Consider the following 144,179-nt stretch of genomic DNA (forward strand, 5'->3'; position numbering starts at 1 on the left):
TCGGACCGTTCCACTCTCCCCATGGCTTCTGCCAGCAAATTCCTGGGCTCTCGATATTTCCCATGATGCTCTATTCCTCACAGAGGCTGTGACTGTTTTAATGTCTGGATTTTACAAAGTATTTTGGGAATCACAAGCTGCCAACCCCAATGTGGAGAGAAGTAAAACTGTTGGGTTGGTCAGCTTTTGTTAAACTTTTTCTTTCTATAATGTTAGCATGTCGGGGGGGCAGCCAGGTGACCTTGGACCCCCAGAGATTTTTTTTCCCCTACTTGGGAATGTTTGATTCCTCTCCTCCATCTTCTCTCTCTCTCTCTCTTTTTCTTTCTTTCTTTCATTGTTTTATGCAATATCGATGCGAAATCTGGGATAATCCTGTGATTTCTTATCACTGTTTCTTGAATCTGGTTATTTGGATCACAAACTGAAAAGACTTTCTTTCTTGTTGTGAAAGTGACAGTTGTTTCAGGTATCTCTCTAAACCTCTAAAACACACCCAAATAAATCACTGACAAGCTAAATTTATATCAAATAATGATTAAGCCCAGAGCCTAGCTCATGTACATACAGACGGAGCAGCACACATTGAGAATATTTTTAAAGCAGCAGTGAACCTTAGATCAGGAGCATTGAGAACATGAACTTATAATAAATAATTTTCTTATAATAAGAAAATTGTCAAATTGCCACAATCCTTGGTTTTTCTCAGTCAGAGTGCAGCAAAAGGGAGATTAAAATGACAAGCACACTAAAATCAGCTTCGTCACTGCAGGGCAATTTTTCACATTAATTTTATATGCCAGTTTATTTTAGTGATCCTGGGGCTTTAAAGGCACTGAGGAGCCTTTCTCCGCCCAAAGGTCCCCTTTAAACCTCAGGGGATAAGGCACAAGACCTGCTGTTTATGGAGCAGGGGCCGCGGCTGAAGTCGTAAAACTGCCGCCTCAAAGCCTGCTAGAGGCGAGGCAAGAGAGGAGGGGGCCAAGCTGCAATAGGAGGTGGAGGCGGTACCTGTCTGATGGGTGGGGTCGGGGGCTGAGCGCAGAAGGTGGGTGGAGACGATGCTCCATCCGTGAAGTTGGTGCCCAGATTGTGGGTGGAGTCGGGGGCAGTGCTCGATTGGTGGGTAGGGCCAGAGGTGGTGCTCGGATGATGGGTGGTGCTGGTGGGCGGAGCGTGAGGCGGTGCCCAGTAGGAGGGCGGAGTCTCCCGTGTGTGTCGGTAGTCAGCTGAGCCAGGAGGCCGTGCACGGTGTCTCTCCTCTGCTGGGATTTTGAACCTCTGGAGATTGAGCAACTGCACTTCAGCTATAACGTTACACTAGTGCCGAGCTGCCACTGACTTCAATAAAAAGAAGAGGAAAAACTCTTATATTTCAGCTTCGCCTGCGGGAAGGTCTGACTTTTAGGTGAGTTCTCAGCTTTAGTGTATCTGTATATTTAAAATTTTTCTTAGTTTTTCTGTCGCAGAACACGGGGAAGTAGATTTACACTCAGAATATTGCAAATCACTGCTTACTGGAGCTTATTTAAAAACGTCCTAAAGTGGCGATCCAGCTACTGCAGAAGAGTACGGGCTTTATCTAATAATCATTTAAAGCCCTTTTATCTCTACTTGTGTGACTTTCGCGGCATAGTAGGATAAAGCATGGTAAATATGGGTACTGTTGAATAGTCTAAAGCCAATCACGAAATTGTATATACACATATATTTTTGAAAAAGTCTGCGGTATAAATTCAGCAGCGCGGTCCTTCGCATGAAGGATCGGGACACCCCGCACGGCGTGCGATGGCCATGGCCGGCTTTGCACCCCGGTGTGCGGGAATGCACGCCGCTCGCTTACACAGTTTATGTTTGTAACTTACAACAATACCGTCATTGTTTGTAACGACAGCTGATTTCCCTTCATTGTATGATAGATGCAACTTTATGTTTGTGTGTAATTTGGGGTGGGGTAAGTAAAGCTTTGCGGAGCTGCACGCCGTGCAGCCGCAGGGGCAGTTTTTGCCCCACATGTCCGCCCCGTTTTAAACGCCTTACTTCCCGATAGACAGCTCGCATAACCAACTGCCCTTTGAACGCAGCTCCGCGGGGTGTTTCTCTTTAATATTAATGATAATAAAAACAACAACAACAATAACGGGCTGTAGTAATGCTCATTTTGATGTCGCGGTGGTACTTTGAACTGTGCATTTCCGTGATCCCAAAATCCATTTAAAACAACACAGCCGCAAAGGCCATTGGTACCGATCCGATACCGTCCAGGACAACCGGACACCCCTTTAAACTCAAGTGGGTCAAGGAGCTTTTGCATGAAGGACTTTCTTGGGACATTTGAATCGCAGCCCCGGAAAAGGGGTCCGGCATGACAAATAGTTACCGATAGCTCCGTGGGTTGAATTTAAGCAAAATAAAAGTTTAATCCCCGTCTTTGGGAGCCATCTTCTGGGCCGGTTTGGTCTGCCCCAGGCCGTTCGCTTATTTTAAGGGACCCGGAGCCATTCCGACCCCCCATACACGCACGTTTCAGGGCTGCGGTCCGGCGTGTTTTCAACGCGACCTTTGGCACCTTCTCGTGCAGCACAAACTCATGCCTAAGATGCAGTGTAGTTTTGTTCTGCTGTTGACGTGTTTTCTGAAATAAACCAAGGATTTAATGGATATGTTTATGCATTAGCCATGAACTTTACGTTTTATAATTTGTGATGCAGTTGATAAACTGCAGTTAATTAACAAGCTTTAAGACAAAAGGCACCGGACCTAGGGTACTTCGTGTTCTCTTAAGTGCAGATCAGCACAGTACCCCAACGGAGGGCTTTTAGTATAATTTCTCTCGGCAAAAAGACTCTTATAAGGCTCTCCCGCGTTCCTCCCGTCATTATTTGCTTTCGTAATACTGCTACAGGATCGCCTGTGTCTTGGAAAACGTCGACACTATTTTACTGCTTTGGTGGTTGTGGTGGTGATTTTGCCTTTCACCTACTGTCTTAAAATTAAACCGCGAGTTGGTTTCGGTGAACTAAAACAAGTCTGTGCATATACATTAATCAGAGCAGGAATAAAAGCTCGTCTGCTAAAAATAGAGATGAGATGATGTCAAAGATCCCCACCTCAGCCATCCAGGCAGACTGTATGTGACAGATAAAATCTCAGCACCCTTATTAAATTTAAAAGGGATCCATTACCTTACACACATGAGATGCAGTTACTGTTTCTGACACATTTGTCAGGCTTGCCAAAGACCCTCTGTCTTCTTGAGGTCTTGTTATTGAGTGTAACAGCTGCTCCTTCATGCCCCATGTGTGCCCTGGCACCCAAGACCATCTGAATCAGATGGAGATATGTGGACAAGAACCTGTGGTCAAATCAAGGGTCTTATAAGACAGTGGTGACATTTAGAACCCAAAACATGGTCTGTTCTGTTACGTTCTGTGCTGGATATGATAACCTCGAATACAGGGACCTGAAGCTCTCCTGGTTGTGGATTATGCAATATACGAGAGTGTTCTCTTACGTTCGGCCGTAATTGCTAAACTGGACCGGACTTAATGGCTAAAATAATGTCTGACTATGTTCTCCAGGTAAAGAGAAGCCACAGGAACCATTGCTTGCTTGGGCACCTGAAGACTGTGGTTGTACGTGCTTTACCGCTGTTCTTTTGCAGACAGAGGTCTTTAGCAGTAATAAGAATGGTGACTTTGAGTTTATGGAATGGTTTTCAGGGATCCATTCTCTTAAGACTTCCATGATTGCACAGTATGACCCTGTGGCTACAGACGTCCCCTGCACCAATGTGTCTGTCTCTCATCTCGTCCTGTTGGAAATTACTCAAAGCTGTCATGCAGGAAGCACACCACCCCCATCGGCCAATAACAAGCTGCTTTGGTACCAGTGCTATTGACCTGAGCTCTGGCACCATATTGTATGATGAAGATCTTTGGTGTGAGTTATTGCACATGCTGACTGTAACCGTGACTCAGCATGTAATCACTTTGAGTGTACGATTTTTTTCTTATAGTCCTGGAGGTGTTCTGCAAGTGGAGATTGTCTTTTTTTCTGATCATAACAATCATAAACGTTAGCAGTGAGATGTGGGTATATGTTGTGTAGTTTACCAGCCGGTTTACTAGATGCCTCAGTACGAACATACATCTCTTAAATAACTCAATTAATACTTCACAATTTAGAGGTATAGTGTTAAACTACACTTTCAGAAAGTAGGGCAAAATTTTGTACTTTTGCTTGTCACTGGGGCTGTACCTTCAAGGGTCTGCCATTTATACCCTTAGCTGTAGGTAACTGTACCTTCAGGTGACGGGTAAGACATTTGGCCGGACGCCAGCTTTTCCATACTATCTGGACATTTATTTACTCCCACAGACCGATAAAAACAAATTCACTCACAGGAGTGTTTGAGTGTGCATTTTTGTGTTACGGTATAAATTATTAAATGGTGAAATATGGTGTTACTGATTTCCTGTTTTGACAGTCCAGGTATCGTCATGAACACTGATGTACATCTGGAGGTCAAACTATACAAGACCACCATCGATCATTGTCACTGAAAATGACATTGATTCAGCGATTAACATTAACAGTGTTGTCCAGTGTACCAGAGGAATGCCGGAAATACACAGCTGATGGTCTTTGGGGCCTTTTTCCACCACAGAAACTTTTTTTTTTCATGAACCAGCAAGACACTGTCACATTTCCATCGCAGGAATTGAATCAAATTGTAATTCCTAGGAAGTAGTGCCCCATCCTGGGTTGCGCCCATAGTTTCCCAGATAGACTCTGGACCTCCACTACCCTGCATAGGAGAAGCAGATATAGAAAATCTAGTCCTGGGCGATGTACCCAATAAGTCTTTTATGTAAGCTGATATTAGGCTTCTTCTGAAAGTTATTATTTAGCGGTGTGGTATGAAATAGCTACCTGTAGTCTGTCTTAATTTTTTATGGTACAGCATCATCTTAAAACATCCTAAATATGACGTTCCTTCCATTGCGGTATTGTAAAGTTTCTGCATTATTAGATTCTCGGCATTGTATCTGTCTTTGTAATCTGTCTAGATTTCCCTAAAAACACTCTGCACACACGCTTGGTTCAGCAGATGTCGACGGTTTAGTGCATGATACCCAAGTGTTGGATTTAGTTAAGGATTCCACGTGGACCTTTTTGTGAAGTAAAGAGCTTTATAAAAGTGCATATTTCTGTCAGATTTTGCAGGGTTGGTAGAGACTGGAGTTGGCCCGGTGTATTGGATGAGTACAGAAACATCTAGTTGGGAGATATGGCTCCCCAAGTTAGACTTTAGGTGTCTGTCAAAGAGCTGAAGTTCAGCTTCAGGCTGCCGGGGATATGAAGCATATTTGATGGCTTCAGTCTCAAGATGACTCCGCTTAGGAACCTGATAGCTTCAAGAATGTGCCTTTTCAGGCCGGTGAGTCTGAATAGGGACATCGATTCAAGATTAAGGTTTAATCACTAAAATAGCACTTAAATTTTTTTTTGGAAAAACCTTCAAGTGCTTTGAAAATGACATTGTATGTAAAACCTTTGAGAATGGGAATAGCAGAGGTGGAAAGTTCAGGTTCAGAAAGTATAAATCCAGACCGAGATTTTGTTTCAACTTACCAGTGAATGTGACTCTTCATTACTGATTGGTTGAAACGAAACGTTGATCTGGATTTGTACTTTCTGAACCTGAACTTTCCACATCTGGGGAATGGTGAGATTTTCGCTGTAATTCTTGTACTGGTGCTGGCCATCCCTATCAGTGATGATTTCTCTGTGAATTCAGATGAACGGTTTCCGGTCACAGCAAGCTGCCTCTGTTCTATAGCTGTGCCGCTTTGTGAAATCAATGGCTGGTGCCGCTTCAAGGTTTTCTCATGCATAAACTTTCCCCATTTCAGCGATATCCTGTTTGGAACCTGGACATTCAGCTTTCGAGTTGTGGAGGAATGTTTCCCACCTGTGGTGTTGCGTCATGTGGTGTCTGCATTCCTTTTTGATTTGATGAAACCATTTTGTCAGCTCCTTCATTTAAAAGATTTATTTGAAAATATAATCAATGCATCAAATATCAACGTAATAAAAGTTTGTTTGTATTCAAGAGACAATATGGTATTTCAATAATGACCGCATTAGACTTCTATCATTGATTTTGACAAGGGCATCGGATTGGTTTCAGCACTGGTAGGCAACAAATCAGCTCCAAATCCCTACCCCACTGAAGTGAAGTGAAGAGTTACTCAATGTCTCAGTACAAAACTAGGCTGAAAAGCCATCTTTTCACCATTGCATATAATAATCTACAGTAATGTTATTTTATTAAGTTATATACAATGTCTTATCAGCTATGTAATTCATTTGTTTTTGGTAATATGGGGTGTCGCTGCTCTCAGAAGAGGTAGGGGCTAGAGTCCCCGGTGAGGCAGGAGGCTAAGGTTTCAGAACATTACGCTTTAAATTATCCAAAAAAAGGCTTTTCAGTCCAGGAGGCAGTGAAGGATTTAACATTGTGTAGAATTACGACCAAAATGTCAGAGGGGAGGTATTCTGTCCTGCCCACAGTGATATGCCCTTTACACGCTGCCATGTAAACAGTACCCTGCTTTACTGAGTAAAGGATAAATTGACATAGTGTGTTTGTCCTTCTAAATAGTGTTCTAAGGACCGAATGTCCTGGTAATAGGTGTCCCAGCCCCCACCCCCAAAAATGTTTTCTGTCATTGTAAAACAGACCACATCGCTGCTTTCAGTGTGTTGCATTTTTGACAACATTGTGATACAAAGGGTTCGTCTGGTGGTGGGACCTGGCTGGTGACAAAGCACTTAGCTGTATTTCAACGGAGGCCTTATTTGTTGTGGCTATATTGACACGATTTCTTATCTTAATCCAACACTTCCAAACTTTGTGTTTTGTATGAGATTACAAATCAGCTGGATGACGGCAAGAGAAGGATTTAAAGGTTTTCAGATATTTAAAAACTGATCACAAAGCAACATAGCTTTGGTTAAACTGGAAAAGCTGTAAAATATGCTTTAGTGCTTCAGTAAGATACATTCATCTTAACCTTTTGTATTATGTACTGAAATTAACAGTTTAGTCACACATTGAAGCCATCCGCCTGCAGACACACACACACCTACACACACACCCACACACACACACCCACATACACACACACACCCACACGACTCATTACCAGCGAGTCCTTTCAGCCTGTCTGTTGATCCAAAAGGCATGTACTTTGTCTGGTTCCATTCATGATTGCACCATGAGGATGGAGCTCTATCTGAAGTTCCAGCATGGATTTAATGTGGAGGGAGATTCTAATTGCAGAGTTCATCCTTCTTGATAACAGTGAAACTGAGAGCTGTGATTTTTATTGCACATATTAGGATTTTTCAGAGGATAGCAACTCTTCCCTTTAAGGTCTGCGTCTATGCTGACATCTGCATCTATGCTGAATTCTCTGTGGTCACAAAGACTAAACTACATTGAATGTATAATTGTATAATGAACTAATTGATTACTAAATATTAATTCAAAACTTCATATGGAGACGGGGTCACGTCTGGAACCGGCAGTAGAGTGACCAGGTCATGACCACATAGAGACACAAATCAAGGATGTGAGGTCAGTCCGCCCCAAACATATCACAGTTACATAAGCATACCCATATGAAGGTGCCTATTCATAGATTTTTACCTAAGGGTTTATGATTTGGGCCAACTATGCTAGTCTTTTTACACTTTGACACGTCCATCTTAAAAATGAGAAGCTGGAAACTTCTTCCTGCCTTTTTGTGCATACTGTTCATATTTGAGCGTGAACCTCTGAACCCCCCCCCCCCCCCCCGAGATTAATCACTGCCACTGACAAACGAGCTGAGGTTTTTCTCCTCGTATCGCTGTCTGGAGATCCATCGGGTCGTGCGTTCATGCCAGCGGCCGCTGGTTCGGACGACACTCTTGTTGACGCTGAAGTTTTTTCCGCTGGAGTAAGACTCTGCTGACTTTAGAAATGGAAAGGTCTGCATCCTCTGTTAAAAGTGCCCCACTGGATGTCAGGTTTGCAGGGTAGTGTATTATAGATATTAATGAAAACCACATTGGGAATATTCAGGAATTACCATAACTGACAAACCTAAAACGAAGAGATATTATTTCTGGCAGATTGTTAGTGTGACAGGTTAATCCGCGTCGTATTTCTCAGCTGTTTCTCTGTTCCCAATAAGAAAGCTGTAAAACATTTTCATTTTAACTCTTAATTAAACCGCCAACCCTCTACTGCAAATGAAATGAAGGCCCAGCTAATGCATTCCTCACGTGCAGATCGTAAACTTGTTGAATCGTGAAACAGCCCAGTGCTGCCAAAATCAGCCATGGAGCTCAGTCACCCTGCAGTGCCAGTGTCAGGTTTCCTCCCATCTGTTTTTCAGGCTCTTCCAGGAGGAATGGGAGACACTTGCGTAAACATCACCTTATTTTGTGACTCGCCTCTCGACAGCGTTGTCGCATAAATGGCGTCATATTGAGTGTTTGACACGATTTCTTATCTTAATACAACACTTCCAAACTTTGTGTTTTGTATGAGATTACAAATCAGCTGGATGAGAGCAAGAGAAGGATTTAAAGGTTTTCAGATATTTAAAAATTGATCACAAAGCAACATAGCTTTGGTTAAACTGGAAAAGTTGTAAAATATGCTTTAGTACTTCAGTAAGATACATTCATCTTAACCTTTTGTATTATGTACTGAAATTAACAGTTTAGTCACACATTGAAGCCATCCGCCTGCAGACACACACACACCCACACACACACACCCACACGACTCATTACCAGCGAGTCCTTTCAGCCAGTGTACGTGGGGGAAAAACGTTTACTCTGGGGAAAACTGCAATACTTGGCATGCAAGAAATCACAGGGAATCAATTTTTTTCTCTATCTTTTGTCCCAATGCTGCCTTTGCTTGAGAAATGGCAGGGGACCAGACGGCTGTAGTGGTTAATATAGTTGATAATGCGTGAACCTCTTTCGTTTTCCAGCATTCAGATGAAACCGTAAATTAAATTAAACTTGGTGCCGTGGCCCAGTCTCAACTTCCCGACGCGATCTGCTGGCTTCTTGCGATGCGCAGGATCTCAGGGGGAGCGGCGTTTATCCGAGGCCACGCCGCGTGAGCTGAATTGAAATGCCTGCCTACTGTATTTCCCCTTTTTCCTCGCCTCTTGATAAATTAACAGGCGATACCTGTTAACAAAAGCAGTGCCGTCTCCCTGGTGTGGAGCCCAGGATGGTCACATGATTAATGGCGGTGACATCATCTTTGTGGCCGCCGCCTTTTTGTTGTAGCGGCGTGCGGCGGTGAGGTTTTTGGCTTTCCCCATGTAAAACCTGTGGACCTTCTCGGTCATGTAATCAGCCGGCTGCCACCAGAACCGGTGAACTTCCCAGCTTTCTGGAAGGTCGAATGCCAAAGAGCAGCCAGTAACAATAGTCAGGTAAAGAATTATAGTTTGAATAAACTCCAGGAGAGAACCTGTTACATAAAGGCTTCATAGATCTTTTTGGAAACACTTATTTAGACATTTCAAAGTATTAACTGGTTTACTGCGATAGCAGTGACATGTACTTGCGCTCACCCCAGGCTTTAATGAGATTATTTCTGTAATGCCCTTTTCCCGCTACATGAATTATCTTGGAATCACGAGTCTTGAAGTCATTGTGGTTTACACACTACGTGACTGATCAGCGACAGGGAGTCACACACTACAAGATCTTTCACCAGTGTCTAGTCAAATGACATGCGAGAATGACACCAGGAAATCACAATTCTAGTGTCAACGCGCTACAAACTGTTGAAACGCTGTAATCAAATGACAACACATTTATATAACGCATGGCAAGTTATATTACACACATATATACACTTAAACACTAAGAGCAGAATTCTAAACACATTGAACTTTTAATACCTTTCTGCCATCTTTTTAAGCTCCTTTTGGGTTTTCCTTCACCCTTTGTCTTGCACTCTCTTTGCCAGCAGCGACACTTTTCACACGAACAGGATTTGGAGTTGCCGAGAGGTCCAGATATTTAACATGCTAGATATCTGCCGGGCATCAGCGATGCATTGGTGGCTCTGTTGGGTCACATCTTTGAAAAGGTCACACACTGCAATCGAGCGCCAATTTGCTAGCACTGATCAAACACTGATTTACCTCTGATCTTGGGGTTTTGTTTGCCATCTCCAAAAAATGTAAACGAGCAGAAAATTGGGGCTAAACTTGTGTAGTGTGAACTTGAGGTGGTTTTGGTCCACCATGTACCATGTCCTGCTTTTTTCCCACCCGACATGTCTTAAAGTTTGACAGAACTTCCCAAATAATTTCCTCAAGCACTTGTAGGTGAAGACGCTTCAGTGCTTCTCATCCCAGTTTATGTGCAGTTATTTTCTGGTTTATCTTTGGGGCTCCATTGCCCGAAATGAATGATTAAATATTTACCTACAACTGATTAGACTGCAGTTGCATGAAGGTGTCCTGAGAATAATTTACCATCAGGAGAGAGCAGCTGGCGTTTAGTCTCGGCGTGAAAATCCGGTCTAATGAAAATCCCATCTTGGTGGTGTGTACGTCATTTGCTGAGGATCGAGAATATCGCAGTCCGTCACAGGCTCTGTCAGAGGAACAATGTTTGCACTGTCTGTCCGCTCTCCCTTTAGTGTGATGTGGCATTCTGCCTCTTTTTGCACTTTGCTATATCAGTCCTGTTCTCGGATTTAGATGGGGTCACCGGTGTCGCTTCTTCGCCGTAATGTAATATGGCGTTCAACCCTCTCTTTGCCGTAGTGTAATATGGCGTTCCCCCCCCTCCCTGTGCCGTAGTGTAATATGGCGTTCCCCCCCCTCCCTGTGCCGTAGTGTAATATGGCGTTCCCCCCCCTCCCTGTGCCGTAGTGTAATATGGCGTTCCCCCCCCTCCCTGTGCCGTAGTGTAATATGGCGTTCCCCCCCCCTCCCTGTGCCGTAGTGTAATATGGAGATCCACCCCTCCCTGTGCCGTAGTGTAATATGGCGTTCCCCCCCCTCCCTGTGCCGTAGTGTAATATGGCGTTCCCCCCCCTCCCTGTGCCGTAGTGTAATATGGAGATCCACCCCTCCCTGTGCCGTAGTGTAATATGCCGTTCCACCCCTCCCTGTGCCGTAGTGTAATATGCCGTTCCCCCCCTCTCTTCGCCGTAGTGTAATATGCCGTTCCCCCCCTCTCTTCGCCGTAGTGTAATATGCCGTTCCTCCCCTCTCTTCGCCGTAGTGTAATATGCCGTTCCTCCCCTCTCTTCGCCGTAGTGTAATATGCCGTTCCTCCCCTCTCTTCGCCGTAGTGTAATATGGCGATCCCCCCCTCTCTTCGCCGTAGTGTAATATGCCGTTCCCCCCCTCTCTTCGCCGTAGTGTAATATGCCGTTCCCCCCCTCTCTTCGCCGTAGTGTAATATGCCGTTCCCCCCCTCTCTTCGCCGTAGTGTAATATGCCGTTCCTCCCCTCTCTTCGCCGTAGTGTAATATGCCGTTCCTCCCCTCTCTTCGCCGTAGTGTAATATGCCGTTCCCCCCCTCTCTTCGCCGTAGTGTAATATGCCGTTCCTCCCCTCTCTTCGCCGTAGTGTAATATGGCGTTCCCCCCCTCTCTTCGCCGTAGTGTAATATGGCGATCCCCCCCTCTCTTCGCCGTAGTGTAATATGCCGTTCCCCCCCTCTCTTCGCCGTAGTGTAATATGCCGTTCCCCCCCTCTCTTCGCCGTAGTGTAATATGCCGTTCCCCCCCTCTCTTCGCCGTAGTGTAATATGCCGTTCCCCCCCTCTCTTCGCCGTAGTGTAATATGCCGTTCCCCCCCTCTCTTCGCCGTAGTGTAATATGCCGTTCCCCCCCTCTCTTCGCCGTAGTGTAATATGCCGTTCCCCCCCTCTCTTCGCCGTAGTGTAATATGCCGTTCCCCCCCTCTCTTCGCCGTAGTGTAATATGCCGTTCCCCCCCTCTCTTCGCCGTAGTGTAATATGCCGTTCCCCCCCTCTCTTCGCCGTAGTGTAATATGCCGTTCCCCCCCTCTCTTCGCCGTAGTGTAATATGCCGTTCCCCCCCTCTCTTCGCCGTAGTGTAATATGCCGTTCCCCCCCTCTCTTCGCCGTAGTGTAATATGCCGTTCCTCCCCTCTCTTCGCCGTAGTGTAATATGGCGTTCCCCCCCTCTCTTCGCCGTAGTGTAATATGCCGTTCCCCCCCTCTCTTCGCCGTAGTGTAATATGCCGTTCCCCCCCTCTCTTCGCCGTAGTGTAATATGCCGTTCCCCCCCTCTCTTCGCCGTAGTGTAATATGCCGTTCCCCCCCTCTCTTCGCCGTAGTGTAATATGCCGTTCCCCCCCTCTCTTCGCCGTAGTGTAATATGCCGTTCCCCCCCTCTCTTCGCCGTAGTGTAATATGCCGTTCCCCCCCTCTCTTCGCCGTAGTGTAATATGCCGTTCCTCCCCTCTCTTCGCCGTAGTGTAATATGCCGTTCCCCCCCTCTCTTCGCCGTAGTGTAATATGCCGTTCCCCCCCTCTCTTCGCCGTAGTGTAATATGGCGTTCCCCCCCTCTCTTCGCCGTAGTGTAATATGGCGTTCCCCCCCCCTCTCTTCGCCGTAGTGTAATATGGCGTTCTCCCTCTCTTTCAGGTACCTAACAGCCAGCAAAAGTTAATGTGAATAAAGGCTGAATAAAGAATTTAAGAGATTCATCATGGCAGTAGCCGGATGCCCGGACTATTTTCTGCACCATCCAAATTATCAGGTGAGACCCAATTGTTCTGTTTTTTTTTGTCAATTTTCTTTTTTCCATAAGATGTCCACCCAGTTTTTCATTTTTGGTGTTTCAAACTTGCAGGAACCTTGAATATGCAAAGAGAATGTATTTGTTTTTTTTTATATATCAAAACTTAAATACTATATTCTGGAAACGGCCTTTGATGCAGCAGTCGTGAAGTATTGAATGGAATTGAGTGGTTAATAATTTATTACCTCCCCCCCCCCCATTTTGCCATGTTTATAAAGTTGTTAGAGACGGTAGTTATCATCTACAGTGTATCCTCGTGCTGATTATGAAAAAAAAGAATAATAATTGTAAGACTTTATGTAAAGATAATTTACGGAACAACTTAGCCTTTCCCTAGGTTTTATATGTTTTTTATTTAGAAACATGAAGAAAAAAGCTGGCGAATGAATACATGTTAGCCAAGGTTAGGCAGCCGTGACGGTCGTATTTAGAGTGAGGGGCACAGCGATGGTTTGTGAATGGCAGCAGTACACATGCGCATTCCTTTGGGCTGAACGCATCGAGTTTGGCTGCTGTGACTCGACAGAAGAGCCTCTGAACTGTGGCCCCAGTCAAAGGAGTCAATGGTTTGTTTTGAAGAGCTTCAGTATCCCTGTTGATTTGGCTTGGACCCCGTAGGAGATATTGGTGAGCCCTCTCACCTTCTCGACCCAGCTTTTTGGTTCCCACCACGCCAGGCTATTGTACACATGATAGTCCTTGGTCCTTATGTCAACACTCAGGCTCCATAACATAACATCACTTGGAAAATATGTGTGGGGAAAATGTGACTGGCCTGCTCGATTACATTAATGGCAGGTTATTGGCCAAAGCGTTCGAATTCATTGTGGCGAATCAGCACGCTGATAACTTATTCACACGCCCCACATTGGTCAGGGTATCTGGAAGCTCCTGGGATGGCTTGATTGGAAATGCACCTCTGGGCATGTGCTCATTTAAAGTGTTGGGGAATCGGTAGAGCAGCCCATCTTTGTGGAGTTGTATAGCTGGTGCATATAACAGGGTTATGGGCTGCTGTTCAAAGCCTCCTTGGAGCGTGGAGGCTGGATCGGGGCCAGAAATCGCTTAGAAAGCCTGGACAGCTATGCTCCTCACTAACCTCCACTGTGAATAGCTTGCCTGTTACTCCATTTTGAATATTTCTATGTGTCGTAATAACTCGGGTCACATCGGATGAGGGCCCAAATAAAAAGAGCACGAAAGCCTCATCTGTGTGGGAGCACTTCACATTAAAATTAAGTGAAAATGCAGTTATCACAGAACTTAAATATTACAACAGCACAACTGCAATGTAACAACATCTTGGAAGACATTCACAGACGCAATAATGCAAAGTTAGCCGTAGATAATTATAAACTATTATCTGAAGATAATCACTGCTGAAACAAAGGTGAGCAACATTATTTAGCCACATGATTTTACATAATAATCATATATGAATGAATAACTCTTTTATAATGGCTTCTGTGTATAATGTTAATGCATTGTGTATATTGATCAGGGCCAAACAGTATTGAGAAGGTTCGCATCGTGATACTGGGAATTGTTTTACGGTAAATATTGTCATATATGTAAAACAAAAAGGAGTTGAAAATGTACACACAATAAACTACAGGCAAATAGAACTTACCTACCAAAACAGCCTGTCTAAAAAGTTGGTGGTGTTTCCACGAGTTGTGCTGACACAAAGCGGTGCTGATGAATCTTGCTATTGTCAATATCGATTCTGTGGAATCCAAAATATTTCCATACAGTGGAAGATCAATGTCTTTTTGGTGGTCAGTTCTTCTTGTTTGCTTTTTATCTCTTCAGCCATTTTGTTAAACTTCCCATAAATGCCCCACACTATTTATGAGCGAGTTGACAGCAAGCATGAACATGGTTATGGGTGGCTTGGAGAGCGTGTACAGAACTCATGCAAAAGTCGTGGTGGAAAACTTCAGACTGATTTTATACACAGCACTGCGCAAAAAGTCTTAGGCGGTCAGAGGTACGGCTGGGCATCGTTTAAAATTTTCCGATATCAGTACCAGAACGATACCTTGATTTCAATACTGGTTCCTGAACAATACTTTTTTCAATACCAATATGTTTTTAACAACAACAAAAATACATTAAACATTACAGCACAGATCTTTTATTTGATCAAGTTATTTTGTTAGCTATTGGTTACTGGGGGGACTGATTGTGATCATAATGGGACACAGCCCTTTATATTTTACTTGTACTACCCGCAACATGTTTATACTTCATAAATGAATCTGGCCAGCAGATCGATCTTTCATTTTTCACCAAATAAAAAATTATGCAACATTATCCCAGTAAGTGCTGGCATATTTCCCCGCCGGCACTGGCAATATATGGAGACGCAAGCAAAAAGGTATTCAGTTTTATTCAGGTACAAAAATAATTTAATCTGCTTGGTCTCTTTTTGCACTTCCGTGTAACTTCCATGTTAGTGCCAGTACTTGTGGTCAAGTAATCGGCAAGTTTACCGCTGTAAGGGCCTCCAGAGTGGTGTTTCCGAGGAACTGCAATCGGACCGACTTCTGATGATCTAGCTCACACACACATGCATACAACATACACACCAATTCATGCTCTCTCCGGGTGTCTCACGTGATATACGACAATGCGGTTAACAACTACGTGGGGGGCATATTTGAGCGTAAATGAGGGGCATATATGCACGTCGCACAGGAGCACCTAGTTTTAAAATTTAGTCGCACTGTCTCCAAAAATGGTTGCAAAATGTGACTAAATTTGCAGTCTGGAACCCTGTGGAGCCACACGTTTGATGTCTTAGGCATTTTTTACACTACAGAAAAAAAAAAACCAACACACACACTATCCAGCTCAGAAGTTTTTCCTTCCGGCCTCTATGTCGGGTTTGTGTAATGTTATGTTAGACAGACAATCACCAGTGGCTTTAGATCTTTACACAAATACACTGCATGCTTATTAGCTAACAAATGCTGAGATTTATGGTTTGGGTATCAGAATTTGTCACCGAAAGAATTTATTTTTCAATTCTCGATAGGATCGGAGTATTTTGGTCGGTACCACGAAGTTTGGTACCCAGCCTTAGTCAGAGGAAAGGACATTTAAATGATCTTCATGTGATTATAATTAAGATATTATGTCTGTAAAAGTGTGTTAGCTTAACTATTTCAAAATCTCGTGTAAAATATTTGCAGCATCATCGATGTGTGTATGCTCAAAAAAATGAGGAACACTGTGAAAACACATCAGATCTCAATGGGAAATAAATCATGCTGGATATCTATACTGATATGGACTAGGTAATGTGTTAGGAATGAAAGGATGCCATATCGTTTGATGGAAATGAAAATTATCAACCTACAGAGGGCTGAATTTAAAGCCACCCCGAAAATCAAAGTGAAAAATTATGTGGCAGGCTAGTCCATTTTGCCAAAATTTCATTGCAGCAACTTTGTATGGCCCCCACATGCTTGTAGGCATGCCTGACCATGTCGGGGCTGCTCCTAATGAGATGATGGATGGTGTCCTGGGGGATCTCCTCCCATATCTGTACTAGGGCATCACTGAGCTCCTGGACAGTCTGAGGTGCAACCTGGTGGCGTCGGATGGACTGAAACATAATGTCCCAGAGGTGTTCTATTGGATTTAGGTCAGGTGAGTGTGGGGGGACAGTCAGTGGTATCAATTCCTTCATCCTCCAGGAACTGCCTGCAAACTCTCGCCACATGAGGCCAGGCAATGTCATGTACCAGGAGGAACCAAGGAGCCGCTGTACGAACGTGCGGTCTGACAATGGGTCGAAGGATTTCATCCCGATATGTCATGGTGGTCAAGGTGCCGTTGTGTAGCCTGTTGAAGTCTGTGCATCCCTCCATGGACCATCACTGACCCACCACCAAACCGGTCATGCTGAACAATATCACAGGCAGCAAAACATTCTTCATGGCTTCTCAAGACCTTTTCAGGTCTGTCACCTGTTCTCAGGGTGAACCTGCTCTCATCTGTGAAAAGCACAGGGTGCCAGTAGCGGACCTGCCAATTCTGGTATTCTATGGCAAATGCCAATCGAGCTCCACGGTGTATAGTGAGCACAGGGCCCACTATAGAGGACGTCGGGCCCTCAGGCCACCCTTATGAAGACTGTTTCTGATTATTTGTTGAGACATTCACACCAGTGGCCTGCTGGAGGTCATTTTGTAGGGCTCGGGCAGTGCTCATTCAGAAGAGCATTTGTGAGGTCAGGCACTGATGTTGGACATGAAGGCCTGGCTCGCAGTCTCTGTTGGTTTTATGCACTGGAGTACAGTCATGCTGGAACAGAAAAAGACCTTCCCCAAACTGCTCCCACAAAGCTGGAAACATGTAATTGTCCAAAATGCTGAAGCATTAAGAGTTCCCTTCACTGGAACTAAGGGGCCTAGCCCAACCCCTGAAAAACAACCCCGTATCAATATCCATCCTCCAGCAATCTTTATAGTTGGCACAGTGCAGTCAGGCAGGTAACGTTCTCTTGGCAGTCGCCAAACCAAAACTCGTCCATCAGACTGCCGGACAGAGAAGCGTGATAAGTCACGTCACAGAACATGTTTCCACTGCTCCAGAGCCTAGTGGCGGCACGATTTGCACCACTCCACCATCCGACCATGCGCTTGGTGATGTGCTGCTTGCATGCGGCTGCTCGGCCATGGAAGCCCATTCAATGAAGCTCCTGGTGCACAGTTTTTGTGCTGGAGTTAATGCCAGAGGAAGTCTGGAACTCTGCAGTTACTGAATCAACAGAGCTTTGGTGACTTTTACGCAGTGTGCCCTAGCACTCTGCAACCTTGCTCTGTTACTTTACGGGGTCTACCACTTGTTTGATGAGTTTCTGTTGCTCCTAAACACTTCCACTTTGCAATAATACCACCTACAGTTGACCGTGAAATATCTAGTAGGGAAGAAATTTCACAAACTGACTTATTGCATCCTATGACAGTACCACGCCAGAATAGAATGAGCTCTTTAGAACAACCCATTCTTTCACAAATGTAACTGCTTGGCTAGGTGCTCGATTTTATACACCTGTGGTAATGGGTCTGAATGAAACACCTGAATTTAGTGATTAAGAGGTCCTAATACTTTAGTCCATATAGTGTGTCTCTCTGTGTGTGTATTATGTTTATATTACATTGTGAGGACCAAATGATCCCCAGAGTGTAACAAAAACCTGTTATTTTGACATTGTGGGGATCATTTTTCAGATCTCCACAACGATATGTGACTGCAATCAAAAAGCAAAAATGGCAAATTATTAAGCGCGAATGCACATAAGATACATACTAGGGGTGTAACGATATACTCACGAGACGAGACACGATATTGGGATATCACAAGAACGAGGTGATATTTTAACAATATTTTAAGGAAAACTTCAACGAAGAAATATATTACTGGAAAGCAGTCTTTTATTTGATTAATTTGAAAGACAAAAAATGCGAAATAATGCAGATGTATGGTGAAATGTTTTAAATAATCACCATCATCATATGCGGTAAAGAACAGAACAAATATCTAGCACCAGTGTTTCCCCTACCATTATATTAGGGGGGCACCCCGTCCCTCTTGAAGGTCAAGTTAATTTTATTTAATTTCGTTTTCTATATAGCGCCTGATCACAACAGAAGTCATTTAAGGTTAGAACAGATCTATACATTGTCCTTTTAGTAAACAAACTAAATAGCCTTATGTTATTTATCTTCACATAACAGCTTGTCATTTTTGTCGCACGTCTACAATTTTGGAAAATATGTTGCATCAACCACCTGAAAAGCAGACAAAAATATCTGTTTTTTTACTGATGTCATTAAAAGTCTGTCTGTCCCCCCCCCCCCGGCCAAAGCTGTAAACCTAGGGGAAACACTGAGCACCATAAAAGCATAAATTATTTCACCACAAATTCAAATGACAGGCTTCTCTCCTATTTGACTTCTCAATTAAACATAAAACAGAATATAAATAAAACAATATGAATAACAAACAAACTTTACTTAAATCCACCGGTGCAGTGGATTTAAGTAAAGATCTAAGATGGTGCTTTGCATAGTAGTAGCGTTAGCCGCTGTGTACGGCATTATTTTCCTACAATGCTTACAGATGGTTCGTGTTTTGTCCGTCACCCTTTCGCCGTTTATATTTTCCGCCGACATGCTTACAGCAGCTGATTTGCAGCGCTTTCGCAAGATCTCGTGACACCACCAATGCATACGCATTTTCACGGCTACAATAAACAGCCGCGCGTATCACTCGTGAATGCGTACTTTTGCACCAGTTATGCATACCCATTTACATCACTCCAAATCAGTGGGATCAGAAAAAAAGGACAAAATAACTTAAATTTCTCTAGTTCTTTGTTCTATTGGCATAATATACTGACTTTGCTGCAGCATAATAGTGGCAGCCACCAGGGACATATACAGTCATCCCACCATTACGAGACCCATAAACACACACTCAGACACAAGTGCAAGCACTATGCAGAAGTTTTATTAAAGACAGAGAATACAAAGAATCCAAAATCGGAGTATCTGGCTGAATATCCCATTCTGGGCTGGTGGAGATCACACAAAAGCAGCCCGTAAAAGGAACCCGATGTACCAAAAGTCTTACATTTTGTTAGGTTACTTATGGTTACGGTTAGGGCTGGGTAGGAGTTAAGGTTGTCATTGTTGATCCCTATGATGGAGTAAAAGTGTCTTAGTGTAACTTGTCTTAACCCAGCTGACTATCACGGTTCTTCCATTGAGACCATAATGTGTGCAAGACATGCAGTGTCGATACTGACACAACACATTGTGCGGGTCAAATATTGAGGATGGTGCAGTGAGTAGCGGTGTCACTGCACACTGCCACTGTGTGTATAATTACTCAATTAAATGTCAAATGAATCCGTAGATTACTCGACAATTAATATAATCGATAGTGACAGCCCTTCATCAGTGCTTGAGATTAAGCTTCCAGAAAGTTAAGGTTTACGATCTTTACAGGCGTGTGGGTTCACCAGTGTAGAGCCCTGCTTAGACTGCTGATGTTCATGTGAACCTGCCTTGCTGTTATCGTTTGTGTGGAGGAGCTTGATCTGACATGCTCCGTGTGATCATTTTGAAGGTATTTCTGTCTGCCAAACTCCAATTGAAATGTGACAGACGGAAACCGATGAGAGGGAGCTTAAAAACACCCACCGCTGAGTGCTAGTTCGGACTGGTTTCTGAGGGCCAGTCGCTAAGAAATATCAGTAAACAAGTGCTAGAAAAAACAAGCAGTGAGGAATGTGGGTCGCAACCTTTAGGCTGGCATGTCTGAGGTTATGTTGTCAAGGGCATTTGGTCGTCACTCACCACATATGAAAACGACTGTAGCCAAATTTAGAACAGAAGACTGCCTGAATGTGTGTCGGTTCATTGACAGTTCCCAAAAGCAAGCATTGTGCAATACTTATCCCAAGTTAAGTTCAGCTCCTGTTGTTCATGTGTGATTATTAATGTTTTATTGCTGTATTGGCCCAAATATAAGAATACCTCCATTATAAGGCGACCATCCATTTGTTGGTAGCTATTTTTAGAAAAGTTTTACGTTTTATAAAGAGAAATATATTTTTTTGACAAGAACATACAAGTTAACAAGTAAACACAGCTTAAAAAGCAACCAGGGGCAATCGGGTTACAATAAGTGTATTAAACAGTAAACATTCCAAAAACCTTTTTTTTTTTTTCTTTGGGGGGGGGGTTACAACATTACAAACTCCACAATCCTTGAAGATGTAGAATGTTTTCAATGTAGCAGACCCACATGAAGAGGGTAAAAAAACATTGTGGAGAAGGGCTGAACCATATTAATGAATATGACATGAGGTCTTTTAAACTGATTGCTGATCTTTATTAACAGCCACTATCGGTTTAATACTAGCAGCGGCACAGTCAGGGAAACCAACGATTTCCATGACACTCGGATACACGCTAAACATGCGCTTTGCCAGCGTTGCCAACTCTCACAAATCTGGCGTGACACTCACGCTTTTGGAATCAGGCTCGTGCAATAAATCTTACAGCAAGTCAATATCACAATAAGTCAAAAGACTCATTACAATATATAGTATTTGGCACAATCTATTCTTTTTTTGTCTAGACCTCAAATATAAGACCCCGTTTTCAGGCGTATTTTAAAGGGGAAAAAAAAAACGGTCTTATATTGGAATCAACATGGTATTTTGCCGTTATTGTAATGGTAGCCACCACTAAAGTATACATCAACCCTGTAACTTGACTTGTGCATTTTGCGTAATACTTTTGAATTACTTTAAAAGCGATTAATTTTTTAGCCATATATTCATTTTGTGTTGTGTATGTTGGGTTGAGCTGTCAGCTTGGGGTATAAAGTTTCCAGTAAAGATGACTGTCATCGGACAGGAATAAGAGAGAGTGCTTCCCTCTTGATTTGGTTTTGTGGCCAGTGATGACTCACAACCTAATGCCTCTCGTTGGACTCCCTACAGTTTGAGTCAGATAATTTGATACATAGATTTTTCTCACTATCCTACAATGAGCTCTCCTTCTCCCGCTAAAGGCTTATAGTACATTTCTTTCAGTAACATACAGAAATTCACAAAGGTCCAGTCTCTCTAGGCAGAAAGGGACCATTGTTTTGACTAGTTCTCTTCTGTATAGTTTTGAGTTCATGGCTTAGATGAAGAAGGCTGTAGTCTCAGATCCTGACTCACCAGCGTCTGTCGGCTATATACATTTTTTATGAAGTTCCTTGTCATGTTGGGTAGGGCCACTTATCATACCGTCCTTTTAGGAGTCCCTAGAGTTGCCTGTCTGCCTGACACATGGTTCCACCCTTCTTCCCAGCCAATGATTTTATTTTAAAGTGATGGTAAATTACCGCGTGGAAAAATGTTAAAACGAGGCAATCATATCATTACATCTCATGGTCTGATATTTCAGACAGAAGTAGTTGATGAATGCTGTCTAACAGTACAGCTGTGTGTTCACTGGTTTTCAATTAGCAATAACGTTTTCCTTTGTCTCTTCAGGATAATGTTGATCGAGCTCCAAAGCATAGATCAACAGACTTAATGGAGACAAATTTCCGGCATTCATCCAATCAGAATTCTCCTAATCATCAAGGTAGGTGTCAGTTTTCTTCCACAAGAAAGCCTGTATGATGTTTATACAAGTTTGTGTCATGATGTAGCATGGTTTGTGTCATGATGTAGCATGGTTTGTGTCATGATGTAGCATGGTTTGTGTCATGATGTAGCATGGTTTGTGTCATGATGTAGCATGGTTTGTGTCATGATGATGTGTAAAACGACTTGTTTACTAATTTTTCATTTAGTTTTTTTTTTTCTTTTCCTGAAAGGAATCGAAAGATTCCTACAGAAATGCATTCTGGACCTTCTCCTTTTTTCTTGCCTGAGATGCAGTGAATGAGGCAGATCTGACTCTGGTGTATGTTGGGTGATGTGGGTCTGAAGGAGACCCATTTTGAAATGGGAGACTCGCGCTCATTAAGTTCAGACTGAGTTATATATTCATCATCCATCTGCTGTAAACATTCGAACAGTTCAAAGGGTTGGATTGTAAAGACACGGGGTGCCATTATAATAAAGCTTTCAATCTAATTGTGCCACACAACATTCATCCAAGCTCATCAGAGCATGAGATTTAAGCACAATATTGACCCAGCATGGGAGGTAAAGTCTGACATTTTTGAAGTGTTGGGAAGTAGATGAGAGAGCACAGTGCTGGCACGGTGATAAATGGAGCAGAAATTGCATTTTAATTTTTTATTTCATCCCCATTTCGAGAAGAATCCACACAATGTGTTTTTGGTGACACTCACTGTGGGAATCAGTCAGCTCACATCATTTCTTTAAAAAAAATTAATTTGTGTATAATATGATGAAATAATTATATCATTATTAGATAAACAATAGTTGTATGACAAGGAAAAAAAATCTATTTACAGTAATATCCCAGTGTCTTCATGTTCAACTTGTTTAATATTTGTCAGATTCAGCATATATAAATATTTTGAAACATCACAAGGAGAAACGTCTCCTCATACCTTTGATCAATACTAATCTCTAATTTGTGGGGACAAAACTTCATATTTGAAACAGTAAATTAGTGGATCCTTTTCCTTGGTGACTTTATGGGTAAACAGACAGTCCATACATTATCCTTCCATACATATAATGCATATACAGTATATAGCTTCTGTTCCACTTATATATTTCATATTTCATTAGCTCTCCATATGCTTGTAGTATTATTATTATTATTCCTACCATGTTAGGTGCGTCATAATCTGTAGCAGTATGTATGTACAACTCACCCACACCATAATCTGTAGTAGTACACACAGCTAGCCATCACTGTGACGTGTAGCAGTATGCACAGCTAACACTCACTGCGACGTGTAGCAGTATGCACAGCTAGCACTCACTGCGACGTGTAGCAGTACGCACAGCTAGCACTCACTGCGACGTGTAGCAGTATGCACAGCTAGCACTCACTGCGACGTGTAGCAGTATGCACAGCTAGCACTCACTGCGACGTGTAGCAGTACGCACAGCTAGCACTCAATGCGACGTGTAGCAGTATGCACAGCTAGCACTCACTGCGACGTGTAGCAGTATGCACAGCTAGCACTCACTGCGACGTGTAGCAGTATGCACAGCTAGCACTCACTGCGACGTGTAGCAGTACGCACAGCTAGCACTCAATGCGACGTGTAGCAGTATGCACAGCTAGCACTCACTGCGACGTGTAGCAGTATGCACAGCTAGCACTCAATGCGACGTGTAGCAGTATGCACAGCTAGCACTCAATGCGACGTGTAGCAGTATGCACAGCTAGCACTCACTGTGACGTGTAGCAGTATGCACAGCTAGCACTCACTGCGACGTGTAGCAGTATGCACAGCTAGCACTCACTGCGACGTGTAGCAGTACGCACAGCTAGCACTCACTGCGACGTGTAGCAGTATGCACAGCTAGCACTCACTGCGACGTGTAGCAGTATGCACAGCTAGCACTCACTGCGACGTGTAGCAGTATGCACAGCTAGCACTCACTGCGACGTGTAGCAGTACGCACAGCTAGCACTCACTGCGACGTGTAGCAGTATGCACAGCTAGCACTCACTGTGACGTGTAGCAGTATGCACAGCTAACACTCAATGCGACGTGTAGCAGTATGCACAGCTAGCACTCACTGCGACGTGTAGCAGTATGCACAGCTAGCACTCACTGGGACGTGTAGCAGCACGCATGACTAGCTTGCACTGTGAACAATATGCATGGCTAGCCCATACCATGAGCTGTAGAAGTAAGCACATCTAGCCCACACCGTGAACAGTATGCAAGGCTACCCCACAGGGTCAGCTATAGCAGTATGCATGGCTAGCCATCACTGCGACCTGTAGCAGCATGTATGGCGAGCCCGCACTATGAGCTATAGCAGTACGTACAGGTAGCCTGCACCGTGAGCTTAGCAGTACAACCTTAACCTGTAAGGTGTATTAATAATTTATACTTGTCAGTAATGAAAGAAATACTCAGATTATTTTCATTCTAAGACATTGATACTCCACAAAGTTCCAATGGTTGATGGAGTGTGTTTTGAGTAGTAAATTCTCAATGATCAAATGCAGCTTAAAGTCAAACTTGATACCTCCTGTCTACATTTCACTTCTTATCATCTTTATCTGCTCTTTAGATGCATCTGATATGTGAAACAGTAACTCTTTTGTCCTTATAATCACATTATAATTCCTGTAGGGTTTCTTGACGTGGCCTGTTTATTGAACAGTTTGACTGTTGATGTCTTCTCGAGTGTGACTGGCTGCTCATGCCCATGATTACTGACTCTGATACAGTAACTGCTCTTTTTTTCAGTGCAGCACCACAAACCCTCGTGTTTGTTCTCCAGAGAAATTTCATCCTGCCCCCGTTCTTGGTATAGAGAGTAGCACACCTGCCTAAATTGCTAAAATCCACCCAATGCCCCTCTGATCAAACTTGACACATTATGAATGCCATTCAATGTCCGTTAAGATGAAGGGGGGGGGTCAGCAGTAGTGTGCAGCTGGTGGGCTCCGGGCCAATCTGTGAGGTGAATCGTTTCCATGGTGATACTCTTAGGTTTTACTCTGCTGATTGTCTTGGAGAGTCAAAACCACATGCTTTACCAGTCTCTTTTCATCATTTTATTTTTTTGGTTAGTTTTTTTTGTTATTGGAAGAAACTAAACCCATCTGATGCAGGACTTAAATTTATACCCAAACAGGAAAGCTGGCACTTGAAAGTCAAGAAACATTTATTTTGAAATATGAACTGAAAAGCGTGCCATAATTCTAACTTCAGGTTGATGAACCCTCATGGATCATATACATTGTGTGGGGGAGTTCTTGCTTATCTGATATATTAGCAGCAGAACTGAACCGTGGTGGATGTCCTAACTTGACCTGGCATGGAGACGGTTCCATATTAGGTAAATCAAATAGAAGGGGTCATTTCCAGGAATGACAGCGCAGCTTGTGTGTCGATGCTTCACATCTTTAGATATGCTGATGACACTGTTCACGCGTAACAGATGAAGAGGCTGCACGTGTTGCTTGTCCAACAGCTTGCTCTTCCAGTGTCTGCTCGACAGCAGCTGAGTTGGTGACATCCTTGGGACCTGGTTATGATGAAGTGTTTGCAGGTGCGAAGCCCAAGAAAGGAATTTGTTTTTCTCTTCGGAGGATCCCTTTGCACAGCTCCATACACCACATCCCTGTTTCTGCTCTGAAGAGTTTAAAAATACTACAAACCCTTTAAGTCCGAATTGAAATCCTCCAGCTATCTCGATAGCTGCCACCTTCGTTTATACTGGCTTGAACTCATTGGGAAAATGTTTGGCTTTTGTGATCTTCCCTAGTTGGTCAGCACTGCCATCTTACATTTGTGTCTTTTGTTGTTGTCAGTCAGGGATAGTTATCCTAGAATGAGAGCTTTGGTAATACCGTAAGTTTCTCTATGACGTCTCAGTCAGCGTTGTCAAACTGGTAGCTACACATATGTCTTTTAAAATGCATAACATAAGAGCCGTACAGAAATCTGAGTCCCTGAAGAATATAAAAAAGTGTAGTGGGTGAGTGAGCCCATTTTTGATACAGCGGTGTGATTCTCTGTAAACAGTGGCGAGCAGATCACAGACTAACACACTTCCCAGACTTTCCCTTCCTTCATTGACCATCTGTGTTGGTGTGTTTGTTTGTGGGATTATTCCCTTCCACTAGTGTGCTGCACATTACCATTTGGAAAGATCCTTAATTCCAGGGTGCTCTATTGGTTGATTTGTCCTCTCTAGCACTTGCATATTTTTTTTTATGTAGTTTTACATATTAATAGGGAGGCTAGATTGATCACTGCTTCCTGTGCAGAGAGGAAAGAACGACTGGCAGGATATAGTTTAATATTTCTGTGCTGCTTTTGGAGTCGATTTACAAAAAAAATTGTCATACACTGAGTATGCTAACTTTTTTTCCTCCCAGCTTTCTCAGAAAATAAGTGTTTTAGCTTAATATTTGAAGCCCCATTGAGCTGGGAATGAGCTTCAAAAATAGCCTGTTTTGCCATAACACCCATAATAGACACAAACCCAATTAACGTACAATGAGCGTCTCCATTCTTTTGTTGGAAATGAACCCACATGGAGCCAGACAAACACACTGGTCTTTCTCGTCTTTGTCTCCATTACTGATTAAACAAAACGTCTGGAACGGCTTTTGTGGAGCATTAGCCTTGCCCCACTCTCTCGCTTGTAAATAAGTCGTTCGATGTTCTGACAATGGGCTTTCTTGAATCTTACACACACCTTCACTCAGTGATAAACTTCTGAACCAAAAGACAATTACCTGGTTTCAAGCCAAACTTACAGTATTTTCCAACTTGATAATGTCCCTGGTGTCAAAAGCCTGCATTCTACATTAGTCATTTTGAAGAAAAGAAGAGTCACTCATTTTTTTTGAAAATACTTTGAGTTTACAATGCAGGTAGCTCTGGGGATTGTTATTGAAATGTGTAAATCCTAATAGTATCGAGAACATGAATTTAATGTCAGTCTCACTAATTCTTCATTTCTCTTTCTCTACAGTTTGTTTTATATATAAATGCTTTATGTTAATTTTACTCATCGTACTTAAGTCTTATCCAATAAAGTCCTATATTAATAGGATTTTTAAATTCATCTCCGCTTTGCATTTTTAATATATCATTTATATTTATATTTTATAAAGAGATCTGATAAGATGTTTATTTACAAAGAAAGTATCTGTTATTGCATTTCATCAAGGAATTATACGATTCTCTTAATTAAGGAATGGCAATGCCAAGCACTGGAGCTTATGCACGCAAACCACTTTTTGTGGATGTTAAAAGGGTCCTGTTCCCACCACATCTGGACTGATGTAATCCGCCGTGAGCCCAGCGGGTGGCGATACAGCCTTCAGAACTCCCGCAGGTGCCTCTGCCAGCCGCGCCGCTGGGATCCTCGTCGCGGTTGTGGGGGAACCGGGTTAAACGCTGTAGCTGCTTCAGGTTAATCGAAAGGATTATGATGATGTGCTGGGATTTTGGCTGCGCAAGAACCTTTCCCTGACCGGGCGCTGCCAGACTCTCCAGCGACCCATACCAGACGCTTATCGATAAGTTTCCTGTGTTTAAAAACATTTGTCAGTCATGAAATCATTGTGAGGTGGTTAGTCTGGCAGTACAAGAGGAACCTTAAACCAGAAGCAGAGCTGTCCACGTGGCCTGTAGGTATCCCACCCACTCACTGTAGCGTCCCATTGGGCAATGACCCTATCTGCCTACGTGGCTTCAATTTTTTTTTCTGGTAATGTACAAAATTTATAGTTGGGGCATTGAGAGCTGCTGCCTTTTTTTATGGCTTTGCATAAAGAGGTTTATGAGCGTACGGCTCACGTTAAAGCAGCATCTGTTCTATTTCCTGACCCTTTTTCAATCAGCCTTCCCCCAGCCCTCGTCTGTTTGCCAAGGAGGACAAGCAGATAATTTACACAACGCCATGGCAATCAGGTGGGGCCTTGGGATTTGTACGTCCATTACTGTAAAAGTAAATGTATTGCGTGCGTCTCTATTGCCAATGCTGACATCGATACAGGGTGGCAGGCATGCCATGTCTGAGCGACGTGGCCTTGTTTAGACCTTATGCCACCCCCTCTCCCCAACCCAACCCAACCCAGCTAGGTCTGGCCTAGCTAGGCTTTTTATTTGTTCATCATCTTTTAGGACAACTTTGATTCCCCCGTGTAGAGTATGCGAGTAAGGCATGGCACTGTGACCAGGCAAATAGATGAAGTCTCTCCCATTTGGACTGTGCATGTACTTTGTGAATAGGCTAGGTTTATGGATTTTTTTTTTTTTTGTAAATTTATAAATTTGCTGAGTCCTTTAGATGTGCTTTATGTTAGGCCTGCATGATGTAATGTTAATATCAATATTTTTTTACATATACAGTGGTCACATCGCAAGGATTGCGATAGCTGGGTTGAGATTAGACTTGGGTGGTACACTATATGGACAAAAGCAATGGGACACACCTCATAATCACTGAATTCAGGTGTTTCATTCAGATCCATTGCCACAGTATAAAATCCAGCACCAAGCCATGCAGTTAGGTTTACAAACATTTGAAAGAATGGGTCGTTCTGAAGAGAGCTCAGCTCTTCACGTCCATCATCAAAGCCTGACTACACAAATGCTCTTCTCGATGAATGAGGAAAATTTTTCAATTTCAATTCAATTTATTTTTATATAGCACTTTTCACAACAGATTCATCCCAAAGCACTTTCCATGGATGTATTGTGATGCATAAAACACCATTAAGAGAGAAATGCAGAATGGGGAAAAAGGAAAGAGAACATTTTCCACAGACACTCTGAAATCTTCTGGAAAATCTGCCTTCTCAGAAGAGTGGCAGCTGTTATAGCTGCATAGGGGGGACCAACTCCATAATGATGCCTATGGATTTAGAATGGGATGTTATAAAAGTTCTTGTGGGTCTAATGGCCAGGTATCCCAATACTTGTTATATTATTTCAGTTTATTTTTAATTCCCGTCATACCATACAGACATTATATCATGGTTAGAGAAGCGTACCTATTAGATGGATCAGGTATCAGCCATTTTGTTTTCGGCAGTCTGTAAAAGTATAGCTCCTATTTCATGTTAAACAGATTTGTACAGTACACCACACAACAGTTCTTTCCGATTTTAGAGTTTTTTGTTTTTGCAGCATTCAAGCTGAATGCTAACGCTGCCACTCAGTTTTTCTGTCTCTCGGGTGTGAGCACAGTGACTTCTGCTTGCTGTGGTGATGTCTTGCGCATACCCTTTGCAGCGGGAGGAGCATAAGAATATCATGAGGGTGATGATCTGGAAGCATTTTACACTTTTAACAACAACTAGTAGCCCAGTTATTTGCAGTCTTTGTAAATGCAGAGTTTTGAGAGTAGCATTTAGTGGAAAATGCCACTAGACAAAGAGCACACAATTGTGCAAGACAGCGCGAGTAATATGAAAAAAGCAGTGGATGATTTGGGAGTCACTAGTTTGGGCTGCTTTGTGCACTCACTAGACCTTGTGATACACCAGGGGCTGCTGTCGCAACAAATTGTAAGTAATGCTGTTGCCAGTGGGAGAAAAATTGTTCACCACTCACCACCATGGTATTTTGACAGTATTTTCAAAAGCACTGTTTTGGTATTTTTGACATCTTGGCGATTTACAATTTGCCAATAACCCTTCCCCTCCCCACCACCAAAAGATCTTGAATACCGTGGTATACCATATTACCGTATCACATACTAGCCTAGTTGAGATCATCAATAAGGTGACAAGCTTTGCAATTTTAATGATTGTTCCTTTTCAATGTTATCTAATATACAGCTCTGGAAAAACTGAGACCACTCCATATTTTTAAGAATCTGCATTTTTAAATCCTGGCTTAATCCTGGTTTTGCTGGCAGAAGGCTACACTGAGCGGCAGGTTGCTTCCAAGCTCAAAATCTCTAAGATCACAGTACACAAGAACATTGTGAAAGAGGAGACCATAGGAACAACCAGAAACTGGTCAGGTAAAGGGTGGAACTGACTGTCTAATGCCAGAGATGACCGTCAACTTATCTGACAGTTTCTCATAAATTGTAGGATGGCATCAAGTGACCTTCAGAAGGAATGGGAAACATTAAGTTCAGGTGTGAAGCGCACTGCTAGGACAATTCATAACAGAAGCAGGATTGAAGTCCCACAAAGCAAGGAAGAAGCTTGTTGTTACTGGGAAAGAAAGAGCCAGGCTGGAGTTAACAAAAAAAATTATATTTTACACAGAAGGATACCCATAGATTGAGAAATGAGTGAAACTAAACATTTTATTTGGTCTCCTATTTTTTTTCCTGAGCTGTATGTTAAACAATCAGCTCTGCATACACTCAAATTTTTGTCCTTGATGTCAGACTCACTCATACATAGTTTGGCGCGTTTCTGAGATATTTAACAAAGATGAGTCAGGAGAAAAACTTTGGAGTTAATTTTGTGCCAAAAGTATTAATCAAAATTTTGAAAACCGCAAGCAAATGATTAAGTATCAGACTGAAAATATGTATTCCAAATATCGAAAAAGTCGAATAAAATAATTTTTCCCATCTTTTTAATTTGTTTTGCTTCTGGAATGTTTTTCTTTGCTTTTGATTTTTTTTTTTTGCTTCTGGAATATTTTTTCTTTTGGAATGCTTTTTTTTGTTTCTGACTTTAGGCACTGTTTTAACGGGTGGGCGGGCCTTAGCAGCTTACACGTCTATTGGTCAGCTGGAATTTGGAGTGAACACACCTTTAACCATCTGAGCACGCCCACTGCATGACGCTTCAGAACATCGCAACATGGCGGGTAGCTTCGGAGCCAGTTTACAGCATGGAATTGCATGTTTGCAGTTCTATAATAGTGTACTTTTATTAGGAATCGGTGTATGCAACACATATTTCGCATTCATAAAATGTCACCAACCCATTTTTCCAAAATCGTTCTGCCGTTTATGTGGTATGCAGCTTTTTACGTAGCTTACCTCGGGTGGCCTGGCTGTGCAAGACGCAGTTAAGTTAATAATCCTGTTTCTTCTTCATGTAAAAAATATAGTCATTGACCGTTTCAGCTAATATTTTGTGAACTTAAACTACCAGGAATGTTGAAAATTGGTAAAGCGTCAAACTGGTTCAACCGAACTGTTGGACTTCGAGGAGACCGAGCGTTATGGCGTAGATTTAGCTGGAGTGTATCTCGCGGATACCCTGAGATTATGAATTTCGCGGTACTCCAGGTCAGCTGAGTCATGTCATGTGACAGCACAGTCACATGACTGGATACCTCGGAGAAGCGCGCTGTGAATAAATCACAATGTAAATAAGTGTTGTTCTGTCTTGAAGGTCCGTTTTTGTAATGTGATCCAGCTTCGCAGAAAACCTCTGCTTCCACTTAGCAACCTAGAAATGTAATCGTCTTTATTTTTAGCATTTAGGTTTAGTTGGGTAGGATGGCATTTAATATAGAATGTATGTCTTTGGTTTGTTTCGAAAGGGGGAAGGGGTATTTTTTAATCTTAATCAGCATTTTAAAATTTTATTTCTGTACACAAGCCTCATAAAAGTAAAATTCACGTATTGCACTTTCACGTGAATTTTTTAATGAGTCCATCTAAACGGAGCACTGGCCCAGATTTTGCCCTGATGGTGATATCATGTTATATGATAAATTGTGTCTCTGCCCTTAGACCGACGGAGCGTCTTACCTGTTCATGGTAAAGTTGACTCTTCTGCTGGACAGGGCAGTCCGGAATCTCTGTCCGGTTTTGGCTTTTGGCCTTCAAACTGTATATGCCACAAGTTCACAGCAGAGCCACACTTTTTGTCCACTGAAAGATACCACGCGGCTGGTGTTACTTGTGGGTAGATAAGGCTAAATATAAATGACCGATATTTATTCCAAGCAGTGCATCAATAGCTGACATTTATTTATTGTACCAGAGACGATTTTATTTGTGCTTCTGTAACAAGCAGTTGGAGAATTTTATTTGGATATAAATATATATATATATATATATATATATAGTAAATCCCTGTATTAGAATCGGGTTGCGTTACATATGGTCTGTTGAGTATTATTTAAAAATGAATAACTAATGACCTTTATTAAAAATACATTTTAATATAAAATCGAGGACTGATTCGACTAACAAAACAAACTGTTTATATACGCCCCAGAGAAAGATTTATTAGTGATATTTATGATGCCTACAGTGTAATATCAGTGGACATCGTGGACTCTATAATGTTGTCGTTCATTATATTGATAGATTCAGAAAAGCAATAATTATGCCTGTAGAGATTGTGACATTGTGTCAAAGTCTATTTATAAAATACATTTAAAAATACAAAGTATTAAGAAGAGTGCGTCTTTTGTGATATTTTTAAAGATTGGCAGCACTGAGAAGTGGTTCCTTTTAATTACTTTTTTAAAACAAAACCGGTCTTTGCCTTCATCTAGTGGTGAACTGGTGAATTGCAATTTGACAGCATCTAGTGGTGCACTAGTGAACTGCAACTTGTTGCTGTAAAACCGCAGACCGACTTGCAAACCACGTCTGTGATGAAGTTACACAGGAATGTGCATGAACATAAATTTTGATTATTGTCTACATTACTTTCCTCACTGTGTTCAATATACATGTACATACATTATAATTCATGTCAAATTAGAGGATTTGCTTTCTGTTCTCTTTGTGATTTACAGACTTTTTAATGTACTGTCACATGTTTTGCAGTGCTGTATGACACATACTGTTTCCCTCGAAAATGCACGTCACCCCTCTTAGCCATAATGTTTCTGTGTTCACTTGTTGGATCTGTTGCTATGGATACCTCTGTAACTTTAGGAGCCCAGGGAGGTGTACAGGCCTGTACTTGTCAAGATTTCCAATGGGAGGTCACACTAAAGCACAAGGAATACCTGTAAAACAATTAGTCTGTCCTTAAGAGAGCCTGTCATTGGGGTCCTACTGTTTTATTAGTAGCCATGTGCGAGTGATTATTACCATCATTACAATAGTTTAGTTCTAACAAAGCTGTCCTTGGTCTTTTTAACACAAAAGCCTTCAGTCTCAAAATCAGAACATTGGTCATTTGATAGTATGACCTAAAATGAAATTAGCCAGGCACTGGTCTGAAAAGGTCATAATCACATTAGTTTGGCAAAGCCAAGTTGTGATCCTGTTAAAATTACAGTATTAAATGTGCTAAATAGCAAACTCTGCAGACTGACAGCTTCAACTAAACAGGACCTTGTGTGGTGTGAATAGTCCTCATTGACAGTCTTGGACCATTTTAAAGGAGTCATTTGGCTCTGAGGCTGATTGTAATTGATGTTGGACGGATCGGAAGGAATTTGTTAGTTTACATGAACTGGAATACAAAGTCTTGCAGTTTTGCTGGTCCAGAGCAAAGGAGACAAGATGCTGTGAGATCAAAGGGGAATGGTGATTCAGACTGAGACAGTGTAGCCTTCATGAACCGCTGTCTGAACTGTGGTCCAGATATGGACTGAACCGCAAGTTAATCTGGACGCAGCTGATAATGCACCTTATAAATCAATATGGTTAACATAAAAAGGCTGAATGTGGTTTGAAGTACAAAAATAGAACGACCAAATCCCCCCTCAAATGACAGAGAGTTGAAACAATCAGCAAGTGTTAACGTTCCCATTTTTGTCATACATTGATGTCTGTGTTGTTATTGTTAATTCATTAAAATTCATGAAATGCTGTTTTGTAATTGCAAATTGGACCTCTGAACAAAAATCTGATGCATACCTTTGACCAAAATATTTGAGAACCCCTGACCCTTGTTGTCTAACTAATATTTAGACATGCCATTATCTTTTTGTTTTTTTGTTGCAAATTTCAAGTGTGGTAAAACAGTGATATAATAACACTGCAGTGTTTTTAATGGCCAGTCCAGTTTGCTGCAGTGGGTCAAAGGCAAAGGGCGTTTGTGTGGGGTCCGCAAAAGAGCCACTGCGGATGGGAGGGGGTCCTGCGTGAGACGACTCTGGCAGGTTTAAGATGGCTGTCTTTTTATGTTCTCAGGACTGGTCCCAGGTATTTGGAATGATCTAGAAATGCATGCTGTCCACTTGAGCAGACCAGTGAAAGCCTAGGATGACCTTTTGGCTCCAGCCTGCAGATGTGTGGGCCGCTCTAGGCCATCAGAAGATTACATAACGACATGGAATTCTGCGGTTGTAAATCTTAATAATTTGGCTTTCCCAAAAGTCCAGTCTCCCTTTAGGCAGATTGTGACACTATTGTGCTGCTTAATAACACCAATTTTAAAAATAAATAAGATCTCCGTGTTGGCTGTTTCATCAGACACTGCCGTCTGAGCTAATGTCACGTATGAATCATTTCTGATTATTTACGACCCCGTATGAAGTTAGGAAAACTCAAACAGAACAGGCTGACTTGCACACGTGTCATGGCTGACAGTCGAGCCCCCAGTTGGCCACTAGGTGGCACTTGTTCAACAGCCAGTAGATTCACTGGCCACATGTCCGGGCAAGAGGATCTAGCTGCAGACGCCTGTAGAGTGGAGCTCCACCCGAAATACTTCACCTCCACAGGAAACGCGTGATCTTTAAGGGCGTAAAGTGGAGCTCCGGTTAGGGTTAGGGTTAGGGTTAAGGTTAGGGTTTATTCACTGTGACACAGAGTTGAGGCCACGTGTTTCCTGTGGAGGTGACGTATTTCCGGTGGAGCTCCACTCTACAGGCATCTGCAGCTAGACCCTTCTCTGTCCGGGCCAGTGGTGGAATGATGCCTGGTCTGTTCTGCTCCGGGACTCGGAACCGGGTGATGCTGTTACCCCGTCTCAGCTCGTCGACTGATCGAAATGGGCCCGTGCCATTCTGGAAGTTAGGGATGTGTATCATTCAGCCATGTTCGCGTTCAGCCTTTCTTTCTGTTTTTATTCCTCTTTCAGCAATGCTCTTCTTAACACACTCTTCAGGTTACAAATAGTATCTTATCCGACGTTAATGTTGTTCATCTAGCAATGGTTCCGGATTTGAAGTGGTATTCTGCCGTTGTACGGAAAACGAAATCTAAGCATGGCTGAGTTTTATGTCATTGTTAAATAGCTACCTTTTGTCGCATGGTGAAACTATTAAAACACAGAACGGAAAATGTCGCTTTAGACCGTGTGTTTTCAATAATCTCATCATTTGCAGGGGCGTTATAGGTGCCGTGTGGAAAAATGCGTCGGCGTCTATTAACAGAGAGCAGGAGTGAATCTTTTCAGAACTCACGTTTGTTAATGTTTTTCTTTAACTGCCTTCATTATTATTTCGTGACGCTAAGTGCGCATCTCAGCCCTTGTGGCCACACACTGTTAATGTTCGGCAGCTTTTTGGGGATCTTTCATTGTCGTGTTTATTTGTTTTTGTCATCACAGAGGATGACGTGGACCTGGAGGCCCTGGTGAACGACATGAACTCCTCCTTCGAGAGCCTGAGCTCCCCCTGCAGTGTGGTGGTCGACCCCGCCCCCCCGCCGCACAATGGGCAGCTGTATCGCACACTTCAGTCCATCTCCCCTGGACACCGGGTCCGGCGCTCCCAGCCCGTGCACATCATGGCTGTGAGGTGCGTGGCTGACAACTGAAACCCCTGTTGGCCACTAGGTGGCGCTTGTTCAGCAGCCAACTGAGATACCGGCTACCTGGCCAACCCCGACCCCCCCCCCAGCCACCCTTCACGCGCCGCCCAGACGAGCCCAAAAGGACCCAGAGAGATCCATGGGGTTCATGTCCATTGTTGGCGTCCCTGTTATTGGGGTTATGGAATCCCTCCTGTCCCCACAGGACATGATGTGATGTTGTTCAAGGACGGCACTTTTTCTTATGCTTGAAAGCATGTTCTTGCAGGACTGATCTCTGATGTCCTCTAGTATAGATATAAATATTCTAGTACATGCTGAGATACGAATTATCCAGCATAGTAATTATAAACAAGAGTAATTATTGCCTAAGCCAGTCTTCTGAATCCTCAAGTTTGCCTTTCTCTGATCTGCAGATATTTCTTTGCATGGATAATTTTTTTACGGAAACGTTCGTGTGGGATATAAAAAGCTTTATCCAAAGTAACAGTATTGAGTAACAGCGACTGTTAAATGAGAACCTTATGATGAACATTGCGAACGCCGTCGCCCCCTGACTGAACCGTTAGGTGTCGGCTCGTCCCTGGGGGGGTTGGGGTGTTTATGCTCGGAGGTTATTATTCGAGGCCGGCTTTCTGAGAGTCCCCGCTCCCCCCCCCCGCACCCCAGCTTAGCTGTGACTTCTTCAAAAGTAATTTTTATTTACTTTCGGGGTTAGTGAGAGTGCAGAGAAACACGAACAGCATCTGAGGTTAGTAACTCTGACTGGAGACGCATATGCTTATGATTGCCGCACTTTTTTATGCTGGTGTCATGCGGTTTTATTGTCGTCATTTATCTATCTATCTATCTATCTATCTATCTATCTATCTATCTATCTATCTATCTATCAAATCTATCTAATCTATCTATCTAATCTATCTATCTATCAAATCTCTATCTAATCTATCTATCTAATCTATCTATATATCTATCTAATCTATCTAATCTCTCTATCAAATCTATCTAATCTCTCTATCTAATCTCTCTATCTAATCTCTCTATCTAATCTATCTATCTAATCTATCTAATCTATCTATCTAATCTATCTATCTAATCTATCTCTCTATCTAATCTCTCTATCTAATCTCTCTATCTATCTATCATCATCTAAATTTGAGGGTTCGATCTTTGAACAAGATCCTTCCTTGTTAATGACTTCTGCGAGGCCCCGTATTTGTATTCTAACTTAATTTTGCCCGCAGACGGTTCACGGACAGAAAGTCGGCTGCTGTTTTTGAAGAGACAAATTCTGAGCATTTGTGTGAAGCCTTCCAATGACTCGCTTTGTTGCCCCCTACAGGAGACTTCAGGAAGCGGAGCAACAGCTGCGCACGTCATCTCTGCCGGCCATCCCAAACCCATTCCCTGAGCTGTGCAGCCCTGCCGGATCCCCTGTCCTCACTCCTGGCTCCTTACCTCAGTGTCAGCTGTCTGGCAACAACGTAAGTTGTATTGGAATCATGATTGGAAATGACTCGTGTGTCGCTAAGCGTTATGGGGCTGCCCATGAACATGGCCGTTAAAAATGATGTCCCGGGTTGAGGCCCTTGCCCTCAGCACCTGGTGTGGATGTTGCATCAATGCCAAGCCCCAATCTGGCAGCCGCACACTCACTGTTCCCATTAGAGTCATGGGCTAATGGTGCAACGAAGGCTAATGTGCTCTAATGTTCTCATCCGTGCTCGGGGACTGTATTACCCACAGTTATGGCTCCCGTGTCATGTTGTGCATTAATGACCGTTAATGCATCTGTTAATAGTGCAGTAATCTGGAGGATGAAGGCGTTTGCATGGTAAGCAGTTGAAAGGATGCTACACCTTAGAAAATCTTTGCTATCTAACTGTGGGGAATCAAAGTCGTCTTGTAGGAATGCAGTTTAGAGGTGAAAGCCTCCATTCTGCGGGTGAGTGTTAGTCCGAGAGTCTCGTGTAGAGCGGTTATGGTACGGAGACAAGGACGCTCACTCCAGAGCCCGGATTCAGTCACTGTACCACCAGGAATGTCTCAGAAGCAGTCTTCCATTTCAAGGTGAAGGTTCTGTCCCGCCTACTTCATTCTCCCGGCGCACACAGACACACACGCCGTCTGTGCTCAGGAAGGCCGTCTTTCCTCTGCTGGTTTTCCCGCGCTTGCCGCTGCCTGTTTATGCTGGCTTCCTGTCGGCTGTCCGCATCCTTCCTCTGCCGTGTCCCTGGACCCGGAGTTCTCACGGACGCTGGGCGCTTCCTCACATCATGTGACTTCAGTGAGAACAAACCCTGGAACGCAGTCTCTCCTTCCCCGCCTAATCTTGTGGATTTCCCTTCTGACGCCACGTCAGGGACACTCACTTCCCTGTGGTAAAGCTCCCACAAGTGATTGATGCCCTATCGGAGTATGAGAGCCCTTTCTATACTTTAATGGTGACATGTATTGGCAACAGCTACAATATTAGATTAGATTACATTAGTTTGACTTAATTAATCCCACAATGGGGAAATTCCTTCGAAACAGCAGCAATAATAAAAAAGACAGTATAACAGGATCCATAGGATCAGCAAAAATAACAATATAGGAACAATATCGACAATAAAAACAATAGAAAACAATTTCTAAAACTGTATAAATATATAACAAAAAATATAAAGAAAACAAAACATATACACAATGCTAGGTATATGGATGAACAGCTGCTGAATATATATATGTATACATATATATATATATATACATACATACATATCTTAACCAGTCAAGCTTTTCTTAATGGCCTCTAAGTTACAATAGTGTAGATTTCTGTCTCTAGATGCTAATTGGGATGCACAGGATGTTTTAGTTTACAGCAGGCTTCAGTGTTTGCCCTGGACCGTTGGTAGCAGAATCGTGCTAAGTCTTGCTAATTCTCCTTACGCTAATTCGATCCCCGGAGATGCAGCACATGGAGAAGTATGTAATAATGAGTCCATTTAGACATATGGCAACTATGTGCTCAGTGTACTAGGATGGCGTTTTTAATCATACCCACCTGGGTCTGTCTGAATGGGGTTTCAAGGCTGGTGGGGACTTAGTGGAGAATGGGAGAGTTTTTATTTTTTATTTTTAAAAATGTCACTTTAAAAATGCTTTATAAAGACATGAAGTCCCCTTGTTCATAAGACATCTATCGACATGAAGCTCTGTGATTTATGATCCCCAGCTGGTTGCTCTTGAAGGCCGAACTTGACTTTGTGGGGGGTGGGGGGGGGGGGGGTGTTAATCTTAAATTTGACCAAAATTAAGAATTGAGAAATGAAGTGACAAAAATACCTCTTTCTCTCTCTGCATAACTTTCTCATTGTGTTTCACTTTTCTGATGTTTACATTGTTTACAAGAACCTAAAAGGTCATAATTTTTTCCTCTGCTGGTGGGGAACCTTCGCAAGGAAATGATCATTCTGAACAAATTATAATTATCCCCCCTGTTATCACCAACATATATGGGTTTTGGCGGGTGATATATATATATATATATATTTTTTTTTTTTTTGTGGCGTAAGTCAAGCGAATCCTCGTTTTTCCACCATAAGGATCCACAGAAGATCCACCCCTGAGATTATTGCTGTGCCATGGCGCTGGATCTAACTTTCTGCTGATGTGTTGAATGCTGATTGCAGACAGCCTGCAGGCGCGAAAAGGCGGGTTGAGCCGCGCAGTGACATCAGGACTCGCATTATACGCATTGAAGTTACCCGTCAGTGTCTTCAGTATTAACCCAGTGACTTGCCTCTGCCCGTGTTTTGTCGGTGCTTTCATCCTCCCTGAAATGAGCGGCTTTTACCAGAACAACCCAGATGTTCCTGTATGTTATGCACATTGACATGCTCTCCGCTCCGCAGTTGCACACCATATGCAGTCTGCCCATGCAGAAGACACAAACAACTTCAGATGCTATGTCACTGTTGGCAGTCCAGGTGGAATTGAAGATAATTAAAGCAATTAAATGTGATGAAACTGTTGGTTTGAGATTAAAAGAATGGCTTCCTGAGCTGTGAAACTTGATCTTGCATGAAGCCCTGGGGTGGTCTACAGCTCGGTGGGTTTGGGCCCTGTGCCTATTCCCAGAAGGTGGTGGGCTTGAATCCCATGATTGACAGAATAATTATCTCACCATTGGGCCCTTGAACAAAGGCCATATGAACACAGTGCTCCCGGGACATTGGCTGGCTCTGCTGTCTGACCCTAAGCTATCCACATTTGTATGTCTGCTACATAAGGGGGCTTTTCCATTTCACGAGGTACTGTACTTTTGGTGCTTTGAGAAAATACCAATGCTATATACGCTATATACCTGCTGTCCTAGTATATTAAAACAAAATACTTTTAAAATTTCTTGTCATGTAATTCTGATCTTTTTGTTGTATCTGTTTTTCCAGCCAGAAAACTTTTACTTCATTTATCATTGTTTTCTGGGTTCGTAACCGTTCTCAAGGCGGAGTTTGTGTCGTGTTTCAGCAGCAGGCTCTTTGCATAACCAATCAACAAAGAAAGAGTTTCAAGTCCCACCCCAAAGTATCGAAGTACTCCAGCTGGTTTGGCACTTGTGGTACTGGTACACTAAATGTGAAGTATTTAGAACAGCAAAATATAGCGACGTGAGGTACCTGACTGATGGTGGACTGTCCTTTTGTAGAGGCGACGCCTTCAGTTCCCAGCATGCCTTTGTCCTGTGGGCTTGCGACATGCACTTCCTGTCCTGAATGTATAGACTTCCTGAAAGTGCTGTTCAGCTTTTGCTGGGCATGACCATGCAGTGCCTTTTGAAAAATAGTGACCGTGTTTTTCCACATAATGCTCTTGCGGTGTGAAGGGCGAAGATTTCAGTGGAAAGCGTTTACGTTAATGACTTAATATTTCTTATCAAATTACGTCGCTTGCTATTACCTTCATCCCAGCCCTTTCAATCCAACACTCTCGCTGGAAATAATCAGAGGATCTCCTCTGCCCTGTAATTTAATGCAGCTACGCGGTTGGTAATTCAAAGGTAAATATGTTTGACGTGCCTTGTGTTAGGCGATTGCATTTCTCACCACCCAGACAGCATGACTATGCTGCAGAAAAAGCCCCGGAATAAAGGATGTGATGGAGAAAAATGAAATCAAAGAATATAACTGACTGCCATGTTTTAAATCTGTGAACGGATGTATTCGAAGATATATCCTTACATATGAACATAATGAGTGGCGGGGTGACCCAGTCACAGTGTACTCACCCCCAGGGTATGGCGATTAAATTCCACCCCCTCGCTGTCTGTGGAGTTGGCTTGTTCTCCCCGTGTCACGTGGGGTTCCCTCCAGGAGTTCCCATTACCACCTCCTGTCGAAGGACATGGGGGCTGATTTAGCATCTCTGAATTGCTCATGGCATATGAGTACATGACTGTGTCCTGTGATGGACTGGAACCCCTACCCCCGTGCTGTCTGGGATAGGCTCCAGGCCCACCTGTGATCCTGAGGAGGATAAATGACTAAAAGATGGATGGATGTATATATATGAAGATACAGTTCAAATATGTAGACCTACTTTAATCATATCAGAATAGGAGCTGTAATTTATGTGGCACTAACTGGGAGGAAAGGAAAAGGCTGCAAAAGCAAGCAGCTGGCCAGTTGCACTTGGGACTGGAAGCACTGGGGAATCCAGACTGCGTGATGTATCGGTTTCTTCAGATAACACTATAAACCCACTTTTTCCTGCCATACACTTCATGGCATTTAGTGAGAACCCAAATGTTGCAGATTTGCGTGGGATTTCACCATGAATCAGTGACTGGTCTCTCACTTGTACCCCTCGTTGGAAGGTCACCTTACAGGAAGCCCGGGGCTTCATGAGGGTGCGCAGGCACAATTAACTGCTGACATCAGCCTTTTCACTCTGCGTTTGTCCCCATCCCTGTCATGCTCATTTTGGATTAACACCGACATTTAACAACTGTCACTCCCTTATGATGGATGGATGGATGGATGGATGGATGGATGGATGTATGGGTGGACAGACAGACAGACAGACCAACCTGTTCTAATTTAGAAATGTGTACATCTCCTGTCCTCCTCTTCGGTCTTTACTTTCATGGGCACGAGTCAGTGTCCCTCAACACAACTACAACATTAACAAACAACAAACAAACACTCTTTATTTGCCATTTTGCACAAGCACAGGGACATTGGAATGCTTCTCTTTGCCTACCCCATCTTGCTCTCCATAGCTGAAGGGGTCACATGGCTGCTGGTGGTTAAGGGCCTTGCTTAAGGACTCATGGACATGTGACCAATTGAAGGAGCCACCATGATGAAGGTCTAGATATGATTTGATATGGTTTTTTTTTTCTTCTGTGCAACTTTTAATCTGATAAATTATGAGGAGTGGAGTTTTAAGCCCTGTGTAGACTCTTCTGAAATGGTGGAAATTTGCGTACATGTTTATCCAGCCCTTCCAATAGCCATAGCCATATCCGCCCCCCCCACCCCCAAACTGTTGTCAGCAGTAACATTTCAATCTTAACAACGTTATCAATCAGTTAGGAGCGAAATGTGGGCAATTTCTGTCATTATCTACTTACTAAATACATAATTGCTAGTAAGGAAAAATGTCAACATGTTATTCGTTAATTGTCTGCTTTAAAGAGCTAACCTGACATGTCCACTCATTAATCACTCAACTATAATTGTAAAATTTCTTTAATTGTTCCATGCTGAAGCTTGTTTTTGCCACAGTGCGTACACACACACACACACACACACACACACCTTGACTGCCTTTCAGGGAGGAATGTGTATAAATCTCGCTGGGACTCGCTGGACGTCCTTCTTCTGCAGGATCTGCCTTTTACAGAGTTTTCCTACCTGCAGGCGTTTCCTGACGGCTTCTCGTTTCTCTCTGTGCTGAGTGCAGGGTGAGTCTTTCTGAGCGCCTCTCATGCGGCCTTCGTCATATTCCATGCGTATGCTGATTTTTCTCGTCATTCCGCTGAGTCGATCGTGTGCAGCCTCCCCCCCCCCCCCGTCCTGGTGGCCCCTATGGTTATCCCGCTCCGGACCTGATCCCGGCTGGTCCTTAAGCGGGTGGTGTATATAGCGACCCCGGCGTCGGTTATCCCTATCCGGACCTGATCCCGGCTGGTCCCTAAGCGGGTGGTGTACATAGCCGTCCCCGGCGTCGGTTATCCCGCTCCAGACCTGATCCCGGCTGGTCCCCTATCCAGCAGCATGAATCCTGCCATTTAAAATTTGCATTGATCCTCTGCCAGTCCAGCCTGATGTAATTGAATCCCCGTTACCATGTCACACCTTGCCCTGACCTCCCCTGTTTTTTTGTAGATCCATCTCCGTATCTTTCGTACCACCCGGGGGACCGCGAGTCCTCTGGGCTGCCCGCTTGAGGTTTTTTTTAATCCATTAAAAGCTTCACTGAGATCATAATCTGGCACGGCTCTTGAAGTAACGGCAATGTATAGATGACTAATGTATTTAATAGTGTCTTACCTCATGGTTTACTCCTGGTGAAGTAAGGTACTGCAAATAGCTTTGTTCTGGCCCTTATTGAGGTCGAAAGTCATTAGAAAGTTAGTCTAGATGAAAAATCACCTGCTGTCTGGCTCGCGGTTGGTGTAGGATTCTCTGATGTGAGGTGGGGCCCCGGATTGCATCCCCAAATTGATATATTTAGCATTCAGTGAAGCGTTTGGACTCGTGCCAAATGCTCCTTTGTGAATCACAATGGCATGAGTAACAGTGGAATATTAGTGCCATGAATAAACTTTTCAGGAATGCTGAATATGCAGTAAAATGCGGCATATCGTTGCGTGTAGTATTTGTTGCCACTGTTGTTAGGGGTAATGCTGGAACCCGTGGTGTAGTCATGGCAGCTGTCAGCGGTACTGAATGGCGACGTGCTGTCAATAAAGCTTGTTTGAATTATTGATGTGCTGTTAAAATGGCGCACGGTGGCCGGTGTCTGCGCAGTGCCTGGGGGGGTGTGTGTGTGCACGCCCGCGGCTCACAGAGCTTTCGGCCAGTGTGGAAGGAGATCGGCGTCTCCTCACAGACATCAGAGAGCGAAGTCCATTCCATAGACCGTTCCCAGATGTCCTGCCCTCCCCATAGTGTCCATCACGCCACCACCACTAGTTCATGTTCCTGTGTGGTGTTGGTTCGAACACCTTTTTCATACTAAAAATAACACGTCGGTAATGTTGTCAGTGGATGCATCTCTGGGGCTCTGTCTCTGATTCACGCAGAAGCTTTATGTCCAGAGGTGTGACTAAACCATAAAACATTTTGAGCGACCTTCCGCAAGCTGTTGCTGTAGAGATTGGGGATTTCCTTTTGTTTTTGCTTTTGCTAATTTGCTAACCCGCTAATTTAAGAAGGAAGCAGATATCCTCGTTAGTTTCTTCATCGTTTCCTCATCCCCCCCCCCCCCCCCCCTTTTTTTTTTGCTGGTTAGTTTATGCAGCCGAGAGCAGCTGGTGCTGTCGATTTCCCAGTCTGTGCATGTGTCACATACATGCACTACCAGTCAAAATTTTTTGCACGCTGTGATTTTCTACGTTTGCATGTTACTCACTTAACATTTACTAACCATACACTCAGTATTCTTTGCCAGCAAATAAATTTACACTATGGTCACGAGCAAGAAAATGTTGTGGCTTTGATTTGTCAAAGTAACCTTTAGAAGTTAACAGCAGATCAAATATACAGCATTCCGTCTCCGTGGACATCCAGTCCTGCTCTGTCAGCTCCTTCCAGCGCTCCTGGACCTTTGTCCACAGGTGCGATGGATTAGTTGGCTGCTTCACCTTGACCTCTCTGTCCAGTTCATACCAGACTAGCTCCATCGGGTTCAGGTCAGGTGACTGCGGTGGCCAGGCCATGAGGATCAGCTTCCTTTCCCTTTCTTTCCTTTTCAAATAGCCGTGACGCAGTTTGGAGGCATCTGGCGTCATATATAGTGTGTAAAGAATGTCTGACCGATGAGTCTGTTGCCTGCTGGAATGGCATGTCGCTGCGGGATGCTATGGTAGCCTTTCTGATTCAGAATTCCAGTCACTCTATGCGCATTTCCAACGTTAGATCCAGTTTGTTGGGGTCTCTTGATGATATAAGCAACTGTGCCGAAATTTTTTAATTTCTTGGCTGTCACTCTGAAACTAAAACCTTCTCTCAGAGTGAGAATTGCTTGTATTTCTTCTGTTATCTGACATCTGCCACCCATAATCAATGTTTCAGACACACAAAATGTCTCACTACTGACCTACAAAAAGCCACCTAATATAATTATAATGTGAATCACCAGACAAGTGTTAAATACTTAACAAGCTATTAAGTGACAACCAAAGGGATGAAACAGTGCATTTAAAGTTAAAGTACAGCCTAGAATTTGTCTATGCCATCACCACACAATAATAGGATGTCAGGTATGCACTGATACATTTTCATTTATAGTTGTCCACTCAACTTCCCAATGCTTAACAAGAAAATCTGCAGTTTATGAAATAAGTGGGAAAAACCTGAGGGGTATACAGTGTGTATACATACATTTATTATATATCATATATATAATATATATGTATCTATGTATATGATTAGCTCGAACTGAATTAAAATCCTTTGAATTTCATGCAGTGGATGTAAAAATCTGTAACTGTTTGGGTGATATCTATGCAGCGTCAGCATGGGTTCTGCTCCCCCAGGGTTGGGTTGGGGGGGGGGGGACCACAGCAAGGCCACGCAGAGCATAGTAATTGCACACACCTGGGGTTTAGCTGTATTGCTGCACTCTGCCATGCCGACTCAACCTGCTTAAGTGCAGAGGAATCCAGTGCACAGAACCAAACGAGGAGCGTAAGTGTCAGTTACAAGAAGCTGGTGTTCCTACATGCTCAGGGTGATGCGTTCTGGTTTTTCTTTTCCTTTTTTAATTCTTCTGGGAGACCTTTCTTGCCAGGACTTATACAAGAATTACCACGTGTGTGCTTTTTTTAAGTGCTGATTTTTGTCTCGGGGGAACTGCTCTGTAACACGGGAAGTTTGTTGCACTTGTACTGTGTGACTTTTTATTTTGAGAAAGATCTTTATTGTGATCGAAAGCACGTTGGTCGACTGTGCGGTGAAGACCGTTTGGTTTAATCAAAACACTTTGGATTATATTGAGGACAGTTACTGGTCAAATTTTTGCATCGAGAAGGTCACACTTTAGATGCTTGTACTGTTACACAGCAAATGTAGAATATTTTTACTTTGCAGAAGTCTGGTCCTTTAAAAAAGACACATCGGAAATATATACGGAACCTCATGTACAGGATAATGGACTCTAAGAACAGCATAATCCTGTCTTTGACGAACCCCACACTGAGTTCCGTCAGATTCTATTGCCGTTTTAGCCTTTATGTAAGCCTGTAAATCCTTGCTATGGACCTACTTTTGTGTCTTTAATAAAGTGAATTAACTAACTATTTTGCATGCAGAAGGGATTATTGTGGAAGGAAGGTTATTGTGCTTGTTTGTTTTTCCTGAAGTTATGCTGCAGTGCTATTCCATGTAGCAATTTTAGCATCGCACGCTAATTCTATGGACCATGGAATGCAACAGCATTACATTTCACAAATTTGACTTGGTAGTACTGACTGTGTGTTTTTGTTCCCGTTCATTTCTTGGTTTACAGTTTCCCGAATAATAACTTGCCCCATTTAGGGGCTGCTGCAGTAGTGGTTCATTCCCATAGATGGAGGGAAGGTTAGAGAGGGTCTGATGAAACGTGCTGTTGTACAATCGATACAGGAGATCTCTCCTTCCCAGTGCCATCGCTCGTCCTGCTTTAATAATTTATTTCTTCATTTGGGTCCCCTCCTCCCCCGACACACATCTGTCAGAAATGTGGGAATAGGACAAACTGAGACAGACCCTCAGCTTGGCTTGAGGAGCGGTAATTATCTCTGGTGAAAAGGGAGCAGGGGTGGGGGCTGAGTGCTGTTCTTGGCGGGAGCCCAAACGCGCCACGTCACCGCAGGGCTGCCGTCTCGCATCATCATTGGCGGCCCGGCCCACCGGCTCGGCCCGGCTCCTTGGTGCTGTTTTCTTTCCCGCCTCTGCGTCCTGCCATTAGTTTGTCAGAGATGATCTGCCCCCCACTCAGATCTGCAGCCACAGCAGTGTCCTTGCCATTCGATTCCCAGCCTGTATTTCCTTGAACCAGTTAGGCATCACGGAGCAGTTGGTGAGTGCAAGAAAATAAGTCCTCACGGAAGAACAAGCAGTGACTGTTTTGGTCACTGTGACATTGCGTTATTTTGTGAGTCGTATTAACATCCTTCTGGTTTTTGGCGGGGCGGGGCGGGGCGGGGGGGGGGGGGGGGGTCGGGGTGTCAACCGAGCAGGGTGTCTTTGTATCCGAGGTTTCAGATGGTCACGGGCAAAAAATAACCCTATATGCCTTGAACATAGTGTGGATCGGAGGGTCCATGCTGAGGAGTGGTAAGTTCTCCAGTGTGACGTTGAGGCCTCCAGTGTGACGTTGAGGCCTCCAGTGTGACGTTGAGGCCTCCAGTGTGACGTTGAGGCCTCCAGTGTGACGTTGAGGCCTCCAGTGTGGTTTAATCTCCACTGGAAGCCACTCAAACCCGGCTAAGGGTAATATCATAACTCAAGTGAACATAGATGACGTGGTTCTTTTGGGCACCAATTCTGAGCTCTGATATCACAAAATCTTTTGGCTTCACATCTGCTGTATTGATTTTGACGTTGAAAATTGAACTTTAATATTATGGCCCAAATGAGTGATAAATGTGTAGGATGTTTTCCTGAGTTGGTGGTTTTTATTTTGTTGTCTGGTCTTGTTTATCCTTTGACAGAGGTAAAAAAAAATAAAATAATGGTTTTTAGGATTTTTTGACGAGAAAGGGATTTTAGCACTAATTAATATGTTGTAGAGCTCTCATTTGTGATGGGTTCCTGTGTGGATTGATGAGATGGATTGAGAGTCCTTAAAGGACCATTTTTAAGTTTCTCTGTTGAGTTCATTCTGCCTGTAACTTCGTCATCAATCATAATCCCCGCACCTTCAACTGGAATAATTTTCTTGCTTATCAGATGGCAGATGGTTGTGAGACTCATGCATGATAATAAATGTTTTTTTTATTATTATTATTATTATTATACACATGTTTGGTACGGTCGCCATTGGATCATCCTGTTCTCCATTTCCAAAAAGATGCAACAGAGACAGGAAATTTTGCTCAGTAATGGAGCTGATTTAATCACCTGTCACTGCAATAGATTGCTGGTTCTGCACAGCCGACCAATGGCAGCCAGATCAGGACATTTTGATGTCATAATTGAGATTCCCAGGCACCAATGACATCAAGAAAAGTAGCCAGCTGGTCGCCAAGCAGATGGACGACTTATTCTTTATTGGAAGAAGACGAGGAATCTTTTGTCTGGGTGTAAGGAGAAAAAATGTTAATTAAGCTCTTCATTGCTCATAATGCTTTCTTGTTCTTGTTCTTGTTCTTGTCATCTCTGTGGCTACTGACACGGCTAGAGCAGGATCTCTGTGTTATCCGGTGTGTTCAGCCGCACTCCGAAGAGAGCGAGCGAGCGAGGGAGCGAGCGAATGTCTTTCAGCATCTGAACAAGCCACCTCATGGAAAATATAACACTAGCATTTTTTTAATCTATTTTCCAGCGAAGTACATCTTCTGTTCTCAGATGTGGGGAGTGCAGATGCTTAATGGCGCTAATCTTTTTTCCAGTTTGCCTAAAGACAGGAGTGTGAGTATAGAGGTATTATCAGTACAATTAGATGTTTTTTTTTTCTTTCTGTGTTTTTCTCTTATTGGTAGATTCGATTGACTCCCCACATTATCCCAGTTTTTAAAAATGAAGTTTGAGCTGTGAGGTGGCCCCGGTACCCCGGTGCTGTCGGTGGGGGTGGGACGCCTCTGGCCCTTGGCCCCGGTACCCCCGGCAGGGGTGGGACGTCTCTGGCCCTTGGCCCCGGTACCCCGGTGCTGTCGCCGGGGGTGGGACGTCTCTGCCCCTTGGCCCCAGTACCCCGGTGCTGTCGGCTGGGGTGGGACGTCTCTGGTACCAGTACATCTCCAGGCTGGATCCCGTGAAGCCCCAGTCCAATTGCCAGAGTCCAAGGGGCTACAATGGTGCATTTTTCTGTTGTAAATATTGGAATCCAATCTTCCTTCCGGAAAGCTCTGTCTGTTTATTTATTTACAGTTCATAGAGTTCAGTGAAGTTGTAATGCAAAATTTTAATGCGGCCAGTTGAATTGTATCAAAGGTCTCTCTCTCTGTCTGGTTATGCTAGATGAGTAAATGAGTAAAATGTATTAACAGGTCATTTCAGTTGCATCACCTCAGACTTACTAAATAGCATTACAACCTCGTGTCTCACGGCCTCTTGCATCTTCATTTTTGCCTCTTCCCAAATTCCACTTTTCTTGTATTTGCAGAAAATGTAGCTGGGCTGTGCTGTACTGTCGTCGGGTTTAAGTCTCTCTGTTAATGGGTCAGGTAGGCGGGTTCTACACCCGGATCTGTTCAGGAAGTCCCTTCCTGGTGCGTTTCATGATGCATTTCATTAATGTTTAATTAAGTTTAGTCTCTCGCATGACTCTAAATCCACTCGATTGCGCAAAATATGTTTGGAGAAATTAAACATGATTGTGAGCCACGAATGCAGTCCGGGGCTATCAAGTGAAAAGGAACGTCAGAATGATCTGTGTAATCATGGTGGTCGGTTGGCGGTGGTGGGGGGGGGGGTGCCTTGTGTGATCAGAAATTGGACAAGGAAGAGCCGCTTGGATGTGCAGAGCATGAGTCATCGGCTTTAATGGAGCGCGCTCGCTAAAACAATTAAGCCGTGGTCTTTTCTGTCCAGTCCAAGAGGCAGACTATCGTTCTGAAACCCAATTATCTGTATTCGGATTTTGGCTGGAATCGGACTTCGGCAGCACAGTGGAAGCACACGCGTGCAGACTGGGGGCGTCCTGACATGCTCCTTTTCTTCTGCCATTGACATCCAGAACCTTCTTTTGTTATGATGCATTTATTCTGCTTTATGTGATTGTTTGGTAACTTATGCAGTCCATGAAGGGAGGAATCATTCAGGATAACCTATTAGAGGCAGACTTTGCTCTGCTAACTCTGAACATGTGGTCTTGATTGCTGTTGATGGTGCATATTACAAGTGCACTGACCCCCCCCCCCCCGAAGCTACCAGGCCTTTCCACCATGGAAGTCCAGCATTAAAAATAACCCTCATCCCCCCCCATCGACTTAACCTGCCCCCGTGATGCAAGCGGGCACACTTGTAGCGAGGGCTACGGCTTTGTAAACGGGCTTCTCTTTCAGCCGGAGCCGAGTGTCTAACGATTCGCTGCGAGTGGCTTGTAGGTTTAAGCTGCAAAGATCTGCCATTTCCCCGCTACCCTCTTTTGTAAAATCATAAAATGTCAAACGCTGTAAGATTAGTGTCAACATCTGGCTGTTCCTGACAGGCATCCGCAGTAATGCTGCTCTGGATTATATTACAATATTGTGTAAATTAAGATGGATGGAAGTAGTACACAGTTTTTTGGTAATTTCCATTTGATTGTGCGAACACTTTGTTTTTTTGTTGTTGTTGTTGTTGTTGTTGCTGCAGATGAGTGATAAACCTGAATGCTGTTCCTTGCCTATGTAGCTCACCGTGTCTCAATCATGGTGGGCCATCCAGCGATTGCTGGCAGTTACACGCGTCCCACACCTTGCGTGTGCCACGTCAAGCCTGTCGAGGTTTCTTTACCTCCAAAGGTCCTGCAGCCGTCGCATTGATTCTCCCCCTCTAGCCACCATGAGGGCACAGCCCCCCCCCCCCCCCCAATCACAGCAAACCAGCTCCTGAATGCGTGTCGCAAAATAACCGAGATTCCCCTGATTTGAAACGTGGATTCCTGCCTCACTTCAGATCCGTCTCATGACGCTCATTTCGTGCCATTATCTGGCTGACTCCCAGTCACCTCCGTTCCCACTTCCTGAATCTGGCCGGCCAGTTGACGGTTTTGTTGCTAAATATACACTTTCCACAGGACGGTTACTGTTTCCTTTAAGGGCCCTTGATAATCAGTGGAGTTGGGCCGTACCTCCAAACTTCCTGATCCAGACGAGGTTTAAAAATAATTGCAGGTATCTCAGAGGATCGTGTTTTTCTCTCCCGTCGGCCGTCTGCGGACGAAAACAGTTCACTTCCGGGTGTGGCTATTTTCGGAGGAGGATGTTGGCCAGACCTGGCTTTATGGGAGGTCCAGCTACTCGGGTTTGTGTCGTTTAGCCCGTAACGAGCCTCCGCGCCGTGAGACGCATTTCTGGCAGTCAAGGCTGGAGCTAAACTTAGGAAGAAAGCTGGCCGGGGGGGGGGGGGGGCGTCAGCAAAATACCTTCGTCTCTTTTTCAGTCTTCATGTTCTTCTATTGTGTGTGTTTTTTTTTTTTTTTTTTAGTAATAATTATTTATGAAGAGAAGCTGGGTCTGGGCTCAGAGCACTCAGATCGGCGTGTGTGAAGACGTTAGGCTGGCAGGCAGATTTTTGTTCCTGGGTGTGAGGTTGCAGCCTCTGTGCGTGTGTGTGTATGTGTGTGTGTGTGTGCGGGCGGGCGCGCGTGTGTCCGTGTCTCTGTCTGTGTGGTAAATGATTACATCAGCCTAAGCCGGCTCCACGATTGGTTAGGGAAGTGTGGTTTGATTCACTACCTAAAAGCCTCAGCGCGTAACCCTTTGTGAGGAGATCACAGGGAAGTTGTGAGCCCGGCTGCGCGCAGTGCCATCTGCTCGCGGCTATGCCGGCCAGCGGTTAGGCTGTGCCACACAGGTGCCACGGCGCCGTAATCCGGTGACACCCTAGAACGGCACGCCACTATTGTTCGGCCAGAGCTGGAGCTTTCCGGAAAGACGGACTCTTTCTCTGGAGGCGGACAGACTTTGGAAATGCCGTCCTGCTCTCCAGACTGCTGCCTTTTGGCCCCCGCAGAGGTAAGCCTCCTGAGCGTGTCGCACAAAAAAAACTCAGAGGGGGGGTCGCAGAGACACTTTCTTTAACTTCGTCGTCGGCTTCGTCGAAAGGAAGATGTGATGTAGAGATGGATCCTAAATCGTCTTTCTGCTGGGGCCCCAGAGGAGGACCGGCCATAAGGGGGGGTAGGATGGGGTTGAAGGGGGGGTTAATGGCCTTTCTGCATTTCCGTAACGTTTTTATTTTTCGGCAAGTGCGTGGTCTCCATCTCAACGTGGATCTGGAAAAAAAAACGCCCGCCATCAAAGGGGGGTGTGAACCGGTGGTCCTGAAGGAGACCTAAACCTTGCCTGAACTATTTAGACTTGAAACATGACTCTGACTCTGCGTTGTAGACGGGGGGGGGGGGGGGGCAGAGAGAGCCTCTGTCCCGGTGCGGGCCTGCGGCACTGCACGGCGCTGGTGGGGGGCGTGGGTTTGGAGCTCGGTTACCCCCCCAGCTATGAGGCCCGTACGCTTTTTCATGACGTATTACTCTTCTTTATTTTTAATGAATGTTTGCTTCTTGATTACGCATTGCAGGCGTTTCCGGGCAGGAGGGATTTGACGACTTGTGGCTTTTAATTAATTATCATTTGATTTTTTTTTTTTTTTTCCGTCTTTCAGATTATAAAAGTCTTCAGTGAAGATGGCACGGGGAAAGCTGTGGAGATTCCGGCGGACATGACGGCCAGAGACCTCTGCCAGCTGCTGGTGTACAAAAGCCATTGTGTGGATGACAACAGTTGGACCCTCGTGGAGCACCATCCTCTGCTGGGACTAGGTGAGTGGCTAACCCAATGGGCCGCAAACCCGGTCAGCGGCTAACCCAATGGGCCGCAAACCCGGTCAGCGGCTAACCCAATGGGCCGCAAACCCGGTCAGCGGCTAACCCAATGGGCCGCAAACCCGGTCAGCGGCTAACCCAATGGGCCGCAAACCCGGTCAGCGGCTAACCCTTAGAACTATTTGTAATTCAAACCTATATTGACCGGCAGGCTCATGCTTACCCCCCCCCCCCCCCCCCAAGAACCGCAGGGAGTGTTTTATTCCCAGATTCTATTTATTGTCTGATTTATTGCTTGGGATGGTGCTAGAAACAAAGGTTTTGACGAGTTTGACATCGCGACGGTAGGACTAGCCTGAATAATCAGGTAGAGCCTCGTTGCGTGAGGCTGGGAACATGCCTGGGGCCCAGGGAGGGGGGAAGCGGTCACATGCCGCTCTACACGCCAGTCTTGTAAGCATAGTCACTGTGGTACCGTTCTTCATGTGTCGGGTCTCTTTATTCCACTTCTCTAGCTTGTGCAGCGATGCTACACGAGTCAACTCCGTAAGCGCTGACTGTGCCGTCCGGGGCTGTCTGTCTGCCTCGTGCCCCCGCGTCCCCCGATTCCGCGTCCCCCGATTCCGCGTCCCCCGATTCCGCGTCCCCCGATCACATCCACACGGGGTTCTCGTTAACGCGGACGGGGAGCTCGAGGCGTGTCCCGGTAACTTTTATTAATGACCGCGGAGCCTCTCTGCTAGCCAGACTGTACAATGACTTTGGTTTTTGAGGACCACTGCACGTTATGTACCCGATGTGAGAATAGGTGAAGCAAGCAGCGTAATTATAATATCGCATTCTGCTGACGGCGGAATGGTGCTAATCAGTAAATTCAGTGAATCACTGCCATTTATTTATAACAACCTGCCTGCTTTATACTCCTCATGCATATTAATATGAATAAATATATAAATGATATATGAGTGTCTAATTAAGCAAACCGAAACGTGAGCCCAGTGCTTTCATTTTTAAACATTGCATAATCAAATGTCAATCCCAGTCTTTAATGTTACCCCCAATTCCCCACCATGTTCCCTGCCATGTACCCCTGTTCCCCACCATGTTCCCCGCCATGTACCCCTGTTCCCCACCATGTTCCCTGCCATGTACCCCTGTTCCCCACCATGTTCCCTGCCATGTACCCCTGTTCCCCACCATGTTCCCTGCCATGTACCCCTGTTCCCCACCATGTTCCCTGCCATGTACCCCTGTTCCCCACCATGTTCCTTGCCATGTACCCCTGTTCCCCACCATGTTCCCTGCCATGTACCCCTGTTCCCCACCATGTTCCCTGCCATGTACCCCTGTTCCCCACCATGTTCCCCGCCATGTTCCCCACTTTCTCTGCCATTTCCCCCGATTCCCCGCCATGTACCCCTGTTCCCCACCATGTTCCCTGCCATGTTCCCCACTTTCTCTGCCATTTCCCCCTGTTCCCCGGCATGTTCTCCACATTTCCCACCATGTTCCTCACCATTTACCCCTGTTTCCCACCATGTTCCCTACCGTGTTCCCCGCCATGTTCCCCACATTCCCTGCCATGTCTGATCCCCCCCCCCCCCCCACCTGCATTCTTTGCGCTTTTGTTTTTTATGATCTTGGACACCACTGGTAGAGCTCACTCTGGATTCCACACTTGTGAAACCGCAGTCTGTTGGGCTGTGCTTCAGAGCTTTCCAAAGGGTCACTGTGTGGGGCAGCTTTGGGGGGGGGTTCTTCAGTAAGTGGCTGAATTAATCTCTGGTCACTGTGACAACTGCCTCAGGAATCCTCAGAGGTGACATCATCATGGGGTCACATGATCCGTCATGTGTGTCACGCATTCACCTGTCACACACAGGACATGCCACAAGGCAGGGAGAGGCCCTGGGTGGGATGCCAGTTTACCATACGTTCATAAACATGTGCACAAACACGCATGAAAACACACGGAGCTTTTAGAGATGCATGTTCATGTTAATGTGGGAAGAAGCAGGTGTCCCATAGACACAGAGCAGAAGCAAGATTCGAACCCGCAGCCCTGTGTGAGCTGGCATAGTTATCCACAGTGTGGATAATGAGCAAAAGAAAGCTTTGGCCTTTTTACACAACTCAGACCATCATGTATTATCGTAGGCGAAAAATATTTAAAAAAATGTTTCATGTCCAATGTAACTGGACCTCACCGAAAGTCAGAGCTGCGATAGCAAGTTATTATAATAGTGTGTTTTTTCAAGGTATGATTATATGAAAATAATTTCTGTCTTCATAATGTAATGAATGAAAGTGCTGTTGATTTACTGGTCGTCTGCAGGGTATGGCTCCCTCCCAGTGAGCCCCACTCACTGTCCAGTACACCTTCCGGAAGGTTCCCACCGGCATGGTGGCCTTGCATGTTTCTCTACAGTTTCCCTCAGTATAAGACACAGAAGAAGTCACCATGTTGCAAGCTGTATTCATTACTCTTTTCCAAACCCCCCCGGGCCAACAGGGGGCCCCACTCACTAGACTTTTCGCTGTCGTTTTTGCGCCTTTTTGGGATTGGAGGAGTCGGCATGGTTTATGGGTGGGGGCTAGGAGAACGGGGGAACAGAATACGCTGGAATGGGACTGAGTTCTGCATACGGATGACAAGCGTTTGGAAAGGCACGTGTGCGTGTGTCTGGCTGAGCCGAAGATCCGATCACTCCTTAAACATGGGGGATGGTGGGGTGGACCTGTGTCTTGCCTTTGGTTTGTGCGCAGCAAATGGACATGCACTCCCTGCAAAAGGCATTGGACCTTCGAGCAGAATGGCATTCCGGTTTTTGCTGGTAATGAAATGGTGGGCATTTTCAACGAGAGAGACCGGTTACTGCCACTAGAGCATGCTCATTTACTGCCCTGAATGCTCTCCTCACCGTTCAGAGCGCTGACACTTCTTGCGCTCGCTGCCGTCACCCTGTGGCTGAGAAGCGCTAACGTCGGGCTTGTACCGAGTGAGCCTTCCCGGGGTTAGCCGCCCATCCGAATGCCCTGGTAAGGTTTTCCAGACACGTATTACCTCCAGGGATGTATCTCCTTACAGGAGATCGATATGAAGCTGTCAGGTCGTGCCAAACTCAAGTGTGTGTCGTTCTCAGAGTCTTGGAAACAGCTGGAATCCAGTCACACACGAGCGTAATACTCAATTCCTTCAGTGAGAAAATACACTGCCGTGTCGCATTAGGGGTACGGCCGCGCGCTCCGGCGTGTCGAAATAGGGGTACGGCCGCGCGCTCCGCCGTGTCGCAGTAGGGGTATGGCCGCACAGTCCGGCGTGTCGAAGTAGGGGTACGGCCGCGCGCTCCGCCGTGCCGCAGTAGGGGTATGGCTGTGTCTGCTATGTGGACTTTCTTCTTGTCCATGGTACCTGAGGGATCTGACATTGTCTGCTGGCTCTTCTCCACACAGACAGGTGTCTGGAGGACCATGAGCTTGTGCTGCAGGTTCACGCTTCCATGACAAGTGAAAGTAAATTCCTGTTCAGGAAGAACTACGCCAAATATGAATTCTTCAGAAACCCCTCGGTAAGGGTCCCCTTCCTCACTCATGTTTTTCCGCTGAAAATTATGGTGTAAATGGACCGCATTTATACAGCGCTTTTCTACTCCTACGAGTACTCAAAGCGCTTTACAATACATGCCTCACATTCACCCATCCACACACCCATCCACACACCCATCCACACACCGGTGGCGAAGGCTGCCATGCAAGACGCCACCCTGCACACCTGGACCAATTTGGGGTTCAGTGTCTTGCTCAAGGAGGAACCAGGGCTCGAACCTGCAACTCTCTGGTTGCCAAACGATAGCACTACCTCCTGCGCCACCATTTTCAATTCATTGCTTTTTTTGCATTTTGCATCATCATTCCTGTGTTTAATTTGTGTCGTGTCGCAACGTTTGATCAACTCTGATATATACTAGGTTTTGATATTTTCTCTGTTGTAAATGAATGTGTAAGCTGGCTTTGGATGACTCTTTATGTCTGTGCTTGTGTTAGGTGGGACATCTCAGCTGTGAAAGGGGTCATTTGTTAATGAACAGGAACAGACAGACCTAATTAAAGGAGTGAAGAGTTTTATAGCGCAGGTTGTAATACAACACCTGATTGGTTAGCTGACCTGAAGCTTTGGAGCTCAAACTGAGTTCAACCCATTGTCTGCTGTCTCCTTGCAAATGATTGGTTAATTTCTTGGCAATGAACTCGCAGCTCTCTTAATTGGCCACTGGTGTGTTCCTCTTGCCACCTTTGCAGAGTGCTTTAAAGCTCTTAGGAAGGGTTTCAGTGGCAGAGATTGGATGACCGATCACTTTTACGCTTTTTTCCATCGATTAACTTGACTGATATTTAAATGTAGCCATTTTTCCTCATATGTGACTATATATATGCAGAGACAAGGTGCAGTTCTGAGCTGCAATGCTAGTTTAGGTTAAAAGTACTACTATTACTACTACTAATAATAATAATAATAATACGGTATTGCATTGATCTCTGTGCTGCCTGGCAGTGGACCCTAACTTCCTAGCTGATACCCTGATTTTTTTAAACTGTCAGGGTCGTGTCTTGTCACAGAAGTGAGCAAATCCCACATGCCCTGCACGTGGGGCACATGTATTAAATAGTGCATTGTCGGGGTAGGTTTGAGTCTCACACAGAGAATAAGTTCGAATCTCGGGCTGCGTAGGTTCCTTTGTGTGCACTGAGCTTACATCTCGATGGGACCTTTCTTGCAGAACTTCTTTCCCGAGCATATGGTTGCATGGTGTCAGGATACCAACTGCTCTATACCACCATCTCAGCTTCTTCAGGTATCAGCCGACCCCCACGAAAGCACAAATAAACAGCGTTTCTGAATGAGCGTTATCGAAAGTGCAGTCGCACCGCCTCTGTAATGGCTTCCAACGTCGTGTGGTCTTAACAAAGATGGCTTAATCACTTAGCATTACTGTTTTCACCATCTGCACACTGGATGCTAGCGGAGCGCAGAGAGGCATTAAGTGTCTTCAACTTTAATCGCACACTGACAGTGACTGTGATTTACCGAGCACTCCGTCACTGTCTCTCGCCTCCAGAATTTCTTGAACTCCAGCTGTTATCCTGAAATCCAGGGATTCTTGTATTTAAAAGAGGTGGGAAGAAAATCATGGAAGAAGTTATATGTTTTCTTAAGACGGTCTGGAATGTACTTTTCAACAAAAGGAACATCTAAGGTAGGAAAAATGATTAATAAATTAATTATTTCATAATATATTATTAAATTGAAAGATTTATTTGATTTGCAATCAAATTTACAAATGTATTGCATTTCTAAATTTGCTTCTGAATGAATCTTTCTATCTGTTAATATATTGTCGTGTGTGTGCGTGTATGCGTAAGCAAATAATGTGATAAAAGCCTGTTATTATGACTTGTGTGTGTGTGTGTGTGTGTGTGTGTGTGTTCATAAACGTTCACATCTACAAATTCTGTGTTAACATTAGATGAAAGGTCTTCTAGTGATTAAAATCTTTGTTTACTTTTGGGAGCATTCATTAAAGAAGGTCAGCGCTCCGGGCTATGACCTCCTATTCTGCTATGTCTCCCTCAACTTAACTTTTCTCTTCTTTATATGCCGGCTGATCAATTCAATCCAGGAGCCAAGGCATTTACAGTTACTGGCTGACCTAGAAGACAACAACATCTTCACAGTTATTACAGGCAAGAAGCTGCACAATGCACCAACAGACTTTGAGTTCTGCATAAAGGTGAGTTTTAAATCCTCTAGTTTTCAGAGATCTTCTTTGTATAAATGGGGTATTAATGGACAAATTATTGGTCTTTTCATCCCCACACATTCTGTGGGCTATAATGGAGGTTGCCCTTGATACAGCAGGAACTTAATTTGATTGGAAATCAGGGGACTTTTTCCCAACTGCCTCGACCTATCATATTCCTGCTGAGATTCAGTGCTAACACCCTGGTGTTGTCGTTATGGGGGAGCTTCTCGTCCCTCTGAAAATTGGCCGTGTCAAGCTGAAGACTAGGCTACCACCACTTTCAAATGAGCCACTGAGTCTTATTTTCTTTAGTACTAAACAGTGAGATAGCAGCCAGCATTGAAATGAAGCTGAAACTCGTGTGCTGTAGATATCTCAACGGGCATGTACAGCATTTTGATTTAAGCTCCTGGTACAGACATCTGGAATATGTTGTTTGGTTTTCCAGTTTCATAGAAAATCGTCATAAATCCTTGACACTGCTGTAATGCTTTCTCACTTAACTTCCAGGTGTTTAGCTCTCTCTCTGGGTCACCCAGCTTGCTCATATTGTCTCTCCCTGAAGCATCACCGTGCCTAACATTGTGGCATTTTATTCTGTACTTTAAGGTTCACTGATCAAGGTCTCATTTGTGTTCCACGGACGAGACTAAAAACGCACGGTGATCGGGCATTTTAAGTTGCTGCCCAAAGGCTGTGGAATGATCTTCCTCGGTCATTGCGATTTGCAGACTGTTCAAGGTTTTAAAGGGCAGCTCAAAACTTACCTTTTTCCCTCAGGCATTCGGGAAAACTTGGCCTTGTGAAATCGTGTTTTGTCGACGTTCATTTGCTGTTTATTTTTAAATTGTTGTTAGGTTTCTTGTTTTTCTATGTTCTCTGCAATTTAGTTTTATACAGAGCTTTGTGACTGGTTTTCTGTGAAAGGCGGTTGATAAAGTATTTTTATTTACTGTAGCCAAACAAAGTGCGGAACGACATGAAGGAATCACGGATGCTGTGTGCGGAGGACGAGCAGAGCCGCACGTGCTGGATGACGGCTTTCCGACTTCTGAAGGTGCGGGGGGGGGGGGGGGCAATGCCGGTTATCTTCCACGCAAACGGGGCGTTTTTTTTATTTAACTGATGTTGTGAATGTTAGCCCAGCGTATACCATTTTTTATACACCTGTCGTGATTCTTTTCTAAGATGATGTAAATTGTGCAGTTTGTCGGCATCAGTCAAAGGAATTCATTGCGTGGTATAATAATGAAGCGACATTATGATAATTGTGACAGTCTACCTGCTGTCTTTACAGTATGGCATTTTGCTGTATGAGAACTACAGAGTCCCCCAGCAACGGAAAACATTACTGTCTCACTTCTCAGCACCTGTGGTAAGACCTATGTTTGATTTTTCTCCTCTTAAAGGCATCATTAGGTTAAATACGGCTGTGTGGTGCCTCTGTTGAGTAGCCCTGTCGGAGGAACACCTCCTTGGTCTGGAAGCATCACTAAGGCTGACCAGTGTACTACGCTTTCTCTTTTGTACCAGACTCAGGTGCTAACTTCACAATGTACATGAGCCTGGAATGTCGGTTAGGGAATGAAAAGAAAAAATACACTAGATCTAGATGGTCTGAGCTGTTTGGATACCATCCAATGAAAAGGCATAGGTCTGACGACCGTGTCCAAGGGTGGGTGGGACATGTGCTGTAAGGGTCACGTCCTCATTGATCTACTCTCTCCCTCTCCCAGAGGAGCGTGTCCGAGAATTCGCTGGTGGCCATGGATTTTTCCGGAAGGATAGGCCGGGTCATCGATAACCCCGTGGAGGCCCAGAGTGCTGCCATGGAGGAGGGTCACACCTGGAGGGTGAGGAGCAGCCGACAGGCGCCCTGCAGCCCCTTTAGGCATCATGCAGACGCAAAACGGGCTTTTTACGATTGTCTTCATACTGTCGTTTTAAATATGCTTTCTTGTAGCCTGACTTGGGGTACCGTTGTGGTTCAGTAGGTAGCACCGTAGGCACACACCTTGGGGGTTCCAGGTTCGATTCCCCACCCACATCCTGCTGTCCCCTGAAGGGTGTCCCCTGGTTGGGGCCTGTGCTCCCTGCGATAGGCTCCAGGTTCATCGTGACCCTGTAGCAGATTAGTAATCATGCAAAGCGGATGTGCACTGTCTGCTGCTGTACATTGAGTGCACGGCTCTCTACTTGTTGGTCTTTCAGAAGCGAAGTCAGCGAATGAACATCCTGGGGAGTCCCAGTCCACTTCATTCTTCCTCGTTGAGCACAGGTATCTCCACCCAACAGGAAGGTGACTGAGATGCCGGCCAGCGGCATTCTGGGAACTGTGCGTCATGCGGGCAGGATACTTACCTACGTGTTTCGTCTGTCTTTCAGTGATTCACCGGACACAGCTGTGGTTCCACGGGCGGATCACTCGAGAGGAGTCCCACCGCATGGTCATCCAGCAGGGCCAAGTGGACGGGTGAGACATTGCACATTCTAGTGCCCCCTGGCTGTGCCCTTTGAACCTGGATTGCAACTGCTTTTTTAATTTGTGTTATAGATTGTTCCTGTTGAGAGACAGTCAGAGCAACCCAAAGGCGTTTGTCCTCACCTTGTGCCATCACCAGAAGATTAAGCATTTCCAGATCTTACCAGTAGGTGTCACCAGGCAGATTATTTCTTCTGGAATTTGGGAAATATGCAAGGATTTGAGTATTTCATCTGTAATAACTGGTCTTTTTGGTTAACACTTTCAGTGTGAAGATGATGGACAGATCTTCTTTAGCCTTGATGATGGAGCCACCAAATTCACTGACCTAATACAGCTGGTAGAGTTCTATCAGCTCAACAAAGGAGTCCTGCCTTGCAAACTTAAGCATCCTTGCACAGTGGTGGCCTTATGACCTTTGACCTTTGCATAAGCCAGACCTCACATTCATTTACGAACATTTGCTTGTGTTACACTATCAGAGACTGCCAATGGGAATCATTTTTCTTCTGCATTTATTAATGAGATCAAAGCCAACACTGAAATGAAGCCGCAATTAGTATGCTGTAGTGCTATCTATGGGCAAGGATAACATATTCATTTAATCTTCTTGTACAATCATCTGGAGTATATTCTTAGGTTTTCCCGTTTTTTAGGAAATTGTCAGGAATCAAGAGGCTGGTTTTTGTTTGGGAAAATTCTTAACGCATAGATGGAAAGGTAGTTTTATTTTATTTTTTAACTAATTTTTGCACTCAATGAAATTAGCCTTCGTGTTGTAAAAGGCTTCTTCGGAAAAAAAGAGTTTTCCATCAAAAACTTCGGGGTAAAAATGTGAAAGTGCTTCATGTTTATTGGATCGTTATAAATTCTGACAGGGTGGGGGGGGGGGCGGGTTTAATCTCAGAAAGGCTGAATTGGCCACCCAGCCACCAAGGAATTGTCAGCTGGCTTAAATCGGCATGGATTTAGGGAGCTTAATATTTCACACACAGTACAAAGCAGCTTACTGTCTTTCATGGTGACAATATATGTAGCCTTTTTATGGAGGCATTGGCTGCCCTGCCTATGAGCAGCTGTGTGGGACTCTGGCGCCCCCTTGTGGACACTTTCACCTCCAGCATCCTTCAGCTGACCATCATGTCTTTCCCTGCACCACACCACACAACCCACCTCACCTTGTACCTCAGGACATCGTGTTCTGCGCAGAGGATAATCTTGTTATTATTATTGTTATTTCTTACGTTATTTTCTTATCGCTAGCAAGCATTTGTTATTGCTTGGAAATAAACCTTATTGCTGCTTAAAGTAATGTCAAGCTAGGAATCACTGCTGGGCTGTTCCTCCAATGGTGTGACCCAGGAGGGGAAAAAAACAGAAATTATTATAAAAGACGTGTATGTAGTGATTTATAATCTTTGTTATTGAGGGAGGGGTGAGCCAATACTTTTTTTTTTCCCCCCCCGTTTCACTTTTCTCCCTTTCAATGACAGTGCATAACAAACCACTACACCTCCAGCACCCCCTAGTGGAGAGGGACGGTAGCCGCATGGTAGCCACATCCCATACGATGAAACCGGAATACCGACAGGAGAACAGCCACTCTGGAGTCGCATTTCCTTGTGCTTAAAATTACTGTTGAAAGAACAGTGCAATGTGAAGCCCATGCAATGTGGAATTAGGGGAGGTCATGTCAGTGCACCCTTGTGTATAGTAGCAGTCAGTAAGCTTTTAACGTTTTACCTGTATCTGAAAATATTACAGCCGTTCATTTTAGTTCTGGAACTAGTTGGGTGGGAATTAAAGAATGGCCACACTAAGATCATCGTTTTATTCAAATACGAATGAGAAGTGTTGTTTCGGTGATGTATTTATTTATCTGAAGTTTAATTACTTGAAATTTAGTTCTTTATCAGTGCTGTGCAGTACCGCTTTTATTTTTAGTTTTATTACATTTTGGAACCTCTTTTGCATCTCTAGCTTATAGTAATAATTTTTTCTTTAAGACACTGCACGGAATCACAGTTATAGCACACGTGTTTTGAAATAACATTTCACGATTTCAACCAGTATGCATTTCAGGATTTTTGCATGCAACATTGCTATTGACCTCAGACTACCACAATGTGTGAATGAGATTTAATTCACTTACAGGCTTTTTTTTCCTGAAACATAATGGTCTCACGTTTATTCAGCCATTAAGTCTTCCTGTTCAGCTGCCGTCAGTACGGTTTCTGTTACTTGTAGGCCTCTCAAGTGTCAATGTTGGGTTTTCGCTTAGTTGCTGTTCAGTTTTGGTCAAGAAAATCAGTCAAATTGAAAAACACAAAGGCAGTTTCTGGCATTTAAAGTTCACTAAAAATGTATTACATGCCATACTATATAATCACAATATATAGGATTCAAGCCTCGTGGTGAAGTGATCGATTTCCGTTCAGCTGCAGTGTGTGCGGCTGTTTCTGTGCGTCTAGCAGAATTGACATTCTCCGGTAACACTAACATACTGGTTACTTAATGATAATTGTGGTAATATTGTTTTGCTTCTTGTTGCACCAGTAGCTTTAATTACAACATCTGAAGAAACAAATATTTTGTGAATCATTGGGGAAAACGTAGCGGTAACACTGTATTTTAGGGGTATTGTAGGTCACACTTCACTAAGTACTGCATTTTTTTATCATTACTGCAAACACAATGAAGAAACTTGACTTTGAGTGCATTTTTTTTTATTAATGTACATATTAAGATTCTTGATTTACCAATGTTGTCAAACAAGATTGCCCTTAAAGCAGATATGTAATGTATGTGACTGATTTTTTTTCTCTATATACAACACACACACACACACACACACACATATATATATAATTATCAGATTCTTAATTTTTATTTTTTTAGATCTTAAAATGAACACTTGACTTTCATCCTTAAATTGTTAAAGATTACCTTAAGTTCAACTGATCTCACTCACTCGCTTTATGGTGGAGATAATGTGAACACCCAAGGCTTCATAAAGATACAGTATTTTGTGTTTTGTTACTCATTAAAACTTTATCGTTGCATAATGTCTTGCTGCCCTTAGCCGTTAATGCGATTTGTTAGCTTAGTAGCTAAATTAGGTGTTTCTTCACCTAGTTTCTTCACCTAATTTACATGAATGTAACTGGGTTGCTCAGGGTTGATAGAGAGCCTGTTGAAAACTGGTCTTTTGGAATTAAATTTTATGGTTTATTTGTTAGCAGTACATTTTAGTTATTTTGTTTGTTGAGAAGACCAAATAGTTTATTGTAAGTAGTTTGCTCCAAGGATCTGTGTGTATACTAGTTTCCAAAAATAAACTGTATTTTTTTCTCTCTCTCTGTGTAAAATGTCTGAAAAACATGCAGTGCCTCCAGTGTCCTGCACTAATCTTGACCTGACAATTTGACCAGTTGCTGAATCTTTACCGCTGAAGACTCTGCAGCTTGGCATATATTGTCATGATGCAGAATTAAGTGACTAAAAGTGTGAGTGCCTGAGTGTGTGAGTATGTGTTTATGTATGTACGTGTTGTAGGTGTATTTCAGGGAATGCAAAACAGAAATGTAACTTATCTCTTCTAAGAGACTTCCTGTATTCATGATGTGCTTTGCTTTGTTCTGTAAATAGTTGACAGATTTTTAAATCTTAATTGTAACCTTTTCAGGTATTTTTGTACAAATAAGGGACTGAAATATTCTGTTTATTGTAATTAGAATAAAGCATTAATACATTACCATTCAACTAATGCTGTACTGGTGTTGCCTGGTCTGCAGTTGGTCAGATATTAGACTGATATTTGGGTCTGTAACACACAGAAGAAAGAAAAAAAACACTTACACCTTATCTCCTCGCTGTCTGTTTTTTGAATACAGTTCTTGCCACCTTATTCCCTTACTGCTTATTTGAACACCACTCTTACACCTTACCCTCCCACTGTCTGTTTTTTGAACACCACTCTTACACCTTACCCTCCCACTGTCTGTTTTTTGAACACCGCTCTTACACCCTATCCTCCCACTGTCTGTTTTTTGAACACCGCTCTTACACCTTACCCTCCCACTGTCTGTTTTTTGAACACCACTCTTACACCTTACCCTCCCACTGTCTGTTTTTTGAACATCGCTCTTACACCCTATCCTCCCACTGTCTGTTTTTTGAACACCACTCTTACACCTTACCCTCCCACTGTCTGTTTTTTGAACACCGCTCTTACACCCTATCCTCCCACTGTCTGTTTTTTGAACACTGCTCTTACACCTTACCCTCCCACTGTCTGTTTTTTGAACACCGCTCTTACACCTTACCCTCCCACTGTCTGTTTTTTTGAACACCATTTCACTACTACACAGACGTTTACTTACATCCACAATTTAGTAAGCAGATTAGTAGTACAATTAAAATATTAACAAGATGTGTATGGTGATGCCCAAAAGTTAGTAATCTGCATATATTTAGTGCATCCTTACGCTTATTAAATTTGGTTAGTGAAACACGCCACATACTACTGTTTTGGTAAATCATGGAAGCGATTTATAGGCACTGAAGTGACAGTGAAGAAAGGAACAGCTCAGCAACCACAACATCTTTTGAAAGACTAGATATTGTGAATAAAGGTAAATAAGAAGTTGGTGGTGTGGCAGTACTTTTTGCAATTTAAAGTCCAAGCTTATTAAACAAGGATTCTAATCATACTTTAATTATGAACTGTTACAATTTTAATTTGTTATGAGCACATTCTGGAAGTTCCAAACCCCAATATTAAGGGATCAGATTGTAAATATGTTATCATTGGGAACCACCACCCCCACAGCCCGTGAATTTTTTATATGACATAGAATGGTCCATGGACTTCGACTCTACTCTAATGGCTTTATTCAATATTCATTTGAGAAATTACATTCAAATGGCAGTTTTGCCCTTATATATTATATTATATATATTATATATTGTATATATATTTCACTGTATTTTGTGGTTTTTTTTTTCTTTTTAAATACACCATAAGTAACCCAAGTATAATGTGTTTAAGTGCTGTTGCTGTTAAGTAGACCAAAAGGGCCCGTCAGAGAACACCCTGGACATCAGGGTCAATTCTTATAACTGCAAAATGCCAGAACTTATTAACTCATATTGGGGAGCCAATTGTTCCACGATTTCCATCAGACATTTGTTTCTTGAGTAAATAATCATAAAAGATAGTGGCAGTAAGTTGGGTTTCAAATGATTGGGGGCAAGGTCAAGAAAAAGGTTTATAACACAACCACGCTTACACAAGCCCCACAGCAGCAATCAGGGTGGTAAATAACAGCATAGGATTATGTATGAACAAGCTTGGCTGGACTGGACAGCTAAACGGATAAACCACCTAAAAGTTAGCAGAACTTTTATTATATAAATTTAGCTTTGGTTTGGTTTTTGGTTCTGACACCTTTAAAAACATATTTAGAGATTTTAGTTTAACCCATTTAACACTGAGGTCCCAACTGTTGGACTACAGTGATTACCAGGGGATATTTGGATTTTGTAGAGTCTCCGTAATAAATCTGCCTTGAAATGTTCTTTCTATGATATTCCATTTGCGAGGTGCAAACGTTTTTGAAGAAGGACTTCTTGCTTAGCCAGATAACTTGTTGAATTAAAAGTGGTCCGTGCTAAATATAAATGAACGAAGATAAAGTCCATTTAAACTAGGATACCTTAAATCCGGCAAATCCAGCTTAAGCAAGAAATTCAGCTTTGAGATACCGGCCCCTATTCTCCGCCTAGTTCTGGGTGCCCTAATTTAAATTGACTTCATCTTCATTCACCTACATTTAGCACGGATTACCTTAAATCTGAGAAGCTATCGACCAATCATGTCTTGTGTTTACAGTCTGTCGGAAAAGGGGGGCAACAATCTACTGGCGATTCCAAGACAACAAAAGGGGTTTATTGACAAACCACATAGGCTGACTCAAGACACAGAAACTTCACCTATACGACCATATACAATGACCAACTGGGAAAATGAACTAAAGCAGGAACTTAAATACACAAACCAAACTGAGCTAATGAGGATGCAGGAAAGAAGCATTACCCAGAAAACAAAATCACAGAGAAAACTAGGTAACAGGTAACAGGTGGAACTAATGACCAGAGGTAATCACAGAACTAGAAAACATTAATCTAACACTAGAAAAATAAGGCTATTACAGAATAGAAGTGCAACTATAACAGAAAATAAACACTAGGAAAACCAAAACCATAAACACTGAGGACAACAAAAGTCAAACAAAAATCCCAGAACAGGGGAGGCTAGGATTTGCCAGCCTCAAACCCACAACATGCAGGTTTACAGACTGAGCCACACACTCAGCCAGCAGAGCTATGGGGCTGCCTGGGAGCAGAAACACATGAGGATAAAAAATATGACTACAGAGGAAAAACGGCAGAATGGTCAGCAATACCTGCTGGCCAGACGGGGAAGACGAGCAGGGCGGGGTCAAAGGGAACTGTCCATGACAGCAGTCAGCCAACAACGTGCCAGATAGACTGTCGCAGACACACTTGCAACAGAAACCAGCAAATGTGTATGGTTTTGGAGTTAAACTTTATACACTTTACCTGTGGAAAAATGATAGTTGATTTACAGTTAGTGGAAATAAATTATGTGGAAGCTGGTGGTTTTCGAAGTTAGCATAAAAATGTATCCATTATGAAACAGTTAATTATCTTGCCTAATTAGCGAACTAGCCGAACCCTGCCTATCACTGATCATTTTCCTCAGAACTACGCTCCCAAAAAAAGGAATTCCACAGATGATCTGAGAGGATGACATGGCTTTTCTTAACCCCCTATGCTCCCGGTCTTGCCGATGTGTTTGCTGTGGACCGGTGCCCAGGCCTTGCTTTCACACAACACTTCTCAAATTCCTATAGCAAGGTATGTTTGAAGAAACATTTTTGCATTTGCCAGCTGTTGACTTGAAATTCTTTTTTGAAGGAAGACTGGCATTGGGGCTAAAATACTCGGGGCTATAGCCCCGAGTGATCGGACCTAACAGCGCCCATGGATCATTCCAAAACATTGCTAAAAAGAGCCACAAGTGATTCAGCATGTGATTGAAGGCCCTTCTCAGGTCAGAGTGAGAAAGATTAGTTGTTCCATGGATTCGCAGAGTCTGGGGAAGGCTGCGGGACAAGCACCCACATTCTGGACAGTCTGGGATTCATCATCACCATCTTCATCACCATCATTGGTACTTAGCATTCATTAATTGACTTAATACAGTGGGAGGATGCATTTTCATTTTTTGAAGGAGAGCCATTTTTTTCATGTAACAAATTTTTTAAATCCTTTTTTTATGTAGCTTTTTATTCATTTTCTGTTTCTTTTGCAAAGATTCATTTTACTTTTCAGCTCTACCCTCCACAAATCGAGCATCCTTGTACAACAGCAGACAAGTGACCTATAACCTGGTACTTAAAGTGAGCAGATGATGGCCTTTATAATTAAAGCTAAGGTATGTTAGGATGTTAAGGTATACTTACACACTGCTTATGAATGTTCCATGAATGCATTACATATGCATTATGAAGGTGCCATTAATGTAAAGTCTTACCGATTGTTTTCAATGTACTCAGCTGCCCTGGAGTTGGGGAGGGCTCCAGGATTAGCGCTGTTACCTCACAGTTGGGGGTTTGAATCTCACCTGCACCCGCTGTGTGTGGAGTTTGTGTGTTTTCCCAATATTAGCTGCCCCCTAACCTTGCCTCATGCCTTATACTGCCTGAGATAGGATGTAACCCACATCCAGTGTAAATAGTAGTAAGGCAGAGGAATAGAAGTCAGAAATAATAGAATAATAGACAAAAGACCCTTACAGTTTTCCACCTGATGCTTCCATGTGGAAAGCCCTTGTTTTCATGTCGACTGTGATAAACTGTGACCGCAGAAATGGATAAAAATGTCTGTAAAGTACTGAGCAAGACACCTTTGGCCACTGTGACCTCAAGGGAACCTGGGATGCTCCAAGATAATTCAGATCATTGCGCTGGATGGCACACAGTATCCACCAGGGGGCTCCATTCAACGTTACATGAGGATCCTTTTGCTCAAAGCATTTTTAATTAGCATTTTAATCTTCAAAGAAATGTGATGTATTCGTATGGACTATCTCTCAACATATCATTACATAGCAGATAAGAAGTGACATTAACAGTGGAAAACCTGTTTTATGTATGTAATTATTAAAGTTTTTATCAAAGGTTTTAGGAGGGTGTGTGTGTGTGCGTGTGTGTGTGTATGAAGGCCACCCCTTTCGCCACACCACATCAAAACAATAAAAACAAAACATGGATTACTTTATTTTCGAAGTGGAACCATAGAATAGGTACAGTGCAGTCTACGGAAATGTTTAAATATTCACCTGTGCCTGAAACAGAGAGTAACACAGGCAGCACTGCATTGCATGGCTCTCATTAAGTTTCCATGAGTCAGTCTGGGTGGTGTGTGGCCCCCGCCTGCCTGGCCACGCTCTAGGGCCCTTCCCATTGGCTGACTGAAGAGGGCACTAGACAGATATAAGCATCCGCGTGCTTCGCTTTGATCACCACAGCTGAGGCTGAGTGCTGAAGGAGCGTGCTTGTGACAGAGATGTGAGTATCCCCTCCTGGCTTGTAGTGTGTGCTGGGTGCGGCCCGCTGGACGTTGAGCTGCTTGGGTTACTGAGACCGGGCTTTGAACTCATTTATCACTTGTTGCATTATAAGAATTATAGTGTGTAGTTTGCAGATAGTAACTGGCACAGATAATAGCCAGGAAGTCAGAGTTCCCTAGAAGAGTAACAGGTAGGGAAGTTTATATCTTGCACATGTTAAAACATTGTGCAATAATTTTATTACTAACTTGCAAATTACTTGTGATATTGTAGGTTGTGACACATGTAATTAAATGTACATTGTGTCTGAATGGTGACACTTTTCCAATGATAGTTTACTTTTATTGCTGTTAATATGCGGCCCTGTACCTTAGTCTGAGATTCATGCACTAAAACGGATTAAACGGGTGAGTGCAGCCTGCGGGGTTGGGGATGACGCCTGTGGCCTGACCGGGGAGATACACTGGCACCTCTACACGCCCCGCTGTTTGACCGCGTGCGCCCGCGTGCGCCATGCACCAGAGAAGCGGTTTGTCGGCTGCTTACGTTAGCGGGCGCTAAATAGGGATTGGGGATTACAACTTGCAGCGATTTCGAGAGACATGTCGCACAGTAAAACAGAAGGTACTGTCCAGCCCATAGAAATGGAACTTGTGGGGTACATTGCTTTTAAACATTTTTCGCTGTTTCCTTTAGTTATTTATCTGTTGTATAAAGTTGATACTTTTCGTATATTTTTTTTTAATTGATAAAAACTAAGAAGTACAAACCCGTGCACATCTTTTGTCGGTGGTGCTACGCCGAGGACCTTCCAGGAGACGATTCGGAGGACATCGCTGCAGCATCGTAATTATACGCACGGCGACCATCTCCGTCGCCACAGAAGAGCAATGCGCGCGCAGGATTAAGCGGGACGTGAGGTAGCGGCTCGCGCTGCGAAGACCTCGACCGTGCGAGCGGCAGTAAGCGGCTCAGGCGGCTTTGCTTAAACCTGAACATCTCAGCTGGTGACGGGGCTCACCTCAGCCGCGCTGTTTTTACTGAGTAATTTCTCATTGCTTACGGCTCATGCTAACTGTTGAATTGCTGCCGTATTTTTGTTACGGTACCTGAAATGAAGTAGTGGTATTGATATTTATTTACATTTAGGGTGACCAGATAATCCATGTCAGGGAGGACACACTGAGCTAGGACAGGAATTGTAAATTACCACTTCAATTAAAAGGACCTGGATTTCACTTGAGCACTGAGTTCTTGCTATGTGCTGATTGGTCAGTCTCCTATAATCATGCATGTGTCACTAATGCTAATATGAAACAGCTGGATGAGTCTTTCAGTCAAGGAAACAAACCAATCAAAGCACAAGAACAGGTGAACTATTTAGCCAAGCACAGGAGCCTTTCAGTTTGAAAGTAGTTTGTAAAACCCGAAGTAGCTCCAAGTGTTCTCCCTGACATGAATTATCTGGTCACCCTAATTTATATTAAATATTTAATAACCCGTTCAAATAATAACAATCATAATAATAAAAACGTTTTAGGATATTGCCGTTATTACTTAAATTAAAGTGAACGACGTCCTGTTTGACAGTGAGGGAGGCACCAGTGCATCAGGAGGTGACCACTTCATTAAGAGGTGTCAAAAAAAATGTGCGGCAACGCACAGATTGTGACGCATATAATAGTTTTAGTGGAGTATAGTTCTGTGGCTCTACATGAAAGAAAAGCAAGATATGGGCTTATATTTGTGCCTCATCGGCGAGATGAATATTTTAAAAGATATTTAGCATAAACACTGCTAGAAAGCCACATGAGATGAACAGGCGAGCCATAACTTAAACGAAACCATTCTCGCGTGACGCTTGTCTCTGAGTAGTACTGGCAACTTGTGAGAAGTGGTGGTACGATAAAGATTAAAATACAGCAGTGCAAGTGTTATGCCGAAAAAGGCATCCCTGCCGTAGAATACATGCCTGTCTCTAAATGACCGATTGGTCGCTGATCTGAAACGAGTTGAGCTACTTTGTCGAGTAAGGTTAGCGTAGTGGTAATCAATAGCCCCAAAAAACCCGTAAAACTCTAACCCTAACCCCCAAAACACCCCTAAAACCCTAACCCTAAACCCTAAAAAAACACTGACCCCCCAACTCGTCGGAACACCGGCATGCATTCTAAGGCAGGGATGCCTTTTTCGGCATAACACCGGTACTGCTTAATTTTTATTACGTATATGATGACTGCGTACATGATCCCGCATTTGCGCTTGCGACACCCCAGCACACGCCTCCTCTTTACCCCGACCTGCAGAACTGTCGTAAACGTGGAAATGAGTTGCGTTATGAACCTGCGGTCGATTACTTTCCCTCAAGGACCCGGATGTGCGTCTCATTAAGTTGAAATTGAATTTGCGAACTGAAAACTTTCCAGGTAGGATAAATGCAAAATTCAGTTTTGTAATGCGGATAACTGCAGATTCAAATATACAAAATTCATATTCAGTTTCTAGTGCATCAAATATCAGCCCATAGCAAGAGATGTCCATATAAGTGGGAAAGAGGTCACCGAAATTCTATGGCTGGGAGAGTAATCATATTACTGTTGTACCCTTGAGCAGGGTGCTGGAAACCTGCCTGATCTTGTACTCTGATCCCCGTTTTGTTCTCACGTGTGTGTGTACAGTACTGTGCAAAAGTCTTAGGCAGTCTAAGGAAATGTTTAAAGCTATTTATCTGGGTACTAAGTGTGTATTTGCTCAGAACAAATCACACAGTATAGCAATATGCAACATATGCAAATTAACAATAGCACAATAAAAACTAACAAGAATTTCTTCTGTTCTCCAAAATGTTTCTGATAACTTGTTGAATGGCTAGAATAACACCACTATAGTTCCCAAATATGAGTGCACTGGTTATGGAAAACTCTGGTGATTTTAGGAGAGGTTTTGAAATAGCTAAGCTAACACACCTCACCAGTTATAATAATATTGTTTTTCACCAACATGAACATAATTTAAATGTGTGTGTGAGTGTGTGTGTGTGAGTGTGTGTGTGTGAGTGTGTGTGTGTGAGAGAGAGAGAGAGAGAGAGAGAGAGAGAGAGAGAGATTGGACAGCAAGATGCAATTTTTCAACATTAATTTCATTGTACTTATCTGTACAACGACAATAAAGGCTTTCTGTCTCAACAAAGTAGGAAAGTAACGGGTCTGAACCTTCCTGAAATGTTTTTTTCTTACCAATTATGCTTGAAGTTTGATTTAACTCCTGGTTGGCAAAATTGTACTTTATTTCTGGCTACAGGCCTGTTGTCGTTTCTTAAATTTGTTGTCAGTAATCTTGTGGTGCTTTTCTAGTGAAATGGTCAGTTTCTTTGCTTTGATCAGTAAGCATAATTTGATTATTAACTTCTTACGTTGTGGTGTCAATTTTGTTTAGGGAATTATTGAACTTGTATCCTTCAGAAAGGGACTGAATCATAGGAACCCTCATAGGAACCTATAAACTTTTGTTTAAAATTTTGCTACAATAGCCAAGCTACTACCTGGAGTTCTCTGGAGCTGTTGGGCTGGAAAGATGGTCTTCCAGGAGACAGGATCAACAGAAAACAGAAAATAAGTGTGTTTTTGTTTTGATCAGTAAGTATAATTTGCCTAATGTGCACGAGGATTTCTTCATGAGAGGTGATTTTTTAGCGTGATCTCAGGAAGGAACCAGTGGTGCTAACTTGGGGTCATTGGCTGTAGATAGTGACGTTTTCTGAGACAAGACCAGCTTGGGTGCAGTTCCTGGACAGATTAGATACCTCTCATGATGTCAGTGAGCTTCTGTTGAAATTTCCATTTTCCATCTTTGCACAAAATGAATAAGTATAGTGGTCTTCTTATGAACATAGAAGTATCAGGGGTAAATGAGTGGAAAGCCAATCAGAATGGAGAGCTCAGTATGAGAATCAGTGACAGAAGTTTGGGGCAGAAGCCACATCAGCAGACGGCAGTTCTTGAAGTTCTCTGAAACAAAAGTGCCTGACAGAGCCTAATGTGCCTCTACCTCCAGCTGCAAAATGGACGTGGACGAGTTCCGCAAGCGAGGGAAGGAGATGGTCGACTACATTGCCGACTACTTGGGGAACATTGAGCAGAGGCAGGTTTACCCTGACGTCCAGCCCGGGTACCTGAGGTCGCTCATCCCAGAGGAGGCTCCGGAGGAGCCGGACATGTATGAGGATGTGGTCAGGGATATCGAGAGGGTCATAATGCCAGGGGTGAGTCACAACATGGGATCACATGAAAAGAAGGTCCAACGCCAACCTCGGGCCTGACGACGGCCTTGTCACGCCTCACAAGCCCCCCCTGCAGGGTTGACCCCCTTTCAAACGGCATGTTCAGATCTTTACTTATGTAGTCAGTTGAATATTGATGCGTAAATTCACACATTATTTCGTCACAATCGTGGATCTTGTCACCATCTTTTATGCAGAACTTTTATCACTGTCTTCATGGTTCCCCCCAGAATCCGAAATTATCTCCCCGGTCCCCTAGCGTTTTTGTGTGTTTCCTCACGTCTAAACCAGTCAGAGATGATTTCCAGACGTTCAGCTGTATGCAAATGTGTTCAACAAACACCCAAAACATTTACTCTGCTCATTTAAGCCCAGTAAAATACTTTGCTTTTCTTGAAAATGCCTCACTGGCAACCCCTTTAATCATAATCCATTCAAAGTGTCTATATTCAAGCCCTCATCCAACATTGGAGTGTCCTTGATACTTTTCCTTATAGAACTGAAGCACCTTTATTTCTGCTCTGCCGTATCAGGACCAGAACAGCCAGACAGAGAAACGGCTTCTTTCTAGAAGCTGTCAGACTTACAAACTCTGCGACACACTAAGAATCTTTTCTCATGTGCAATAACAGATCACACCATGGACCCTTTTCATTTACAATAAATGTAAACATTTATATTTATACCCGTACTGCCATCACTATTGTATTAATATTATTACTATGCAGCTGCACTTTAAATAGCTTGTAACCATTTTTTTCCTTTAGAATCGGATGATGGTTTTAAACTATAGTGCTGTTCATGGGACCTTGGTACCTAATTTTGTTCCCTGCCATGCTGCTCCCATGTTCTCTTAATGACAATAAACCATCTTGAATTTTTGTTCAAAGTCCTTGGGCCTGTCTGCTATTTTGAGTGCAAAGTAGTAGAAAGCTAGAAATTATTAAACAGCTCCTGTAATGCAGCCGGAGTTTGACCCCCCAACTGTGATTATTCTGTTTGTTTACGCTTATTGGTGTACAAAAATCCCCGTAACCCTGTCAGACACTTTCTGTTACCCATAATTACTATCAGATACTTTTATATCTTGAGTTCAAGCTCATGGGAGTTTTACTAAAATGTTCTAAGGGCAGAATGAAAAATGATTGGTTCAGAGAGATAACCAATCATATTATATTAGAGGTTGGTCAAAGCAACTAGAGGAGGTGGGACCAACCAATCAGATGTCTTTGCCCCACCTCTAGTTATTTGGACCCCCCTCCTCTACAATCTGATTGGTTATCTCTCAGAACCAGAGCGATTCTGCCCTCAGTACATTTTTTGTGTAAGTAAAACTCCCATGAGAGAAATTTAAGTCAATACGCTGCATCAGTACAAAGTTTTAAAATGGGTAGCTGTGCAGAAAACACAGAGGAGTTTAGAGTAAATGAAATGTCACATGATCCGCCAGTCAAGTTTTTGCACGCCAGAGGTTTTTACCACTTCTCCATTTAATTCTTAAACTGCAGATTTTTATTCTTGATAAGCATTAGAGAGTTGAGTGAACAACTATCATTGAAAATATAGAATAAATATAAAATAAGTTTCCTTTTTGGTATGGAAAGAGTATGTCTGACACAGTGCATGTCTGACATCCTATTAACTGGTTGTATGGTGATGGCATAGTCAAATTCTAGGCTGGCCTTTAACTCTAAATGCACTAGTTAATTGTTTCATCCCATGTACAAAGAATGCCTTGAATTTTCTCTGCTGTTATAAGTCCATGAGGAGGTTATACTCAAGAATCAAAGGTTTGTCATTTTCTTGTTAATAAAGGTACTGGTGGTGAACATACTGTAAATATATTTGTTAGCAAAGAATATTGAATGTGTTTTTAGTAAATGTTAAGTGAGTAACATGCAAATGTAAAAAATTACAGTGAGTGCAAAAACTTTTGACTGCTGGTGTATGTATTGTGTGACTGAGCCCTGAAGCATTTCCATAGTTTGCAGCGTAGTCTGTGATGATGCTATTTATGAGTTAACCATAACTGGGAAAGTCTAAGTAGCTTACTATAGATTAATCTGTATCTCCAGTTTACGGCCCTTCCGTCCCTGCACTCACTGATCCCTCCTGTCCCATCCGTCTTGCAGGTGACACACTGGCACAGCCCCTACTTCTTCGCCTACTTTCCGACAGGGAACTCCTACCCCGCCATGCTGGCCGACATGCTATCTGGGGCCATTGGCTGCATCGGCTTTTCATGGGTGAGTTCGGCCTCCTGGAACGATACAATTCTGTGATCATCATCTGTTCCAACCTGTTATATCTCAGTGATTTTCAGTTTTGAAATTAAATCTCATTATTACTCAAAACTACTTTTTATCTATTTTTTTTCTAGTCTCCAATATGGCTCTGTGTGTGTGGAGTTTGTTCTCTGTTTGTTCTCCCCATGTCCTCATGGGGTGTCCTCTGGGTTCTCTGGTTCTGCCCCCACAGTCCAAAAACATGTTGAGGTTAATTGGAGTAAGCAAATTGCACCCATGTGTGAGTGTATGGTGTGTGTGACTGTGCCCTGCGATGGGTTGGTGCCCCATCCTGAGTTGTTCTCTGGATATCCTGAGTAGCCTCCAGGATAGGTTCTGTACCCCCCCAAGTGGTTGCAGAAATTGGATGGATCTTGTTTTTTACCCCGAGATTAAATGGTTCTGATTAATTTTTTTTAAATCTTATTTAACAGTTTTATAAATTTTTATTATTATTACTGATTTATTATCGTCCATCTTTCTATATTATTTTTCTTTGTATTCTGTATTTCCTCCAGGATGCAGATGGAAAAGCATTTCACTACAGCTATGTACAGCTTACATTTGTGCAAGTCACAAGTAAAACCTTTGGTCCCCTTCCCAGGCTGCTAGCCCCGCCTGCACCGAGCTGGAGACGGTCATGTTGGACTGGCTTGGCAAGATGCTTCGGTTGCCGGGAGACTTCTTGGCGGGGACAGAGGGAGAAGGCGGCGGGGTCATACAGGTAAACATGTGACACACATTGACACATTAGACAGCAGCCTTCAGGTTTGCCAACTTTGGGCAGCTGGCTGGCGTGTGATTTTCAATTTAAGTCTGCACATGCATTTTTTTTTTTTACCTTGTAAATAGTCTGCAAGGTTTGCCAACTACCCTAATACTTTAGATGTAACTAATTTTAGGTTCATAATGGAATAATATAGATTTGCTGTACGATTTCTAACGTAAAAGTGAGAGTCTGAAACCGTGAATGTCTGATGCATGAGACTTGGCAACCCTGAGCTTTACCACAGAAATCAATCAGTCCTCATTAGGCGTGCAGTTGGTGTGACTAAAATGGATGCAGGAATGTTACCGTTCAGCCAATCGGCTTCACCAAAATGCATCTCATTCATATCTAACCCTGTGAAACTAGCTGCCTAATAGTATAAAGCAAGTTCACTGTGTGTTTGGATTAATGGTCCAACTCTTGGAGTTTTACGCTTTGGTTATTAAAAAGGCCAAAATGGCATTTGCTTTGTGACAGTCCTAACAAAAATCCTCCGTTCCGTGGTCTATTGCCCATGTGGGAGCAGCATGTTATCTGCATTTGTTTATTCTGAAGCTTGTTTTTTTTTTTTTTTGCTATACCTGTATCAAATCACTTTGTCACATCAGTGACAGTGCAGGTGAGTGAAAAACCTGCATGTAAAGTCCCATAACTGCAATGACAAAGTAGTGCAAAAAAGCAGTAGTCAAATAGGAAGTATGCAAAAGATGCTAATATCCCTCTAAAATGCCGTACAGTCTCACTCAGCCATTGTGAGGTACTGTTGTAGGGTTTATAATGTTCCATGGACGTTTCACTCTCGTAGGGTTTAGAACATTCTATGAACGCTTTACTCTGGTAGGGTTTATAACGTTCCATGAACGCTTTATTCTCGTAGGGTTTATAACGTTCCATGAACGCATTACTCTCATAGGGTTTATAACGTTCCATGAACGCATTACTCTCGTAGGGTTTATAACGTTCCATGAACACTTGGATCTGTTAATATGTCATAAATGTGGTTTTTGTGGGGCAGTTGGCTGCTACTGTATATTACCCCTTTGCCCCGCCTTGCATCCGGTGACCCCCCTCCCCCCCACCAGGACATTAGAACCCTGACCTGATGAGTCGCCACTAATCACTTTTCAGCAGTACTCTTGTTTCTGTATTAAAATGAATAGCCTCAAAGGATTGTGCTTCTTAGTTGTGTTGGAGCGAATGTCACGACAGCAGTAAAAGGCTTTTGTTTTTTGTTGTTTTAAATTTCTCAGGCTGTAAATGTCAGAGCGACTTCGGGGTAATTGGCTGTGATCTGCCTAGATGATGCCACGTTAGTGATGCACAGAGCATTCGGCGGCCTGTTTATTTCCCCTTTTCGCCACAATTTGTCCATCATCGATTTCTCTCCTCCGCCTCACGGTGCTGGAGAGGTGCCGGAAATTGCCCTTTATTGCTGCTGCAGGCGAGAGGCGAGAGCATAGGAAAGCACCACACACCCCCCCCCCCCCCCCCACCCCAGTCAGGCGTACAGCACGAGACAGCTGTCAGACGACAGACCATTTCATCTCTAGGTGGGCGGGGGTCTGCTCCCTCCTCTCGGTTATTGTTGCCCTGCTTTTCAGCGCCGTTCACTATGGCAACAAACAGGGCCATTTGTGGTCTGGCTCTTGCAGATTTACTGCCCGGCACACGAAAGACACAGCAGCGCTCCAGAGAATGTCAATTAAACTGACAGGGAGCGGCTAATGCAGCTTAACATTTGTTTTCATTTTGTGCTGCTGTGTGGAGATGAACTTTAGAGGATGAAAATACAATTCAGTATGATACCAATAATCTGCTATTTTTAGTACTTGTTTCTTGACTCTTATCCAAAGCAGGTGACAGTTTTTGGCATTTTTCCCAATCACTCTCATAGCTCCTGCTCCCTTACCGATGATTGCATAGTTCAAAGCATAAAAACTGATAAAAATATATTTTATATAAAAAATATAAAGTATTATAAACATAACTATAACTATTCATAAAAAGGCATGACACATTATAGGCATATTTTTTATACATTATGAATGCTCTATGAAGCGCTCATCTATAATGCAATCCATTTACATAATGGATTATAGATACTTTCATAATGCTTTATAGCGGTCAGTATAGGTCATTATAATGCATGTATGAGAGCTTCATAGAGCAGTTATAATGCATAATTAACAAGGCTGTAAATAGTTATAGCTATGTTTATAATACTTTATGAATGTATTATAATGCATTATGAAGGTATTTATAATGCATTATACATGAGTGCTTTAAGTAAAGTCTTACCCAATTGGGATAATAGAACTAAAATGAAATATAAATAAAATGTAGCTGTACCTTCAGTACTTCCTTTTGTCTTATTCTGCTTTAAATGATTAATTTCTTTGATAGAATTGCTGTAAAAGTTACCTGCACAAACACAACTGTACAGTTAGCTGATTGGTGTTTTACTAATCCAGTTACCGACTATAACCAATTGCAGGCTCCGAGAAGCCCTATGTGACTCCGTCTCATTCTTCCCAGTCCCTTGGGGTGTATAGAGCAGCTCGCAGCATGGGTATCGCCATGATCGCTTCACAGGGAGATGTCCAAGGTTTCTGAGGTTTCTAAAGGTCAGCAGTTTCGTATGTGAATGAGCATTGGCTAATGCTCTTGTTGGGTCTTGCAATTATGTAGTTGTTCTGGATGCAGCGAAGGAAAAGATGGCTTCAGCCGATCATAATATGCCCTGTGCTTCCAGAGTCACGTGCCCCGTGTTACAGACATCTACTTCATATGGATCAATAGTGATTCGCTATTCCAGAGACCAGTGGTTGGCTCGTGAATATATTTGTGAGTCTCCACTTAACACATGATCAAAGCAAACCCTGCAGCTCGTATCTATTGCAGGTGTCAGAGTTTCTGCTTCTCTTTAATGAAAGGACACAATTGCAGTGAAGCGAACACTCCACTAAAATTCATCTGTTATGCTCATGACCCATATGTGAGGAATGTATAATACATCTTACTAATAAAATGTATGATACTCGTAATCCATCTTCCTAAATCTGGGGCAACTCCTGGGCAAATCTGGGGTACATCCTGGTTGGGATGAAAGTCCTTTTAATTCAAATTAAATTAATGTTTTCAGACTGGAAAGCGTTTTGATTTTCATAGGGTGCATTACTGATGTATTTTACAAGTCACTCAATATTTACATTTGCATGTGTTTATTTAGCATAAGTTGATATCCTAAGTGAGACATAATATATAAAGATAAGAGAGCGAGAGAGGAAAGGAGAAACTACCTCAGGATGAGATCCTGTGCTCAGCCATGTGGCGAGTGGAACCTCAGCAGCACACTAGCCTGAATGGACCAGTGTGAGGTTTTTTCTGGTGGCCAGAGTGCCAATCCTGCCACCAATCCCCAAGTTATTCCCTGTAAGTTGGAAGACCAACTTTTAGGGCTGGATGTGGATTAACTTGCAATTGCTTCGTCCTGGGTAAGGGCCTTGCTCAAGGGTCCAACGGAGTAGAATCACTCTGGGCATTCATGGGATTTGAACCAGCAACCTTCCAGTTACTGGCACAGAACCCTTGCCTCAGAGCCACCATAATATTAGGAAAGAACACAGTTTTGTTCAAGTGCTGTTTACAAACTTGGCACTTAAAAAGCACGCATAAAAATACAGACACCTTACCGTGTTCTAGTGACCCAGTAGGTATTTTGGCAAATAAATTAACAATAATTTTACGATACTTTGCCATGCCAATTTGGTAGTAAATTGTTGCAGATGAGAAGTACGTGGCATGGCATGCCCTGGGAACAGCCTCCACATTGAATCGCATGACCCCATGAGAACTGTAACCGTTGCATCTGGGTCGATAGCGACCTGAGGTATGTACACAGCAGTTAAATCAGTTCCTATACCTAGTCAAACTGAAAAACCAGGGGGTTACATTCTTACAAGACCAATGCTAAATACATGAAAGGAGCATCCAGTGTTGCCAAGAGACCTTGACCAAAGAATAGCCAATGATGAAAGAGAGCAGGTCAATGACAGAATGAGTTCATTGAGGTGTTCTTGGAAGAGATTGGTCTTAATACGTTTCTTGAAGGTTGTGAGGGATGTGAGGCTTGCTCAAATGTCAGGAAATTAAATTGGCCTACAGAACCCTTGGGGCAAAACTTCTCATGAGATGAACCACATGAGATGTGCATGACCTCACCAGGGGTCTGTGTCCTTGCAGGGTACAGCGAGCGAGGCCACCTTGGTAGCTCTGCTGGCCGCTCGCTCCAAGATCATCAGACTCATCCAGTCTGACAGCCCAGAGCGCACGGAGGTTGAAATCACATCCAAACTGGTGGCGTATTCCTCTGACCAGGTAACCCTGCCCAGTCAAGCCAGAAACATCTGCAAATAAGTTTTGGGTCTGCATGAAAGTTCACTTAGAAGTCATCTTCAGCTTGCTTTAAAAACATGGTCTGGGGGGCAGTGAATCTGTTCAAAATGTTCTTTTGACTTGAAGGACATCACAGACATACCCATGGCTGTGTGACTCACACTATATGATCAAAAGTATGTGGAGACACCTAATTAATAGAGAAATTCCCTAATTAAGCCACACCCATTATTGACATAAATGTGTGACTGTGCTTAATTATACAATCTTCAGCAACAAATATTAGTAGAAGCATGGGTGGTTGTTGTTCACAAGAGATTAGTGACTTTCCACTTGGCGCCATCATCGGATACCATCTTGCTAACAAATCAGTTCCACACACTTCTGCCCTGCTAGAGCTGCCCTGGTGATCCACAAGTCAAGTGATAGTGAAGGTCAAAATGTCTGGAAGCAAGTTCAGTCATGAAGTGGTATCTACACAAGCTCATAGAACGGGAGCTGATCACCCGACATCAATACCCAACCTGAATGGCAGCAAATCTCACCAACAATGTTCCAACGTCTAATGGAAAGCCTTCCCAGAAGAGTACAGGCTATTATAGCAACAGTAACCTGACTAGCTTCTATTTTTCCATACCCTTAATTTTGGAATGAGATGTTGATCAAGCTGGTGTCCACATACTTTTGGCCATATGGTGTGGTTGAAGCTGAGGTCTCTGCAGTGTCACAGAAATCTGCAGGTTGGACCTGGAAATCCATGGGAGTGGGATCACAGTTAGGAGAGGGACACAACGCAAATCCGCATCACATCTGTATCGCTGCTCAAGACATGTCAAGGGACCAGACTTTTATTGCCCATTGAAAAGTGAAGACCCACCACAAATGGTCCAAGACACTTTTCACCAGCTTCCATTCCAGAAATAAGACACAGGTGTAACAAGATTGTGGTTTCTCCTCATACCATGCTTTGGTGACATCCCCGCCACCCCTCCCCAGGCGCACTCCTCAGTGGAACGGGCTGGTCTCATCGGGGGTGTGACGATGAGGAAGATCCCCACTGATGACAAGTTTGCACTTCGAGGAGAAACATTCAGGAAGGTGCTGGAGGAAGACAAGAGGGCAGGACTCATCCCCTTTTATGTGAGCAAAGACCCCATAGGCGGGGGGGCCAGGCGTGAGCTTCCTCGTTTAGATTTCCTCAAAGAATCAGCATGTCAGAGGTTTCAGGATGTAGCTTATCTGCTGTTTTCAGCATTTCTTAAAAGCTCTGGGGTAGTTGTGACAGTAAGAAAATAAATTAAATTATTATTATTTCACAAATAATTAATCTTCACAACAGTCTCTTGTTTAACTTATAGCTCAGGATTAACTTGTATAATAATATCCCATCCCTCCTGATATATGAGGCAAATTATTTCAACCCAAAAGTAAAATCCTTTTTGCAGAAATGCTAATAAACATTATTGAATCTTATGCACTTGAATGGCATGGAATATTTCAGCATTTTTCAGCTTTATGTTGTTCAATGCCTGTTTGTTTTTTCCAAAATTTTTCATGGTGCGTTTGTTTACCTGGTTATCAGCTGTGTGCTACCCTGGGGACCACTCCATCCTGTGCATTTGACAACATAATTGAACTGGGTCCCATATGTGAGTATGTCTCATTATATGTGAGTATGTCTCATTCGAAGACTTTGCCCAGCGAGAACAAGTGCCTGACGTGTCCCCTGTACTGCAGGTACCTCGGAGAGCGTCTGGATGCACGTTGACGCAGCCTACGCAGGCAGTGCCTTCATCTGTCCTGAATTCAGGCCCCTTCTCAATGGTGTAGAGGTACGCTGTTATTGCACTTACTATACACTAATCTTAGGCACAGTACAGTGCTGAGAGACGAGAGAATCACAGAGTAACATGCAGACCCAAACGTGAGAATCAGAGTAACATGCAGACCCAAATGTGGGAATCACAGAGTAACATGCAAACCCAAATGTGGGAATCACAGAGTAACATGCAAACCCAAACGTGAGAATCACAGAGTAACATGCAAACCCAAACGTGAGAATCACAGAGTAACATGCAAACCTAAATGTGGGAATCACAGAGTAACATGCAAACCCAAACGTGAGAATCACAGAGTAACATGCAAACCCAAATGTGGGAATCAGAGTAACATGCAGACCCAAACCCTAGAGTTGACATTTGAGGCATTGGTGTCAAGTCTCACAATTTTTTATTTTGTCTATCTCACGGCTGTGTGATGTAAATCTCGCCGAATGTGATGCCATTAAACCAAACAAAACCGTTTATTTCAGTATCAGAATTGACATGCTGTGCAGGCTTATCTGAATACAAAATATATGCTGGGGTGGTCTCTGCTGTGATCCTGGGTAGTGAAGTACCTTGGTGACACTGCTGTCAGCTGTGCCCAAAATGGCAGAGACAAGTCACTCGGATGCAAAACGCCCAAAGTTTTCAGTTCAGTTGAGCCTTCAGTATGATTGTTTCGAGAAATCAAAACAAGTTGAAAACTGGTAAGGTATGTTTGGTAAGGCGGAATGAAAGGTGTGATGGCAAATCTGTTTAACTGCACAAATGATTTAGTACTGTAATAGAAATAATAATTATAAAAGCAAAAGAGCATTTTGTTTTTTTTTTTTTGATGTGACAGTTTTCATTGATTTCCATCACCCAACTCGCTGTCATGATTGTTGTTAAGTTGACATGTATAAGTAGGTTCTGTTATGAGTTCAGCAGTGACACTAATGTAGTACATAATGTGTTGTTACAATAAACAGAGAAGTGTGTTCAGAGTTTTTGAAAAGACGCTGTAATAGTGTGTGTGAGTATAATAGTGTGTGTGTGAGTATAAGAGATGTGTGTTTGGAGTATTTGGAAAGACACTGTAATAGTGTGTGTGGGTATAAGAGATGTGTGTTTGGAGTATTTGGAAAGACACTGTAATAGTGTGTGTGGGTATAAGAGATGTGTGTTTGGAGTATTTATACAAGACGCTGTAATTGTGTGAAAGTATAAAAGATGTGTGTTTGGAATATTCGAAAAGATGCTGCAATAATGTGTAAGAGTATAAAAGACGTGTGTTTTGAGTATTTGGAAAGACGCTGAGTGTGTGTGACAATATAAGAGACATATGTTTGGAGTATTTGGAAAGAGACATGAGTAACTCGTCCCACAATCAAAGCCAGATCAGAGCGCGCTGCCTCTCCAGCTCCATGGTGCAGAAGCACAGAGATAAAGCCCCATACAATATCCTGAGGCGGCATTAGACCTTCAGATAAAGGCCCCCGCTCCGTGTCAAAGAAATATCACTGTTTATCAGCAGCTGCAGTTCAAACAAAGCTCAGTACGGGGAAGAAACCCGTAAAGGAGCCTTTCCTTTATCAGTAGCTGGGTGGTGGGGGGGACTTTTCTGTAGTTTCGTTAGTTGCTAGGAAATGAGTGGAGGGCACCCCCCCCACATCCGTCTGCCCTGAGACCGCTGGTGCTTCTGCCTGGTTGCCTACCTGTTGATATCTACCGTTTAATATCCTCCCCGTGCCTCAGAAAGCAGACAGAGGATATGGAACAAGCAACACCAGGCAAACAAGTCACGCCTGTAGCACTGTCAGCAGGCCGCCAGCAGGGGCACTGTGCTTGTTTTTGAATCCCCGTTTTATGAAGTTAAGAAGTGAAATTCATAATGATCATCTTTCTAATTAGTGGCAGTACCTTGCAATGCAGTTTAATAATCCAGACCGCCAAAAATTTTCTAAATATATATATTTTTTTAATCTAATGGAAATTACACATTTTTATTTAGCAACCAGCTGAGAAACAGTGTGTTAAGTGGTATTGTTGCATGAATGCAATTAAATAACCCAAATGCAAATAAGCTATAAATTCCAAGGGAGGCTCAGAATTTAAAGAGAAGTCTGTCATTGATCTGTCTTGTCAAACAAACATGCATTTAACATTAAAGTTAAAAGTTTAATGCATTCTTGGTTGCAATTGTTTGTTTGTTTTTGTATAGTTTGCGGATTCCTTCAACTTTAATCCTCACAAGTGGCTCTTGGTCAATTTTGACTGCTCTGCCATGTGGTAAGCTTATTTTTTCTCCAAATTGATACATGATGTAATTTATATCTGTCCAACATTGTCATGTGCATGATTTTAGGAATGTGGACCGATCTTTGCTTGAGAATTAGAGACAACAGAATAGACTCCAAAGATTGATGCTATGTGATTTTGGGCTTGTTCCCAGTAAACATCCAATGATGTGTGTAAACTGATGATAGAGTAGTGTGAGTCCATGTATCTTTATTTAGACAAGATGATACTCTCTTTGAAGGAACAGGACTTTTTCAGACACCCTTCAATGGGGATTGTAGAGTGCAAAAAAGATGCATTTAGATTTTATTTATTTAGCAGTTTCTGGGGTATTTGGAGTTAAGGGCCTCACTCAGGGGCCCAATGGAGAAATCACTGTGCTGACCCTGGCGACCATAAAGTTTTCGATTACAGACACAGCATCCTAGCATGCTGAGCTGCACGCCACTCGCGGTGCTCCTTCCTCCACCTTCAGTTGTGGTCTTTTCGGCCGTGTCCCGCTTCTGTGTGGATAAACACAGAGGCGGAAAATCCAGTAAGTTCAGCAATAATCAGAGGAAATATTAGTTGAACCAAATAGATGACGCATCTTTTGCCCGAATGTCTGCTTGTTCTGCCACCCCAGTAATAAGCATAAAAGATCACAGAAAAACAAACACTTTGCCATCTTTCCCTGGCGTGGTATTTAACATCGGTTGATATTGATAAAACCCTCCTCGTCATCACATAGGTCACAGGAAACGTATCCTTGTGTGTTTGTTTATAAACGACAGCGATGATGATGGCTTTAATGAGCCCACTGACACTCAAAGGCTAAAAGGGTGTTTTGTAAGCTTCGTGTGTGGAGGCAACGAGGCTGACTCACTCGGAGAGGTAGGAAGGCACCTCCCAGCGAAATGCCGCTTTGGGGCAGAATTCTCCAGCCATCATTCAGTAGTCAGCCATCAGGTAAATCGCTCACTGGCAGCCGGCTGGCAGCCCTTGGATATCACTGTAAACATCAGCCCTTCTGTTATATATTCATAATTTCTCTTGGACACCTGTATGAACAGGGGCGAAGTGCAGTGAATGAATGATGAACGGATTCACAATTTCTGCAGATGGCAAAAACGCACAAGATTGTTAGTTTCACCAGAAACAGTGTGTGGTATCCACCCCCCCCCCCCCACACACACTTATTACCTTTCTCATGTGATGTCCTCGCAGTATATAAATCAAGTGACTGATGACATACTTATGATATTGCATCTTAAAGAGCTGCCTTTGTGGCGTCCTTGAATATATGAAACTTTCTTACTGGAACATCTTCTAATAAAACGAGATCTTGCTCTTCATAGCTTGGGGGTCACAGGGCAGGGTCAGTCAATGTGTGACTCCCCTGGAGCTGGGGGTTAAGGGCTTTGCTCAAGGGCCCACGAATATGTGATTGTTCTGTTAAGACTGCGGCTTTAACTGGGGAATCTTCTGATCATGGGCACAGAGACGTAGCCCCGCCAAACCACGTACCACCCACTGAAGATTTGCATGCTGTACCTGTGATCATTAGGTCACTGGTTCACATCCTGATCCCTCAGGATGGCCCTTAACCCCTGACCCTGCTTTTTCTCTCTGGATAAAAGCATCTACTATATAATATAATATATAATATAATATAATAGCCATATATATATTTGAGAAATGGATGTATTTCTCATTGCATTATTTTTATTTTTTGCCATGAATGAACCATCAAGAGTGGAATTGTGTCTCTGTGTCAATGATCCCAGGGTGAAGAATCGATCCGATATCATTGGTGCTTTCAAGATGGACCCACTGTATCTAAAACATGATCACCAGGAGTCAGGTACATAATTTTCCGTTGAGAAATACACACACTGACCATTTTATTATCTTATATTACCCCAACCATTCAAGAAAACACCTTGTAAATATAGCTGCTTAAATCACGACAGAAGGACACGTATAAATTTACTTGCAGTAAGAAAGGAAGCCCAAGGGAGGCAGTGTAAACGTCATTGGCAGGATCCATCACTTTATCCTGTTCAGAGAAATTACCCCTTTTAATGTCGTTTAATCTCAAGCAGCTAGTATTTTATTGACCGCAGCAGACTGGGTGCGTACCTGCTTTATGGGTGATATTACTCACACGCAGGATGTACATCAGACACATACATGTGGTTATGATCTGGGCCTTGGATGCTGACGTCACATAGCAAACCAGGGCCAGCAGGAGACCTTAGTTCCATTCACTCTTTCAAAAAAAAAAAAAAACCACAAACTGGCCAAAAACAATTACTCTCTGGCCGCTGTACCCCCTCAGGGCAACATGTGTGCTGTAGCTTTGTACCTTAACCCCTCACATCCCCTGGCCGTAGCCTGGCTCCGTCACTCCACTCCACAGACGGTGATGCGGCCGGGTCCATTGCCGCGGGCCATTTGTGCGCTGACAGGAAGACAAAGGGTGGCTTTGTGTCACCCCCATCCCCATCTTTTGTGTGGCGCTCACCTGTTCCTGGCGCGCCGTCTCTCCGCAGCACGACCGCAAAGCGAAATTACAGATGAGGCGAAATTGCTGGTTACTAAAACAGCCCTTGGATTTTATCTGGGTAATTTAGCTGCCTGGCCAGGCGCTTGCAGGCGGGGGCGTGTTTGATGTCAAAATGCTCCTAAATCGAGAGAGATGGGTCTGAAATGGCATTTCTGATGCAGCTCCGATGCCTCTGAAACAATAACCCTGCATATGAAATTTACACAATATAAACGTGCGGACCGCAGTATTATTTGATGATAAAGGTTTTATAAATCTGTTGCTTTCTGTTACTGTCCAAGTATCATTTCTATATTTAATTTTTATTTTGTCTTGCTTCAGGGCTGGTGACAGACTACAGAGTAAGTACATGTATGTGTGTCTGTCCTTGTGTGTGTAAATATTCTGCCTGTAGGGAGAAGCCTGGGCTTTGGTGGTCTGTCCATAATCCTGTGTCTGCTTTTTCTGTAGTGTATGACGGACAGGTGTAATATGTCTGTTGCCATCTGTTGCCCTGCCACAGTGCCGTAGCTGCTCTCACTGCTTCTTCATTAGTCAGTGATGTAATTAGCTTGCTGTCCAGACCTCTATTGCACTGCGATTATTGCTAAGCAGGCCTGTGTCCGGTATTCAGGGGAAGCTGGGTATCACTCTTTCTTGCTACTAGTGACAGATTACTATTAAACACTCTCCAGTACTCACTGTTAGATACCCCCCCCCCATGATATTTTTAAAATACCTTCCATACTCGACCACTGTTAATAATCCCTCAATACTAACTGTTAACTACCCCCAATACTCACTGCTAAATACTCCTGATATTCACTGTTAAATTCCCGCCATATTCCATGTTACCCCCAAATACTCACTGTTAAATACCCCCCCCATACTCACTGCTAAATGCTCCCCTCTCCATACTAACCACCCCACAGCACTGGCAGATTCCACTGGGCCGGCGATTCCGCTCCCTGAAGATGTGGTTTGTCTTCCGGATGTATGGGCTAAAAGGCCTGCAAGCCTATATCCGAAAGGTACTGTAACTCACCCACCCCCTTCTGTCAGCCCAGGAGACTTTTTTTATTGCTTTTTCCGTACATTCTGAATTAGGTGTCATTTCAATATTAAATGTGTCAAGTTTCCGTTCTGCCTGCAGGAACATTCGTCCTACCCGCTGACAGGAGTCTGTACCCTAATGTAATCTTACTTTCCTCCTAATTGACATTAGAGCTGTGGTACCAGTAACTTGCACAGCACCTGAGTATCTCCGGTAACTTAGTATTTCAAGCAGTCTGCCGTTTCCTGCTGGCCTATTTTCAGTTGTAAAATACTATCTGAAAACTGCCAGTTCTCAGAATAACATTCTGCCATCCTTGTTAATGTTCTGTCTTCATTAATCATCGAGTATTGTTGGATCACCAGTGTTAAAAGCATAGAGACGCTAAATGAATACTGTGAATGTCCATGCATTTTGTACAGAGACACTAGGCAGCCACCTAGTGGCAGAATAAAACATTTACAAAGTGACAGAACAATCAAACTGGACATTAATATTTGTGTGTGTGATTTTACAGCACGTGGCCCTTGCCAAGGAGTTTGAGGGGCTTGTTCTGGCTGACGGGCGCTTTGAGATCAGCGCGGATGTCATCCTGGGTCTTGTCTGCTTCAGACTCAAGGTAGCAGGAGCGTATGGGGCTGGAACTTTCCAGAGCATCCACAGAGATGGTGTTGGAGGCTCTGATCCTTGGCTCTTTCCCCCCCACAGGGATCTAACGATCTAAACGAGACCCTGCTGAAGCGCATTAACAGTGCCAGGCGGATACACCTGGTCCCCTGCCAACTAGAGGGCAAATTCGTGCTGCGCTTTGCCATCTGTGCCCGCACCATCGAGTCCCGGCACGTGCAGGAAGCCTGGGCACACATCGTCCAGGTGGCCTCGGAGCTGTAGCTGCTCACCTCTCACAGCAGCGACCTGGCCATACCTTCACCTGTGTGTCTGCATATTCATGTCGAGTATGAAGAGAAAGTGTCATATTGTTTGTGAACTGCAGGGGGCACAGTTTGGTAACACATTTTTAAAGACAGAAATCAACAGAAATCAAAAACAAAAATTAGGTTTGAACTGGTTTGAATCTTTGAGTGCGGTGAAAGAATTTTATTCAAAAAATCTAATTGGTTTGTAAAAAATGACTGTTTATAACCTGAATGACAGATGGGGCCTGGGTCCCAGTGATGCTGTTCTGGTCAGTTTACACTGCAGTTACCCAACCCAGTCCTCGGACATCCACAGCCGGTCCACATTTTTGCTTCCTCCCAACTCCCTACCAGACACACTACATTTTTGCTCCCTCCCAGCTCCCAGTAAGCAAAATCATGGACTCTCTGCAGGTCCCCATGGACTGGATAGGGAAACAATGGTCTGCAGGGCTGCATCTTAAAGGGATGCTCCTCCCCCCTACCTCCAAATCCCCATCAGCGACAGGCCAGCCTTTCTAAAGATATAGATAGGATCTGACATGAGGAGAGGTCAGGTCAGTTTATCCAGCTGCTTAAATTCTTTAGCCAGCTTCAGGTGGCTGCGGTAGGACCAGAGAAGGGCAGGAGTGTGTCAGATTATCAAGATTATTATCCTTGATTAACACAGTTAATCAGTTGGCAATCAGGAACTTCCTGTTCTCTGTGTTTACAGTAACCACTTCTGAGGTACCAAATAGCCAGCAGATCGGCCTTAATGCTGCATGCATTAGCCAGGCCATTTCCGTTATGTTTTTGCAGATTATACCAATATCTGCAAAAAAAAATAGGCAGCCATGTTATTCTGTGTGATGTACATAATCTCTGTGATGTGTATCGTCTGTTTCTCTGGCTTTCAGGAATAAAGTACAAAGAGAGTAAAAACATCCCACAACTAGTTATCAATGTACTGATGCGAAAGCATTGGTGTTACAGCTCTGTGATGAGTGGTATCTGGAACCACCTGGTTTGAGAATCAGCGCTAAAACAACGTTCAGCGTTCAATGTGGAAATGAATGCCTTCATAAGTGCTTATTTCATAACTGGATGTATAAAATGCAGTCTGCATTAATGTTTTAATGTTCATAAGAAGTATATAAAATGCATATCTAAAATGCCTGTTATGGATACATTACTTAGTTGTGAGCTGCGTTTAGAACATCCCAAAAAAAAAAACTCCCATGAATGTAAAATTTTGGATGCCCAAACACTTTACTGATTGTCTGATATTTGATTACAGGTCAATAAAACGGTAACACGATACAAACCAAGGTATGATTTTGTTAGAACAGAATTACTGATGCAGTATTGTGCTTATTTACAAAAGGAAAACAATGATGATTTTATTTTTCACATCACAGTTGGCTGCCAGACCCCTTGTAATATACTGTCTCTGCAAACAGCCCATCTTGTGTAACAGGGCGGGTCCCCGTGCGGCTCTGCTCTGCGGCTCTGCTTCCAGGCATCCGCACCAGTTCCCAGCTCCCTCCTGAATCAGTGTCTACTTTTCCGGAGCTGCAGTGTTAATGAGTCTCAGTGCAGCACAGGGGAAAATGCTGCGCTTGTCCTGCTTGGTCGAGTTTTTTGTCCTCATCATCACAGCCCTGTTTGATTCCGAATGAGTACAAGTTGTAAATGTAACTCCTCCCCATGTGATTTACCTGTTTTTATTGCTTACACTGTTTACAGCAGTGTGGGACTGGAGGTGCCGTTGGCGCAGGGTCATAAACATGTAGATTCCCCAAGAAAATACAACTGGTGTGCATATGTGCTGCAGTGTTAAAGAAATAAATATTGTTATATCATTATTATTTGTACCCCATGTAATATTATTATTATTATTATTGGTGTTGTTGTCCTCCACTTATAAGTCAGAGTTTGTGAATTTCAAGTCTTATTGACACGTGTTTGGAGGATCACAGTGACATTCTTGTGCCACAGTTGCAGGGAAGGGGCTAGGTGCAGAGTGGGCAATAGGACAACAACAGTGCAAATAAAGGACAACATGGCAGTATAGTAATGGACAAGACAATGTAAGACAGGTATTTGATTATTTCCCCAGACCTTGTGTGCATCCATATACCCGAGCCTGAGGGCATGTTTTTGAGCCGGTGTGCGTGTGCTTGAGGTCATGCGTGTTCCCAAGCACGTATGCATGTGCCCACTTCTCCTTGTGCATCCTGTGAGCTTCATTGGGGTCTGGCTTCTTCCCGTAGCTTTGATCGCACTGGCATCCTGTCACATCTCTGTGCTGTCTGTAACCTGGGGGTAACCTGCAGCCACTCCAGTTTTCCCCTACAGTTATCAAATTGTCCATAGGTGTGAATCCTGGACTGTTTTAACATTTCTCATCACACTGGAGGCTACCAGTTGTTTCACTGCCAAGCGAACTGGCACAAAGCAACCTAACAATAAGAAAACGGCACAAAATTACTAGACTAACATGACATGTATCCTGTGTCTTTGGCACCTTTTACACTTGGATTTACGATGCATTATGTGTGATCGGATCACAATTGGACAGTTGAGACACGTGGCCGTTTACACCAGTTAGCCGTAGGAAGAGGATCCTTCCAAAAGAGAACCTCTTCATGCCACTATAATGAACTTGGTCTTCGAATGCAGACACTGAAGGCCACAGCCCCTGAAATGGGACACAGCCATTGTGACGTCCTTGTGAGGGACACGTGAGGAAGCATTAGTGTTTATGTGGTCAAATGTGTCCCGGATCACTTCGGCAGTGGTTAGAGTGATCGGATCACAATGCGTCTTGGTGGTCGTTAACACTTGTATTTAGTGCTGTCCCCTTGTGAACCGATCGCCCAAGTGTAAACAGGGTCTATGATACTGTTCTGCTAGCGTGGTAGACAAATTGTGAACACGATCAAATCAACATATGCAAAAATTCAAGACTTTAGCCTCAGGGACGGAGTAAGGCATCTTACGTTAAATCCTAGGCCACAGCAGAAGAAACGGTTTAACTTCTTAAATTTGGCCTATCGATCCACTGGCGTGACACCCCCTCCCTGATCAGTACATTTCACTGACAGCACTCTCAGCCCCACCCTGATCAGTAAGTTTTATCAATGGCCCCCTGCGCTTTGATTAACATGTTATTGATGATCCATCATTTTAAATTCCCGCTTATTTCTCTTTCAGCTCCGAAAAATAGTTGAAATTGCCCACTTAGGGGGCCCCCTACCCACGTCAGACTGGGGCCACCAGAAAAGTTAGTTGCCTCGGTAGCATCTGGGATAGGTGCGGAACCCCAGACAAATGGCTACGGAAGATGGATGGATGGATTAGAGAAAAGGAATGAATTATAATAATGATAGCATGAGCATTTTAAACCTACTCCTCACTCACTCACAGTCACTTGCTTACTGACACTCACTTGCACTCCTCTCCAGATCTCCTATTCAATGATAATAAAGCAGCTTACCGTGCACCTATGATACCATGAAGATATGGCACTATACAAGGTGTAGCATCACTGGGAAGCTCCCAATGTGTAAGCCGCTTGGCTGATTCCTTGTCAAACTTTGCAGACACATAGTATCATTGAAAGTGTACACCTGGCTACATATTGAGACAAATCACATCAAAATTGAAGCAGCAGCACTAGGTGGCAGCAAAGGAAGAGGAAGATGGCTGTACCTATTACATATTTCTGTGATTACAATATTACCATAGATTTTTTTTCTGTTTAGCTATCTATGGGGCTGAATCTCCAAGGCTGTGCCTTCAATCACACCACTGCTAGGCTTCTTCCATTTCCTCCCACAGTCCAAACACATGCAATTTGGCAACAATACACTATAATATGGCATCCTGACCATGGTGTCCCCTGCCTAGTCCCTTGTGATGGGCTGGCATCCTGACCAGGGTGTCCCCTGCCTCATCCCTTGTGATGGACTGGCATCCTGACCGGGGTGTCCCCTGCCTCGTCCCCTGCGATGGACTGGCATCCTGACCGGGGTGTCCCCTGCCTCGTCCCTTGTGATGGACTGGCATCCTGACCGGGGTGTCCCCTGCCTCGTCCCCTGTGATGGACTGGCATCCTGACCGGGGTGTCCCCTGCCTCGTCCCCTTTGATGGACTGGCATCCTGACCATGGTGTCCCCTGCCTAGTCCCTTGCGATGGGCTGGCATCCTGACCAGGGTGTCCCCTGCCTCGTCACCTGTGATGGACTGGCATGCTGACCGGGGTGTCCCCTGCCTCGTCACCTGCGATGGACTGGCATCCTGACCGGGGTGTCCCCTGCCTCGTCCCCTGCGATGGACTGGCATCCTGACCGGGGTGTCCCCTGCCTCGTCCCTTGTGATGGACTGGCATCCTGACTGGGGTGTCCCCTGCCTCGTCCCTTGTGATGGACTGGCATCCTGACCGGGGTGTCCCCTGCCTCGTCACCTGCGATGGACTGGCATCCTGACCGGGGTGTCCCCTGCCTCGTCCCTTGTGATGGACTGGCATCCTGACCGGGGTGTCCCCTGCCTCGTCACCTGCGATGGACTGGCATCCTGACCGGGGTGTCCCCTGCCTCGTCCCTTGTGATGGACTGGCATCCTGACCGGGGTGTCCCCTGCCTCGTCACCTGCGATGGACTGGCATCCTGACCGGGGTGTCCCCTGCCTCGTCCCTTGTGATGGACTGGCATCCTGACTGGGGTGTCCCCTGCCTCGTCCCTTGTGATGGACTGGCATCCTGACTGGGGTGTCCCCTGCCTCGTCCCTTGTGATGGACTGGCATCCTGACCATGGTGTCCCCTGCCTCGTCCCCATTGATGGACTGGCATCCTGACCGGGGTGTCCCCTGCCTCGTCCCCTGTGATGGACTGGCATCCTGACTATGGTGTCCCCTGCCTCATCCCTTGTGATGGACTGGCATCCTGACTGGGGTGTCCCCTGCCTCGTCCCCTGCGATGGACTGGCATCCTGACCGGGGTGTCCCCTGCCTCGTCCCTTGTGATGGACTGGCATCCTGACCGGGGCGTCCCCTGCCTCATCCCTTGTGATGTACTGGCATCCTGACTGGGGTGTCCCCTGCCTCGTCCCCTGCGATGGACTGGCATCCTCACTATGGTGCCCCCTGCCTCGTCCCCTGCGATGGACTGGCATCCTCACTATGGTGCCCCCTGCCTCGTCCCTTGTGATGGACTGGCATCCTGACTGGGGTGTCCCCTGCCTCGTCCCTTGTGATGGACTGGCATCCTGACCAGGGTGTCCCCTGCCTCGTCCCCTGCGATGGACTGGCATCCTCACTATGGTGCCCCCTGCCTCGTCCCTTGTGATGGACTGGCATCCTGACTGGGGTGTCCCCTGCCTCGTCCCCTTTGATGGACTGGCATCCTGACCATGGTGTCCCCTGCCTCGTCACCTGTGATGGACTGGCATCCTGACCAGGGTGTCCCCTGCCTCGTCCCTTGTGATGGACTGGCATCCTGACTATGGTGCCCCCTGCCTCGTCCCCTGCGATGGACTGGCATCCTGACCGGGGTGTCCCCTGCCTCGTCCCTTGTGATGGACTGGCATCCTGACCGGGGTGTCCCCTGCCTTGTCCCTTGTGATGGACTGGCATCCTGACCATGGTGTCCCCTGCCTCGTCACCTGCGATGGACTGGCATCCTGACCGGGGTGTCCCTTGCCTCGTCCCCTGCGATGGACTGGCATGCTGACTGGGGTGTCCCCTGCCTCATCCCCTGCGATGGACTGGCATGATGACTGGGGTGTCCCTTGCCTCGTCCCCTGCGATGGACTGGCATCTTGTCCCAGGTATCCCCTGCCTTGTGCTCTTTGCTGTCTGGGACAGACTCCAGCCCTCCCTGTACTAGATAAGTGATCACAAGTTGGATGGATTTGAGAGTACATTCTTTCACAAGGCCTCATTATTACGTCAAGTTGTCTGTTGATGAGGAAGCGTATTTCCTAGATAATGTGCTACGTACATCATAAACAATCTGATTAGTGATATTTGTATGTAAAAGTGCATTCTGAAAGTGTGCAACTCAATTTCACAGCTGTTAACATGGACTCTTAGTGACTGTGATGTCCATTTGCTGTTGTTTTCCAAATTTAATGGTGATAATTGGTTTAATTGTAAATGTAAAACGGAAAAAATCTCTAAGGGCTGCTTTGCACCTTTCTGATTCTCCATTCCACACATTTGTACATTTCCTGATATTCCACAATTTCCTTGGCAGAAATGAAGGAGTTTTACTACACAAAGAGTTAGTTATATAAAACTATATATATATAAAACACAGAGTGGGGATCTATAGAGGTAAGTAAGGATTCTCTAAATACACCTGGCACCCTTAAATCTTTGTAGTACAAAATAATATATAATGATTAGCAGTCACATTTTGTTCAGTGATTGTCACTGTGCATAAATGAAGTGAATTAGGAAATTTTGATTCTCCTCCTTACAATGAATGTAACAGGGATAATGAGGCAATCTCTAATCTAATGGTCTAGCGTTAAATGCCCCCCCCCCCCCCACCACAATCCAAAAACATACATAGGGTAACTGGTATGGCTAATTTTACCCACTCAGGAAATTTCATCATTCATCATGGGGACCCTGGAATAGGGTGCTGTACTGTATATCTTCAGATGGTGCCTGATCCCACCAAAGGGTCAAATCCTAAAGCCACCCCTGGTGCAAACTCTTTCTGTTAGCCTTTCTGTTGCAGCTATTTGTGTGGGATTTCCAGCTTCAGGCTGCACTAAATGCAATGTGAGAGCGCTGCTCGGGTAGCTCTCAAGCATCCGTTTCCAAATCTAATTGTGCAGGGCTGCCTATCCGGCTCCTTCAGACAAACACGTATCGAATCGCACATTTAGCTGCTAAAAATACATGCTGCATCCTCACGTCGACCTGTGTACCTCGCAGGATGTGGCTCCCCTCAAACGTCATTCTTTCCACATTATCTGGTTTAGCTGCACCAATACAAAGTATAAATTTGCAGCAGAATAAAAACAGCGTAACTAAGCTCTACTCCAAAAAGTCCCTCTTCTTCTTCTTCTTTTTTGAAGGGTCGCCAACTCTCACGCATGTGGCGTGACTCTCACGCTTTCAGACTCTCATGCTCAGGCAAGAAATATTATTTCTTGCCTTATTTATTATTTAAATCTACATATTATTCCATTAAAAAATTAGCTACATCAAAAGCGTTGGGCAGTTTGCAAACCCTACAGACTATTTATGAGGGATTAAAACTCATGTGTGCGTGCATGGGTGTGCACACGTGTCTCGAACTAAAAATTTCACTCCAGCCAGCTGACCACAGCCGGCATACCTGTCTTTGCTTCATAACTGAGTCTCAACTTCAAATGTTAAGACCACTAAACTGCAAATAACTGCCCCCTCTCCAGTTTCAAGGACACCCCCCCCCCCGCCCCCAGTTACACCGATGCTCCCTGATATCGCCAACTTGTGACGGAGAATGAAAGCCATCTATCTGATATTTCTCTGAGTCTGAATCTTTAATAGTGGGATATTAATGGAATGCCCATTAGTGTCTGAGTGTGTGTTTTTGTGGGAGGAAAACTAGTTACAGAGGGTATAATTATGTTCTCTTATCAGCTTATTTTTAAATAAACACTCTAGAGAAGTGAGATGGTTTTTTTCCCCAGTGCCAAACAACAGCACCTGAAAAGTGTGGCTGATTGTTAGATAATTACAGTAATCGAGCCCAAGCCAGGCTATATAGCAGGTACTGGTAGCCGTTTTCCCAACCTAGGGAACCCCCAGACAGTCCACATTTTTGCTCCCTCCCAACTCCCTGCCAGACAATCTACATTTCTGCAATGAGCTGGGAGGGAGCAAAAACATGGACTGTCTGGGAGACCGGGTTGGGAAACCCTGGTTTAGAGCCCTGATACAGATCCAGCTTGAGCTGTGGCTCTTCATACTGCTTGCAGATAACTAGAGCCCTTGTAGCTTGTGTGGGAAATAATCTGTCTAATGGGCACTGGGGGTGTGGAGCACGATGCCCAGCCAAACATGCGTCAAAATGCAGAAGCGGGTGCAGCAGGGTGAACCGGCTGAAAGGGAGGAGGTTTAAAAAGCCATTTCACTCCTCCTTGATGTCATGAAATGCTGCTTGATGGAAGGGAATAACAGCCGATCCAGATGTTACAGGTAAGCGTCGATGGTTCACCAAACATCAGAAATGAAACGTCCAATTAAAATAATATGTCAGAAGTGTAAAGACCAGACAAGTTTGCCAATTAAGCGTAGGTTTCTTCACTCCCACCTTCAGAATTTTTGCGATATTACCAGGTTACTTTGAATAGCATATTAAAAATTAATAATGATCTATTATTACAATAATGATACAATCATGCAATAATAACACAGAGAACAAAATATAATGAGATACTGCATGTTTGCTCAGAACCCAGAAGGTGAATGATGCCAGTGGTCTCTAGGGATGGAGTCCAACGGGTTTTTCTCACAAATGGACGGGTCAGATTGAGCTGGGAGGGGCCTGATGTAAAGCCCCCCCCCGACGGAGGCACCAGGGAGCATCTTCTGTGCTCAAGCTTCTCATCACTAACGTCTGCCGTCCTGCCGAGGAACCGCATCTGACTCCATCCTGTCTCAGCGAGTAGCCAGCAGAGAGCGCGGTGAGCGAAGCCTTCAGCTGTATCGTTCTCTGAGGTGACACATGGGCTGGCGCCCGCGCGGAGCAGCAGATATGACTGCAGCCGTCTTATGCATCCAGACATTTTGATCCTAATCATTATTTTGAACAATTGACGGCGCGTGACTTTTACAATGTATATTTAAGTGATACTGTTCAGTTTTGTGTGTGCTTTTCCACAACGCTTATGGCTTGCAAGCAATTCCTACAGATGTGAATGATTTAAGGAGCTACACAAACTTAGAAGTAGTACTGGGACTGTGAAATGCCCAAGGTCTCTAGAATAATATATGACCAATTTGTTTTGATGATTTTTATAAAAAATAACTATCTTCTTCTAGCAGAATATGTCAGGCTGGCATGTAATGGGCAGGGACCTGGGCAGAGCAGACCTGTAGTAGGTCTGTAACTATAATACTTATCCCAAAACGCGAAGGTGCACTTGTACAATGTTATACGGCTTAATTTTTTGTTTCCTTCCATTGGGAATATTAAACTCCTAATAAGGGAAACTGTTCAATTAAGAATATGAACTCCAGTATCTCCTCCTCCTCTTTTGAAAGAGAATGACAACCAGAAATGTAAAGATTTCCAGGAAGTGACTCTGCTTTATTTGAACAGGAAATCATTAATCTTCTGGTAACTTTGGCTGCAGTTGTTTTTCCCAGCTTAAAATATGTGACACCCTAAAATCTTTCCATTATTTTGAAACAAATTGCTTAATTTATTTATTCTCTTTACTTTACAAAGCCTGTCTAAAACATAGATTTCATAACAATGGTTAAAAATAGAAATTGCACATTTTTTTTCTGTGTTTAATGTTGTAATGCCTTAAAATTATACATTTTTCTGTTAATTATATATTAGGGAATTTTCTACCAGAGTTTAAAAAACGTATTATTTAGATGTGATTATGGTGTCGAAATACTTTCAATTAAATGCGATATTGAACTAAAAGGAAAAAAGACTAAAGATTTTTTTTATTCCTTACAGGAAATGACTTCGAGGCTGGCCGTCTCTCTTGCCGTCTTCTTCCTGCTTGCGAGCATAGCTGTCATCATTACTGTGGCAGTCATCCAGGTTCACAAAACAAATTTTTTGTCACCAGGCCTTAAGGTAGGGCTTCTCCTGAAAGAGCGATCAGTTTCACCACATTTATTATTATTATTATTATTTTTGATAATCTTGATGTTTCAATACTGATTGATTACTCAAATGCCCCCACCAGAGTGTCTGAAGTGTCTCTATACATGTCAAAATAACAAACCGAGGAGATTTAAACTTTCATTTAGAATTTGTTCACAGAATATGGTACGAAGTGCCGAATGTGCTTCAGACTGCTTACTGGTTTGTACCTGTTTTCATGTCATTTCTGTGTGGAGGTCTTTAGCAATGAACATATTTGCTGTGAAATTATTTTTTTTCATATAAACTAAGATTCAGTTGAATGTAAAACATCTGGGCCCAGCCTATGCTCCGTTACTGACTGTGTTATGAGTTAGGGACCTTGCTCCATTACTGACTGTGCTATGAATTACTGACTGTGCTATTAGTTACTGACTGTGTTACGAGATGAATTGGGTGGGGTTTGTTCAACATTTTCCCCTGTCACCAATGACAGGTAGGCGGGGTTTGCCATTTTCCCCTGTCACCAATGACAGGTAGGCGGGGTTTGCCATTTTCCCCTGTCACCAATGACAGGTGGGCGGGGTTTGCCATTTTCCCCTGTCACCAATGACAGGTAGGCGGGGTTTGCCATTTTCCCCTGTCACCAATGACAGGTGGGCGGGGTTTGCCATTTTCCCCTGTCACCAATGACAGGTGGGCGGGGTTTGCCATTTTCCCCTGTCACCAATGACAGGTAGGCGGGGTTTGCCATTTTCCCCTGTCACCAATGACAGTTGGGCGGGGTTTGCCATTTTCCCCTGTCACCAATGACAGGTAGGCGGGGTTTGCCATTTTCCCCTGTCACCAATGACAGGTAGGCGGGGTTTGCCATTTTCCCCTGTCACCAATGACAGGTAGGCGGGGTTTGCCATTTTCCCCTGTCACCAATGACAGGTAGGCGGGGTTTGCCATTTTCCCCTGTCACCAATGACAGGTAGGCGGGGTTTGCCATTTTCCCCTGTCACCAATGACAGGTAGGCGGGGTTTGCCATTTTCCCCTGTCACCAATGACAGGTAGGCGGGGTTTGCCATTTTCCCCTGTCACCAATGACAGTTGGGCGGGGTTTGCCATTTTCCCCTGTCACCAATGACAGGTAGGCGGGGTTTGCCATTTTCCCCTGTCACCAATGACAGGTAGGCGGGGTTTGCCATTTTCCCCTGTCACCAATGACAGGTAGGCAGGGTTTGCCATTTTCCCCTGTCACCAATGACAGGTAGGCGGGGTTTGCCATTTTCCCCTGTCACCAATGACAAGTAGGCGGGGTTTGGCGGGATTTGCCATTTCCCTTGTCACCAATGACAGGTAGGTGAGTTTCACCAGTCTCCCCTCTGTCTTGTTGGCCTAACAAGGCCAATGTCACCATTTAGTTCCCTAAAATAAATGTATCAAAGAATGTGAAAGTTCTATAAGTAACAGCCATGGAAAAGGAAACTTAACCTGATTACTGAGCAGGAAATGGCCAGGTGTCCTGGCTTTAAATAACGGAGGCGCACGTCTCGAATAGTCCCCGGGGAAGCAGTGAAACATTTCTCCATGTGTTTCTAACTAATTGAAAAAGTAATTTAATTGCACAGAGGTCCAGCAGAAAATGGATTCGGTTTGCATCTTCAATCCCTGTGGGTGCGATAGCCTTAGCAACCCCATGGTATCCTGAAACCAATAGGAAATGAGAGGATACAAAGTGACGGGTGTAGCAGGAAAAAAATCTCATGATTTCATGTGCATGAAATGTTGGGGGAAGAGGGAATAAAATATGGCCGCCAGGGTTTTACTCCTCTTATTCAGAAAAAAAACTTAAACAATGACTTCAGTCTATCCCCAACAGCAACATTCAGTCAACTCTTAAAAGCGTAGCAATTAAAGCTTGACGAGGAGGATTGATTGCAGGCTGTAATAATTCCCTCAGAGCAGCACTGTGGCTCGGTGAGCATCAGGGCTCGGCCTTCCTGTCTCTGTCTCTCCCACATGTGGAAAGCGGCTGGATCTAAGGCGTCTGCTTTCCTCCTCCCCAGTATGGGATCGTCCTGGATGCAGGTTCCTCACGCACCACCGTGTACCTCTACCAATGGCCAGCAGAGAAGGAGAACAACACCGGGGTGGTCACTCAGACCCTGAAATGCCGAGTAGAAGGTAAGGAAGCGTTTCTGTGGGGGAATGGGGGCGAGACCTGTTAATCGCCATGACGACACAGCCAGTGTTTCAGATCAGCAAACAGTGACATGAGAACCATGAGTTCTGGATTAAAGATGTTGTAGAATCAGACATAAAGAATGCCTCTGAATAAGGAAGTCAGTTTCATAGGATTAATTTCCATGATCCATCCATCCATTCATAATATAAAGAAAACAGAGATTCCGTTCTCAAAGGATATACAGTATGACAGTTGTAGCACTGATTCTAACAGTAAATCACAAGCTGTGTTTCCATTAAAGTTTTGCACATATTTATAAGCAAATGTTCTATAAGTCAACAGAGCTAAATTGTGAATAGGGTGTTTTCAGTAATGGATGTCATGTGCATAATACCTGCAGCACTCATAGTTTTGTTGTATATTCAACAAAATGACAATAGAGCTTCTATTCTATTCTATTTCTACAATGCCTATTCTAACACTGTAAGCGATCTAATGGCTGAACTATATTGTGCATTCATCAGTCAGTGACCTGTAGTTGGTTGTTTCCTGTTGTATTGCATATTCATCAATCAGTGACCTGTAGCTGGCTGTTTCCTGTCTGTATTGTACATTCATCAATCAGTGACCTGTAGCTGGCTGTTTCCTGTGTGTATTGTACATTCATCAATCAGTGACCTGTAGCTGGCTGTTTCCTGTTGTATTGTGCATTCAGAAGTCAGCAATGTGTGGATATTTATTTCCTGGTCTCACTCCCAGGTCCTGGGATTTCTAGCTTTGGTCAGGACCCTGATCAGGACAGATGCACCTGGCACTCCATGAAGGAGTGTATGGCACAAACCCTGGAAACGATCCCTCTATCCCAGCACAATTCCACCCCACTGTTCCTGGGGGCGACAGCTGGAATGAGGCTGCTGAGGTTAAGTAATATTCTAAGTATCATTAGTTGTTGTGGCTGCATGTGAGTGGCTCTGATGCATTGATGTACTGTAGAGGTTGTCCTTGTCAGCTGAATCATGAGGAGTGACCTTTCATCCACAATCAACAGGTTATGCCTTGTACATCCATAATCAATACTGATTATCCAGTAGAGCAGTGGTGACCAACCCTGGTCCAGAAGATGTACCACCCTGCAGAGCTTAAATTCAGCCCTAATTTAACACATTGATATACAGATAGTCAGGTCCTTCAGTAGCTATGTTAACATAGCTGGCTTTTATACTGAGATGCTACTGAAGGGCCTGAATCTCTGTATCAGGCGTGTTAAATTAGGGCTGTATCTAAGCTCTGCAGGGTGGTAGATCTCCAGTAGCAGGGCTGGTGACCACTGCCCTAACCCATGCCTGGATATTTTTCTACTAGGTCTAAGAATGAAAGTGCTTCTGATAAAATCCTGCTGGACATCAGGAGGTACCTGCAGAGCTTACCCTTCAGCTTTGGAAACGCCTCCATCATCTCCGGTGAGGAGGAGGGGCTGTATGGCTGGATCACCGCCAACTACCTGATGGGGAACTTTGTGGAGGTTAGTGTAGCTCATTTTTACTGGCCTATTGAAAAAAGTTTCAATAAATGTTTGCATTTTATTGAATGACTGGCAACATTCTTTAAAAATGCATTTTATGTATTTGTTTTCTTGTTTATCACATTATAATCTTTATTGTGTTATGTGTTTTGACTGATGCAATTTTCAACATAAATATACAGTCCTTGTCACGTTGCTCTGTGCCCAGAGCTGGGTTTTGTTCCCCGTGTTTTCTGTTTTTTCCACACAGTGAATAAACTTGGAATGAGTAGCTTTGACTTGAGTTCACTTCAGTTCTTGGAAAATCAGCATTTCAGCAGAAGAGCAAAAGGACATTTATTATTTTGTGCAGCTATATTCCCAAGTTGCAAAGGCGCTTTACTCAATGTGCAAGCACATTATTCACCATGCTTTTAAATGGCACATTATTCACCACGCTTTTAAATGGCCATATTTACATTTTGCCTCGTTGGCATTTAGCATAATTTCTTTATGAGATTTGCTGTATAATGAACATGCAGCAGTAATGTTAAGCTGCTTATGCAGGATGTGAAATTCAGCATATTATTATGATACTCAAATGAGTGCTAAAAAACAGAGGGCTTCTACTGAAACAAGAAAAACATCAACGTCATTATGCAAGTTGAAAACAACCCATTGTCTTTCAGATTTAAGTACAGTATCTGAACAACCATTAAGCCACCAATGTACAATGACTCACCTTGAATATGAATGCTGAACACAAACCTTCTTAGTACAATTTCAAAGTTCATACATTAATATTATGCAAAAGGAACTTAAATGTCACATGTAACTGAAATGTGTGAATTTCAGTAACTGTATGCATGACACATGAAATGTTGCCAATGCACTATGAATCATTTTGAAAAATGACTCCTGAGCTCATACCTGACCTAACACAGGGGAAGATGAATGTGAACGGGGGCTTATACTCCCTGTCCTGTCGGCTCCTTTGGCCTGACCTCATTTCTCTGTTCATTGGCAGATCTGTGGCATTACCTCCTCTGTCCTCCTATGTCTCCATGCAGAAGAACCTGTGGAATGCCTGGGTGCGTCCACACGGTGCCAAGACCATCGGGTCCCTGGACCTCGGGGGGGCCTCCACCCAGATCGCCTTCTCCACCACCCCGGCTGAAGGGCAGGCACCCCCCGGGTACACGAAGGTGTGGCTGTACGGTTACGAGTACAGCGTTTACACGCACAGCTTCACGTGCTATGGCAAAGACGAGGCGGAGAGGAAGGTTCTGGCAAGCCTCGTTCGGGTATTGTCTGCGTTTTACTGCATTACACTTCCTTGGCCAGTGCACAATGGCCACCACCTCTCTCCCAAGCACCAAGTCAAGCTTTTCTATAATTAATGCATCTGAAAAATCCATACATTCTGTCTGCTTCTGGATCAGCGCAATATGAGCTATCCTTGGGCAAAAATGGAGGGGGATTAGAAAAGCAGGCAGCAGATGCATTATGGGGTTTTAAAAGCAAAGTGCGTGTTTTTCCAGCCTGGAGTTTGAAAGGGTAACGTCACCAGACCCCATTAGAAAGCCTATGCGTGACTTATAGAGACGGCCCTTAAACAGGCAGCCTTACTGTACCTGTCTGCTTTTGGTCTCACATAAATTGCTATTTACGTTGCATGAGTGGAGGCTGAATGGACCCTCCTAGGATTTTCACATGCTGTAGAATATATGAAAATGAGGAAAATGGCCAGACTCATTAAAGCTAACAGACAGGCCACAAGTGCAAAAATAACAGCTCAGTATAAATGTGCATAGAAAGGCGTCTCTGATCACACAACTTGTTAACTCTTGAAGTGGTTCTGGAGGCAAAATGGGCCCTACCCAGTACTATAGCCATTTGTAATAATGCGTGTCCCATCCAGTGCATGGATGAGTTTCTGTTGTTCCTGAACTCTTATGCTATGCAATAATACCACTTACAGTCAATATCTAGCAGGGAAGAAATTTCACAAACTGATTTATTGCAAAGGTGGCATCTTATGATGGTACCACGCTTGACCTCACTGAGGTCTTCAGAACACCTCATGTGTTCTACAAATGTTTGTAAACCTGCATGGCTAGGTGCTTGATTTTATACACCTGTGGCAATGGATCTGAATGAAACACCTTAATTCAATGATTAAGAGGTGTGTCCCAATACTTTTGTCATTATAGTGTATGAGTATGTATGAGTATGTATGTAGTGTATGAGTATGTATGAGTATGTATGTAGTGTATGAGATTCTTTATCTTTTGTTTTCCCCCAACTTAATGGTTTATGTTTCATAGAAGGTGCTAAACACTGTGAATGTCACTAGTCTTTAAGAATTTTTAAAAATAGCTGTAAGTATTACACAGATCTGATCTCCAGAGCAGTTGCTCATAATAATTAAGTAACACTCGTCATGTTTTTAATTAGACCCAATGGAAATGGTGGAAAACTTTCTAGCCATGCAGTGTTAGTCACTGCATGTTCTTCTAGCGAGACACAGTGCCCTGGACGAGCAGTTCCTTTTCTCTGATTCTCACAGGATCTGTTTCTCTGCATTACAGACGTCATCGTCCAGCCAAGTGAAAAACCCCTGCTATCACACTGGGTACAGCACCACCATGTCCGCCGGGTATATCTTTGAGACGCCTTGCAACCAAAAGACCTCGAACTACAACCCAAAACAGCAGCTCACCTTAGTCGGGACTGGAGACCTGGGCCTCTGCCGGTCCACTGTGCGGGCAGCGTTTGACCTGGGTTCCTGTCAGGGCCGTTCCAATTGTTCCTTCAATGGGGTGTATCAACCCCCTGTTTCGGGGGATTTTGTGGTACGGTCCAATGTCGCTACACTGTCATACCCTTACTGTCACTGTCAAAGTTAAAGTCATAGTGAACTTTATTGTCATCTCACTGCAGGCGTGTTGGCTGAATGTTATTCCTTAAAAGCACGTGTGCTTTTCTAGGCCTATGCGGGATTTTCCTACATTACCGAGATGTTTGGGCTCAATCAGTCATTCTCCTTGGATGCCTTCGATTCCAAAATCCGGTCTCACTGCTCGTTACCCTGGAAGACAGTGAGTTAAACACATTTTTAATGAATTTATCCTTAATGATTAACACATTTGAGTACCACCAATTCTCACTGCAGTTTTTATGGTAGGAAATCACAACTGTGATAATTACAGGACTGTGACCTTGCTGTGAAAGAAGTAATCTAATATTATTGTGAAAAGTTGATCTCATTTGAATTCTTCACTTATTAAATTTTACACATTGAAATAACTGTAGTTTATGGCCAAAATATTTGCTTATTTTTAATAAAGAAGATATTGTAGGATTAGTACATATATTTAATGTTTAATCTGGTAAAAAATATATTGCAAAAGACAATTCTAAACAAACCTTTGTGAAACTGAATGACTTCTGTATTGCTTGTCTATTCATACAGAGGTCTGCTACAGAATATGTCACATGATGGTAAAAACCCTTTTCCAGCATGGAAATGCGAAAATCACACATTGCATTTCTTTCTTCTTTTTTTTTAGTTAACAGAAGGATCTTCTAAAAAGGAGAAATACCTGCGGTCTTACTGTTACTCAGCAAATTTGGCATATGTTTTGTTGGTTGAAGGTTACAAATTTAGCCCAGAGACATGGAATAACATCCGGTTTCAAAATGAGGTAAGTAATTCCCACTACAAATGGTTTATAAAATAATAATTATAATATTATAACAAATATGCAACAAGGAGTTTTACCTAAACTCGTACACTGACAGGTAAGCTTTAAAGTATAGCATACAGTACATGCTAACAGGCTTCTCTAAAATGCAGTCGCTTATCACGACTCGTAACACATTTCAGTTTTTGTGGTATTTCTATTTCATGTGTTTTGTAATATTACTACTCTACCAATTTCCCTACCAGGTCCTTATCTCAGGTGCTTTAGTGACTTTACTCGTTTGTGAGCTTCACACACTCTCTCATCTCCATATATAATACAGCAGAATGCAGCATCTGTCTGTGCGTCCATTTTGCATCACATTTGTCCAGGTAAAGGTCATGATGACAATGCAAAGTCTGTAAAACATATTTACAATTGCGGTTCGTGTTTTGGTTGAACCTGGAGCTGGAGTCTCCAGCTGAAATAACCTGGAATCCGTGGGCTAGGATAAGAGGCCTCCCACCAAGGGAGGCATCGGGACTATTTTTATGAGCTGAAAGAGAAATGGGAGAGAGGAAAGAACAATGCAATGTGTATATCCTGCTAATTTATAAGAGAATCAGGTCTATACAGATTACTTAAATGAAAAATTACACAGTGGAAAATAATAGATTGACCTGCAGGCCACGTTTTTTAATGATTTAAAAACGTGTAACTGGCCACATGAAACCATCTCTTTGGCTGTAAGCTTGAGACCTCTGACCTGGACTATATGACGTATGAGTATATAACAGAACAGAGCATTAGAGTGCCATGACTTGAGGTCAGTGTAGATAATGACCATCTGTGACTTTCATTCCGCTTCCCTGCACAGATAAATCAGAACAGCGTAGCCTGGCCCCTGGGCTACATGCTGGCCCTTTCCAACATGATCCCCGCAGAAGCAAAGCTGGTGCAGCTACCCATGGCATCCTCCGTCTTCGCAGGGCTCCTCTTCATGTTCTCCACGCTGGCCATCCTCTGCTTCATGTTCCTGGCCATCGCCTTGGTGCGGGCTTGTTATTGAATGGCCACTAGGGGGCAGCACATCAAACTCACCTCTTGGAAGAGCAGGTGCTAGGAACCTGCATCCCGGACCAGCCTTGATGAGTTCAAGGAATGGCTGGTAATCCTAAGATTAATGGCACAGGTCTGTCTGCTGGTTTGGTTTATCGGGTGTTCAATGGCAAAAAAGTATATAAAGCAGCGGGTAGGTGGCAAATCTGGGATTCTCAATATAATTATCGTTACCCTTGCTTATGTTCTGATAACTATCAGCGTGTTGGACCATGATGACCGTAGACATCGTGAAATCATGTTTCTAGACTGTACAGTGAAATCACTCACTGCAGTTTGGCCCTGGCTTCCTGCATGAGATGCACTGATGAGGACGGTAATAGTTCCAGTGAATGCATACGTGCTTCCTTTTCCATTGTATTTATATGTATGAACCATTATATTGTATGTCTGCGTATCATTGCACTGTATGGGAGACCAACATGCATGCTTGTCCATAGACATGAAATGCATTCCCAATAAAGTGAACGATTAACCGTAATGGAATGTAGAATGTCATTATGTAAGTAGAACAGCCAGTAGACAAGAAGATGGATATGCAAAAAAGTATATATTTTTCAGGTGGACCTGGAGCCTATCCCAGGCAGAATAAGACACAAGGCTGGTGACACCTATGGCCGGTGGGGGGGAAATATGCCTTTAAACATAATACCTGACCATTTCTCAGTGGAAGCAAACTCATTATGTGACCCACCTGCTGAACATTCTGTTGGATAGTCTGGGATATTTCATCTTCTCATCATGGTCGATGGTTCTGTCCGCTGGGTCTGAAAATATTTATCAGTATGTGTTTACAAGTGTGTGAGTTTGAATGCCATTTCTTCTCTTGACAAATTGTAATGCCAATGATGAGTTATAACTGAGTAATAGATTAATAAAATGCATGAAATATTTTGCCAGCGGTAAATGAGCACTGACTATTCGCATGATGCCTCAACCAGCGATAAATGCTTGAAAAACATTATTCAGAGCTCCCAATTGTAATTTTATTTCTCATTTGCATTTTTAAGTGTGTGTTTAGCATCGTGAAATGGGTCCATTGTGAACCAGACTGGATGTTTTCAACTTGACAGCAGGATGGCACAAAATACATAAAACACTCAATTAGCAGAGTGTCACTGTGTCATACCTTAGAATACCTTAGCATCTCCAGGAGTCCAGTATCCCCTCACACTTAGATGATATGTAATCCAAGGACTTGTGAGTTACTCTTAATTTGGATTAAAAAACACATGATCATTTTTATAATATTTAAGAAGTGGTCATAAAATATAGTGGAGCCGCTGGCCCATGGACTAGGTTTGGTTTCAGCTTGGGTCGGGACCAAATCAGCCTCGAACCCCTCGCCCTCCTAAACGTACACAGAGCTCCCACAATATTGGGAGCGAAATGTCCCTACTGTCCCTGCCCAAGTCTATGCCTTTGCACCGGCCCGTATCATTTTGAGCTTTTGAAGGTCATCAGATCGTCAGGAGTGTAAGCACCAAGCCTCGAGATTCAAAGAAGGCAACTTTATTATACGTGTAACTTAAACTTTTTTTGTACTTGTCCGTCACACCTGATCCAGTGTGGTTACAAAGTGTCAGAGGTTGGTAGATTTTTCCATTTCAGTAGAACCTTGCCTTTGAAATGGAAATTGTCACAAGCCTATAATGAAAACCTTTCAAAATATCTGTAATGGTTCACTTTGTGGCTTGTTATTGGCCCACAAGGGTGATTTTAAATTTAAATTGTACCCTCAATTGTCAGTGCTAGATAGATAGATAGATAGATAGATAGATAGATAGATAGATAGATAGATAGATAGATAGATAGATAGATAGATAGATTCTTTCACTTGATTGTACTCATACACATACCCACTCAACATCACAAAGCAACCAGTTGGTATGGTTTACTTGGGTGTACATCACAGGTGAGATGGGTGGTTGTAACTCACACATTACTTTAATGAAAGCCAGCTAATGCATTCTAATGCATTCCCCCCTGGACCCCTAATTGAAATGTGACCTACCCCCCCAGTATAGGATCCTCCATGCTCTTACTTATACCCATACTTTTATGGTGACACACTTCTATATAGTTTAAGAACTAATTAACAATACTTACCTGCTTTTTCTCATTTCTCATTAGTATGCATATACTGTACATTTTGGGGGCAGAATGTCTCTCTTTGGCCACTAGAAGGTGCTAAAGGGTCACAAATGGCACGGTCAGAGCGATTTGCTTTCCTGACAGGGACTGATGGGCCAGAAAGTCAGTCACGGCTCTGCACAATCCTCAGAATGTAGAAAAACAGCGCCGTCAGATGCAGGTCGCATCTCTCTACAAGTGGGCTCAGGGTCCAGCAGCCCTTTTGGCGCCAGCTTACCTCTGATGGATATAGTGTTAGGAATAACGGTTCTTTGAAGGGAGCCGAACTTATGGCTCCGTTCCTTTCCGGGAGCCGTTCATTTTTCTTTGGGAGCGAGGGCTACTAGGTTAATCTGCAAAATAAAGGAGAAGGGTCCAGCTGCAGACGCCTGTAGAGTGGAGCTCCACCGGAAATATGTGACCTCAACTCTGTGTTACAGCGAATAAACACTAACCCTAACCCTAACCTAACCCTAACCCTAACCGGAGCTCCACTTTACGGCCTTAAAGATCACGCGTTTCCTGTGGAGGTGACGTATTTCGGGTGGAGCTCCACTCTATAGGCGTCTGCAGCTAGACCCTCTTGAAATAAACACTAATATAATGATGGGGTAAGACCTGGATCAGATTCAAGCTTAGATGTTCGACCAATTTCGCATCTCTGGACTAGGGTTAGCAGCACTAAATTGCACATATTGTCAGGCCTAATGTCAAAGATCTATATTATAAACATTATACAAGGTGACCCCTTATCTATATCCCTGTCGTGTCAGTGAATTGACTACTTTGAATTTACCCTCCGTATGAAATGTGTTATGTAAATCAAATTCCTTTGCCTTGAATGCAATGCATGCAACACTTAATATTAGAAAACTTTCAATTGGCACAAACCCTGCTCATTCTGCCTATAAGGAACTTAACGCAACAACGGCTACCTCTTGTGACTGGCTTGTTCTTACTGCTCACGTAAAGGGGAGGGGCCTGTATTTAGGGCAGGCCAAGAAATTTGGGCACAACGATAGAAAGAACGGCTGAAAGGGAGCGACATTAGGGATGCTGTTATACGAGTACGGTGTGAGAAGAAACAGTGTAAGTGGTTAAACTCAATAAAATGCTGCAAATGTTAAATGATCCAAACATCATCCATCCATCCATCCATCTAGCCACTTATCCAGTGCAGAGTCACTGTCAGTCTATCCCAGGAAGGAAAGACCATAATCCTTGAATGGGATGCCAGCCTATCGCAGTCTAGACGTGTCTTTAATACGTTGGCCTATTTGTTACTAAATTTTGAGTTTTCCGATTTGTGCTTTTCTAAATCTGTGAATGTGAGTTTCTGAACAGAAGATAAGAGTTTCTCCTGAAGGAGGTCCTGAGAGCTCTGAGAGGATGATAGCCAGACCCAGCCGCTCGTGACCATCCACTGGGCCAAGGAGAATCTTCACAGCACGCTCGACCTGTGTCCGGTGGCACTCACACCGCACGCTGGCTGCGACTTGGCAGAACCGACAGCTCCTCTGGAGCCCATCATGGCTCCTGTGGAACCGCAGATGCGGCGGCGAGGCTGGACGCCGCGACCCCCCGCAGCCATTCCCATTGTCCTGAGATTTCAGCGTGAGGCGTGCCGGGCCCCCTCCGGAGAGGATCCATTCCAATGGGCCGCAGTCGGAAAACCATGACTAATGATGACAAATTCCACACTCTGACTTACCTCAGTGACAGTGACACCTGGTCCGTACAGCCTGAATACAAGAAGCTCTTTGTCAGGAGCACACATGTTCTACCCTTCGTGTGTAACATGACTGCAGTGAAGATACCATCTGGGCCTCAGCCAGACCCTCCCAGCTGATTCTGGGGTTACTGGGACAGGAGAAGGTGAAACTGCCAGGTTCTTTCAAAAGAAACGTGTTTAATTATTAGGTTAAAAACATATCTTCTAAAATAAGATTCCTCGTGTATTGGGCAGGTGAAACTAAATACAGAGCTCTGTCTTTGGCATATGACTGTTTTAAGTGGATTAGAACCGAAAGATATTTTTCAGTACAATAGGGGAATTTATGAAACGCGACAGGGCATGTATGTATAGAGTTTGCATGTTCTCCCCGTGTCATACAGGTGTCCACCTGCAGTCAAATGGCATCTTGAAGTTTCCCTAGTGTGTGTGTGTGTGTGTGTGTGTGTGTATGCCCTCTAATGGTTTGGTATCCTGTTCAGGGTGCACCTGTTCAGGCGTTCCCAATCCTTTTTCTCCTATACAGTTGCCCCACCACCATGACCCTGAGTGTTTGGAAGATGGATGGATGGATTGATTCCAATACAGGGCATGTCCCAGTCTGGTCCATATATTTATTATAGCAGGATTACAATACAAATTTTTGTGTTTTCTATCCCCCCCCCCCCCCCCCAGTCAGTTAATTGTACCTATTATACTATTAATTTGTTTATTTCCAAGATCTGGCTTTATATCTTGCATTAAGTCGCTTTGGCCGCAGTAGCAGATTTTAATGTACAAGCCCACCACCCAAAACGTTTATATTAAATCATTCCACATCTTATTTCAAGCATACCTCGTGATTTTAAGAAATGTGATACGAAGTATATAATTAAACACATCACCGCAGTTCATTCGGAAAAAATCCATATTGCCTTCTGTTTAGCCTACTCGCAAAAGGGGAGGGGCTTTTATTGTGAAGCGAGTCTTTCCAGTGGAATGGGCCTCGTGGAATCTACTTTTTTCTAAGTGCCGACGTCTTGTCTGAAGTATGCAGGGGAATAGTTCGGCGGTGTTTACCTTTGTTCTGCCTTGGTTGCTTTAACATAGCTAATGCATCCACATCTATTATGCATTCCGTCCTACTTAATATAAAAAAGGAGATGCACTTAACTTATTATTAAGTAAATATGGATAGTGATTGTAGCTGTGACGGAGTGTGTTCAGAATAACTGGCATATCAAGTGAATGGGCCGGTCCAGAGGGATGTCTTGTGAGAGGCGTCTGGTCCCGGACCGTGCACAGCTGGAATGGGGCGCGCGCCGGCCAGATGCGGCTCCGCTGCACGCGGTTGATCGCTGATACACGCAGCTGATCCCAGATGATCGCTTACTGCAGGGTCCACATGAAGCACGAAGGGGCTTCGCTCAGCTACCTGCGGCATCAAAAGCGACACAATGGTGAGTGTGGCTTCCACTTGGGGCCGAGTAAGTTTCTCTAGAAGCGGAAACTCGGCGGGCAAGGTAGCGGAGGTGGCACGCAGGGCACAAGGCATGACCTGCCGTGTGCTGTGTTTGTGGTTAAACTTTATTTAATGAATAATATGCTTGAGAATGTGTCCTTTGTTGCTCCTTAAGTTGGCAGTAAGTTCCCCGATCAGTGCACACAGGAACGTTGCTGCATACCTGTATGCATTACGTGGCAGATGGCGATCATCATAACTGTCTGCATAAAGAGGAGATACATCGATGCAATGCGTGCACGTTCTTTTAAAAAGTAATTTAATGTCATTGAAAGTTCTTCTCCCGAAGGTGCTTCACGGTACCCCGGGATCTCTCCGTATGCTCTCAGTATGCATACGGGCAGGAATGCACTCAGTCCCGGGGATTAATTCCTGCGTTTTCTGATTGTTAAAGACACACGACCTTATTTTGGGTAAGGGCCGCTCTAAGAAATGTTGCTCAGTTAAGACGGATCAACTTACATAATTGTGCTTAAGAAGGGAAAAACACCGGAGCACTACCTAACACCACGCCCTCGGTAACGAAAGACAAAGAACAAAAAAAACTGATACTTCTCCCATGTGTTCTGTTTTGTTAAATAACCCCCTTAGTGCTATATTATAAATATGGTATAGGCGCATAGTTTTTGGATTCTCAAGCCCCCTTCAACAAACCTTACTGTAGGTTTTGTGTTTGTCAAAAATTCAAAATACAATAAAGACGAATTATCAAAAGTTCACAACTTAAACAAGGAGCGCAATTTTATTTAAATGCTTTATTTATTTATTTATTTAATCGTCGCGGAGAATTATTTTAAAGGCATGCTGATTAAGATGCGAATCTAGATGAAGAACAAAACTGACAACAATTCATGAAAGGATGATTTAGATGAACAAAGTATGCGTCGTATTTCATGTGAAAGAAATACTGAAACACAACTGACAACACTATAGCATATAAGCCAAAACGGCTTTAGTGACGGTGTATTTCTTCCATCGGTAAGTGTGCATATTATCCTATATTATAATGTTCACCGCAAGTTTCTGTGGATATACAGGGATTTTTTAAAAGTCTGCATATTATACGGTTGCATATTCTAAGGTTGACCTTCACGGACTCACCAATGGGGCCAGTGAGCGCTGGTCAAGCAGCGGGGGCGCAGCTGGGGACGCCGGTGTCGTGTTACCGCCCGGGGCTCCCGGCGAGCCCGAGTTCCTGCTGGACGACGTCTGAAATTTCAGATGGCTGAACGTCACGCGTGTTAGGGCGGATGACTCGTGGTGCCGCGGCGGCTTTGAAAAGGGTTAACGGCGCTCGGGCTTTTGGAAGCGCCCGGGTCACTTTGGCTTTGCAGCAGGCATGCTGACACCTCAAGACTAAGAATGAGATTTATGTAGAGGGTGCGGTGTTGACTTAGGCTGGCCAAGGTAGCGCAAGGAAAAAAAAATGCAAACCCCGAATCCTCAGCTTCCCACCCTTTCCCACGGTCTACATCATTTAAGCTGGTATAAAATATTTACCTCCAACTTCAGCCTGTTTGCTTATTGCCGCACGTGTTTGCGTTGGACTGGAAGCTGCCATATGAGATTTTAAAGGTGTTTTTCATGCGTAAGGATCTGTTTTTTCAATCAGGGGTCTTACTGGCCTGGCCACAGCAGCCCTCTTGTGAGGTCTGCCTGCTCTGCAATTCCCTCTGCTTTCCCCCCCCCCCAACCTTCCCAGATCTCGATCATGTTCCTGACGATGTCAGTGGCGTGCTGTGTCCCTGTAAGGTAGCCTAGCATGTTGATACTGTGTATAGAACATGTTTTCTTACCCCCCACCCCCCATAACAAGCCAGTGAGTGGATGCTAACGGGTACATTATATCTCTCCTTTCAGCATTTGTGTGGCAAGGGGTGACAGGGTGTCTTTATACTTCATCTCGGTTTTAATTTCAGTGCCTGCCAGTTTATTTTCTGCAAAAATATCCAAAATCCGCTAACATCAACTTGTATTCCTTATTCTGTCAAGTTAACCACTATCACTTTGTTTACTGGTTTTATGTTTTTCCAGTCAAAGACACCCTGCCTGCAAAATCTGGCCAGCACAGTAGTTTAGGTCTTACACGGCAGAGAACTGTGTCCACTGCTCAGTAACTGCCCTTTACATTACACTGCAGGCAATGTTCCTGCTGTAGCCAGCAAGCCTGGAAGACGTCAGAGAAACTGGCTCTTTCTCTGCCAGTGTTTGCTCATGTTTGGCGGATCATGTGCTGAGCTGTGAAGAAGAGCTGGGGGTTACTGGTGGGGGGGGGGGACTCTACAATAATGACCTATAAGCAGAAATGCTGAGGCCATGCTTAGGTGTACTATAATTAATTATGATTGCTATAACTATAATTCACAAACATACCTTGCTAGAGTAAATCCTTGGAAATTTGCTAATTATTTCTGCTAGATATGTTTGCACGTTATGGAAATTTTGAACGACCTGAATAAATCAAGAAAAAATGTTCCATCTTTTCAGTTCTGCAAAGTAATTGGGGTTAAATTTTTTCTGAACTTTATTGCCATTCGTAGGTTCTCTTGCTTGCTTTTTAAATGACATTTTCTTTAAATGACATGGTCTCATTTTTGAGGCCTGGCCAGTTATCATTATCATGCATTTTACTTAATTAACTCATCTGCTGTTATGGTGGGGCATAAGAAAGGAAGAACAATCAACATAGTGGCTCTCAACAAAAAGGTTTTACTGATGAAACGGAACATGAGAGACCACGAGCGTCAAAACAAAACTGGTAAAATAGAAACTATGGTAGAGAGCAACAACGGGAACAACAATAGCAAAGACAGGGAGCAACACCAGGAACAACAATACCAAAGACAGGGAGGAAAATAGGGAAACTACAATAGTTACATGGGATAACTATCATAACGCCAACAAATAATCTCACAGCTACACAGAGCAACAGCCACAATGACCCCCTGAGGAACAGAACAAAGCCAGGAACTTAAATACACTGATACCAAAGGCTATTATGAACTAGGGGCAACAAGGGACAGATGAGGTTAATTAACAGATACAGAGGGTCCAAACACCAAGGGACTCTAAAACAAGGAAAACAGAACAAACAGGGAATAAGGAGCAACACATGTTTAACATGTGTTATTTTTACCAGTTTCAATATCTTGACATTTACATGGATAAAACAAAAAAGGCCTTGACCTATGGAGATTGAAGCATGAGACTCATCCACCTTTTTTAGTACCTGGAGGTATATAAATGATACAGTGTTACTTAGTGGATTAGTGCAGCATATATTAATATTATCATCTTGTTCCTTTAAAATGTGACATTTACATGGAATGCTGCATTGAACTATAAGCTTTAGATTCACTCGAGTTTATTGATTCTTTTTTTAAAGAAATAGACTGTCATGCTGTGACAATGTTTAAAATAGCATTTACTGTACACACAACACAGAGTGGGGAAGACTTAGAATAGGTTTGTATTTAATGACAGACAGTCAATGAGTAACCTAATATGTAGCCAAAATCTTCATATTTAGCATATAGCATCTGACATTAGGCTGAATCTTAAAAATCCTGTTGGGCTGACAGCCATGCCGATGCCTTCAGTTTCAGTATAAGATACGGGTGCGTGGGCTACATTCCATATTGATTGGAAAGACTTTGAAGACTGAAATATGACGTTTGGATGGTTCTGTGCTTAACGTTTAATGTTTGACTAAAAAGGCCTCTTGAATTTTGACTTGAATTCACTTCACTTGGAAAGGTGAAGCTCCATCTTTCCTGCTTATCTGATTGTGAATTCTGAGTCTGTCTATCTGTCTGGCTGTCTGTCAGCCTGCCTGCCTGACTATCTATGTCTGTCTATCTTTGTCTATCTCTGTCTTTCTGTCTATCCCTGTCTGTTTATGTCTGTCTGTCTATCTTTGTCTATCTCTGTCTTTCTGTCTATGTCTGTCCGTCTATGTCTGTCCATCTGTTTCTGTCTGTCTGTCTCTGTCTGTCTGCCTTCCTGAATATCTATCTGTCTTTCTGTCTGCCAGCCTCTTTGTCTGTCTGTCTGTCTATCGGTCTCTCAGTCTCTGTCTATTTGTCTTTCTGTCTCTGTCTATCTGTCTCTGTCTGTCTGTCTAACTGCATACACGCCTGCATATTTGTGTCTCTGTGGGTCTTTGACATGAATAAGGAGTGCCTTATTAAAGATGTAGGGAACCCACTTTTTAGTAACTGGAGGCTGTTTCGGACCAGTGCAAGTTGACTAGTTATTTGTGGAGCAGCTTTGCTCCACGCCGTTCTTGTGTGATTTAATGTCAGCATCTCTGTTCCCTTCTGGGGTGTTGCCCTGAGGCCCTGTGTACCAACAGTTCCCTTCTGTGACATTTTGAAAGAGGTACAGATTTTGATTTGCAGTGAACGTGACAGAGAATCTGTGCCTCTGGTGTTGATGTTGTTGCTGTTTTGCTCTCTTGAAATGCATGCTATCATCTTTCAGAACAAATGGATGAAGTGACTGGTGGAGTTTTAATCCCCTCTTATTTGAGATCTGATGCTGGGAACATTCAAGAGATTTCAAGGAAGTTTTGTTGATTGCGTGATTTGGGGGTTTGTTTGCTATAGATTATCCACTAAATGTAATTGAACCCTGAAACTCTTATTATCTCCATGACAACCAGCAGTCTTCACAAGCTTGATGTCAAAACCACTTATAGACAAGAAAGACATATTGATTTGAAAATGCTAACATCCTCCTGTACGCTTGATGGCTCCAGTTATCTTTAGCTTCATTAATGAGTTTTAAAGATCTCTGATTAAAGACAGATAAGATAGATGGATAGATGGAAAGAAACTTCATTCATCCCAGAGTAAATTACAAGAAGTTAGAGCAGCAGAAAAACAAACATATGCAGTACCCAGAGGCATAAGACTCAGCGTAAACAGCAGCAAAGCACACAAAATCCAAATATTTAATGTGCAAATGAGTAATGACTCACCATGTATAATGTGCACATGAATATTGACTGACTACTCACTCCTTATAATGTGCACATGAGTATTGACTCACTAATCACTGCATATAATGTGCACATGAATATTCATTCACTACTCACTGCATTAAATGCAAAAAATGCTGTCATGTCTGCCAACTAACCAGCCTCTAGATCCAGAATCCAGTCCATAGAGCTGGTTAATTAATCACACCTAATAAAACTATTTCTTATATCGTAACTATTGTCTCTGTTCAGTGTCCAATTGTGAGATATTATGAGTGCCTTCCTTTGTCTTTGTCCAGCAGTTTGGATTTGGGTTCATCTCGATTCTGGTATTGACCCTTGCCTGTCGTTATGGTTTTCGATTGTGGATGGTTTGGTAATAATATTTAATGAACATGGATCCTGCACATGGACCTTGATCCAGTTCCTTACACAGACAGTGACTTACTACTCACTGCATATAATGTGCAAACAAGCAGTGACTCACTATTGACTGCATATAATGTGCAAACAAGCAGTGGATCACTACTTACTGCATAATGAGCACATGCAAACAGGCAGTGACTCACTAGTCACTACATAATGTGCACATGCAAACAGGCAGTCACTCATCACTCACTGTATATAATGTGCAAACAGGCAGTGACTCGCTACTCACTGCATATAATGCCCGGATGGGTAGTGAATCAGTACTTTCTGAATTTGTTCAGGTAGTCATCCTTCATATATGGAGATAAATTTGTTTGTAAATTTCTTATGTTCTTATGTTCTTATATGTCCTAGTATCCCCTGCCTGTAATCACAGAGCCAATAATCGTGCATTTGCCTTCCTGCAGCAAACAGTGGGTGGATTTAATGTGTTGATCCTTCAGGAATAGAAATCATTCTGCGACTAAACAGGGACATATTACATTCAGCATTAGTTCAGAAGGTAACTCAATTAGCGTTAATGTTGCCGCAAGGAATCCATTACATCGTAATTAATGCTAGATCCATTAAGTCTATAACCTTAATATAACATTTAATAATGATGGCCTCTATGAATATTGACTAGCCTCATATATTTGTTATTAAGACACTTGGATGTACAAGACCTCTACTTATATAAATGCTGCATCTTTTAAAAAGTTTTTATGTCAGCAATCATACAACATCTAAGCCAACCAATTAATAAAACTGTCAAACTCAGTTAAAATATTCATGTTTGGCCAAATTTTTTCTTGTCAGGTATCCAAAGCTACAGCCCCATTGTTTTCAAATGTTTGCAATTATTGTTATATAAAAATTGTTACTAATGTTTGTTCTATACATATGTTTTTTTTCATTATATGTTTAATTAATTATTGATTGAAGATTGCTGGCCATGCACGCACAGACTCAGCTATCGTCTATAGACTGGAATATTGACATACATAATTATAGATATGATTTTTCTCCCCAAATATACGTTGTCATGTATGTAATTGAAATGATCGCCTGCTGCACCTCTGTGCATTAACATGTGAGACACGCCCTGGTGAGTGTGGTTTTCGTTCTAAATAAGAACACAGCTCATCTGTGTCACATAGGCACAGCATGTCCTGTCTCCTCGTGTCACCTCCTCCGGGTGACAGCATCTCACGATTCCCACCAACTCCTTAAACGAGCATCAACGCATCTTTTAGTGTCGTCTGGGGTCTGCCGCCAGTGCAGAACTCAAAAGAGGTTCAACCGAAACGTTTTCGTCTGGTGTTTGCAAGTACATGCTAGCAACTCTGCATTCTGGCCACAGATGATTGTTATTATTTCCCGATGATTCATTACAGCATTGATCTCTCTGGCACTCCTGCTTGAAAAATGTATCCCAGGAACTAAACCTTATTAATTTGTAGTGTTTATTTGTAATGGCGACTGAATGCTGTCCCATTCTGTCAGCCTGTCTGCCATACCCTGGATGTGAATTCTTTTCCGTCTCCAGTGGGTTGGGGGCTCGTTTTCAGAGCCATCACCCCTCAGAGGTGACGCACACACCGTTCTCCGAGCAGCCGGGACGTGTCAGCCTCCTGGGCGTGTGTTTAATGCCTCAGACGTGGCGGATTAGCCTAACGCCTGCTATCCATACATAAAAACACTCTATTAAAGCGGCCGCACTGATAGAACCTACTGATACTTGAAGTCCCAGAGAGCACGTCTCAGTAATATCTCCCGATTCCTTTTATTTTTTAATCACTGCTTGAGCAGAAATGCGGGTGGGTGGGGGGGGGAGGGGGTAAAGGTAGGAGAGTGACGGAGTAGAGCATTCAGCCGAACGGGGGGGTGGTAGGTTCTGCGACAGGCGGTTGTCATGGCGAGGGGAGATGTGACACATTTGGCTTTTCAGACACCATAATCATGATGCTGCCCTCAGCCTGTGGCAGCTGTCTAATCATAATAATAATAATCCAGAAAAGCATGGCCACAGAATAATCACCCAATCATACTAACACTGTGCTCTTTTGGGATCCATACAAATACACTTCAGCGGAGCAGGAGACACATTCAAGTGGCTCCTTTGTGTCTCCAGCCATTGAAGCACTACTGGCCCGTTGGGTGGATTCATCCTCGCCGGGCCTGATGCTGATCGGCTGCTTTCTGCGTGTGCTCCCCTTGTCTGGAAATGCAGGTTAGTGCCAATCAGGCAGCCGGCAGCCTCCCACTGCTCTGCTTGCTGTACATAGTAGAGTATCAGTGCTACGTCATGCTTGCCAGAGCTCTTGTGTCCTCACACCCCTGGGTTTGTGGGTTCCTGTCCAGACCATCTCTGTGAGAAGTTTACATGTTTCTGTGGATTTTCTACACATACTGTTGGCTTCTTACCACAATCCAAGGACATGCGGCTTAGGTGGGTTAGTGACTCTAAATCTTCATTTGAGTGTATGTGTGCGTGCCTGTGTGTGTGTGTGGTTATGCGTGTGTGTGTGTGTGTGTGTGTGGTCCAGCCTGCCTTGCACCCAGTGCATGCTGGGATAGGCCCCAGGCAGTCTGTGACCCCATATTGTGTAAATGCTTCGGGGAAAATGAATGTATATTTATAGGTGTAATGAGCGTTTAGCTCAGCCTGAGCCGCTGTTTCACAGCATCCCAGTACGGCCCGGTTTCACTTTGCATTATCTTAATCTGAACTTTTAGCATGTCTTTTATTGCTCTTTGGGTTTTTTTCTAGAACTGTGTCATTTCCCAGTTAATTGCTCAGAAACACAGTGGAAACCTTTCCGGTTAAAAAAGCAAACAGGCTCCCAATACACAAACCCCTCCAGACAGACGGACACCTGGAAAACATTTATGACATGAATAAAGGTAGAAATAGCCTCAAAAAATGGAAACGGTTATTGAGTCTTTATCCATTAATTTCTTATAAGTGACTTTTTCTTTTTTACAATGAAAACAGCTTTAGTGGCTCAGCAGTACGGGCAGAATTTGCCTGAAAAAGAGTTGATTAAGCGTGAAAGTCCAGCACGGCTGGGGGCGGCAGTGCTGTGTCAGAGTGAGTCCATGGCAGGCGAAGCCTCGAGCTGCCCCTTACGCCAGGAAACAGCCTCGAACTGCCCCTTACGTCAGGAAACAGCCTCGAGCTGCCCCTTATGCCAGGAAACAGCCTCGAACTGCCCCTTACGGCAGGAAACAGCCTCGAGCTGCCCCTTACGCCAGGAAACAGCCTCGAGCTGCCCCTTACGCCAAGAAACAGCCTCGAGCTGCCCCTTACGTCAGGAAACAGCCTCGAGCTGCCCCTTATGCCAGGAAACAGCCTCGAACTGCCCCTTACGGCAGGAAACAGCCTCGAGCTGCCCCTTATGCCAGGAAACAGCCTCGAGCTGCCCCTTACGTCAGGAAACAGCCTCGAGCTGCCCCTTATGCCAGGAAACAGCCTCGAACTGCCCCTTACGGCAGGAAACAGCCTCGAGCTGCCCCTTACGCCAGGAAACAGCCTCGAGCTGCCCCTTACGTCAGGAAACAGCCTCGAGCTGCCCCTTACGCCAGGAAACAGCCTCGAACTGCACCTTACGCCAGGAAACAGCCTCGAGCTGCCCCTTACGTCAGGAAACAGCCTCGAGCTGCCCCTTACGCCAGGAAACAGCCTCGAACTGCACCTTACGCCAGGAAACAGCCTCGAGCTGCCCCTTACGTCAGGAAACAGCCTCGAACTGCCCCTTACGGCAGGAAACAGCCTCGAGCTGCCCCTTACGCCAGGAAACAGCCTCAAGCTGCCCCTTACGTCAGGAAACAGCCTCGAGCTGCCCCTTACGCCAGGAAACAGCCTCGAACTGCACCTTACGCCAGGAAACAGCCTCGAGCTGCCCCTTACGCCAGGAAACAGCCTCGAGCTGCCCCTTACGCCAGGAAACAGCCTCGAGCTGCCCCTTACGCCAGGAAACAGCCTCGAGCTGCCCCTTACGCCAGGAAACAGCCTCGAACTGCACCTTACGCCAGGAAACAGCCTCGAACTGCCCCTTACGCCAGGAAACAGCCTCGAGCTCCCCCTTATGCCAGGAAACAGCCTCGAGCTGCCCCTTACGCCAGGAAACAGCCTCAAACTGCCCCTTACGTCAGGAAACAGCCCCCCAGCCCTCAGCATGACGCCCATTATACCCCGCTGGCACCTCCGAGCCCACAGAGGACGGCTTTTTCCTGCAAAGGACCTTCGAAACTGCAAACAGGATGTTTTCAAATGAAGTCCTCCCTGGATGCCACAATCACACACACACACACACACACGTAACAAGAGAGTCACTACCTTCCAAGTACCCTACCGTAGCTGCTACCATATAAAGACTCAATATGACATCTGCTGCTAACTGGCTTTTTGCAAGTCTCAAAAGCTGCTCTAAAAATGCACCTCCTCACTTTACATCAATTTTACTGCTCTTTTGCTGTTTTTGGACTACTGACCGTTACATATTGTACAGAGGTTTACTACAGTATTTTTAGTACTATTGGTATTTATCTTATATTTTATATGTTTATACTTTTATATCTTATATTGTACTACGAAGATGAGAGAGAAACAGCATCTCGATTCCCTTGTATGTTATGGACATATAGTGAACTGACCATAAAAGGCTATTTGATTTGATTTGATTTGATTATCATTGTGTCGTGGATGTAAAGTGCAGCCAGCGGAGAAGCAGATGGCGAGAGAACAATGATTTCATCAATTTCCATTAAGCGGGAAATATATTTCAACATATTTCAGATAAAGCCACAACCCTCAGTTAAGCTGTGAAAGACTCCAAAAGTGACAAAACACTTTTGGAAATGATTAAAAACTTTACCTTTCATTTTTGAACATATTTTTTATCGCATAAAGATGTTCCTTGCACAAAAATACAATTTAACTATATTGTTGTTAGTGATGCATTGAAGAAAAATCTGCAGGTTGCTTTAAAGGAAACTGGACTGAAAGCTAATCTTCTGCTAGTCGAATGTAGTTTTTGTTTGAAGCATAAAGTAAAATCTGGCAGTAACAGTCGGAAGCCTGACGAGGTTAAGATGCTGGATGCTGCTATTCTCCTGCAGTCAGACTCTAATGAAAAGGGCAGTATGCAGTTTCATTTGTACCATAGAGCCACACAAAAAAGTTTTTAAATACATTATTATGGGCTGCCGGGAAATACATTTTCCTTTACTCTAATACTGTTTTATATTCAAGCATCGTTGTGAGTAGCATTTGATATTTTTGATATTGAACAAGGACATGATTTAATAGGAAGGTCACCATTAACATTGTATTCCATCAAATTTTTCTCATGTTGTGATTCACTGCCTATGTGAATTTGAGTCAGTGGTAAATCTCCCTAAATCATTTTTATTTAAATGAAATTGATTCTCATGTTATTACATGTATTCTAAGATTTGTGATTTCATCCCACTGACACATCGTTTGTCATTTTATTGATGTGGAAAATGGCATTACAGGGGACTTTGGCTTGCCAGCTAGATTTGTGAATCACCTTGTGAGACCCACTGGAATAATGTTGTATTTCTGTAACATTTATGAGAGCACTTGTGAATTTATGTGTTAAAACAGGTTATCTTGAAGGAACATCACTTTAGTATAGCTAATTTTACTAAAAAAAAACACTTTAAAGGGGATGTAAATGCATCCTTGGCAAGGCAAATGGATTACTTCTGCTGGTTTGATGAGGATCAGGATTACAACAAACACATGTGAATCTGTTTTCAATTTAGCCTGAGCAGAGGGAGGAGTGTTGTGTCAAGTGGTGTAAATCTAAACGCAGCTTGAAGTAGAGCTTTCATGTTTGGAAAGTGAAGGCATGCAGCAGTTAATGAAGGGTAAGAACATAGGCGAACATGGACCTGTTCAGGCATGAACACAGAAGTTGCTAGAACACTTCTTTAGAAACGGAAGGATCCCCTCAGCCAAGGATGTTCACTAAAAGTGCATTCAGATGAAAAATAAAGGATCGGGCTGAGCGATTAAGGTCATGAAATTTCATGAGGATTTGTGTGGAAGAAAATATATGGTCTGACTGTAAAACAGCTCCTGGAGATATTTTTTTGAGAAGAATGGGGACATTAAAAAGTGCTGCTCTGATGAAAATGTGCTGTGGGTACCCGCCCTTGTAATTTCCTGCAAACGTACAGGATGTATTGCTACTACCGCAGGGCAGAAATCCTAGGAAGCCTACAAAGTATAAAAAGAGCCAAGTAGATGAGGAAATCAAAGTGGGAGTGACAACATACCTACTAATACGTCATGGCCCTCTTTTCCAGAAGACTGTAAATTAACGGCAGTTAAGAATACCTGAGTGGCAAGTCGCTATCCAACACACTTTGAAGGTCTTCCTATGGATGTAAACGCCCACACTGGCAGAAACGTAACTTTCTGTTAATCTACAACTGAAATTTTCTACTCGGCCTCTGAATGTACAGCAGTAGTGCTTGAGGCATTTTGGAATCCCCTTTCTTCCCATGGACTTGGTCATGGGTCATGCTCCCATGAGTTATTCATCGAGACCCTGCATTTACTTTTTCTCTATTTCATACAGACCAGAAATGAGTAGCACATATCTGGGCCACCCTGCAGAGAGACGGGCTCTGCACCTTGCTGATCCTTAGCAGAAAATAGACCTAATGGTTGTAGGACACACCAACATTGAATTGCAAATTTGCTAATCTTCCAACAGAACCATTCAGAAGATGCCTAAAGATAGGACCTACACAGAATGTTTCCAAGACGTTGAAGGCAGATGTTATCCATTCACTAGGACAGGAATTGAGTTTCGACTCTTTATATAACATTCTCTGATGGTTAAGTTTTTTTTTCAGATGTCTTATCCTCACACATGGAGAAAGATCCTGACCTCACTTCTCATCCTTTCCCTGTTTCCTTTCCAGGCCCTGAGACTGTGGTTAAAGAAGTATTTCAGGAGGTGGATCAGCCTCATCCTGCTCCTTCTCTTCATCTTGTTTGCGATGACGATCAACACACTGCCTTCTCTCCCTTTAGAGGGTCGCAAGGTGCTATCTTGGCACGGCCTTCATGGGACGACTCAGGCCAGGGGCCGGCCTCTCACTCTGAGCCATGCGGAGCAGCCAAGGCAGGACCCACCGGCAAAGCTTGGGGAACACGGGCAGAAAGTCAGCATTGACCTTGCTCAAAGGCAGGCAAGTGAGCACGTGGTACATCAAGCTGTCAGGAAGCGTCATGTGAGCGAGGACACCGCTGCTCTGGCTAAGAGGGAAGCCAGAGGCAAGTCCTCAGGCAGCAGGCAGGAACAACAACCTCAGCAATTATCGACTGAGAAGCGAGGTATACCAGGCATCACGCAAAATAACAACAGCAGAGCTTTGATCTCAAACCAGCTACTCCCTCCCCAACAAGGCTTACAAGGCATGATCAAGCCTCGGATGACAAAAAGGTCCTTTGAGGACCAGCATCAGTTTCAAATCACTTGTGCTCCAAAGTGTCATAGGGTTGACACTCTCGGTGGTCAAGCTACTATCCAGCAACAGCCTATGAGAACGCGAGTCCCCAGAGACCTCAGAGCACAAACACGCCAATCGAACACCATCAGTGGGAAAGGAGACGTAGCCCAGCAGGGAGTCAAGAAGAAGGAGGCCGTCTGGTGCACCAAGGTGACTCAGGATGATTTCTTGGAAAGTTGGAACCGTGGAATAAGATCTAGGGCGGAGCATCTACAGTGGTTCAGTGAGGATGACATCCAGAAAATGGAACTGCTTTCTTGGGGTGAGGTGATCAGCAAAGCCCGGGTTCCAGCCCATGGACAGGTGCTTCAAGTTGGGCTGGGTACGGGAGGTCCAGCGATCCCAGCCAGCGACCATGCGAGCCGCTGTGAACAAGGCCTCTGTGCCTTGATCAAGCGCTCCGATGACTGGTTTGAGGTCTTTGCCTTCCATCTGGACAGGGTTCTAGGCTTGAACCGGAGTTTGCCCGTGGTGTCCCGGAAATTCCACAGTAACCTACTGCCCTACAGGTACACCAGCGGCTCTGCCAGGCCTGTGGTGTGGTGGGCTCCGGGCATCCAGCACCTGCCCGATGATGACAACGACCAAAACTCCTTCCCTCTTACCTGGCTGCAGTACCAGGCTCTTCTGAAGGCCAAATGCAACAATAAGGGAGTGTCTGAGAATTCCCCACCCTGCATTGGTGTTCACCATTCAGAATGGGGAAGGCTGGCATTGTTTGACTTCCTTCTTCAGGTAAATACATTTCTAATACTGTGTCAGGTACCATTCTCCCATAACCCCTTATCCAGTACTATTCAAATAAAGCCTTTGCGAGAACATAAAGGGTATGAGACAGGGGACAACCTAAATGGGATGGTAATTCAACTCATGAAATGCACTGAGAATATCTGCAGCGTAGAGGCACTAGTTCCACATTTTTCTGACTATGGGGGCAAAACCATAAACATGGATGCAAACTCTCTGTTCTGTTGTGTGCAAGTACATTTTAGACGTGGAACCCCAAACGTGACATCCCAGGTGAGGCCACCAACCCTACTCCAAGAAAACATCCCTCCCCTGGTTCAACATTTGGCAAACTTTGTCACCTGTTAGCCGTGAGTCTAATTATGTAGTTTGGTTCTATCAGAAATTTACGTGGAAACAGAGCGTGAGTCACCTGACCACCGTCCGGGAATCGAGGGACTTAAACAGTGACTCACCGGGACAAGAATGTGCTAATTTGGCTAAAGCCTCATCGATGCCGTTTTTACTTAATGACTGTGACTCATCCCACGAGAGAACCCAAACTTCTCAGAAGTGCATTTCTTTATTTTGTTAGAAGCGAGGCCATTTGCAGTGAACCCATTTTCACTTCAATTGCCGGATGAGACAATTACATCAAAAGAATGCAGCAGAATGTCTGTGATATTCTGAATAAAGGGCGAGACCTCCTTTCAGAAACTGTCAACATAATTGATAATAGGTAACTCATAATGGGTGGAATCACAGGTATGGGTAGGTCAGGTCAGCAGCCACCTTATTAAACGCACGGCTTCGTAAGCAATTATCTTATTTCCAGCTGGAGTGATGTGGCTGATCATTTCAGTTAAAAATCCAATTAAATGTTCTTCAAGCTGCTGCAGATATTCACCCCCGAAAGGGAGTTTTATTCATGAGATGCTGGTGATAGTGAATTAATTAGAAAATGAAACATTTTTTTTTTTAGCTTTTTGTGGACTGGCTTAGAGCCAGCCCATATACACCAGGGCCCGGCTGCGTTTATAGCTTCTCTAAATACTGCACCGTGAAAAACAAACTGATTTTTCTCGTTGAAGGTGCCGTTGGCTGAAATACTAGAAAGGCTATCTAGCGTAGCCCATCTTAGCCTAGTGTGCTGTTTCTGGTCCATAAATAAAGCAGATGCCTGACGTGTGAAAATACTTATGAATGTGGGCAAACGCTCTCTGGCGAGGAGCCGGCCTGCTTGGGTGCTGGATCTGGCGATACTGATGCAGTCTTTTACCTCTCTTATTAGCAGACGTTGAAATTTGCACACAATTATGCCTTGTTTGGATATGAAACATGCACTGGTTCCTGGCCAGCAGGCAAACTGCTTTCTGTTCAGATTTTAACAGGAGACATCATTCCTTCGTAACGATGTCCACAAGTAATCGGTCCCCTGAGCATCCGTGTGGCCCGTGGTGTCTCCCTATCTGGGCGCCGGGTGCATTTCAAGTATTGTATTTTAAGCACCTTAAAAAATGGGGGTGAGGACATCAGTTGCCCACCCCACCTCTGGCCACTGGTTACCATGGTGACGTGGCGACAGGCAGCTAGATGGAGGTTAAAGTGACAGGTTCTGCGGGGATGGGTTGGTGGGGGCAGCAGAGACAGCTCCCACTGCCACCCATCACCCTTTGGTGGGTCTATTGGGTTTGCATTATTTACAGAATAAAATGTTTGTTTTTTTTTTTTACTCGGCAAGAACTCAGAAATCCTCGTGTTTGTTTCATACCCAAAAATCTGAGAAAACTATTGTATTCTTGGTCAGGTCAGCCTACGGCAGAATGCACTTTACTGTGGGTTTTAGCTAAAGAAAGTCATTCTCCATATCTGGCCATGCCGATTCATGGTGTAACTGGGCCTCGAAGCCCAACACGAAGATATCCCAAAAGGCAGGGGGTGTCCCTGTGGATGTTAGTGGAATATGAGAGGCCTCTCGAGCAGATCGATGAGTGTAAAATGGCCAGTAGCTAATAGCTATCGATCGATGCTTCAGAATCGCTGACTTATGCTCAGAAGGCCTGTCCCTATCTGATTATTTAACACCTCTCGCGGTCCCGCCTGCCATAAAACTCAGATGTTAAAGGGACGACAGAACAAATACCCCCGCCGTGGATCTCTAATGACCTATAGGTCCCGTGCGTGTTGGAGCCGTAGAAGTCTCACAGGCTTGCTTTGGATCTGAGGTACTCTCTAAAGCGTTTCCTGCAAGTTGAAGATAGATAGATAGATAGATAGATAGATAGATAGATAGATAATTAATTAATTCCTGGGTAAGTGTAATTGCTGTGTCTATTTGAGGGTTTGTCATTGTGGAACATGGAAATGAGCCAGAACTGCCTGCCTGGCTGGATTTCTCCCCATTACCATCGACTTGAATGTAAATGAAAGGCAATGGGGATTAGGACGTAATGAAAGCGGCGTGTGTAGGGCGAGCGGCAGCTGAGTGTTCGCACGGCAGTGAGTTTCTCCCTCTATGGAGGCGGCCGCCTGGCTTCCGTATGCGTGGTGGAGTTGCTACTCAGTCAGACGCTAATTAGCACCGATTCGCTCCTGGATGACGTGTCAGCCTGTCGTTTTGTTACAGTTCCTCCTCGTTAGATGGTCACACATTATAACTTTGCCATTCTCCGTCTCAGGCTCTCTGACTCCACCTGGCTGCTCTGTGACCCCATGCGGGGGTTTGGGGGGGGGGGGCATATTCGGGGCTGTCCGGGGCAGATCGTGTTTTAACAGCCCAACGAGAGTCAGAACGGGTAACCCGCTGTGCCTCATAACTTCTCGGTATTGGGAAAGAACATTTTGTTGTTTTCCCTCTCTGGCGTGTTATCAGTGTATCACAGCAAGTAGCTAAAGTCTTCATAATAGTCAGTGTATGGAAAAAGCCATCATGAATATATCCTTCTACCCTGATTTTATATTGGTGTGTGTGTGTGTGTGTGTGTGTGTATACAGTGGTACCTTGGTTCTCGAACTGACTAGAACTCGATTTTCTTGAAAGTCGAACAAACCAGTTTGACCTAGAACTCGATCTGAATATCAGAAGTCGAACCGTGAACGCTGACCTAATATAAATTGTACGCGCCAGGAAATGAGTCATACTACAATTCAATTCTTCCTTGAATGCCTTCTTCAGACAGAAAAATGCTCTTCTTGTTTTATCCTGTTCATTTTGTGTTTAAATGCTAAAAAAAAAAAACATATCTAGGTGTCATTTTGGGGGGCCGGGAACCAATTAATTGGTTTTCCATTATTTCTTATGGGAAAAATTCGATCAGAACTCGAACTTTTTAGGATTCGATCTGGAGTCCGGAACGGATTAAATTCGAGAACCGAGGTACCACTGTATAATATTCACCCACAAGCCTGTCCTGCAAAAGCTGTTGGACGATTGATGGATGTATATACTGTAGGTGTATATAAAGATCTAGATGTATAGACACTATACTCTGCGGATCCTCTCTTTTGGCAGGCTGTTGTGTCTAGTCAGACCTTGGCAGCCCTTTGCTGGTTCTCACATTAGAGACCAGGACTTTCCAAGATATTGTGAGGGCAGACGAGTGACCTTATCTGGTCCCCGGTGGCCGTCGCTGTTGAGCTCCTCACCAGGATCGGCACCATCAGCATGTTAGCTGATGGCTCCATTGTGCTAATGGTGGCCCATAACTCCTGCTTTCATGCTCCTGTTCTTTTGTCCGTCTCGGTGTTCGGTGGAGACCTTCCTCCCTCTCGCTATGGTCGGCTCAGTAACACGCTGTGATCACCTTGTGCCTTCCCTCCCACCCAAGGTCAGTGACCGGCTTGATCGCTACTGCTGCGGGTTCGAGCCAGATCCCTCCGAGCCCTGTGTGGACAACCGGCTACATGCCAAGTGTGGGAACCCCAAGAACCTGCTGCTGGTGCACATCCTGGTAGACATTCATGACGTCCCTGTAGCAAATAAATGAATGAGGTGCTCAGACTAGTTAACCTTTAGGCTATAAGATCAGGTCCTGGAATGAGGATTCTGTTGGATCCATGAGGAAGGTGGTTAACCTGAGTTCCTCTAAAAATATTCAGCTGCAAAAAAAACAGGCAAAAATCTAAGTCATTCTGGATGATTGTGGTGATTAGGTTACATAATAATGTTAAATAATCTGTTAAAACAAGACATTGCTGGAGCAGCTGGTTTTGATGGAAAATTCCTTCAGGGGTAAACAAGACAAATTAGCAGCAGGATGTAGATTCAAAAGAGGGAGGAATCCTGGCTCCTGCACCCCCACAGACTGTTCTGGAAGCACTTCGGTGTCTGGACCCTGTTTAAGTGACTCCTTGGCTCCAGACATCTTCAGCCACAGCTCTTCTGGCTGCCCGTCCTTTGACAATAATTCGATCAGATGCTCCTTAGAGGGCGTCCGCCTGGCAAACGTGAAAACGTGGAGAGACTGGAGTCAGCTGTGAAATCCTCCTTAAATCCCTGCCGCTGGGTGGACAGGGCAGAAAAATAAGGCAGTCGGGTCGGGTCTGTGTGGTTGCCATCGCAGCACCGGCCGTGGGGAGCAGTCCAGCCTGTCCAGCAGAGACGGCGTCCAGCGTGGGCCGAACATCAGCGTGTTAGCAGAAATGAGGCACTTTAATATGTGAGACATTAAGCTAGAAGAGGAATGTTACACGCTGTCATATATGCAGATAAACAAACGATGAGTATCGACTATTAATATATGTGTGTATAAACACATATACTTGGAGTTTAGTCATGACAGAAAGCTGGCACACTAACGCTTTGTGATGAGAGCAGCAAAACCAGCCAGCTCATTAAGTACAGTATGGAAAGGATGGATGTGCAGTATGTGTCAGTCTCACATGGGGCTCCCTCCGTCCCCAGGTGAGGAAGGCTGACCCGTCAAAGCTGGTGTTCATCGATAACGCGGGGCGACCTTTTCAGTCACGTGACAACCTCAACTTCCTCCTGGTGGAAGGCATCGATGAGTGAGTAAATTACACCTTGCTGTTATGATTGCAATTATGTGTTCATATGATATATGCTTTGTCTATTATTGCCTTGCCTGTGCTATATGGTTACATTTGACTTTAGCGTAAGATTCCCTCCCCAAGTGTAAGAGCTGCCATGTTTGCCTTTCAGGTTCCCCGAGAGGGCGGTGTCCGTGCTCCAGTCGGGCTGCCTGGAGTCCATGCTTCTGCGCTCGCTTCACGTGGACCAGGAATTCTGGGATAGCCAGGGAGGCCTGCATGGCCTGAGGGCGCTGGTCCGCACGGTGGAGGAACGTGGTAGGGTACTCCTGCGGCACATTGAAGAGCGGCGGCTGAGGCTGAACCGGGACCTGTGAGCCGTGCGGGGGGGCAGGAGGGGGGGTGGGAGTGAGGCCGCTGACAGGTAAAGGCCTGAGCTCTCAGCTCCTGATCGGATTCCACAGAATTTTCCATCCCAGAACTTCGCCTGATGAGTATCTATGACCCAGACGATGTAGATACGTCTGTGGAAACTTGGGGGTTCCCCCCTCGTCCATGAGGACTTCTCTCCAGATCAAAGATGTGCTGTCTGGATGGACTTGGGGGGGCATCTCAGGGGTGGGGGGGGTTATGGTGCATGTCCCCCTGTAATTGGCCAGCGGATGCCATTGGTCACCACACCCACTGTTGAGGGTGGAGATTCGTAGGTGCAGTAGCTCGTCAGCGCCCCCTTGAGACGTTGGTTTATATCAGTCGATTTGGTCATGAGTGCTGGGTGTTTAAATAAAGCAAGAGCACTTTAAACTCCCATTGGATAACACTTAGCATGTCTTAAGTTTGTTTTATCTGTGTGATCTATCCGTTTAGTTATTCAGTACTTTTTATCTCTCTTTATCACTCTTTAGCTCTTGTCTCTCTTAAATCTGTTATGTCTTAGCATGTTTCAGATCCGATTTGAAAACCTCAGGAATCTTCATTTTTCTGGCTCATTCTCACTTAAATGTCAATAGTCTTTATCGTTTTCATAAAAGAAGCCAAACATGCCAATATGCTGGGAAAAAAATCTGTACTTACACACAACTGATGTTTGAAGTTCTTTATCTACAAGATTTATATCTTGTAATGCAGTTAATGTCCTTTTAATAGTGCTTTACCAAATGGTAAGTTTGAATTATATTGTGTATATTTGTTTAATGTAGAATATATATGTATATACCACATGTACATAAAGAATATGGGGCTTTAATTTAAAGCTGACCTGTATTTGTAAGGAACTCTCAGTACTGTCAATTTCTAATGTATTTCTATGAACTATGACTGTATCCAAGCGATGGGATCATGAGGAGATCAGGTTATTTTATTAAAAACATCTTTCATTCATTCGAGGTTCATTCATGTCTGTTATATCATTGGCCTTGAAGATGATGGAAAAAACTGCAGTTATATCAGCAAAATGAGCATGAAGTTATTCTGTAATGATGCTTTATGTCATTTATGGGATACTTATTCGATAAAATAACTAGCAGAACTGATATGACATTTAAGAGCTTATGTCACAGGAAAATGCCCTGTTTTAACATTAAAACATTTCTGTTTCATTAAAAACAACACTGTCCTATGGAAAATTACATAGACAACTCACTTTACAGTAATGTCAGCACACAGTAAAATCTCTATGAATATCCATCCATCCATCCATTTTCTGAAACTGCTTATCCTGTTCAAGGTCACGGGGTCTCTATGAATAATATGAGAAAATGTAGTTTCTCGTTTATTTTCACCCATTTTGGATGTCAAGGAGAAACACAATTGTTTTATTTTTATATATGCCCAGTTTTTAATATTTGATTTTATATTTCTGATTTTGAATCGGTAAGGCATGTATGTGCCTTAATTTTTTGTTTTGCTAGAAAACCCATTCCATCCATGTCATTATAATAGGCAGGTTTTGTTTAATGAGGCAAAAGACCTATTAGACATTAGAATAGGGTACCCTCATTGAAAACATATAAACTGTAAACATATACAATACATTGGAAATTTGATACATATGGAGTATTAGTAGGTGTATGAACTATAAAGGTATAAAATACATTATTTAATCTTAAAGTACAGTCACACTAGAGTGAAAAATATCCAGTGTCTTCGCAGAGTAGAGTGAAAATGGGCATGTAAACTCAGTAGTTTTAGTGTGGTTTTCAATCAAAGAATTGTATCCCCCTCATATAGCAAGTTACATAAGAAGCATGCTTGCTGGTGACATATTATAAACAGGCATTGACATAGCTGGTATGCTAATATGCTTTAGCGGTATAAAGGGTTAAATGTACTGGAAATGTCTAGGCATAACAGCACAAATGCGTTTATTATTTAAAAACTTTGGAGCAGAAGCATTTACGTACTAGAAGTGCTTTTTCTGCTTGCTGCTCGAATGAAACTGAATGAGAGGCTTTTTTTTGTGCTAGTGTGACCAAACCTTTTGGTGAATAAATAAATTTACATAAATTTTTTCCAAAACTCCAAAAGTCTATTCTTTGTGGTTTCTGGGGTGATGTTTTACCGCCGATGACCTAAAACCAGGCTTCCACTTCATGTGTTATGGTATCGGGAACCAAAACTCACTCATGTGATCCTTAAATTTCTAAAACTCAGAGACCACAGAAATTTTCTTGGAAATATATCCCGTGTACTGAGAGAGTTTTGGCCATTTGCTCTTCATATGTGGGTATCTTTAATTTGAGTACCTAAAGTTCTGCTCTAACGGGATATGCTGGCTGGCCATGTCAGATGTGCATGTTGACACTAATTAAAGGGAGAGTGTTGCTCTGTAATGGACATGGCGTAAGTGTGAGACCTCTTCTCGACAGGGTGCTGAAATCTTGCTGAGATGTAAACGACTGCAGCATACGGGTCTCTTGGTAACAGCGGGAAGTGTCAATTGGCCAATCACATGCCTGGCTTGCGACAGAAGCGGTCACTGGACTGTGGAAGGCTTGTCCAGGACAGATGAGCCACAAGGTTCCTGCTAGGCCTTCAGTTAGCGTTACCTGCTAATAATTCGTCCATAGGAGGAGGAGTCAAATTACAGTGTAATTAACACATCTTTGTTTTAAGATACAGTGGGTCCTTCTTGAAAGCACCAATGATATCAGATCACTTATTCACCCTGAGATCTCTGACACAGAGGCAAATATGCACCCATTTTCCTTCCCTTTCTTGAGTTTCCTGAGCAGTACTAAAAAATCCAAGTTATATCTCAATTTTTCAGAGCAATATCTGTTTGGGGGCAGGATGTGGCTCAGCTTCTTAGGTATACCTGCCCTTTTCTGGAAGGCTGTGGCTTTAAAAAGAATGATTATATGATTTTTGGGATTTTTCAGACCATCTGCTCTGACCCCTTGCTTGCTCTCACCTACATGTCTGTCTGCGCCGCTTATAGACAGCGCGTCCCTGTTCGATGTGAAAACGAGCCAATTTCCCTGCAGGGATGAATCAAGTGCGACTGTTCTATTCTAAAACGCTTCCGTCAGGGCTCAGCATGCCCCTGCTAGCCACCTCCGTTTTCACTTCTCACCTATTTTCGTTGTTGCGTGATCTTCGTGCCCAGCTTGCCAACGTAAACATCTACAGCGGAGTTATTTTTAAGTGTGCCCTTTTATTGTCTACGTGACGGTGTATGTGCAGTTCTGGCTTGACAGGGACCAGCTACTGCGGCAGGATGGACCAACCCTAACCCTTAAACTCAACTATTACTCAAAATGATAGCATGAGAGGGAAATATGGGCACTTGTGGAAAGTTATTTCTTGGCAGCACCTGTTTAAGGTCACATATCGTGGACCATGGTTTCTTGTGTGGATGTGTTTTTTTCTTCTCCGGTAGGATTGTGGCAGGATAGTAACAGGACATAAACGTGATTGTTATCATAGTAACAGGAACTAAATGGTATTGCTATCACAGTAACAGGAACTAAATGGAGTTGTCACCATAGTAACAGGAACTAAATGGGACTGTTATCGTAGTAACAGGACCTAAATTGGTTTGCTATTATAGGGTCTAAGTAGGATTGCTTTCATAGTTACAGGGCCTAAATGGTATTGCTATCATAGTAACATGAACTAAATGGGATTGTCACCATAGTAACAGGAACTAAATGGGATTGTTGCCGTAGTAGCAGGACCTAAATTGTTTTTTTTTACTTCTACACTTGAGGAATGATAATTTCTAGCAAACTGTGAAAATATTATTGCAAAGCCAGTCTGTAAATGCAGAGAGGAGCAGCAGGCTTTGATGATGGAATAGTGAGCGATAGGAAGGCTCACTCTCTCACTCACTCTGCTATCACAGGGTACAGGTGAGGAAGCTTGTCTACTACACTCCTCCAGGAAATGCACCGCATACGTAACATTTTGATCCAGTGCTGGATCTTCATCAGATACAATTTGATTTTTTTTTACGCTGTCTTTTCAGCCCTGGAGATATTGAGTTTGGTGAACCAGAAATACCTGATGTGTCAGAAATACCTGAAGCATCTTTTTACGAAACAAATGTTGATTTTTTTGAGATGTGTGATGGGACCGCATGCTGTCTGATGCTTGGCACAGCATCCCATGAGAGAAACCTGTGTAAATGAGACTCATCTCCATTTCTGTGTTTATGGCCAATATGTGCTGCGGCCACTGATATCGTACAGCTGTGCATTTTGGCTGCTACAAGGCGAGCTGAGCTAGAACCAGCAGAGCTTCTTAACACCAGGAGCAAAGGAGCCAAAAAACAACCACTCTTTTGGCCAGCTCGGTACGTCCTACATTCTTCAGCCTTGAAATCATGGTCACCGCACCAATTCCCGGAGAAAGACGGGCTGAAGACAGCAGCTTTAGCCGAATTTTGTGTGTTTACACAGTCGCACATAAGAAAACGCAATCTGCAGTTTTTCATGTGGCTAAAACGTCAGGAAGGCTTACAGGATCTTTTTTACATTTTGACAGTGTTTTTATGATCTCTGAACACTTTCCTTCAATAAATGTTCATTAACTGGAGCCAGACTGTGTCATTCTCTGTGGTTCATGCTTGTTGTTGTCATGCATGAATCATTTTCTTGGCATCTTCTAAATATGGAAACTGCTTTAGTTTGAGTCTGTTCTTCCTGGAGAAAGAAAAGCTCATTTTGGTGATGATCTTTATTTTGGTTCCAAAGGAAACTTTTACAAAATGCTTATATTGCAGCAAAATAATAAGCTATAATTAGGATGCATGGTATCTGTATTCAAGAATTTGTTTTGGACCCAAGAGCCATGATCTTGGTTGGTTAGTCTGTCCTACTGGATGCCACAGAGATTTACAGGATCACAGTCATCTTACACGTTTCGAGGTCTTGCAGGGAGGTAGCAAAATGCTGTGCATGCAATGTGGCAGTTCTTGAGTCTTTAATCATCCATAATGAATGCCTTCCTCCTACTTTGACGTTTCCTCTCTCTAAAAATGTTGTGTTAAATTGTAGAGAAAGGCTGTCGATGTGATAGCACCCTGCAGAATATGGATAACACTGTACTGGCTCCCAGGGCAAAATGGAGAGTCTGGTAAACACGCATGCATACAGTCACTAAGGAAGTATTCCAACGCGTACATGAATGTTGTTGTGGTTTTATGGGCCATAAAAACACAAAGATTACATTCGGTCATGTGCCTTAGCAAAAAGTTTGTAAACCTAATTTAAACCCAAAAATAAAATAAATTCATGGGAAAATCGTTAAGCTGCACAACCTTAATGCTGAATGTGTTACTTTCAGAAAAGACTCAGGATAAGCACTTACAGGATAATTACTAGTAACGATGCCTCAGAGACAGCGACTCACTTGATCTCCGTGTGGCTGTATCTGCTGACAGACGGGCTGTCACATGTAATTCCTCTGAGCACAGCCACACTCGTCCATTGCTGAGTTCTGTCTCATTTTGTTTGTTTATAAATCCATGCTGGTCCAAACATCCATCCATCTTCTAAGCATTTACCCTATTTAGGGTTATGGAGAGTCCATCCCAGGCAGCGTAGTGCACAAGGATGGGATGCCACTCTACACACACACACACACGCACACACACACACACACACAGATTTATAATTATATCTTTGTGGGGACTCTACATTACTACCTAATCCCAACTGTGACAATCTTAAGCCCTACCCAGCCCTAACCTTAACCATAAGTAATAAAACAACATAAAGACACAAACAAGAGCAGGCCATTAAGCCTATTACGCTTGCCTGGAGGGAAATAAACTAATTATTTAATTGGCAGGATCTTGTCATGGTCAGATTTGAAGGAATCTAGGGTTTTAGCTTCTACCCTTCAGGCAGACTAGTAATGATACCAAACAAAATACAAGACCATTGGCATTTTTAGTTTTTTTGATTGCAGTCACAGATTTTTATAAAATTGAGGTTATCTGTGTGGGGACCGAAAAAATGCTCCCACATAATAAAATGGTTATCATCACATTATGGGGAAATCTAGTCCCCACAATGTAATGAATACAAAAACACAATCATTGGTTCAAACAGCATTCATTTTTAATCCCGGAAAGAAGGGAGTGGGGTTCTTATATAAACAGGAAAAAAACGCCCGTTACATCTTAACATGACATAACTGGTGTATACCCTAGTGCAGTATTATTCACAGAATTCCAGTATAGGTTTCGCACCAACAGGGCTCATTAAAGCATTAAACTGTTCTCTCTTTTGGCAATAGGATTTATTACAAGAATGCTAAAGAAATTAGTCACCTTTAAAATAAAGACCTTTAGTAATACAGAGAGTTAATGAGCCTCTTGGAGTGTCGATCCCTGGGCTGGCTGTATGCGTGCTGAGCTTCCATATACTCTGGATGTTACGCATTGTTATTGGTCTGCACGTCAATCAGGGCTCTGGGCTGTTGACTGGATGCTCACTGGGACCCAGAGTAAGTAAATGCTCGTGGAAAAATGAATGTACGCAGGTCAAGGTCAACACTACATGCAATTTAGTGTTTCCAGGCATAAGCCGCATTTTTGAAAAGGCAACATTTCAGAAATGAATCTATCATCCATTTTAATGGCTGTTTATCTGGCACTGCGATACATATGGCTGTGGGAAAGGTACACATGGGTATGTCAGATCTATCAGAAAGAAAATGTGAAGAGAGTTAAATGCCCGCACTTTGAGGCTCTCTTAGACAGCAATTTTAATGCTTAGTAAATCGTTGGTAAGTTTAACAGCACCTGCTCCTCCTTTATATACATGTAAAGAAGAGCAGTGTTAGAGATCTTCACACAAACATATTTTAAAATGTGAATTATATGGATGTGAAGTATACTAAAAGTCATCAATCAATATGTAGTAGGGGTCGTATATAATTAATAATATTGAAAATATATATAAAAATATAAAGAAATACAATGAAGCATTTATTCTCTTTCTTATGATCCATGTTAACGAATCAAAAATGACTAATGGCAGACATTGACTTAATGATTATTTTAACAAGTTTTGTCTTGCTGTGAACAGCTTTTGGTACTGGATTTTTTAAACGTGTTTTACTACTAGATTTTTCCAAATGCAGAGATGTACATATGAGGTTGAACCTAAGATGGAATGCCTTCAGACTGAGCCATGAAAAATATCAACCATTGCACAATGGAAAATCAGTTAGACATATCTGTGGTAGTATGATGCAAAGACAATGAGCTACTGACTTTTACAGATATGCAATTAAGGGAATGATTGCTGGATTTGAAGTGGGTTGTATATTATGTAGTTTCAAATACTACCACCATGTGGGGCTGTGCAGCTACATCACAACAGTGTTACAACAATGCATTTATTAATGTTTATTAGTTTTAAAAAAGAGAACATGTATAAACATGAGAAAGTGGCAGAAAGCATTAATGAGACCAATACTTAATTGGACATTTGACAAAATCTCTGCTACGCAAGTACTTTTGCTTGTTGTGAAATGACATGACAATTGAATAATTATTATAGTAATAATTGATCATTTAAAATCAGCATAATTATATTCCCAGATTTCCCACAATATAGTTAATTATATCCATCCTCTAATGGCTGTTTTTAAACCCCATGGATGACAGTGAGCATGAAAGTATACCTTATGTCTGACAGTCGAGGTTGAAGGGTTAGAGTGAATAATGACTTTACAGAAGGCGGGGGCATCAGTGCCAGATGTATCTACAGTCTGTGTCAGTCCCAAAGCCCGCGGGAGATGCTGACCTACACTGACTTTGCACAGAACAACGAGGTAACGGTACAGCGCACATATTTTATTAATGCTGTCGTCCCCAGCTCCGCTCCCTGGGATGAAGGGAGGCTGCGGTGTGGTGAGTGAGATCGTGACAAGGCTGACCACCTTCACAGGGTTCCACGGTCGCCGAATGAATGGAATTCTCTCCCTCTTGCTCCGACACGTCTCCAAGGGAGTCACGCTCGTCCCAAGGCCTGGCATGTCCCAGGGGCCGTAACATTAAGAAGCGTACCATCACCTGCGTCAGGACTCACATTTCCAGTCATGCCCCCGACCCCCAAATCATTCCCAGAAATGGCCGAAAAACCCCGACGCTAGAGCAGAATTTTAATAGTCAGGTTTCTTGAAGGGCGAAGATTTAAATAAGGTGTTGTGCTCACTGTCAAAAGCTGTTACTGAGAAACACTTCATGTTCAGTGCAGGGAGGACAACACGGCTATCATGTAAATATGCACTGCTCAATAAATGTTTCCTACATTTATTCATAACACAGCCTAAAGTAGGGACTAGAGGGGGTCACGCATGAGGATTCTCATCACAGGAGGGCAGAGATCTGTCAGGCAGCCGTAGCTGTACATTAGTTTGAATTTGTTCTTGACATGAAAAATGCAGCCAATTCACTAGGTGCCGTTTCACCCCCGAAGAGACTGGTTCTGTGTTTCTGCTCTCCTTATGTTGCTATAAGCTTTTCTTGTTCAAAGAAACATACTGTCCTTTAACTGGCCATATGGATGGTGCATTTCCAGAGGGATGACAAAACCATTGAGTTACAAAAAGATCCTCTTCTAAACACCGAGTGGCTCTTAGGACGTTTTCACATCTTTCTGATGCAACGTTAATGTGCCGCGCTCAACGATACGCCATTAAAATCCTAAGTTATACTTACGGAGATACGAAACCATTTCCGCACTGTTCATGTGCTTTCCATATGAAGACGTGAGACAGGCGGTGGGGTTGGGGGGGGGGGGGGGGGGAGGGGCAGGAGTTTCGCAGGCTGATACCGGAAATCCGCAAGGACCCCAGATGCTTGTTTGACTCGTCTTTGGACACATTAACTTAACTGGGACAGAGGGTAGTGGTGTAGCCCCCCCTCCCTGAAGGGCGAGCCGTCGGGCCTTGTGCCGTCCAGTCTTCACGTCTTGCCGGTGTGGAAGCAGGTCTTTTCTTTAGAGCAAAGCCGACAAAAAATGCTCCCCCCCCCCATATGAAAGCCAGCCCCCAGGAGATCACAATAGAAAGCACACGAGTAACATCTCTACAATGTTAAAAGCATTTCTTATTATAGATGACCTTGTGAAAGTCTGCAGTTATGAATTTTGGCGGTTTTCCTTCTTTGGTTTCTTGTTTGCTGTAAATAGCCTTTGATTTAAATCTGTTTTTCATTCATGGGTCACTTTGACAGTGCACACCACAACGATGCCCCGAACCGGACACAGCGCTGGCAGTTTCTCCGGCACAAAGACTGGAGCAGTCGCAAAAACTTAACGATAATCCGTGAGGACGTTTACGGGGACAGAGCGAGTTCAAAGCCCTTCGTTTGAGTGGGATGAATCCGAGCATCTCGTCCTGAGGATTTGCCTTAGGAATATGATTAGCCGGCTCAAATGCGATAAGCCCATGTTGTTGACTCTCTTAAGCCAGTCATTTTTCGGGGAACTATGTAAATGTGTGCATAATTTAGATTAGTTTTGTTCCAATGTTGCCAAGTCACAGTCACACATGAAAATGCCCAGCTGAGGCAGAGAGACCCTCCCTTCTCTTTTCTGCAGATCTTTTGTGATTTTGGGCTTTTCTGCACCAGACCACGTCCACTACTTATGCGGCTGTGTCACATTAACATTAGTGACACGTGCATGACTACAGCAGACATCAGTGCATAAGTGAAAACCAGGTCCTTTTAATTGAAATGTTATTTTACAAATGCTGTCCCAGCTCAAAGTGTCCTCCCTGACATGGATTATCTACATTGCACCTACTTACCTACATTTTAAGAGCCTCCCATTCTTACTTCTTCAATATTCTGAGTCCACAGACAAAAAGTGAGTGGCTGCAGCCAGCCTCTACGGTGCCCGGCCTCTACGGTGCCCGGCCTCTACGGTGCCCGGCCTCTACGGTGCCCGGCCTCTACGGTGCCCTGCTCGGTCCACTAATCCGTCATCATTCCACTGCCTGAAGCGAGCAGCTGCTTTTTCAACTATAAATATTATTGATATTTTCCTGAAGTTGTGGCGCTGACCTGACAGTACATCTCTCAGTCCACATGGAGGCAGTCAGGAGTTCTGGAGAGCCACTCCCACCACAAACCCCTTAGGCGTAATCTCCGTACATCTTAGTCACCTTGTAGCCGTCTTATTTATCTCCAATTATCAGGAGTATCTACTGGACCAGGGGTCGTCCAACTGCTCTTAAACCAAGGACCCCCATAAGAAAACTGAGCAAAACAACACATCCCCCACTACTAATATGTGATCACATGATGAACGTCTACAGGTAACAGCTGACAGCTGGAAGCACACAGAACAGCCCGAAACAGTGAAGGGGCTAAGAGCAGACGTGCTTACAGTACCTACATGATGTCCAATCTGGCATATGTTAGTGAAGAATACAGCTGTATGCAATTAAACAAAACAAAAAAAAACATGTTTGATTGTTTGTTTTTTAGATATCCCAAATCCTTTGTTAAATCAAGGACAAAAAGTGAAGGAGAGGTCTTTGACTACAGGTTCAGCTGGAGTCTTAGGTAACAAAATGGTGCATTTACATGTATCCCAAAAGAAGGTATCAGATAAGGAAATAAGACAGAACTTTTTCAGATGATAAAAACACAAAATATAAGAAGCTTTTAAAATCTAGCAGTATATACCGACTGTGCTGGGCTTTAATAGGGTCATACTACATGTTAAATATAATTCATATAATTACAAATATATAGTAACATGTTCACTGTATACAAATGGACATTTTATATATCACTGAATCCCGGGGGTAGCAGAATATCAAGAGCTATTCTGAATATGCCTCCCCTCTCCCTCTCCATCCCAGAATGAACACTCTCAAGGCAAAATAGAGAATTAATGGATTTTTTTTTTTTTACATGTTCAGTCAGACGTTAACAAAAAAAAACAAAAAAAAAGCTGAGTATTTTACCATGATCTCCTCCATGAAGAATAGCTTACTCTGTATGAAGCAAATGTCCAGTCCAACAGATGGAGGAAAAAATATGTTTGGAGACTACAATTTAACTTCTCCTGCACAATATCTATGCTACCAAAATGTCCCAAGAAACACAGACAAGATCCAGATCCTTACAATTACAATCAACTCATACTCTAAACAAACATTAAAAATCAACACGTCGTAAAAACGTTCTGTCTTCCCCACCCCATATGCACGGACTTTATACAAAGTCCCTGAAACAAAACATCAACTAATGAAAAAGTCAGAATAACCAAGCAACACTTCCAGAGTGGAGAAGATCCAACCATGTCTAATTCTAGTTTACCTGATTCTAATCTATTTGATAGTTTAATAATTTATGGCAAAAAATGTGAAATGGGTATTAATTTGCAGTAAACCTACATTATACTAAACACAAACAACCCAAATACAAATCAATCTCTGAGCAATAAATAAAAATTAAATAACTAATATTATTCCTTTCATTTATAAATACCAGTGTAAGACAATCTGTGCATCCTAGATGTAGACTTACAGTTGTG

General features: G+C 43.6%; 5 protein-coding genes across 14 annotated transcripts in view; 4 read left to right on the top strand and 1 right to left on the bottom strand.

Moving 5' to 3' along the window:
• Positions 1–1,193: 1,193 nt before the first annotated feature.
• grb10b (growth factor receptor-bound protein 10b) lies at positions 1,194–64,623 on the top strand. 2 transcript variants are annotated; one of them, XM_023806242.2, is made up of 17 exons: positions 1,194–1,408; positions 12,728–12,842; positions 21,958–22,051; positions 35,495–35,684; positions 37,040–37,181; positions 52,419–52,575; positions 56,032–56,147; positions 57,357–57,431; positions 57,696–57,833; positions 58,257–58,367; positions 59,338–59,436; positions 59,677–59,754; positions 60,116–60,232; positions 60,591–60,657; positions 60,765–60,852; positions 60,934–61,027; positions 61,130–64,623. In XM_023806242.2, exons 2-17 carry the CDS (start codon positions 12,792–12,794, stop codon positions 61,274–61,276), a joined length of 1,764 nt encoding a protein of 587 aa, XP_023662010.1. In that variant the 5' UTR covers positions 1,194–1,408; positions 12,728–12,791; the 3' UTR covers positions 61,277–64,623. The 2 variants fall into 2 exon arrangements, with proteins under 2 accessions (XP_023662010.1, XP_023662011.1); XM_023806243.2 differs by lacking the exon at positions 12,728–12,842 and having other exon boundaries at positions 1,196–1,408.
• Positions 64,624–69,417: 4,794 nt separating this feature from the next.
• Positions 69,418–91,696, top strand: ddc (dopa decarboxylase). Of its 3 annotated transcripts, none has more exons than XM_023806321.2 (14): positions 69,418–69,518; positions 73,574–73,781; positions 75,932–76,045; positions 76,689–76,808; positions 81,096–81,230; positions 82,245–82,388; positions 82,831–82,897; positions 82,986–83,080; positions 85,275–85,342; positions 87,118–87,194; positions 88,221–88,240; positions 88,811–88,909; positions 89,450–89,551; positions 89,641–91,696. In XM_023806321.2, the coding sequence occupies exons 2-14, from the start codon at positions 73,581–73,583 to the stop codon at positions 89,821–89,823; spliced, it is 1,425 nt and encodes a 474-aa protein (XP_023662089.1). In that variant the 5' UTR covers positions 69,418–69,518; positions 73,574–73,580; the 3' UTR covers positions 89,824–91,696. The 3 variants fall into 3 exon arrangements, with proteins under 3 accessions (XP_023662089.1, XP_072572812.1, XP_023662091.1); XM_072716711.1 differs by lacking the exon at positions 69,418–69,518 and adding an exon at positions 71,842–71,946; XM_023806323.2 differs by lacking the exon at positions 69,418–69,518 and adding an exon at positions 73,056–73,155.
• Positions 91,697–97,819: 6,123 nt separating this feature from the next.
• entpd3 (ectonucleoside triphosphate diphosphohydrolase 3) lies at positions 97,820–109,035 on the top strand. Of its 2 annotated transcripts, none has more exons than XM_023806188.2 (11): positions 97,820–98,031; positions 98,288–98,519; positions 99,530–99,652; positions 101,717–101,834; positions 102,595–102,754; positions 103,198–103,357; positions 104,407–104,640; positions 105,928–106,191; positions 106,327–106,437; positions 106,909–107,043; positions 107,900–109,035. In XM_023806188.2, exons 3-11 carry the CDS (start codon positions 99,533–99,535, stop codon positions 108,089–108,091), a joined length of 1,494 nt encoding a protein of 497 aa, XP_023661956.1. In that variant the 5' UTR covers positions 97,820–98,031; positions 98,288–98,519; positions 99,530–99,532; the 3' UTR covers positions 108,092–109,035. The 2 variants fall into 2 exon arrangements, with proteins under 2 accessions (XP_023661956.1, XP_072572813.1); XM_072716712.1 differs by having other exon boundaries at positions 98,364–98,519.
• Positions 109,036–113,311: 4,276 nt separating this feature from the next.
• gask1a (golgi associated kinase 1A) lies at positions 113,312–133,548 on the top strand. 4 transcript variants are annotated; one of them, XM_023806148.2, is made up of 6 exons: positions 113,314–113,445; positions 120,989–121,129; positions 125,863–127,188; positions 131,007–131,129; positions 132,083–132,186; positions 132,341–133,548. In XM_023806148.2, the coding sequence occupies exons 2-6, from the start codon at positions 121,124–121,126 to the stop codon at positions 132,543–132,545; spliced, it is 1,764 nt and encodes a 587-aa protein (XP_023661916.1). In that variant the 5' UTR covers positions 113,314–113,445; positions 120,989–121,123; the 3' UTR covers positions 132,546–133,548. The 4 variants fall into 4 exon arrangements, with proteins under 4 accessions (XP_023661918.1, XP_023661916.1, XP_023661917.1 ...); XM_023806149.2 differs by having other exon boundaries at positions 113,363–113,445; positions 121,031–121,129; XM_023806150.2 differs by lacking the exon at positions 120,989–121,129 and having other exon boundaries at positions 113,312–113,445.
• A 9,976-nt stretch (positions 133,549–143,524) lies between these two features.
• The window catches only part of pomgnt2 (protein O-linked mannose N-acetylglucosaminyltransferase 2 (beta 1,4-)), an 11,209-nt gene continuing 10,554 nt past the window's right edge, over positions 143,525–144,179 (bottom strand). For all 3 annotated transcript variants that reach the window (XM_023806312.2, XM_072716713.1, XM_023806313.2), the window contains one exon: positions 143,525–144,179. This exon is cut by the window's right edge and continues 2,152 nt beyond it. The gene's annotated coding sequence lies outside the window, so the exon portion shown is untranslated.

The sequence above is a fragment of the Paramormyrops kingsleyae genome, chromosome 9 (genome assembly GCF_048594095.1).
Source record: "Paramormyrops kingsleyae isolate MSU_618 chromosome 9, PKINGS_0.4, whole genome shotgun sequence".
NCBI classification, from domain to species: domain Eukaryota; kingdom Metazoa; phylum Chordata; class Actinopteri; order Osteoglossiformes; family Mormyridae; genus Paramormyrops; species Paramormyrops kingsleyae.

Coding starts and splice junctions, on each gene's coding strand:
- ddc (XM_023806321.2), top strand. CDS start 73,581: ATGGACGTGGACGAGTTCCGCAAGCGAGGGAAGGAGATGGTCGACTAC. Junction 76,809..81,095: donor AAGGCGGCGGGGTCATACAG/GTAAACATGTGA, acceptor GTGTCCTTGCAG/GGTACAGCGAGCGAGGCCAC. Junction 81,231..82,244: donor TGGCGTATTCCTCTGACCAG/GTAACCCTGCCC, acceptor ACCCCTCCCCAG/GCGCACTCCTCAGTGGAACG.
- grb10b (XM_023806242.2), top strand. CDS start 12,792: ATGGCAGTAGCCGGATGCCCGGACTATTTTCTGCACCATCCAAATTAT. Junction 35,685..37,039: donor GTGCACATCATGGCTGTGAG/GTGCGTGGCTGA, acceptor TGCCCCCTACAG/GAGACTTCAGGAAGCGGAGC. Junction 60,233..60,590: donor AGGAGGGTCACACCTGGAGG/GTGAGGAGCAGC, acceptor TTGGTCTTTCAG/AAGCGAAGTCAGCGAATGAA.
- gask1a (XM_023806147.2), top strand. CDS start 113,443: ATGGTGAGTGTGGCTTCCACTTGGGGCCGA. Junction 113,473..125,862: donor TGGCTTCCACTTGGGGCCGA/GTAAGTTTCTCT, acceptor TTTCCTTTCCAG/GCCCTGAGACTGTGGTTAAA. Junction 127,189..131,006: donor TGTTTGACTTCCTTCTTCAG/GTAAATACATTT, acceptor CTCCCACCCAAG/GTCAGTGACCGGCTTGATCG.
- entpd3 (XM_023806188.2), top strand. CDS start 99,533: ATGACTTCGAGGCTGGCCGTCTCTCTTGCCGTCTTCTTCCTGCTTGCG. Junction 102,755..103,197: donor GCTGGAATGAGGCTGCTGAG/GTTAAGTAATAT, acceptor TTTTTCTACTAG/GTCTAAGAATGAAAGTGCTT. Junction 104,641..105,927: donor TTCTGGCAAGCCTCGTTCGG/GTATTGTCTGCG, acceptor TCTGCATTACAG/ACGTCATCGTCCAGCCAAGT.